The sequence below is a fragment of the Dermochelys coriacea genome, chromosome 2, assembly GCF_009764565.3.
Source record: "Dermochelys coriacea isolate rDerCor1 chromosome 2, rDerCor1.pri.v4, whole genome shotgun sequence".
In the NCBI taxonomy this organism is placed as follows: domain Eukaryota; kingdom Metazoa; phylum Chordata; order Testudines; family Dermochelyidae; genus Dermochelys; species Dermochelys coriacea.
The window spans coordinates 77,390,639-77,512,534 of record NC_050069.1 but is presented as its reverse complement, the minus strand read 5'-3'; the positions used below and the strand labels follow the sequence as shown (position 1 = coordinate 77,512,534).

The 121,896-nt window shown below is 40.8% G+C and overlaps 1 protein-coding gene and 1 long non-coding RNA gene across 2 annotated transcripts; both read right to left on the bottom strand.

The window, feature by feature from the left end:
- Positions 1 to 1,189: 1,189 nt before the first annotated feature.
- Positions 1,190 to 78,173, bottom strand: KLHL14 (kelch like family member 14). Its single transcript, XM_038391179.2, has 9 exons — positions 77,876 to 78,173; positions 76,001 to 76,972; positions 60,573 to 60,694; positions 23,862 to 23,951; positions 19,619 to 19,697; positions 12,295 to 12,485; positions 12,027 to 12,185; positions 4,876 to 5,033; positions 1,190 to 3,092 (listed from the first exon to the last, which is right to left on the bottom strand). The coding sequence occupies exons 2-9, from the start codon at positions 76,927 to 76,929 to the stop codon at positions 2,952 to 2,954; spliced, it is 1,869 nt and encodes a 622-aa protein (XP_038247107.1). The 5' UTR covers positions 76,930 to 76,972; positions 77,876 to 78,173; the 3' UTR covers positions 1,190 to 2,951.
- A 5,562-nt stretch (positions 78,174 to 83,735) lies between these two features.
- Positions 83,736 to 90,339, bottom strand: LOC119851745. Its single transcript, XR_005291379.1, has 2 exons — positions 89,819 to 90,339; positions 83,736 to 85,704 (listed from the first exon to the last, which is right to left on the bottom strand). It is a non-coding gene; the product is annotated as an uncharacterized LOC119851745 (long non-coding RNA).
- Between the last annotated feature and the right edge of the window lie 31,557 nt (positions 90,340 to 121,896).

Below are 121,896 nucleotides of genomic sequence, written 5' to 3'. Positions count from 1 at the left end.
CCCGGCAATTGGCATCATGGTCCTGGTGGACTTCGTTGCCCTGAGGAGTGATGCCCATGCTCCAGCGACCGGTGCCAGGATTCCAGGTACTGGTGGCATGCTACGGATCTGCATCAACCATAAGGCAAGCGATGCCACATTTTAGGGCACCAGTGCTGAGAGTCCAGCGACCATTGCTAGGAACTCCGGTCCATATGGGCAGGTTGGAAGTGCCTTCCGGGGGATCCCTGCTTCAGTGTCGACCGCCACGGTGCTAGGGAGAAATGCTGCACATATGGAGACCGTTGCACAGACCCCAGTGCCAGCTTCACTCTAGATCAGGGGTTCCCAAACTTGGTGCGCAGCTTGTTCACGGTAAGCCCCTGGCAGGCCACGAGACACTTTGTTAACCTGACCGTCCGCAGGTAGGGCCGCTCACAACTCCCAGTGACCGCGATTCGCCGTTCCCAGCCAATGGGAGCTGCGGAAAATGGTGGCCCGGCCTGTGCCGCTTCCATTGGCCGGGAACGGCAAATCGCAGACACTGGGAACTGCGAACGCCCGTACTGGAGGATGGTCAGGTAAACAAAGCGTCTCCTGGCCTGCCAGGGGCTTACTCTGAACAAGCTGCGAACCAAGTTTGGGAACCCCTGCTCTAGAGACAACTAAGTCTTGACGGGGCATAGGTGGCACCAGCAAAGACATGATGTCTTTTGCAGCCTGGAAGGATTCCGGCATGGATGGAACCTCCAGGTGCCGGGAACCTCTGCCACTACCTGGGATGGCTGGTGGGTCCCTAGGAGGGCTGGGTTGCCTAGCCAGCAATGTAGGTGCCTGGCTGGGCTCCAGAGACATGCTGTCCCTTACGGGCCTATGATTTTCTTCAGACTTTTCCTTTTCAGTATGGGATGTCGGGGAACGCCCTGTCCAGGTGTGCTTCCTTTGCATTTTAATAGGTACTGGGGATTGGGACCGGCACTGGGACACTGGTGCCGGTGGCACATTTCGCACTGATGACTGTTTGCTCGGAGCGGAGTCTGATCTCAGCGGCTTGGAGTTTGGCGCAAGGGACGACTCCATGAGGAGCGCTCTCAGTCTTATATCCTGCTCCTTTTTAGTTCTTCGCTTGACACTCTCGCAAATGTGACACTTATCGCTAATATGGGTTTCCCCCAGACATTTCAAGCAGCTTTGATGACAGTTGCTGATTGGCATAGGGTTTTTGCAGCGATCACAAGGCTTTAAGCCCAGGGACTGAGGCATGCCCCATCCCTGAGCTAAGTCCCTTAGGGGACTATCTAACTTAACTACAGTACTATTAAGAGAACAAAATAACTACTTATCTAAGAACTATTTACACACTAAACAATAGGAAGAACACTGGGTAAGAGTGCTTGCCGAAGAAAGGAGATGTTCCAGCACCCTCACTGGCGGTAAGAAGGAACTGAGAGGGCCGGTGGTGTCCCTTATACGGTGTATATACATGCCACTCTAGAGGGTGCCAGAGCTGGTCCCCAACAGATACCACTGAGGGAAAAACTTCTGGCACTGATGCATGTGGTGAGCACACACACCATGAGCAAGCACTCGAAGAAGAAGTATTTTATATGCATTGTATATAGGTCAAAATCCTTATGCAAGCCAAGAGGAATTGGAGAACCAGGCATAGTATTTGTAAGTCAATTACTGCTGCAAAAGGAAGACATAAGCATAAAAACACATAGGGCCTGATTTGCCACTGCCTTGCACCCTATGTAATCAAGTACCACTGTGTAAAGTGGGTGTAACATGTGACTGTTCTGATCTGGTAGCATTTTGCACTCACTTTACCAGATGTAAACAACTAAACAAGGTATAAGGCAGTGAAAAATCCAGCCCTGTATTTTTCTGGATCAACAGGGAAAACCCTTCAAATTATGAAATCTGAAGGTAAATCAGAGACGAGGATTTTAGCCAGTTACCAGAGTCCCTGCAATTCTATGCATACTAATTTAAAAATCCAAAGAGGTACCATTATGCTTACATTCAGTGTTCTTGTCTTTGAAAGCAAATAGGAAGTGTGTTTACTTCTAATGTTAGTGAAAATGAAGAAGAATTCTTGTTTGTTTACTGTATTAATGGACTGTGTTGTCTTTTAACTGCTTTGAGAAAAACTTACTTTGTAAACCCAGAATTTGAGGTTTAGGCCAAGATTTCAGTCACACTAGCTATAAAAACATTCATTCCATTGGTTTTAGTGGAGTGCCTATGCATTTATACCAGTGTAACTAAGAGCAGAATTTGTTCCTAATCCTTAAAACCACTATTGCAAGAAGTGTTCTGTAAAGCATCACTTTCATTGTAGTCTGCTCTTCACTACACTTACATAATGGGGACTTTGAAGGCAGAGTGTATGAGAAGCCAAGTTGTGCAAAAATGGAATGACATTTCTTTACCTTTTATGATCTTTTGATGCTGTGTTGCTTGCAGAGCATATGAAGTAGCTGTAGGTTAGGATTACAGAGGAGGAGACAGTTCTGCAATGCAGAGTGAGCTTTTCGGTAGCTGAGTTTTGAAGCATTCATGAACACAACATCCTCATGACTTCACATAGATCACATGCAGGTAGAATACAATGCCCAAAACTGATCTTGTCTTTTCAGGCTGTATTTGGACATTTAGCCTTCATTTTTAAAAGTTAAAATCCATGTGAAGAATATTTCTGTAGCGGGGAAAAAAGTTAAAATCAGTCTGAAATGGCAGTCTGTCAGCATGTAATGTTCGGTGTGTTCTAGCTACTTGCTTCACAAGACACCGGCATCTATCTGAGATGAGACTTTTTGTTCCGAGTTTGCTTTTAAAGCATAAATCTGAAATAAGGGGTCAATTACGGTAGTTTTGTTTTGCCAGGAATTCTGATCTATTAAAATATTTACGTCACCCGTCATTACTTTCCAGAATGTAATATTGTTCATTTCAGTGCTTCTGGAACATTATTTGTTGTACGGTACACAGGCTGGCAGTATGACAGTTGAACATGCAGGACCTGCAAGTGGCTCAGCTACATCTCCTTCTAGTTCTGTCCAGGTTCCTTTCTCAGGACTGTAGCAAATAGTAGAAGATTTGTAGGCTCCCTAGAATAGAACAAAATCTTACTGGAACATTGTGAGAGTAAAAGTCAAATGGCAAATTTGATGTAAAGATAAAAGGCCAAGATTTTCAAAAGTAACGAGTGATTTTTGGATGCCAAACTTGAGACACATTAAAGAGGTTCAATTGTCATAAAGTGCTGAACACTCACCCTCTCAAAATCAAGTTCCTCTAAAGTATCAGAGGGGTAGCCATGTTAGTCCTCAAAAACAACTCCTCGTTGTTCCCCTAAAAGTGTCTTTGGTGAGTTATACAAGTATTGAGGGACACAAAACCACTACTCAATTTTTCCAAACTACACCCTTCTTTTGTACCACTGCACCTTGTACAAATTAAAATAATTTATTCTAAAATATCTTATGTTAAAATGAAATTGAAATAATGAAAAAATGCTAAAAGTTCCCTACAAGTGACTAATGCTCAGATTAAAAAAACCCTGAAGCTGTCTTAAACCCATCCATGTCCTCTTCCCCAACTTCATTAGTGCATATACTCATGTAGATCATGCAAATAACATTACCAAAGCTTTGCTTCATTTTTTCTAAAGTCAGCTATAGAGGGGCTGATCTTCCTCTTACCTGGCAGTAAATCAGAGGTCAACAGAGCTACAGTGCTGTACAGCTAGTGTAAGTTTGAGGAGAACCAGGCTCAATGTGTTTGTAAAAATATTTCAGTCCAAGTCAATGGGACTATTCATGTAAGTAAGGGAAGCAAGATCTCAAACATACATTAAAATTATGCTTGTTTAATAAAGTCAAAATGTACATGTAGGGCTACATTTTCAAAACAATTGCATGTATTGTAACCTATAAAAATGTACATGGGTGCCAAAAGGCAATTGTGCAGGCAGATACACACTTGCAAATAGGCACTTTACACAGAATGTTCAATCAATAACACTTAATTTTATGTAGTACTTTATGGTACTGTACCACTGACATCAATCCTGATTTCAAAACACTGTATGACATCAATTAAACCACACAACAACAGAATAAAACAGGTAGGTAAATACTAATAGTCCCCTTTGGGGAACTTAGAATGTGAAGTGACTTGCGCCAGGCCATGCAGGGAGCCAGCGGAAGAGCTGGGATTATAACCCCAGACCTTTTGAAACCCGACTGTGTGCTAAATCCTTTAGACTACAATATTTCACAGCACCTGTTTTGCATGCCCAATCCCCAGGGGTCAGTGAAACTTCTTGTTTTAAATGTATGTGTGTATTTTATGGATGTAACTTAAGCAACTGCGTTTGCAGGCTAAGGCCCAGAGTTTTAAAGCTATTTAAGCATTGCTGCTCTCAGCGTTGCAACGCCTAATTGATTTAAGAGCGTAAGTCCCATTTTCAAAAGTGAGTTATGCACTTAGTCATTTAAATCCCACTATTAGTTAATGTCCTAATTGCCTAAATCACTTCTGTAAATGAGACGTAGGCTCCTAAGTCAGTTTGGCAGTGCAACGCTAAGTGGAGCAACACCTATACAGCTTTAAAAATCTGAGACTCAGCCCTTAATCTATATTTTCATAATAAAATAAAATTGGAAATGAAATAAGATTATTTCCATCAGAAAAATCAATAAGTAATGCCAGCTTTACTAACCAAGCTGTAAATCAGCCTTAAGAACATTTTCAATGCATCCAAGATTTTGACAGCCCTTGATTTATATTTTCAGCATTTTTTAGAAGGAAAAAAAGAATAGGCACAACTTTTTTCAGACAGTAACTAAAAATTGCCTGAGGAGCCATTTTCATAAAACAGGTACACACCATACTCCAGCTGTAGCCTCCGACAAGGTAAATACTGTCATCAAGAACTGCGCATCCAGGGCCACTGCGACCTTCCAAAATAGGAGTCTGAAGAATATTCCACTGGTCACCTTTTGGATCATAGCATTCCACAAGCATGACATCAAGATGGGAGAAACCTGAATAAAATATTTAGAAAATAACTTAAAGCAGGCATCTTTAAGTTTCTAGATCCTTTTTAAAAGGCACATTTATTTATAAAGAACAACTGCAGCCACCTCTAATAGGTATCTGTTGAATGGTAATAGTAATAGGAATTTTCTAAAAAATATGAAAGTCAGGAGATACATGCCTGAGGTGCAAAGTCTGGATCTGAAATTCTGCGGTGAATTTGTATGCAGTGTTTTGGTTTGGGCCCATACCTATTTTTAAAAAGTGTGAAAATGCACAGGTTTCAGAGTAGCAGCCATGTTAGTTTGTATTTGCAAAAAAGCAAAGGAGTACTTGTGGCACCTTAGAGATTAACAAATTTATTTGAGCATAAGCTTTCCTGAGCTACAGCTCACTTCATCGGATGCATTCGGTGGAAAGTACAGCCTGTATTTTCCACCGAAAGCATCCGATGAAGTGAACTTTAGCTCACGAAAGCTTATGCTCAAACAAATTTGTTAGTCTCTAAGGTGCCACAAGTACTCATTTTCTTTTTTTTTTGAAAATACACAGTAACAGTTCCAATACCAACCTTAACTCCCCAACCACTATCCTGCATTTAATTTCCACAATCACCTACTATCCAGGAATAAAGATACCGTACTGGCCTATGAGCTGCAAAACTATCCGCTCCCCATCACAGAGATCTCCCACAGGCCAGCGACCACATTGTCTTACATTACCCTCCACAAATAGGCAACACACAACAACTATAGATGGAACCCAATTTTACACTATTAACCTTACTTATAAAAAGAAAAGGAGTACTTGTGGCACCTTAGAGACTAACAAATTTATTAGAGCATAAGCTTTCGTGAGCTACAGAGCTGTAGCTCACGAAAGCTTATGCTCTAATAAATTTGTTAGTCTCTAAGGTGCCACAAGTACTCCTTTTCTTTTTGCGAATACAGACTAACACGGCTGCTACTCTGAAACCTTACTTATATAGTTCAGAAGCCCCATACCACCAAAACCAGAGGTCAGCTTTTTCCACATCCACCCTGATCATATGATGAAAGACTCCCAAATAGCCTACCCTTACAATAAAGGCCTAAAATATACCTATACTTGATACAGGCCAGCAGGATACCTGCAGATGCTATCATAATGCAACAATCTAAGTTATTCAGGGAAAACTGGCATTTATTCCATATGGCCACTAGTGAGGGTCTTCCACCTATAACTGGAGGAGAAGTGAGGGTAAAGGGACAGAAAGATAAAGCTAGTGATGGAAAATGTTCTGAGTATTTTGAGACTTTCCAATGATTAGGTTTTTGAAAAACTAAAATTTCTTAATTTTCAATTGTTTGTTTTTAAACCTTAACTTAGAATTTCCTGACTTCAGATGTTTGGAGTTTTTGCTTTTTAAAAATATTTTATTTACAACAACTTTGTTTTAAATTAATAAATATTTAGATAGAACCGTAGCACTTTCTCAATGAATCTTTTTAATGAGGAAATTTCTCTATTATTAAAAAAAATAAAAATAAAAATTTTCTATTTCTTCCTAACACTAGTAAGTTTAGAAAAAGTCATTTCAGAAAAGAATGATGAAAAATCTTACCCAATATACAGATATGTAAGCAAACTCCTCTAATGTTTATTTCTTTAACTATTTCAATTTATACTAACTCTTTAAAAAGCACCTAACCCAAGGACTCCTGGGCCTCTGTCATGAATTAAAAATACAACTGCATAACAAACATAACCAAACCAGAGGCTTCTCTTCATCCCAAACTAGAAAATAACTAAGAAATGATGAAAGCAGACCCCAACTTAAGAAATGATGAAAGCAGACCCCAAGCAATATTCCTCACCAACCAATTATCCTACCCCAGAAGTGGGGGCAATGTTCCCTGAAGATCAACAGATCCAAGCTATTCTGGACAAACACAGGATGGGGAATAAGTTTTAAAGTTTAGATTTCCTCAAGTAGAATGTCTTGCTAGTAGCTACGATTTTATACAGATGGGGTTCCAGTTTGAGCACCAATGCTGACTTCTTCTGCAGCAATAATGCATGGTGAGAAGCTATCCCTAAAGTAGACAGGTTCCAAGCCATTTAGGATTCTATCATTCATAATCAACATCTCAAACCTCACCCAGAAACTGCAGATAGGCAATGCAGAAGCACTGGTGTCATATGCTTCCAGAATGATTTTCTGCTTAATAAGCAGGCTGCCATATTCTGAATAAGCTTCAGTTTCCTGCTGATTTAAGGTGTAGCCTCATTAGTGCATTGTAGCAGTCATGAAGGGACAAAGACATGGATTATGGTGACACAGACCACATCCACAAAAAGAATGGTCACCCTCTCCTGACTGAGATGGAAAAAAAGCCTTCCTGGTCACTGCTGCTATAAAATCATTAAACAGCAGCTGGGATGCAACGACGTCCCCAGATTGTGAAAAGGTGGGAACAAGTCTTCCAAGCAAGAGGTAGATGTAACGCGCGCTCTCTCTCTCTCTCTCGTTCCTTCCTACAACCAAACCAGTATCACCTCATTATTATCGGCATTGATCTCAGCCAGCTAGACCTCATCCATGCCCCAATCTCACCCAGACATTGAGTAAAGCATGCAATAGCACTGGCTGGATCAGACAAGATAGCGAAGGAGAGATGGGTATCATCAACAAAATGAACATACTGCAGCCCATGCCTCCTCACTAACCCTCCTACTGGCCCCATGTACACAAGAATGGAAACAGGGAGGGAGACAAGATGGAGCCCTGTGGAACACCACATATGAGCTCCCTTAAAGTTGATGAGTAATTGCTTGAAGTCACCATCAGGGAATGCTCAGCAAGGAAAGAATGAAGAAGCCACATAAGAGAAGCCTTATGATACCACTCTTGTCAAGAGAAGAACAGCTACCAATGCCACCACCACTGTTGTAATTGTGCCAATTGCAGGTCTGTATCCAGATTGTCAAGGAGATCTGAGGCATCTAGGTTCTCTGAGATTGATTCTCTACTGCTTTGTACCTTGTGGAATCATTTACAATTGTACAAAGTAGATGCAAAGATATTGTAAAACTCCATCAAATTGGAATGGTAGCACAAAGATACAAGCAGAATGGGAGAATTAAGATCTGTATGTGGAAGCCTACAGACAATATATATGTAAACAAAGAATTAGGTACTCACAAAAGGCAAAACTAGATCTGTGCTCCAGCTTTCATTAGGGAACAATGCATCACACAATTCGGAGAACTTCACGTTAAGCTATTTTGAGTTATGAGTGGACAAAAGAAGTTAGAATAATTTTTTTAAAGTGTAAATCCACTCTTTTTTGATAACAGCTTGTTAGATTGGCAACAATAACTTCTCTTCTTTCAGAGATCAAGTCTGAATTTTTTAGAAGGGGTCAAAATGTGGTTTAGAATTGGCACCATCTTACAGTCTAGATTGTGGAGTCTATTATGATTCTATAATTCTCATAATGCCCCTCTGAGGTAAATTGTATTACTGTCGCTTTACAGATAGGTAAATTGAGGCCCATAGACATTAAATGATTTGCCAAGTTCACACAGGTATTGAGTTGATCAGCTAGAAATAGAAAACAGGAGTCCATGCTCCCAATACATGCTCTATCCTTTAGACAACATTTCCTCTTATCAAATACCTTAAATCTCAAGAGAGCCCAAACAATTTTGTTCTTAGGAACATTGCAATAAAATTACAGCAATATGATTTGTTTTATATTTCTATCTTCTTTCTCATCAAAGGGAACAGAAAACAGAAAAGAGAAGGAGAATTTAAGACTTTCTGTGAAAGGGCATTTGGTGATATGGGTAGCCCATAACAATGATGCTTGCAAAATTATTAGTTTATGTCAGGAATGAACAGGGGTGATGAAATGATTTTGTATCACAGCAGAATTTTCAAGGGACCATAATGAGGCCAACCCAGTGTGCGCAGAATCTGTCAAAGATCCTCACCCCTAAAAATTGTAGTATATCCACAATTAGTTATGATGAGATAAAGACCCTAACACTAGTAGAGATCCAGCTTCATAAAAGAGTGCTTTACTATCCCAAGTCAATGCAGTACTTGTTGAAGAATCCACACTACAATCCACTCTCCCATTCCTTCACTTACAGTTCTTCTTTGAGCTCCTCATCACAGGGCAAATAAGAAGAAATGTTTTCCAAAGAATTCTTTCTCAAAACAACAGCCTGCATTTTGGGAGCAAAGATGGCAAATATCCCACAACAGAGAGCAACTCAGCCATGGCTGAAATATGGTACAGCAAAAATATGATACAGCAGAAAATACAATTCTTTAACACGTTCCATTTCATTTGTCCGATGAAATTGGGAGATGCCACCAGGGAGATCAGAACTGTGGTCACAACTTCCTGAGTAAAGAGACCTTACTAAAGTGTGTATTACAGTTCCATTTAATTTTAATCAGCACATGTTCAAATATACTTTAATCAACATTTTGCTACTCTATGGAACATATGAGTCAAGGAAAACAAAGCACTTTGTTTAAAAACCTCCACATTGAGTAGGCTCGATCTTAAGGCCAAATTCTCAGCTGGTATATATCTGTGCTAGTCTAATGGAGTGATACCCTTCTATTTATTAAACTGAGGATCTGATCCTCTATAAAACATTAAGAGTCCAACGCAGAAGCACTTCTGGGAGCAATATGAAAAATATGGAAATGCACTCTCTTTAGTTAAATGTACATAGTGTTGCAGCAAATAAGTTGCAGTAAACAAGTCCCTTTACTTATTGCTTTCCTCTGTTGCAGGGAAGGACAAAATAGAGCCTAGAAGAAGAAATGAAGTGGGGAACATTTCCAGTTTTTACATACCTCTTAATTTTGTTATTCCAATAGAAAAAAGAATGATGGAGCTCTGTGGGAATAAGACTAAGATGACATTTAAACTACTACAGATGTGCAGCTTCAGCGCTTGTGTAGACATGACAGCGACAGCACGGGTGCTCCCATCACTGTAGTTAATCCACCTCCCTGAGAGGCAGTAGCTAGATTGACAGAAGACTTCTTCCATCAACCTAGCGCTGTCTACACCAGGGGTTAGATTGGCTTAACTACGTCTCTCAGGGGTGTGGATTTTCAACATCCCTGAGCAACGTAGCTGGGTCAACCTCACTTTTTAGTGTAGAACTGTTTCAAAGACCAACATTTCAAAGAACTCAAAGACTAATATTTTCAAACTTGGCACCTTAAAGTGGCCTTTTCAGGCGTGCAGTATACAGATAGCTTCTACTCCTTCTTTCTTTTGGCCTGTCCCATCTTGGAATGCTCCTGTAGGCTGCACAGAACTGGCTAAACCAGTTCTGCACTTGGCATAGAGGCACTATCTGCCACAATGCTATTTACTGAGGGGACTTTATGCTTCCCTATGTCCCTATATGTACCAGCTAAGGTGCTTCAGCCAACTATGAATACAGGGGAAAATTTTCCAAAGTGCATGAGGCTATGTTTACGAACAAAGATATGATTGTATCATAGGTAGTCATACCCTTGTTGACATTAATCTAGCTAGTACAGGTAACAATAACAGTGTAGATGGAGTGGCATGGGCCTTAGCACAGGCTAGCAACCAGAGTATGTACCCAAGCTCCCTACAGGGATTGTACTCTTGTTGCTAGCCCATGCCGAAGCTTGCGTCATCATAACACGGTTGTCCATAACAGGGTCATAGCAGTACAGCCAGGGGACATATTCTCAATCATGAACTCCCCTTACAAAGGAAATATACCTTCATTAATGAAATGTAAACGAAGATATCGCCTTGCAACAGCAATTTGCCTGTGAAATTTTGTATGTCTACACTGTTATGTTACATTTACACTACAACCTAGTGGTGCAATTCCCCTGCTCGTATACACATGCTAAAACCGGTGGGTATGTAGTTGGCATGACTCAGCTATGCTTCTGCAGCCTGTGCTATTGTGGCTATATAGCTATTTTATACTCACACTATTTCAATGACAGATAACTTGAATATGTGTAAACAAGCAGGGGAATCCTATCCCTTGCTCATAGTGTACACATAGCCCTATTTTTCCCATATTAGCTTGATTAAAGCTACGCATGCTACAATCATACCTTCACTTGTAATGCAGACATACCCCAAGTGTCTGATTGGGACTTAGGCTCCTAAGTCATTTAGGCACTTTTGAAAATTTTACCCATAGTCATTTTCACTGCTTCTCCTGCATTGTCAGTTAGTTTCCCCTTTTGTCTGTGTGGCTCTTTCATGCTGCAACAGGGGAGACAAAACAAACAAATTTATTATAAAATGACAGACATTGTCAGGGAGACACAGGGGCAGGAGAGGTGCATGAAACTTCTTTAAACTCATTTTTTAAATTGTTTAGATTAGACAGCATCCTTTTAACATTATTGGGAGTGGCATGTATGTATTGAAAAAAGAACACTGGATGCCTATACACTAGTCATTAAAGAAAAGCTTTTAAAACATGAAAACAAGAGACCTTTAAATAGAATTAATAAAGAATTAAAATTCACAGGCTACATTTAATATTAAAAACGGATTTTAAGTCTCTAGTCCTAATATTTAATGGATGGTTTTTCATTAAACCAGGGGTTTGTTTCTCTGTGCAGCTCTGAATAAAACTCTTACTTCACATCTTAGAAAATGATTAGGAACATATTGCTGTTACATTTGGGTCAAAGAATAGTCTGTTTCACTGAATTCATGGTAATGACAAATTGTCCATGCTTTTGAGTAATGGAAGGTCCTGGTTTTTTTATTATCCAAAGCGTTCATTACTCATATATTTAATGTACTGTTATAATTTTGAAATAATTTGCATAAGATGTTTTTAAAACTGCTGGCTCAAGCATCCCGTTAAATTGTGTTTCAGGGTTTTTAAACTTAGTTTAACAATGACTAGCTAACAGAAATACCCTCTGTCCAGAGACAGGACATTGAAATGTTGTTTTGCTATAAAAAGGTGACCTTTCAAATGGTTTCCTCCAATCGCATACAGTCGATCATTCATTACAGCCAAAGTGTGGATAGCTCGCTTGGTGTTCATGTCTTGTTTTCGGGCCCAGACGTCCATTACAGGGTCATAGCAGTACAGCCAGGGGACATATTCTCCATTATGAACACCCCCTACAAAGGAAACATACCTTCATTAATTAAATGTAAATAAAGATGTTGCCTTGCAACAGGAATTTGCCTGTGAAGTTTTGTATGTAGCGGTAATTGGAAAAAGACTTGCCTGAAATATATATCTTGCCATTGTGCACTGCTCCTGCATGCGCTGCTAAAGGTTGTGGTAAAGAAGATACATAACGCCATTCATTTGTCTCTAAATTATAGCATTCCACGCTGGACAAGTAGCCAGTTTCATTTCTTCCACCAATCACATACAAGTTCTTTTCAAGCCGACATGCATAGAAACTGGCTCTCCTAGAGTAAATAAATAAATAAATAAATAAAAATAATAAACCAATTAGTTACTAAGACAATTCTTTCGTTCTACTCCTTGAACTAAATTAGCTGCTACTTCAAGTTCTACTGCAAAAAGGAGTGTCTGTAGGTTTCAAACGTTTAGGGCCGTTTAAAGATTGGATCTGGTTTGCTATGAAATATGTGCTCTGCATCAAATTAATACTTTGTTTTTCGTGTCAAAACAATTAACACACATACATTTGGCGAGGAATACCTTTTTCTCCAAAGCTGTTTGTTGCTTTTAACACCACGGAAGGATAAAAAGGTGCTTATTAATGTTTGGGGCATTTGGTTCTTTGTAAGGATATAACAACTTAGTAAGACAAAGTGAAAAATGAGGTAGATAATGTAACAATAATAAATTATCTTGACATTCACTTTCTTTATGGTCCTTCAAGGGTCATTGTTCCCAATTTACTAAGAGAACCACATCATCAAAATTTTTCTTCAATTATCATTTTTTTCTTCTTTCTGCAGTACTGCAAATAGAACTACTTTCCTTAAGCTAGGCACGGTATTACATTTCTGCCCTTTAACTCACAAAGGTCCAACTAACTAACTCTGAACAAAGTTTTAGCTATCTGTGTGGTTTCACATACAACTCAGGTACACAGGAAGCTAATTATTGTTTCTGGTCAGGGCTGTGTGCTGACAGAACTTCTCCTACAGTTTGCTTTCCTGGGTCCTTCGAAATTAATGTTAAGTGTTTACCACAGGAATAAAAATAGAGTATTGGGGGTGTTTTGAGACTTTCCTAGTTTGGGCCAATCCTTACTTATGGAAGACTCCCCTGATGTTAATGGGAGATTTCCCAGAGTAAGAATGGCACCATCAGGCCCTTTAGTTGTAAAAAGCATCAGTATGAGGAAGAAAACAGCAGTGTTGAATAGCTGTACATTAGGACTAGCACATAGTTTAGACTGACAAGACTTAGGGGCCCAATCCTCCAATCCTTATTTTTGCAACATTCCCAAGGGAATGCCCCAGACTGACACTGGCGTTTTAGACACTACAAGTACTACAGTTCTAATTACTCAGTATAATTGACATACTATATCCAATTCATAACTTGCGAGTGTAGCACCTATAGAAAGCAACTGGACAAGTTTTTCAAATTTGCGTAGCTAATATAAGACACCTAAATTGATATCTAAGCAACCAAGTTTGAAAAGGGGAGCCTTTGTCTATTACGCAGCCAGTCTTCTGAATCACAAAATAAAGTTCCCTAAGGCATCACACAGATTGTCAAGTTTTACTTAGGCCTCGATCCTGCAAGTCTTTGCAAGGAGCAAAGCAGTGAGCACAAGATGAGCTGAGGCTATGTGGGGGTGGTAGTAAGGCTAAACAGTAGGCATAATACTCCATACTGAACTGAAATGTCAAATCATGTGTGTTGCCACTCCCTTGCAGAGTCGGTCAAGGGAGTAGAATGACCAAGTCTGATGCAGTCTAGCTGCTTCCAACCATGACCTTATACTTACTATGAGGCAGGAGAGATTTGGTGCCCAGGAAGCAGTGCTCTTGCTTATGAGGAATTGGGTTATTCTAAACTTTCTGTGCTGCCTTTTATTTTTATCTTGTGGGTAAATGGGCAACCTCAAACATACATACAGGATCGAACCCTTACGTGCAAGACCTAAATACTACAGGAATGGCAATGCTATCAGAGGGAACAAGGCTCACAGCTAATACCAAAAGAGAACATGGCAGAAGATGGCTGAGGAATAGCTCTGGACGTAGCTCCTGGCCTCAGCAAGAGCTGTTAAAATAAATTATGACCATTTCATCCATCAGTCAGTGGTTAGCTAGAAGTTGCTGCCATGTATTCTCTGCATTATCAGGTAGCACATCACACACATTTTGTACCCTATCAATTTATTCTCAGAGAGGTTAACTAAACATTTATAAACTTGACTCTTCCGTCTTTTCTTAGTACTGGCTATTTACAGGACATTTTAATAAAATCTACATCCCCTATTATTTTCCTACATAGCTACATTCAGCTAAGACACTTTTTTGTGAGTATGGTTGGACTGTATGGTGGGGGGGTGGGTTATTGAGGGTTTGTTGCCAGTTTTGGAGTTTATGGAAATGTATTATGCCATGTTGCCTTTTGATATATATTTAATATTTTGTTAATAATCACAGCCATTTTAGTATGTGGCAACTTATAAATTATATGTTTTTGTTGCCAAAAATATTTTACATCCTCCTTCTATATGATAGCTTTGGAGGCCTGCACAATATTTACTAGATGTAGGAGGCATGTGATTGTCCAATAAAATGTAAAATATATTTTAATGAACAACTTTCTTTGTGCAAAAGTGCGTATTTGAATTAGTTATTTACATAGTGTCAGCAATATACAAGGTGCTTAGCCATTACAATTTGACATCAATAATATAAACATCTACATAATTGGCAGTCTCTTTAACTTTTGTTCAGTCTCAATATACAGCACTAGTTACAAGTGGCAGATCTTACTATTTTAACAAAAAATAGATAAATCTTAATATTGTCCTGTATGTGTACTCCTAGTTTCATCCACAGAGTGTCACTGTTAGGAGCAAAAATGAAAACGCATGCTTCAGTCTTCTGATTAAATGTGTGTGTGTGTATATATATATATATATATATATATATATATATACACATATGCAGAAACTCCAACAGCAAGGATTTCAAGTTTCCCTTATCTTTTTTCTTCATGAAATACTTTATAAGAGCATTGTGTAAAAGCAGTGCATAGTTAAAAGTCTTTTAATTGCTGTAAAATGTGCTCCAGACTACAATATAGTATGAAAAGTCTCAGCCTTAGGAATTTCCCCCCAGCAAAACTGGGAAGAGACTGTCCACTCTAGTAAGAAAAATTATACTGGACTGTTTTTGTGGATCAGGGTATTGGTCCTGCATTTTGCCTCCAGCAGTAGCCAATACTTGAAGCTTCAATAGACAGTGAAAAAGATCCCATAATGAACTTAACTACATTTTACAATGCTGTACATGGGAAAGGAGGACAAAATTCCTTCCTGATCCTCACAGGCAATGAATTTATGCCCTGAAACATTAAATTTGATAACCAATCTTAGGTTGAATAGCTACTAATGTTATTAGTGGTCATAAGAAAGTCTGGATCTTTTAAAAGAATACTATCAGATTATTTTTGGAGGAAAAGTTTTTTTTCTTACATTTAGTTTACTTACTAATAAATCCAAAAATTAAAATTAGTTTTAAATTACTTTATTTGTCTCCAAAATATTGTTTACTTTCTCATTTCACTTGGCTCTGGACAGTAAAACAAGGCTGGCAGTTTCCAGACAGCTTCACTTTCTGTTTCTCAAGCACTGGTACAATGCTGTATTTTTTAGGTTACAAACAATGCAGAGGAAACTTTAAATAAAAACTTTTAACTGAAAAGAATACCAAATTCCAAATATCATGGAAATGTTTTGAATGATACTAAGTTTTGTAACCTGTAATTCTGGACTGAAACTACCCGATGGTTTCTCTTCAGATCTAGAAACATCATTTGAGTCTGACATTTAGCAGCAGTGAATTCCATAGGTTGGGCAATATGATGCTATAATGATATTTCCTTTTAATGGACTTATTAGTTTAAATGCAATGCTCTTCAAAAAATATCCCATTGTGCTTGGATCAGAATATTGGTCCATCTACCGTTACTGGATGGAGTAAGAAGGCAGGACTGATCAATTTTTACTTAATGTAATATCTAACAAGTTATTTAATATTCTAATAAAGTGTTATACACCAGTAAATATTAAGTATTAACTCAAGCAAACAGCACAAAATAATTGGCTTTAAAGAAAAAGCAAAACATGCTGCTGTGGCACTGAGTCCATAACGGGAATTAAATGTTTGAATATTTTTTTATAACTCAAAAATAAAATCAGTCTAATATGGATTTCAGCATCTGAGATAAAAGTTCATCCGTCACAGATTTTACACAGATTTTTAATTTAAGAATTTACTGTATGTGCACAAGACCCACATTTACCTGACAGGCATTTTAAAGGAACCATTATAGTTAATCTGGTTGATTAGTCTCAGACTAAAATCCCTTCATAGGTCTTGACTTTATGGACCATAATGAGTAAAAAGGATCCACTAAACAGACTGTATTGTCAATGGTGCCTGCATTGTGCCAACGGACATAGGGCTTAATCCTGCACTCCTTATTTGGGAAAAAAAGCTTATTGACTTTGAAGAAGAGCACTGTGTAAGCTCAAAAGCTCTCTCACCAGCAGAAGTTGGTCCAATAAAAAGTATTACCTCACCCACCTAGTCTGTCTGTTGATTTTACCAGGCATTTTGCATGAGTAAGGAATGGAGCTGGGATTGCTTTGCAGTTCTGTAATTAGATATACTGTCTCCTAAAAACTGTCATGTTACACCTTGATGCAAAATGCTGTAACACCTCTGAGGAAGTCATTACAGGCTAGGAAGTAACATTAGACATTTTAAGAAATTCCTAATAAAATTTTTCAGCAAATTCCCCATCCTTAGATGCTCTATCCAGAGATAACTAACCACTGCCTGAATTATGTATTCTGAGTGGAAGGGGTGAAGGTTAATTGTCTCACTCTAAAGCCCCCCAGCAAAAGGGACTATTATGATTAGAACATTACAACAACATTTTGTAATATTTTAAGTTACTAACCATTTTGAACAGTGATTTATCACCAGACAGAGTAATGGGGAAATGCTGAGCAGTCACAAGTCTTCAGAGGATTTCTAGTTCTTGGTAGAAACCCACCAGAAACTAAAGCTGACTTTCACCAGGGGCTTTGATCCAATGCCCATTGAAGCAAATGGCAGTTTTCCAAATGACTTCCATGGATGCTGTATCAGGCCCTAAAAGCATCTATAGTATGTTAGGTTTCAGAGTAGCAGCCGTGTTAGTCTGTATGCGCAAAAAGAATAGGAGTACTTGTGGCACCTTAGAGACTAACAAATTTATTTGAGCATAAGCTTTCGTGAGCTACAGCCCACTTCGTCAGATGCATAGAATGGAACATATAGTAAGAACAAATATATACATACACAGAACATGAAAAGGTGGAATATATATAAGATCTAGTGAGGATTTAGATCAGACTTACTTCAAATTCCCTAAGAATAGTAGCCAATTTCTAAGTTCACTGACTGATCTACATACACCCAAGCACTTCTTATATGGCTATTATGGCGTTAGCCCCAGTGTATGAGGTGTTTCTGTCAAAAAAAGTATCCTTGCTGATCCCCTAAAGTGTTTATAGACCCCATCACATAATTGTTAGTTTGTTTGTATCAAATCTCATACAATTTCCAGAAACCAAACCCTTATTAAAGTAGAGTTAAAGTTGAAAATATAGTATGTGTAAAAATAGCTTAAGAGGAAAGCCCTTAATAGAACATGGCTGTTCTAATAATCTTAAAGGCAGAAAAAAGAATCCCAGATATTTGTAAGCATGGCAATGCAGTGTTAAGGTACTCCAGAAAAGTCCAGATTTTGTCCTTACATCCTGACAAACTACAGTGTATTTGGCTATGACAAGTATGGTACCCACGAGTGGGGTGAAATTTTTTGACCAAAACTTTTTCGTCAGAAAATGCAGATTCAGGTTGATTTCACTTGATTGTTTTGATTGAAAAAAAACAAACAAAATTTCAAAAAATACTGAAATGTTTCATTTCAACCTTTTCAAAACAAAATTTTTTGGTTTTTCAATTAGAGATGACTTTTCATTTTGAAATTTCCTTTTATTTTATTTTTTAAAAAATTAAAAACATACAAATTGCTGGACATGAGTGCAAAATGTTTTGTTTGATCTGAAATGATTCTGACCACCTGAATTTTCATTTTGCTGAAAAGTTTTAAAAGAATTTTATTTCAGGTGGACCCAAAAAAACGACATTAAAAACAGTTTTTATTTGAATTGCCAGCAACCAAACAATCCATCATTCACACAGCTCTAAGTGTCACTATTAGCAAATTGGTTAGAAGCCCTTACAGCTGGAACTCTCTTAAAACCTGTATTGTTTGACATTTCACCTGTGGCCAGCTTAATGTCCATAGTGATGGTATACACTGCCTAGCAGAGTTTAAGGTGTCCATAGAGGCAGGGAGCCTGACTGTAGCAGATAGTTAAGAGTAAACAGAGGTGTAACATTTCCAGCACCTGGAATTAGGGAATTCTCTTAGGAAGGTGGGATGGTAGCTGGTCAGGTCTTTGTACAAACTGTAAGAGGAGAGATTTTGGTGAACTGGAGGATACTCTTTTGAATTTTTTAAATAAAACGTAAGTATAAATTTAGATTTCCTGGCTTTCAGATATTTATTTTCAAACCTACAACATTCCACTGAGGTTTTTCCCCCTAAGGATAGGATGCAGGGGTATGGTGCAGAGGTAGGTTTAAGAAACCTTTACATTCCTCTGATCCTGGTGCTGTTCTGGTGCCAGGCCACTCTCCAGTACAAAAGAAGAGTAGCACAAATGCTGCTATAATTTGTGCAGTCTGCCAGCAACTCCTGCTGGCAGAACAATATCACAGAGTGGAGCTCCTCTGGCCAGCTAAGTCCAGTTTAGAATATCTTTGCACTGCTGCAGTGACAAAAAAATATATCCTCACAGAGGAGGATTGGGGTCTCAATGTTTCTGTTGTCTATAACTGACACTACTGTAACTGTCCTGTGCCTACTGCACACTCTCTGTGACGTTCGGCTCATGCAACATGCCTCGGAGGTGACAACCAAACATTAAGAAAATGAAAAAGACAAACTCTGCAGCACATTTTGGAAACTTCAGAAAAGGACGCAATCCTGCAGTCCTTACTTAGGCAACTCTCCCCCATGAAGTTAATGGGAATTTTGCAGGAGTTAGCACTACAGGATTTGGCCCCTCGATTTTTGAATTTGGAATGCTTCAAAAAAAAAATTGGAAGCATAAAGAGAAACAACAGTACACTGAGATTTTGTCTTCAACATCTTTACTAATTCTACAGCATTCCCTTTTTCCAGAACTAAGCCAATCCTCAGCTCCTCTTAGGACAACAAAAGAAATAGTGAAAAATGTGTAGCAGGTTTTTACCTCTCTTGCATGGGTGGAAGTTGTATCCAGCTGTTAAACCTGGGATCGTATCGGCTGACAAAGTTTGTACTGTGTTTCCCTGTAAAGATAGATTATTTTGACACTCAACTGTTTATTTCATGTACTCAACATTACCATTTACTATAGCAAATATATTTCACATGTTGGCAATTTTTATAAAGAGTCCCCTTTTTATAACAATGTATGAACTCAGCATATGTTGTTATTCAATAAATGGGGCACTACAGTATTTGAATTAGCAAATATCAATGGTATAAATAAAAACATAAAGAAGATTATTTCTTTCTGTCATAAGAACTTGGAAATTTGTATTTAAAAACAGAAGTCCTGGTATTTTCAAATCCACCATGAATAAATTTCTCATGACACACCAGAAAATTATTGCTCAAGATGGGGCTTCTTCATGGCATTTTTATGACTAGAGTACTTTGTGGCAGTTTGAAAAATCACAGGAATAACATGTCCTCCCCACTTCATTTTTATTTGGAGCAGGGTGAGAAAGATTGTTTAAATAACCAGGAGCTACACAGACCATTAACACATGTTGTGCGACTGCTTCACTATTTTATTTTTATTCTACTATTCACCTTCGGTGTAAGTTAGCAGGAGTTATACGTGTGCACTGGGGGGAGAATATACTCTTAGAGTCTTATTCCAAGTGTGTTAGCTAAAATGGGAAACATGAGCAACATAAGATAGTTAACTAGCTTATTCCTGCTGTCAAACCCCAGAACCGTATGCATGCCTTCATGATATTAAGACTGCACCTTATTTTACATACAGATTGACATCAAAGCAAGAAGACTGAAGCAAAAGAGTGTATTGCAATTTCTGTGTAACACCTGAGACTTCAGCACATGAGGGTCTCTGAAAAAGAAACCTTTGTTTATGTATGTGTGACTAAAAAATTGAATTAGAGGCTCCAAAAGACAGCAGGATAACCCAACCGTATACGTCACAGTTAAATAAATGATCAGAGCGTATTCTGCAAGGTGAATATTTGACATTGTCAGAGCATCTAAAGGATTGGTCCCCCTTGCCTCTTGTTTTGTACATAAACCTCAGGATGCATTTGTAAACATCAAACTCATAGATAAGAACAATGATCCAGCCACAGTTTTTATCTGTAATTTAAGAACGCGTTCTACAAGGATTTAGAGAAAGGAACATGTTGTCTTCTACTTCTGGAGTAAATTTATCCTCTGTACTCTGTGTGAGCCTGTTGCTTGCAGAATGGGATGTGGTAAGTGACTGCTGAAAAGTGCAATATTTTCTGCCAGATACAGCATATCCCTAAATAAGGATTGAGGCCCCATTTTGCTGGGTACTACACAAATATATCTGAAAAGAAGGAGTGAGATGCTGCCCTGTTGAAGGCAATGGGAGTTCGGACATTGACTTCAGTGAGGCCAGGATTTCACCCATGGTTCCTGCCTCAAAGAGATTACAATCTGTAAAAACAATGAAGAGATGAAGATTGGGGGCAACAGATACAACATATAAGAAAAGCAATTGGGTTGGTAGAAGGCAGGCACACGTCATGTTAATTCCAGGTCTTTTTAAAAATCTGTTTATATATATTTATATTATAAAAAATAGATTTACAGAACAGTTCATGGGCAAGTATTGAATACAAGCTTGAATTCTGGGATGGTTCTAATGCTGCTATTGATACTACACACCAAAGATCTCACAGTTTATTGTGCCCTCAGAACTCCTTGGCGGTATAACAGCTTTTTAACTGTTGTTATTCTACATGCCTCTGATTTTGTGGTCCTACACTTCATAACACATTATGCATTGGTGCTAGCAAAGGAGTTTCCAAACTGCCCAGCACAACAGGCTTTAATGTGGATCCTCCAATTTATTCTTGGAATTCAGTTTGAAAGAAAATTGCATGCACCAGTTTGCTTGCACATCAGCCTGGAAGTGCACGTTAGAAAGTACTTCTCACTATGTAGAAACTTTGAATGTCATTTAAAAATAAAGGGGCTGCTGTTCCTGTCCAGTGAAGTGAGCACGGGGGGGTCAGATTAGGCAAATCTGTGCAAGGTGAATGGGAGCTGTAACTTGTTCCCTCTCCCCCATATCCTGCAAGAAAACCTTCTGCCTCAATTCTGCAGAGTCAGGGCTCTGCGAGGCAGTGCTAGGAGCGTTGCCAGGGAGTAGCTGCATTCTGCAATGTAGTCCCTTACAGATCCCACAGATATCCAGTGCTGCTCTTGGCAGCATTCACCCCCACAGAGTCCCTTTCGTGGCTGGTACTGCATAGCCATGAAAGGAGGCAGCAAACGACACAATGGCTCTCAGGCTGCCAGGGTGGATAAAGAGTCCAAAATATGTCCTGGAGGGTCCAGATGCTCTCTCTAGAGGTTCTAAGTTGTATGCCTCCTTACCCCTAGTTTCTCCTATCCCAATGAGAACCTCCATCCAATGAACATAGAAGCAGCAATAAAGGCCCAATTTTGATTCACATCAACGAAGAAACGAACAATGAATTATTATTTATACTACACACCATTTACACTGCTCTGACAGGTCAGTTACATTCACACCCATTTTAGCCCCCACCCCCCTTTAAACTGCCAGAGTTGTATAAAAGGGCCTTAATGTAAATGATATTGGGCCTAGTGTGTGTTGTGATGACATGCTTAATTTAGTCTAAATAGAGTATAGAAGAAGTCCAGGAATAAGTGGACAATGAATAGTGGATGATATTCATGTCCAATTTTTTGTAATGTATCAGATCCATCTTTATTGTGGTATATGTGTACAATGATCATCAATATCAGTAGTGCTCCTGTCCCAGATCCATTCTGTTCACACATTGTGTTTATCTGGTATTTACAGAGTTTGAAAAACTTGATCCTGTGAGCCAATTTCTTACATGGAAGTTGTTTTACCCCTAGCGGGAGTATCTTCAGCTCACAGAATGAACTTCAGACTCTAATAGTTGATTTAGATGCCTTTGCACTTAAGATATTAAGAAGGATGGACTGGTGTACCGTCTGGTCAGAAAAGCTGGGTTCAATTCCTGCCACTGCCACAGACTTCCTGTAGGACCTTGCTCAAAGCACTTAATCCCAGTTTCCCCATCTGTAAAATGTGAATACTTATACTTCTTTCTCAAACTTTTAGTCTGTCTTGACTACTTAACTGTAAAAACTTTGGTGTTGGGTCTGTTTCTTACTATGTGTATGTACACCGCCTATCACAATGGAGCACCAAACAACAGCTGGGGAGCCTGGGAACTACCCAATACTAATAATAATCATAATGAAACAACATGTACAAGCTGCTGCTTAGAATACAGGAGATTCAACAACAGAGATGAAGGGCTTTTCTCTCAAGACATTTAGTGATGTTTTTAACTGCGCCAGAAATATGCTTATAGAGTGGACTGGATTGTTTGTCTCAGATTTTAGGAAGTGAACAGATGTAACAATTTTCTAATTTGGTTTAGTGCAGATGCTGAAATGGGGCATTCACAATAAAATATATGCAGTATATGTAATTTCAGCTGGATTTTCTGGTATTTTAAAGTAAAAATGTGTACCTGCAAGCTGTTTTATGGTTTCTCAGTCATAATTATCTCTGTTACACAGACTGCTACAACTACAACTCATTCTTCATGTGCAAGCTTTCTAACAATGTCTTGACAATTTTGTGAATTTTGCAAAGCACAGTGTTCTCCTTTTGCTTTGCTCAGAAGCCTGTTAAATTGTTTAATTTCTCTTTGCAGTAAATTTATGAAGTAATCAAATCAAAAGAAGGTAGCAGCAGATAATCTATATGGAAAGCTCTTGTATGAGACTAGAAAAAGGACCAGTTTAAGAGTCTTGAGACTCTAGATAATTAACACATTAACAACTTTAGCTGCAAGTGTCTGGTTAGACATTGGAAAGAGAGCATTCATTTACTGCAACAGCATTACTGTATTATGACTGGAAGGAAACTGGAAACGAGGGTTAAAATTTTTAACAGCTGCTGCCTGGTGCCTTTACTTGAAAGAGTCTGTTCTGATGCCTGTGGCATTTCCCAAGGGATGGGACCTGAGGAATGGTGGAGAAACTAAAGCTCCAGATATTTATTATGTCACTGCTGGGACATAAGTGATCTTAACCAGTTCAATAACTCGATCAGAATCATTCACTGCCTACTGCATCACTTGATGTGATAGATTAGAATCTGTGCATGCGCTCTTTTAATGTTATGTACATACCATTCGGGTTCCACTGGTCTTCTCCTCCCAAAACAAACAAGAAGTTTTCTACTTCCACAACACAGTGATGGGCACTATTATATGGCATAACTGCAAATAAAACAAAGTATTCTTTATCAATCTCTATCTTAGCACTCTGGTTATTTAAAAATATATACTTTAGCAAAGGTACAAAACATGACTCTACAAAATCTGGAACTGGATATGTAGGTAGTGCATAGCTCTAAATATGTATGTGCAGTGAATTAGCAGCAGCCAAAATCAAATCGATTAGCAATAATTTCACATAAGCGTATCCTGCAAATTACTGAAGAATAACCATGTTACATGAATTATGGTTACTAAGACCACCCACACCTGTCTGATTGACATCTATGGGCAGTCTAAAAATAAGAGACACACGAAAATGGATAAAGATGTCTGATATTTCTCCGAAAATAAGACAGAAAATGCTAGGACACATTAAAAAAGCCTCATCCCAGCTTTGTTCTGTTAGCAATGCTCAGCAAGAGTCAGTGTGTTCAGTAGCTTTCTATTACACAGCAATGAACATGCTGCATTTCCATACAGTTTTAAGTTTTTAAATTAAGGTCCTGCTGATTTAATGCTTTCTCCAAATGTATATGCTTAATTTCCTGTACAATGTCATTAGCAGCACAACCACACATTTTCTATTCATCTAATCAGGAAGCCCTTCATTAACAAAGATCAAAACTGTGGTATTAGGTTTGCAATATCCTTTTTTTAGAAGCGTTTCTAGGATTGGCTAAAACCATCACATTGGCTAAAACCATCAGACTCTATTTTTCTTTTCCTTTACATTTTCCACAGCAAAAGCTAAGGTACAAAAACAGACTGCTTATATACCATAATATGTACTGATCTGTGCTATACAGCACTATAGTAATATCATAAGGTAAATGTAAACTAACATGGTATTAGTTATCATACCACATGCAGTAGTTTTGGCCCAGTGACACCAGTAGGAAAAATGATGTCCTTGTTCAGCTCATCATATGGGCACCTTAAATCTAGGTGAGGACAAATGGGGAGGTGATGTGCATGTACAGGCAGGGAACTTATTGCTTGACACGGATCAACAGAGCACTTAGGAAACCACTGCAGTGGGAAATCAATATGACTCAGGGCCAGCTCTTACTTTGTGGTCTTTTGCCAATGCAAAAAAAAAAAAAAAAGCAGCCTATCTCACACTTGGATTATTTTGGGTGATATATCTCTCATTTCATTTGTTTTATTATCTTTTATTTTTCTCAGAATGCAGTTGTGCAGTATAGCATATGCAAATAATAATAATAAGAAATATGCATAGTTTTGTTATTTAGGACACATTTTCTTAAAGATCAAGTGGGCTCATTTAAGCTTCTTACTGAAGTTTTTGCAAGGCAATGATGAATAAGCAAGGTGCATTTTTAGTTTTTAGTAAAGGTCAAATATTATTTTCATAGTCTGTGCTCTTACAAGCCATATAAGTGAAGCAATTCTTAAATTACGCAGCCTAGTTTAGTGGAAATGCATTAATGAAGGTTATTTGCTACTGGTAAATTTTATACAACCATGAAGTAACTGGGACTAGACACTCTATAGGGCTTTTTACTATATACAGGTTGCTAGCATGCTGAACAAATTTAAACACCAGAGGTTTTGATATCTTATTAGTCAATGCACAGTGTTTCTCCCAAATGCAAAATATTTTTCCCATTCTTTAAATCTCAGTCACTTTCCCCATTTTGTAAACCTTATCTTATAAACTGGACCTTAGCCATTTTTAATGTAGCTTGGGTTGCAAGATGAGATGGTATTCCATAGGACAATAGTGTTTCTTTCTCTACGTGCCAATAGGGACTCTCCAGCCCCAGCAATCAGAGCCACCAACTAATACTACACGGCTACTCTGTTATTTTGTAAAATTAGGATCAAGCCAATGACTTGTACCCATATCCAAGCTCTCTTTTGTTCTCCTTTAGTCAATTCCTGAAAGATCTTGCATTTACCAAAAAACAAAATGCACACGATACATCACACACAAATATTTGTTCCCCATTGTGTTTGCATTACTTTGTTTACTCCCTCACGTTGGTACAGAGAGGGTCAATAGAGGAAGAAATTATATTTTAAGTTTTTCAGCCACTGCCATACACATAAATGATCATGTATCCAAGAGTCGCATGCTTATGAAGACAACTAAACCTTGAAAACTAAGGGCTTAATCCTGCTCCCACTGAACTAAATGCCAAAATTCTCTCTGACCTAATTGGTGCACGACTGGACTTTAATGGCCCAAACCTTTACTTGTTGCTCAGGTAGAATGCCTAATAAAGTTAATGGGAAGTATACCTAAGTAAGGGTTGCAGAATTGGGCCTTAAGAGAAGAGGTGACTATGACATGAGTCTACACTAGCTTTGCTTAGTTTCCTGTAACATTATAGGCAACATTTTGTGCTCAGCGCTATATGAATCTCCACTTTGATATTGTGCTCTGCAAGCTCTGAAGGAGGCAGAATATCAGTTAGTATCTGAGAGGACCTTCTTGCCCTGAAATTGCAATATCCCCAAAGCTACATTTTTAACACCTAAGCATTTTCAGTGTCCTTCATAATTCTGAATGAGTTATGAATGAAAATTATGAGAATGCACAGATTTTATAGCTCTAAAAATGCCCTTTAAAAGAGAAAAAACCCTCTAGTTCTAAAATGTAACTTTTTAAAAACAGGTGTCTTGGTTTTGCACATAGCCTAACTTTTCATACTGTATAATCAAAACGTATGGGTGGGACAAACCAAAAAATAAATTCAGGCTCCAATAGCATTGGTGGAATCTATTGATGTCATTCACGTTACAAGGGTGTAACTGGGGCAGAATTTGGCCCACCACATGGTCTGGCCGTACAGACCAACACTCTCATTAATTTTCTATCTGTCCCTTTGCCTGCTGATTTATTTTAACAACATGAATCTCAGACTCTCATTTTTAGATTTCAACTCAGGTGAACACCTGCCTGCCCCATGAAAAAGGTATTTGAAGAGAAGTTTGTATGCCATGCTCAAACACAGCCCAGTGTGAGTTTTTAGCGTGTCAGTCAGTGAGTTAGAGGGAAAGGGTAAAGAGAAGCTAATCAGGATGAAATGAGATTAAAGGCTGTCTAATTTTACAGCAACTGTGATCCATCAGCCACTGTGAAAGTGACAGTGGAAATGAATGATGGAGACAGACAGGTGGGGCTGTACATTTCACTGATTTATCCTCAAATGCACTGGGCCTTATTTTATTGAGTGAACATGACCGCATTTATCATGACTGTCATCTAAACCCACTTCCCTCCATTTAAAAAGGTCACTTTACTAGGAAGGAGTAGGATAGAGGCACTTTCAAAACAGATTTAAAATCTAATAACACATGTTTATAAAGCCCTGTGCAAGAATTTTCAACTTTATTAAATGAACTAGTAGAGTTAAAAGAAAGGGGAAAAGACCACTAAGTAAAAAAAGAAGAAGGGCCCTGGTTATTTGAGGAATACCAAGGTGATAAATGCCTTAGAAATACCCTATACAGACAGACAGATACAGATTAGATAAAATAAGCAGACATCACCTCTTCCAATCCTCCCTCTCTTCAAAGCTCTTGGACCCTAAGATCTATCAACTCAGGCTCCATTGGACCAAAAGTGGAACCCAGGAGGCTCAGCTGGCCTGAAGGGTGAATGGCAACTTCTCAGGTAGTTAAAAGTTGACCCAAACTTTCTAGAGCTTTTTAGGTCAAAACCAATACCTTGAATTATAACAGAAAATGACCCGGAAATCAGTGGAGATACTTGCGGAATGAGCTGCCTGTGAAACACCCACTAAACAAATGATCTGCTGCATTCTGCTTGAGCTGATGCTCCAGGATGCTCTTCCTCTATACTCCCATGTAGAAGACATTCCAGGAATATACACATGTAGTAATGTGTCCCCTGCAGAACTCATTAGAGAAGGCCATATTTGAGATGACAAAAGGCATAGATAACTGTAGTGACGCCTACATCCAAAAACAAAGGCTACAACCTTATAGCCAAGGACTAATAGAAAAAAAAGCACTTCTTGGCCAATACTGCTACATGTCTATCCAGAAGCAGTGGGGATCCTATTGCACACCCAGTCTCCGAACCTGTGTCACAGCGGGCATACTCCCCTGGTACACAGCAGGCCAGGCTTTGCACTGCTCCCACAATTCAGTTTTGTCAGATTAAGTCTCAGCCAACTCTCTCTGTCATCCTAGGAAGAATCTCTGATGGGCCCCAGAAACTCCTCAGCCATACAAAAACTCCTCTTGCTCCTCCCACTCCAGATTCCCCTGGCTGGCGTGTCCTCATTTCAGCACCAACCAATGAGCATGTGGAACGAACAGGTGTGGCACGCCCCACGTCATGGGGGACTACAATGGGGATCTTTCTTCCTTCTTCCACCAAAGAAGGAGAGCTGTGACAGAGACGCACATGCACATGCCTCCCTCGCTTTTACCCCTCCTCAGCTACCAAGAGCTCAGACAACACAGCCTGAATCTGAGCAATCTTATCTACCAAAAATCATCTCAAAAACTATACCCGACTCTGGTCTTTGATATAAACAAATTAGATAAGTAGATCTTTCACTGCCTAGAATAGTTTATCTGACTGGGATTTTGCAGGGTCTGTGTGGGAGGTAAAGAAACCTTTCTTCACCTACAGCCCAGCCACAGCATAGCATTTCAAAACTCTATATGCCCCAGTCATGCTTGTCATCTGTTGTAGGTTCTCAGTATACCATCATGACCTGTGAAGATGAAGTAGGGCAAGAGAGTGTTTTAATGGTCACTAAGTCAATGAGAGAGGACAAAAGGAGAGGATAATGCCTTTTCGGGATGTCAATATTGTGGTCTCTGGGCTGGATAATTTTCATTTCCTGAGTAACCTGAATCCAGATAGTTCCATCAGCCTTGGAGAAGCAGACCAATAAAGTAGGTCCTTTAGTCCAACAGGTCAGGTACCTGCAAACTCAAAAACGCAGGGGGCTGTGGTTATCTCATCACAAAGATATAATATTCATCCCCCTGACCTACAAACCTACCCCCAAAACAAGATCCAGAGTTCAGCTGGTTGAATTATTTGTTGCGAATAAATGTCCAGATATGGTTAACCTTTTCTTGTGTTCACAAATCATTTATATAAAGATGGTTTTTACTAATGTATTTGCTATTTGTTTTTATTCAACAAAGAGTTTATACAAATAAATGCCAACCTAGGAGTTTTTGGTGAACTGTTCACTTTGAAGGTTAACTATTTATTATTTGTGGTGCATGACTGATCATGTAAAGCACCTGGTGTGAAATTCTAGCCCCAATGAAGTCTGAAGTCAATGAGAATTTTACCATTGACTTCAATGGAGCAAGGATTTCACCCACTTGTATTTTCTGATCATCAGAAGATGAATGAAACTTCAACCAGGAGAATAATGAATGGCAAACAGTGAATAACAAAGACCTTTGTTCTCATGTAGGTGTGGTTGAACTGATCAGCTATTTCAAATTTGAGCAAATATTTGTGAACTCTGTTTTTCCAGTATTAGAGCAGCTCCAATATAGAGTGTGGATGAGCTGAGCCAGAAACCACTTAGGACAGTCCAATACTAATTGCACCGGGTCCTAAATTGATCAAGACAAGTCCTATTCCCATAGATGTTGAAGTCATCTACTACGGTAAGTCTCAGAGACTCTAGCAACACAGCAGAGACTAACTCTATCAGCTCAGCTAATGACTCAGCAGTGTCTCTGCTACTTGGTGGCCTCTACATTATCACCAGCTCTGTCTTACCTCTATTATAACACTCACACACAAGATGGACACACGCTATTAAATCTACATTGGGGTAGAGGTCTTCATTCAATTGAGGTTGGAAGTAACCAACATAACTTCACCTCTCAACACGTCCCCTCAATTCAATCTAAACAGAGTATCAAGTAGGAGGCATCTGGGCAAATAAAAGTCATAGGAGTCACCCAATGCATATTATATTATATAATAATATATGATATATTATGTTTTCTATTTGGTAACATACTCTATTTTAATGAAAATATAAACAATAGTCAGCATTTAAAAGTAAGTTACTAACAGTTAATTATTTTGTTTCTCTTTTTGGAATAATACTAGCAAGATTTGTCCAGCATGGTTTTCAGTTTAAAAAAATCTCCACTGATTAAATTTTTCAAGAGTGAATGCCTAAAATAAACACCTAAATCCAATTTAAGCACCTAAACAGATGATTTGATTTTCAAAGTTATCAAGCACCTATAGCTCTCACTGAAATCAAGTACTTTAAAGTGCTTTGAATGTGAGCTCTTCAGGGCAGAGACCTGTCTTTTTACCTGGGTGAAATTTACCCCTGTGCAGAAAGCGTTAGTGGAAACTTAAGTGGTGATAAGCCTTGTGCTGGCTGTTTTGCCCATATATTTGTAAAGGTCCTAGCATACTTTTTGGCCCAACATAAATAACAAAATTAAGTTATCCACCTGGACTTACATCTGCAGTGCCCAGATATAGCAGGAGGATGCTGAGTTTACATTCTCGTACTTACTGGCTCCTGTGCATCTACATGCTGACATTATTGTAGTCATATACTGCTCGGAAAACACCCGTGGACTTCTCTTTGCACTTCTTAAAAAGATTTTGTTCAGTGCAGCCAAACTGCCACTACATTTTCTGAGATGCGAAGGTACAGAAATGTGCCAATCTTATTGTTATGAAGTACAGTAGTGAGATTTAATGTACATTATTATGGAAATGTTAATAGTGACTCTTTTGGGACCCAGGAATAGTTTCTCTTGTGTTGTTTTTCTCTACTTACACATGCCACCTGCCATCACTGCCAAAAACTCTTTACTGAGTCCACACCATCTAGAGGCCGACAGTTTATCAGGCAATAACATTTTGTTCACAAAAGTGAACTATGCAATATTACATCAGTGATGTTTTGTCCCCAACAGCATGTACTGTATACACACTCAGGCCTGGATTTATGATCTCTAAATTAGAGCCCAACATATATTACTAGGGATGACATCTCGTCACAACTAATAGTCTTATGATGAAACACTCATGCGCGACATTTTGCACAATAAAATCTCATCATGGAAGAAATGATGAATGGTCCCTGACAAGATGAAGCCACAGCAAAACCACCAAAGCTCCAGAAAGAAATACTGTGCCATCCCATGAGAGGCGGCTGGATCCTCCAAGATAGCTGTTTGAGAACAAACGTTCTCTCTTCTAGTGGCACTGAATCAAAAGCAGACCCCCACACCCATGACAAGCAATTAATGCCCAATTGCTTGCTCTCAGTAGATCTCTTTTCTGTGTCTGTTCTTGGCTCCATCTCTGCCTAAGAATAAGATTCACTGACTTCAAAGGTCACCATACTGTTCCCTGAAGCACACCTTTCCGACCCAAACCAACCACAAACTCTACCTTGTGGCTTCCCAGCAATCTCAGATCCCTATCAGATTCTATCTCAGCCTCAGTGATTAAAAGTTTCCACAAAAGGCTAAACTAAAGTTTTCTTTCATTGAGTCCCCGTTTCTCGCAAGGCTTGGTCTGATTAACTCTCAATCCTGTAGCTTCAAACCCTGGTCACTACTTACCTCCTGGCTCCTAGTAACAAGTTTTCTCCAGAGGAACCCAATGCTGCTATTTCTCCCATCAGCACTGAAATCTTTCTAGAAGAGGCCAAAAATGGGACTTTTGCATTAAGCAGGATCTTCATGGGGATGGCAGGCGCCAGAACTCCATCACATAGTGAAAGCATATTTTGAGAGCGGTCCTTATAAAGATATATTACAGTATTCTTCAGTTATGTTCCAAAATACAACTTTTATAATTGTGTTGCTATGACGTTTTGGACTATTATCGCTGAATACTGTAGTATTTTTAATAAAAGGAATCTTCCAGCATGGCTCTACTCCACCAGCAGCAGAAACACAGCAGAGGGGAGAGGAAGAAACCCAGTGATGGCTTACTTTCTCCCCCAGTAAAGGTACACCATGGAAAGAAGCCTGATGCAATTTCTGAGTGTCCAAAACTCCCAGTGTGATCAAGAACACTGAGTGGGCCCATGAACGTGCATTTTCTGGCACAGTTACACTGATGTGCCTATATTGCCTAAATATTGTTTGAGTTGCTGAGGGTCCCTGACAGTGGAAAGTCCATCAAGGCAAATTTCAGTGGCACAAGATAGCAACAAGTTTCTCTTGAGGGCAACCCAAATGCAGTCAACACAGGCCCCAAAGGGAGTGGTGCTGGCTGAGAAGATGCTGTGGCCAGGACTTCCAGGTGATTCACTGATCTATCACATCCCTACTGCAGCCTTTACAGGTGGGGCTCCTACAGATACCATGGCATGTAACAGGATGGTCTGCCCCGTTAAAGACCACAGGCCTGGGGACAGCCAGCCCTATTCATTAATCTGGCACATCTGAGGAGAGGACAGATGTTCCCTATAAAAAGCCAGGCTATCAGTAAGGAAGGGGGCCAGGAGCAGTAGGGGCAGTAAGTTGCCTGGGAGAGGCTGGGAGGGGAGACATAGATTCATAGATATCAAAGTCAGAAGGGACCATTATGATAATCTAGTCTGACCTCCTGCACAATGCAGGCCACAGAAGTTCACCCACCCACTTCTGCAATAAACCTCTCACCTATGTCTGAGCTATTGAAGTCCTCAAATCATGGTTTAAAGACTTCAAGGAGCAGAGAATCCTCCAGCAAGTGACCCCTGCCCCATGCTACAGAGGAAGGCGAAAAACTTCCAGGGCCTCTTCCAATCTGTCCTGGAGGAAAATTCCTTCCCGACTCCAAATATGGCGATCAGCTGAACCCTGAACATATGGGCAAGATTCACCAGCCAGATACCCAGGAAAGAATTCTCTGTAGTAACTCAGATCCCACCCCATCTAACATCCCATCACAGGCCATTGGGCCTATTTACCATAAATATTTAAAGATCAAGGCAGTGGGAACCTGAGGGGAAAAAGTGCCTTCAAGAGCCTTGGGAGGTGATGGCCGGTTAGAATAGCCAAGAAGAATCCTGCAGTAGTCCCTGAAGCAGGAGGGACTGACAAAGGCAAAGGGGAAAATCTCCTTGGAGCTGTAGCACTGGGTGAGCTAAGGAACTAATTTTATGTTTTCCCTATGTTTGGAAAATAAAACTGTGCCTGGAAAGAGACTCTGGATGTGGCAGTGGGTCTGTAGACAAGGCACAACACAGCACCTTACACAGAGCTTGAAACTTCCTCTCCTGGAATTCCTTAGAGGAGTGGTAGCACTGCAAATAACAGCTACCAGGGCTTGTGTACATGGCATCTCTCTGAGCCAGGCTGAGTGAATCTGGCCCAACAGTTTGTTCCCACACAAAATGGACAATAAAAGCGAATTTTGAAAATGTGCTAGCTACAGTGCAAACTCTTATGGAATTCAATGTTCAGAGTGAGACTTTAGGGCAGGTCTACACTAAAAATGCTGCATGGCACAGCTGCACTGATACAACCGTGCTGCTATAGCGCTTAGGGATATGGGGGGAGGGATAACTCAGTGGTTTGAGCATTCGCCTGCTAAACCCAGGGTTGTGAGTTCAATCCTTGAGGGGGCCATTTAGGGATCTGGGGCAAAAATTGGCGATTGGCCCTGCTTTGAGCAGGGAGTTGGACTAGATGACCTCCTGAGGTCCCTTCCAATCCTGAGATTCTATGATTAAGTGAAGATGCTCCTATGCTGATGAGAGAGAGCTCTCTCATTGAGATGTAGTTAATTCATCTCTGCAAGAGAAGGTCGGGAGTCGCTCTCTTGTGAACATAGCACTACCTACGAGGTGGGTTACGGTTGGTACAACTACATCACTCAGGGGTGTGGATTTTTTACACCCCTGATCGATGCAATTATACCGACATAGTGTAGACCTGGCCTTACTCACACATAAGCTAGGGAATGCAAAATTAAGTTTCCCAAAAGGAAACTCCAGACGGAGGAAGTGGGACAGGTGGCAGTTCTCTTAGTATCCATTCTAGAAATGGGCTCACTGGGCAGGGAAATGGACTATCCCATAGGCACTTCCTCAGTCTTTGGGGAGAGAAATGTGACATGTTCAGCACAATAGATGACTTACGCAAAACCTGCCTGAATTACTTACTGAGTGGATCTACACAAGGGGTAATTTGAGGACATTTGTTTGAACAAAAACCACAAATCTGTTTTGACAATGTTTGCATCCCCTTTTACTTGCTTTCTATGAATAATGGTATGAGAAAGTGTCACAAACACTGAGGCAAATATGTATTCACATGAGCATTCATGCCAGAAGTTTAGCACTACCATCTTGAAAACTCTTTGTGGGTTTGGGACTCATCCAGTCAGGAAACAAACAATGCCATGTTTCTTAAGTGAGCAATCACACAGCATAAGTATCAAACTAGATAGTTATTACTTGAAGAAAGAGTGGCAGCAAACAGTTTCTCAGCAATACACAGGCTGACATAGTCTATATAAAATCATTCATGAATAATTTCAAATAATGAACACATTCATAAACATAAATGTCTGTTCATAGATAACTCACAAGCAGAATAAAGAGCTAAATTTATGGAAATCAATGTCCATGGTGGTTCACGCAACTGTTGAGGATGCGCAGTATCTCCCCCAAATTAGTAAATTACAGTTATCTGTTACATTTAAGCACAAACTGGTAACTTCAACAGCTAGTACTTTAACACATGTAACTGTTTTCTCCCCAAATTGTCTTATTGAACATTTCTTCTTGAAAATCACAATTATGCCCAAAATGAAGTTTATAATGTTATTGGTTTGATTTATCAAAGTGTACAAAAAGTTACTTACCAAAATTTAAAGCAGTTATATTTTATGCTTATTTACTGTAACTGAAAAACTACTCAACAAATTTCGTCCCACAAAATGAAAAACAACTTTGTCCTCTGAGACAGTTATGGGTATAGTTGTGTGAACTCTTTCAAAGAAATTCAACATATGCAAAATATGCACACTTTCACAATTCATTGTGAATTCAAGTTCAAAACTGAGTCCTGTTTTAGCAAACTGTTGATACCAAAGCATACCTACATCTGAGCAAATCTGTTTTCATTATAGCAACATGCAACACTGAAATGATTTGACATGTTTTCAAAGTCAATTAACATTTTTGAGAAATTTAATGAAAACTTCAAATTTCAGGGCATGTAAAGTGAATAAAACAAATCTGGAAAATTTCACAAAAAAGGCCACAAATTTATGCAGCCCATACTGTCAGTGACTGAAAGTACGAGTTGAGAGTGGAAGTGTATTTACAACCTTAACTGCAGTGCTCATTACAATGCATTTATACATAACAACAGAATGAGTTTTACTAATAACGGAATTAATTTAATAAGTCTTTAATTTTGATAGATAACTAGTGATCTCCATATCTATGTTTGTGGTCACATACTGCATTTATTTTGGCGTTTCTTGATCATCCACATAAATGCTGTAGGAACTCCAAAGTCTGTCAAGTTAATTGCAATAGTTGCAGTAGACTGTTGTCGCATTCCTTTCTTACCAGTCTTCATAAATTGCAGTTCCACACTTAGCCACTAGATGGTGCACATTGTTCTCAGCTCCCTCCCACCCCCCTCTCAGAAAATCATTTAAATTATACTTAAGCTTTTCCTTTTGCAGCCAACCAAAAACAAAGAGGTGAAATGCAACATAAAAAAGACATAGCCAGTTTCTTCCCAAGCAGTTCACTTCTGTTTGTTCCTCATGTTCAGTTTGAAAGGAGAGAAATCAAACGTAGTGCACAAAAAACAAAAGCACTAGGCACAAATCCTGAGAGGTGCAAAGCCAAAGCCCCTATAATTTCCTTTGAGAAACTGCCCACTGACTGCAGCGGGAGTTGCAAGTGCTCAGCAATGCTCAGGATTTGGCACAGTATCAGTTATACCTGCTTTGTCTTATCCGGTCTCAGTTCCCCAAACTCAAACTGCACAAGAATCAGTCAGTGATTCCTCTGGCAGTCCACACACATCTACTTTTCTACTCCACACTTCAGTCCCAGTGAAATATATCAGGCACAGTTCCCTTCCTCACCAATTCATGGCAAAATATATAATAATGTTATAATAATGTTAAGGAACCTGGATAAAAACCAATGTGCCTGTCTTTGTCAAGGAGAGTAGTTCGTCATTATGGGAATCAGGATGGGTAGGGAGATCTGAGGGAACCATGAAACAGAAACTTCCAGAAAAAATCATTCTAAAATACCCATTTCTTTTCAAAGGAAATACTGTTCTTTACTCAGCGCTACTGTTCTTTACTCAGTGAACCTGCTGGATGGAATAAGGTCAGACATATTACAGCTGTCTTCTTCCTCTTTTCCTGAAGAAAGCCATCATGGCTAAGGCAATAGAGTCTTGGATGCATGCCCAGGCTTTCAGAAGTATACAAGGGATTTACTACTGCTGACTTCTCCATTCTGAAACCTCTTCCCTTTTCCCACCACTTCAGGCCCAGGGTAACAGCCGGAGGAAGGATGCAATTTTAGCCCACTTGGAGCAGGAGATTTTGGAGCTGGAAAGGTGACTGGCATCTTGCCCTGGGGATCCATTCCTCTGCAGAGTGTCAGGAGAAGCGGAACATGCTCTGGGCTCTCTATCACCATTAGGCCCAGGGAACCTTCGTTCGATCCCACATCCAGCTACTTTGGGAGATGGATTGCGGTCCCTCATTCTTCGAACCCAGAGAAAAATAGGAGTGCCAAACATGTATTACCTGTCTCCTTGTGGAGGACAGCACTCCTCTCATAGATCTGGTGGAGCTGCAGGGAAGGGACAGGGCCTGGATCCGACTGACAATGATTCCTGTGGGGTCCTGTGGGATGAACTCACTACAGTCAGCGAGGGTGACCAGGAAAGGGTAGAGCAACCCCTCACTCTGGCTGAGTTCTTGGAAGCCCTCTGTCTGATGCCCACCAACAAATCTCATGGCATCAAAGGGCTGATCATAGAGTTCGACTGTGCATTGTCCTTAGCCCAGACCGTGCCACTGTGGGCCGAGTCCAGGGGGACCAGGGTTCTTCCCCTGTCACTCAGGTTGGCAATGCTTGCACTGCTGCCTAAAAACAGGGAACTCTGTGACCTAAAGAATTGGTGCCCCATTTTGCCCTTGGACAACAAAGTCATAGCAAAAGCTATCTCACTGCAGCCTGTGCTGGTGGACATGATCCATCCCGACCAGACCACACCATCCAGGGCCGGACCACCTTCGATAACCTCTATCTGGTCCATCTAGCATTTAGGGAGGGTCTGTCATTCAGCCTCCTGTCCCTGCAGCAGGAGAATGTGTTTGACAGGATGGATTACAGGTATTTCATGGGCACCCTGTGGGCTTTTGGCTTCAGGGTTTCTCCAGGTGCTGCACACCTCTATGGAGTGCTCAAGCTCAACTGGGTCTTGACCAAACCTGTCACTTTCAGTCAAGGGGTTCGTCAAGACTGCCCATTGTCTGGACAGCCCTATATCATCACTATCGAGCCCTTCCTTTGTCTCCTCCACAAGAGGAGGGTTGATGCTTCAGGAACCGGACTTGTGGATGGTCCTGTTGGTGTACACTGATGACATGTTCCTTGTGGCCCAGGACCTGAGAGACCTGGTGCAGGTGGAGGCTTGCCAAGCCCTCTATTTGATGGCCTCCTCCACTGTGGTCAACTGGGTCAAGAGCTTTCACCTGATGTGAGGTCAGTTGGCAAGCAGGCTCCCTTCCACCTGCTTTATCTGGGCATGTACCTTTCTGCCATTGATCTCTCCCTGCTGGAGAATTACATCAATCTAGAGGCCAGGGTGTCTAACTGGTTGCGGAAGTGGATGGGGCTGCTCCGGTACTTTCCCTTTCGGAGAGGGCACTGGTGTCAACCAGCTGGTCCTGTCCATGCTCTGGCACTATTCAACACCCTGAGCCCGTCCCGGGGACCCTGGACAGCCTCCAGAAGATCCTGGAATTTTTCTGGCCAGGATTGCACTTGGTCTCTGAGGTTGTCCTGAACCATCCCCGAGGGAGGCGAGACAATGACTGGTCCATGCCTTCCACCTTCTGCTCTGCAGAGACTCTTTTACAGTGCAGATAATCTGGCATGTAGCATGCTAGCACATGCCTTCCTCCACTGCCTACAATACAATCAGCAGCTCTTTTATCTTCACCCAAGAGGTCTTCCCCAAACCCCTCTGAGCTGCTGTTCTTTTATCAGGACCTCTTCAGCACCTGGAAGGTAGTTTCAGTGACCAGGTCCGTAGCAGCCGTTGACTACATGAACCTCCTTGCAGAACCCCCTACATGTGAAGGTGGTGGTGTCCCCCTTATTGCTCCGGAGGTTGATCCTGGCTGGTATTACCAGACTCAGAGATCTCCTGGGCTATGATCAGAGATACTGGGCGGATGCCACAGTGCTCTGCCCTGTTGTGTGCTCTAGGAGATGAGGGCAGCCTTGCCTCCCGCTTCTCCCCAGCTGCTCCTAACATGCCAGTTGAGCTGGCTGCACAATATCCAGCTGATCTGCCTCCAAACCAGGCCCAGAGAACATCTGTACATGATCGTGGTTCATACCATCCATTTCCTTGCCTTTGTGTCCCACCCTGACACTAAGTGGCAGAACCTGTTGCCACCCCAGGAAGGCGAGTAACCCTGATGGGCCACCCTGTATTCCACTCTGGCTCCACAGCCCACCAGGAATATTAGCTGGCCACTCCTCCCTGGAGCCATGAGCATGGGAATATATCTGGTGTGGCTCACAAACTCCCCTTACACCTGTTCCTTTTGCAGTGAGAAGGAGAAGCTGCCTTATATCTATGTAGAGTGCGTCACATTGTAACCCCTCTTCCAGATCCTCCAAAACCTCTTACTGAGGTTCTGGCTGCACTTCTTCCTACACCTCCTCATTTATGTACACCCCATCTGTGGCCCCACAAAGCCTCAGGTCCTCCTTGTCAGCCTCTTCCTGGTGCTGGCCAAGATGGCCATCCATCATTCCAGGAGGAGGAAGCTGGATCGGGGGGGGTGCTCTACAACTGTGGGTTTATTTCCGTTCCCTTGTTCAGTCATGTTTCCAGGCAAAGTTCTTTTGTGCAGTACCCACTGACTGCCTAAACACCTTTGAGGAGCATGCGTGCTGTCGGGGTTTCTCTGCTCAGTGTGCCCTTCTGGTTCCCTGATTTTTTTTTTACCTTTGACCTCACTCCTGCTCCTTTTTTTCATTTGTTTGCCCCAGAAATCAATTGTAGCCTGGGCTTAGTGATTCTTCCCCCTTAATTGAGGGTGCAGGCTCGTAGTTACCGGTGGGCCTAGACCCATCTGCTCTAGTGCTACAAATATATAGAAAGATATAGATAGATAGATATATAGATAGAAAGTATATATAGAAAGATATATATAGATATATAAAACAATTTTGCACCCTCACCTAAAACATGGTCTCACCCAGCCTCCCTATTACACACATATCTTACCTGAGGCCCACATCCACTAGTCCAGATTGCTCTCTCTGCAGACACTGGGGGATTCTCTTCCTCTCTCAATTGGCCAAGGCAGGGAAGGAGAGAGCAGCAGCAAGGGATCTTTTCCTCTGGTCCCCTTTTTGAGAGCAGGGCTGCTTCCTTTCCTCTTGGCTGGTAGTGGGGAGAAAGCACTGTCCTCCTACCTTTTCTGTCTCACGAAGAGGTAGATTTAGAGGTTCTGCAGGTGCCAGAAAGGGAGCACTCAGCGCAGATACAGCCTGGGCCTTTCTCTCTCTCTGCCTGAGACCAAGGCTTCCCCCTGCCAACCGGTATCATGCTGGGTGGCAAAGGGGAACAACATAGGGTGGGAATTTCAGGTGCGCCCTGCTGCTGCTGTGTGGAAACACCAGGAACAGTTTTAAACAGCTGCTCAAGCAGCTCAGGCAGCCAGCTCCTGGCTTTGTTTCCACCTATCCTCCCTGAGCAGCATCCCTGTCCATGAGACAGAGATGGATGCTCCACTTATGCTGATGCCTAATGTGGTGTGCAAAGGAGGAGTAAGGAGTGGACTAAGCACGCACACAACTCCTCTCCCAGCACAGGGTCTCCTGCCACCCTGGTTCCACAGCCTGTCAGAAATGGCCCTACCCCTTGTATGTACACATGCACACACTAGTATCTGTGTTCGCAAAAAGAAAAGGAGTACTTGTGGCACCTTAGAGACTAACAAATTTATTAGAGCATAAGCTTTCGTGAGCTACAGCTCACTTCATCGGATGCATTCGATGAAGTGAGCTGTAGCTCACGAAAGCTTATGCTCTAATAAATTTGTTAGTCTCTAAGGTGCCACAAGTACTCCTTTTCTTTTTGCGAATACAGACTAACACGGCTGCTACTCTGAAACCTAGTATCTGTGTTGTAGTCCTAGCACAGCTACAGCAACACTGTCAGACATTCCAGTGAAATACTGCACCACCATCATCAGCTGTGTCAGGGAGGACCAAACCATAATAATGGAGTCTGATCTAGGAATGAACAAAATAGGATTGGCTAATAACAAACACTCCCAAACCGCCTGTATTTGAAAACTTAATGTAAGCTTCCTTGTTACTGAGTTTGAATTGTAGTTAGAAAAGAATGAAAAAAGGGCAGAAAGGGAAAGAGAAAAAAATCTAGTGAAAAGAGGGTAAAAAATGGAATAGAGAAAATCATGGAGAATGTGATAAAAGCTGCACAGAGGTAGAGAAAATTATTTTCTTTATTATGTATAAAGCACAGACAATTTTCTCAGTGCCTTACAAAACACAAAATACAAACTGTCCCTCCCTGAAGAACTTACAGTCTTGCAAATGAAAAAAATAAACACAGTACACAGATATCTAATCCAGGGTACTTGGTCAGCACAGATTTATTCTAACACATAGCACAGCTCTGCATACTGCTAGAAGAAAAATATTAAAAAAAAATAAATTGCCCTTAAAAACAATTTAAGTTTAAATTACAGGTAAATAAAATCTCAAAATTCAAACAAATTCTGCAAATGCCAAAAATGCAGTAACCTGAGATATTTGCAAAGTCAAACCACAAGGTTAGATCACTCCTCATACGACTGTTCTTTGCATGTGCAACACAGATACACTGAGTATTTTGCATTTGCTGTGCATAGCCTAACAACTGCAGTCTGTTCTGTTCTTTCTAGGAGAGAAATGCTTCATTAAAAGAACAAACTCCTTGTAGCTACACCCTTAGATACCTGGTCTGGACAGGTAGCTGCACAATATGAGAGACCTGGAGTCAATTTCAAATAATATCTCTTCTGTGCTTCTGATTTAATACGTTTCCTGACATTTAGAAGTAGTTTTTAGTGTTAAAACATTCCCCACAATTGCTAGAATATGTAACTGATCACAAAAATCTGTTTAGAACAATTGTTGAGGTCAGTATCACTTCCACGTTTCAAAAACATATTCATTCACATCATATATGTACGCTGAAAATAGATATAATTTTCATAAATATGTATACTAACCATTTGTAAGCAGTTTTCATCTCCTAAATTAAGGGCCTAATAATTCACTCAGTGCACTACTGCCAACCTCAAGCGTTCAGACCCCAAAAGATCATCTGATTTGCTTAAAAAAAATAGATTAAAAAAAAAAGTAGCCTGATGTTCTTGTATTAGCCTTCGGGTGTACACGTGGATGACAATTTCAACAAGCTTTTCTCTCAAGGAGGGCTAGAAACTTATTTTTTACAAATGAAAGTAATTACTTGAGCGCAGGAGTGGGAGGAGCTTTTAGTAAAACGTCAAATGGTGTGTGAGGTGAGATAAAATCACAACAGCAATCAAAATCAGGGACTAACTAAGGGCTAAATTGTGAGTTTACTCCCAGACCCATGGCAAGGGGAAGCTTGTAGCTAAGTTGCCCCAGGACTTGGAGCAGACCGGGGATGGAACTATGACTCAGAGGCACAATTCCCTCCCTGGCTTCCCCTTTCCTCCAGAGGAAAAGCAATCTGCTGCTGGTCTACCACAGTAACTGATTACTCCTTCTGCTGCACTGGCTCAGCTGTGATGGCCAGCATGTTGGAAGGGTAGAGTTGAGGCCATTCTCTGCCCCTATATGCCCATTTTCCACTGAAGAGGCTGCTCTCCCCATGACAGTGTCATGTGATGCCAGCTAGTGAGGCACAATCTTACTCTAATTAAATCTCTCACACAATCCTGGGGTGTTATTCTCATAAGAGTAAATCTCATTAATGCCAATGGGAGTTACCTGTATAGTAAGTTAAATTGCAGTAGAGCCCAGAGGCACCCCATAAGGAGCAGGGCCCTATGCAGCTGGGCAGTGAGGGATAGTTCTGTACCAAAATGCTTACAAAGTAAAAACAAAGGGAGAGTACCACTCGGAACTGTGTCCCTTTCACTTGCATAAACACACTCTCATTCTCTCTTTCCAAGGCCAGAGAAAGGGAGTTAGTAAGGGAGTTTTCCCTACAACAGAAGGACTAAGGTCAAGTCTCACTGAAAATAACAAAGAAATGATATTGGGCAGAAATAGTCAAAACAAACCAATCTGATGAAAGTTAGAACAAAGTCACAAGGCATGAGCATGTTTTCAATACTGGACATTTCCTTTGTCATTTTCAAGTGAGACAATGAAGTCAGATTCTCTCTCTTTATGCTGGCTAGCAGGGAAAGCACGCCTCTCCCATGCCTTCCGGTGCTGGCTTGTGTGTGTGTGAGTGAGAGAGAAACAAGGCAGGTGAAGTAATATATTTTATTGAACCTACTTCTGTTGGTGAGAGAGACAAGCTTTCATGCTTACCGAGGTTTCAGAGTAGCAGCCGTGTTAGTCTGTATTCGCAAAAAGAAAAGGAGTACTTGTGGCACCTTAGAGACTAACAAATTTATTAGAGCATAAGCTTTCGTGAGCTACAGCTCAATTCATCGGATGCATTTGGTGGAAAAAACAGAGGAGATGTGTGTGTGTATATAAATCTCTCCTCTGTTTTTTCCACCAAATGCATCCGATGAAGTGAGCTGTAGCTCACGAAAGCTTATGCTCTAATAAATTTGTTAGTCTCTAAGGTGCCACAAGTACTCCTTTTCTTTATGCTTACCGAGGGCTCTTGAGAGATAGACAGAGACAGGGAGCTTCCATGTAGATAAAGGGGAAGTAATTTAGAAAGGCACTTTCTGAGAGAGAATGCAGGGCTGCATACAATCTAACTTAATATGCTATCACCGGACTTACTTCAATGCACTAACTTCAGCCTATCAAACTGAACTTCCTTCTCATCGCTAATGGCTACTTCATAACAGGGAGATGGTACATTTAGAGGGAGGTTTGAAAAAGTTTTCTGGAAGTAAATTAGTATCTGCTATCTTTGATTATTAACTCAGTAGGAGTCCCTGGTGCAGTGAGAAAAGGAGTACTTGTGGCACCTTAGAGACTAACAAATTTATTAGAGCATAAGCTTTCGTGAGCTACAGCTCACTTCATCGGATGCATTTGGTGGAAAAAGCAGAGGAGAGATTTATATATACACACACACACACACACACACACACACACACACAGAACATGAAACAATGGGTTTATCATACACACTGTAAGGAGAGTGATCACTTAAGATAAGCCATCACCAGCAGCAGGGGGGGGCGGGGGGGGGGGGAGAAAGGAGGAAAACCTTTCATGGTGACAAGCAAGGTAGGCTAATTCCAGCAGTTAACAAGAATATCAGAGGAACAGTGGGGGCGGGGGGGGGGGGGAGAAATACCATGGGGAAATAGTTTTACTTTGTGTAATGACTCATCCATTCCCAGTCTCTATTCAAGCCTAAGTTAATTGTATCCAGTTTGCAAATTAATTCCAATTCAGCAGTCTCTCGTTGGAGTCTGTTTCTGAAGCTTTTTTGTTGAAGTATAGCCACTCTTAGGTCTGTGATCGAGTGACCAGAGAGATTGAAGTGTTCTCCAACTGGTTTTTGAATGTTATAATTCTTGACGTCTGATTTGTGTCCATTCATTCTTTTACGTAGAGACTGTCCAGTTTGGCCAATGTACATGGCAGAGGGGCATTGCTGGCACATGATGGCATATATCACATTGGTAGATGCGCAGGTGAACGAGCCTCTGATAGTGTGGCTGATGTGATTAGGCCCTATGATGGTATCCCCTGAATAGATATGTGGACAGAGTTGGCAACGGGCTTTGTTGCAAGGATAGGTTCCTAGGTTAGTGGTTCTGTTGTGTGGTGTGTGGTTGCTGGTGAGTATTTGCTTGGGGGGCTGTCTGTAAGCAAGGACTGGTCTGTCTCCCAAGATCTGTGAGAGTGATGGGTCGTCCTTCAGGATAGGTTGTAGATCCTTGATGATGCGTTGGAGAGGTTTTAGTTGGGGGCTGAAGGTGATGGCTAGTGGCGTTCTGTTGTTTTCTTTGTTGGGCCTGTCCTGTAGTAGGTGACTTCTGGGTACTCTTCTGGCTCTGTCAATCTGTTTCTTCACTTCAGCAGGTGGGTATTGTAGTTGTAGGAATACATGATAGAGATCTTGTAGGTGTTTGTCTCTGTCTGAGGGGTTGGAGCAAATGCGGTTATATCGTAGCGCTTGGCTGTAGACAATGGATCGAGTGGTATGATCTGGATGAAAGCTAGAGGCATGTAGGTAGGAATAGCGGTCAGTAGGTTTCCGATAGTGGAGTCTAATACCCGAAATGAACTGCGAAGAAGCTGAAGAGACTTCTTTGTTACAAAATTTGGTTCATCTGTACTACACAAAAACAGTCCCAAGACTTCCAGAAGATTGATATGAATGTCCATGGTATATGGAGAGGCAGGCAAAGTGCTGGATCATCAGCTTCAGGACTTCAAGAATGCCACTAATGTAAAGTAGTGTTGAATAGGAACCATTCAGGTTTCTAATAGACTGAAGTTGCCCTTTGCAGATTGATTTCAATGCAGTGACACCAGGGGTAACTGTGTCTCATTAAACTGAATATAGTTCCATTAACCCTTTCAGTCATGGGCGGCGGGTGAAGCTTCCCCTGAGGGAAGCTAGCTCCCTGTCCCGCCTCCTCCACCCTTTGTCCCGCCCAGACTCCACCCTTGCCCTGCCTCCGCTCGGCTCCCGTCACACTCAGCAACCCCCTGCTGCCAAGTCCCTCCTCATCGCCCCCACCCATGGCAAGACTCCCCTGCCTCATCCCTCCTCAGGTCCCTGCGCCACGAGACGCCCCTTCCTGCCATTTTCTGCGTCCCTCCTCACTCCCCCGACAGATATGCCCCCCGCCGCAAGACCCCCTTGCCTGCCGCTGGCTCACTGGGTCCCTCTTCACTCCCCCACCGGCTTTGAGACCCCCACCCACCTCCTCACCCCCCTGCCCTCCTGCTGCTCACCTCCTCACCCAGGCATTTGCCCACGGCTTGCCTCCTCACTCTCTGCCAGACCTCCCCTGCCTCCAGCAAGACCCCCACCAGCCTACCACTTGCCTCCTTTCCCCCTGACCCACCCACCACTCCCCTCCTCACCCCCACGCCTGCCAGTTGCTCGGCTTCTCACTCCCATGCCTGTCCGCTGCTCACCTCCTCACCCCCCGCCCGACCTCCCTTGCCTGCAGTGAGACTCCTGCCAGCCGCCACTCACCTCCTCACCCCCCTGCCCACCCACCACTCACCTCCTCACCCCCGCGCCTGCCTGCCGCTTGCCTTCTCACTCCCACACCTGCCCGCTGCTCACCTCCTCATCCCTCCACCCGCAGCAAGACCCACGCTGCTTGCCTCTTCACCCCCCCACCGCTTGCTGCTGGCTCGCCATGTCACTCCTCCGTCCCCTGCCCCCACAGGGAAGTGGAGAGAGGAGGGACACTGCGAGCGGCTGGAACCTCTGGAGAGAAGGAGAGGAGGAAGACTTACTAAGCAGGCAGCAGCAGCAGGTGGTGGGGATCTTGGGGAAAGGGCGGAACTGGGAGGGGAAGAAGCGGGGCCACCACAGCCCAGGTGTCCGGTTGCGAGTCAGTGGCAGCTTAGCCTTCCCTGGTCTATTATACCCGCCGCCCATCCTTTCAGTGCTTATCAGTAAATGAAGTCTATTTTCAGCACATCAGCCTTTCCAACTAATGAAAAATACAGCCTTTCTGGGTTTAAACTATGTACTCGCAAACAGTAACTGTCTTTTATTACAATGGCTCTGATCAAGACCGGGACTCAGCTATGCTAGGTGCTGTACAAACACATAGAAAGAGACAGTCCCGGTTCCAAAGGCTTTTCAAAACAACTTCCAAAACTGTTAGTCAAAGTGGCTCTTTCCAGGCCTCCAGCTATTTATCCCTGGTGAAACTCCCATGAATCATCATAAATCACTGCTAAGTTGCATAGGGTCAAACGCTTTCCCTCTCTTACCCACTAAGGGCTTTGTTTTACTCTGACTGAAGTAACTGAGAGTCTTGCTCTAGTGCAGTATTCGTTCACTAATATTTTCTACCGTGACACTCATATTCTGGATCAGCATTTCCTGCCTACTCAGAATTAATTCTAGTTGTTGCCTTTCAAAGAAAGGGGTAACTTTCACTTCTTTCAGTTTTTCATATCTCCCTTAGACATTCAAAAACCAGACACAAGTTTATTATAACTGAAATGTGTCATGTCCAAAGAGCCCTGTGTAATTCTGAGTCATATTTATACCTTTACTGTGTTGGTGTGGTATTACAGCTTTGCTTACACAATACAGGTACTTTGGCCTTAATCAGAAAGATCATGTTCTCCCTGCCATCAGATCCACAGGAACTGGAATCAGAGCCACTGATGGCATAGAGTGTCTATAGGGACAGCTCCAGCATCCCACTGATCCATAGGAACTGCACTTCACAACTCCTATGTAATGATTGGGGAACGCTGCAATGATCCTCCCCCTTCCATGCTATCCAGTCTTTTATATGGCTAAAACATTCTATATATGACAAAGGGTGACTGATGACTTTGCATGACAAACACAAGCAAATACCTTCAGTGCTATATGATTAAGTGACCAACCCTTAGGGAAAATTTCTATAGAAATTACTAGAAGACGAGGATTTTTCTAGAGAAAATTGTTTTCTATTAAATTCTATAGGATGATTAAAAATCTATGGAAAGATTAGCATTATCTAATCAATTCTGTAGTTTTTTTAAAGAACTATTCAAAGTTCTATAGAACATTATTGATTTTATGCCTATGTAATTCTGCAGGACTTTTCCATATGATATTATAGATTATCACTGTGTTTCCTATATTAAAAATCTCAAGTGAGAGCTCTTAAACAGCTGCAACCATTTCAAGCAGGCTGTATTATAGGAAGAAAGCCTACCATAGTGGTCCTTTTTCTGTGAGCGAAGGCCTGGCTGTTGAAATGAAGCAGCTGGGGTGAAGCCAAACAATTCCCCCAGACAAGGGGACATTAAGGAAGGGCTTTATTGCCATTACAAATCTTTGAGTTAAGAAAAATCTAATTTCAGAACATTTAAATGTTCATTCTTGGGAGTTCTGTGGCTTGGCTAAAAACATTCTGTGAACAGAGGGGAGAATGATTGCTGCTGCTTCTATTACGGTGGTTTTCAACTAGAGGTTTTCAATCTGGGGATAAGCAGAGATCTTCCAGGGGGAACATCAACTCATCTAGATATTTCCCTAGTTTTACAAGACATAAAAAGTACTAGTGAAATCGGTACAAACAAAAATTTCATACAGACAATAAGTTGTTTATACTGCTCTATATACTATACACTGAAATGTTAGTACAATATTTATATTCCAATTGATTTATAATTATATGGTAAAAATGAGTAAGTAAGCCATTTTTCAGTAATAGTGTGCTGTGACATTTTTGATTTTTATGTTTGATTTTGTAAGCAAGTAGTTTTTAAGTGAGGTGAAACTGGGGGTATGCAAGACAAATCAGACTTCAGAAAGGGGTATAGTAGTCTGGAAAGGCTGAGAGCCACTGTTCTATCTGTTCTCAATTGATGAAATTCCCCCCCGCAAAACGCCCACAAAACACTAAAGGCTTAAGTGCTACATAGGGCCTTGTATGGGCTTTTTGCAAAGGGGTGTAGTTCTCTGCTTAGGCAAAAATTGATGGGTGCCAGTAACAGCACTATTTATTCCAACAACTATAATTCTACTGAATAAAATGAAGTTTAAATGAGCTTGTGCATACATTGGGGTAATATAGCTGGGAGACAGTGCTGTAGTATTGGCTACCATGTTGTTGGTTTTTAAAAAACAATTTCAGTCATCTGGGGGTAATGCAGATAAACTCTGTCCTATCTAAATGCACAATGGCATACAAACAATTATAGACCACTATTTAGCGAAGTACTTAAGCTAAGTTTAAATAGCCATAGACTGTGGCACAACTGGGGCCATCATGCACAAACATTTTTCTGCTTTTGGTTATATATGGTTTTATGTTTTAGTAATAACGATTTCCTTTCAATTTTACCTCAACCATAGGACAAGCTCATGAGTCAAATTCTGCCATCAGTTACATGCACACAATGCCATTGACTTCAGTGAGGCTGCATGGGTATGACTGAGGACAGAAAATGGTTCCATGGCCTTTGGATATTTTTTCCAATAGTCCGTAGCTATTCAACCAGAAAGCCAATCTTTTTGGATCTGGCAAAGGTCTGAAGTCATGTAAAATGCCTTTCATGTTATTTCAATGGGAAATGAAAAGCACATTTTAAATAATATCATCTGAATATATTTTAACAAACTATTCCTGGACATGATCCTCTGAACCTGCTGATCCAGAAACAGTGCTCTTCCAACATCCTCCTTTCTTGCTTGACCCAAATCAGGGCATTTGCAATTCTTCCAGTTTACTTTTTTGAAGAAAAACCATTTGAACATTCAAAATAAAGGTTTAGGTGTAGGTGAGAAGCCATTGGAAGCTTCAGCCACCTCAATATTTTCACTTAAAATATTCACTTTTTTACCTTACAATACTATAAATGTGATTTGCTTAATAGTGCTTAACCCTTACCCATCTCACGTTTACTTTTTTAATGAAAGCCAAAGTATGTGAATTAAATACTTTATTTGTTATAAAAAGGGAAATTTTAGAACACTGCATTCATAGATAAATGGCTACTGAAAGCTGAAGCCACACAGAAAGTCATTAGTAGTTTATGGCTATTTGGTGGGCTAAGTGAAACATGTTGGTATTCTCAGGCTAATTCCTAGTGGTCAAGAGTTCACATAACCCTCTCAGCTCCTCTGCCCCCTCCCCACAAATACCACAATTATCCTTAATTGGCATTCTTGTTGACAGACTCAGACAAACCCCAAGGACTGATGGCCTAGCCGGGGTAATCAATTTTTTTTTCAAGGTCCAAATTTCTTGGTCAAGGTCCAGACTCCAAAGAAACATTTTTCACACCACAATAACAATAATGATAAGAATATGTAAATAAAAAGATTTTGTAGTTCATTCAAAAGCATCTGGCAGTCCGGATTTGTCCCATGGTCTGCCTATTCACTCCCCATGCCTAACCCAAAGGCTGCTGAAGTCAATGAAAAGACTCCCAAATGACTTCAGTGGACACTTTGGCCAGCACAGCATGTATGACTTGGGAGGAACTGGAATAAACTATACTGGCAAAAGCACAGCTTTGCCCATATAAGTTGCATCCACATTGGGGGGCTTTACATTGACAAAGCGCTTCTATTGTAGACCTGGGCCTATTCACAAAGAAGGTGAGTCGCATTACAGGGACAGTGTAGGAAGCTTGCACTACAACCACCTTTGCTATTTCTGTTCTGTGAATGAAATGAGGACTTCAGTCTCCTATGCAGTCAGGCTGGCACATTTCCAAAGCAATGGGAAAAAAAGAAAAAAAGAAAAAAGACTGTGATTAGGCCAACAGCTGGACCTTTTCTAGTGGTCTGGCTGGTTTTAAACAACTAAAGTCATGGGACTTCCATTATTTCCCAAGGGAAACGATTCTACAATCTAATAGAGCTCAGTATCAGAGTGATTTTCCTGATATTCAGATGTAATTCATATGCATGAATTATGAGCTCCTGTCAACATCACATCCATTGTGGCATTCTTAGGGCCTGGCTTGTTTAAAATTATATGTTTCAGTTATGCAGGGTTTCTGTGCACTAGGGCAAAATGCCTTTTTAAGGTTAATATATTATAATTCAGTTCATTAACACTTTTTTCCTCAGGGAGAGTGGACACCTCTCAGTTACACACCCCACAGGTGCACAATCCCAAATGGGAGTGGAGTCAGAAAAAGAATGATGAGTACACAAAAATAAAGCTGCCCTGAGAAAAACATGTTAACTAATTTATGCAGATATTTACGCTGGTATTCATATAAAAAAGTAATAATTGATATAACATTTATGCTTATGACATCATTCTTCTTATAGAAATAAACCCTCACACATGTATTTTTAAGGCTTTTGTTTTCAGTTTTTACTGATTTTTTACAAAAAAATGCTGGGGTTTATTATGCATTTTATACTGATTTTCACCTGAATTTTGGACCACTCAAATACATGAAAATACTGATTATGTTAAGAAAATCCAATATATTAATAGACAGATGGGTTTATGTTAATAAATTAATCTAAGTGCAAATGTGAGGCTGTCTGTTTAAGTAAGACAATGTAGTTGAATACACACACACGCCAATGCATGTACATAATGTTAATGTACAGTTCATGAAATAAACCACAGCATTAAATTGCTTTTACTTTCCCTTATTTGTGGCTTTTTTTCTGTCCTCTGGTCTCTCAATATTTATTTACCCAGAAAACTGTGAAATTAATTTCTGGCACTGATTTTCACCTGTTTTTTTAATGTTTGTAATAAACACCAATATGTTCCCTGAAAATTTTAAAACAAAATGATAATCAAAAATAGGGCCTTTTATATTTGATAACATTTCAGACCTGACCTAAATAGAAATCAACAAAATAAAAATATGAATCTTAATAAAAAGGATCCTGAACAAGAAAAAGAAGAGAGCTACATTCCACATATGATAACCCAGCAGAGTCAAACAAGGAACAGGACCAACGAAGAAGACAACAATGGCTGGGAATTTAATATTTTCACCTTTCACCATTAATGCTACCTGTGAAACTAAAAAAGCTAAGACAAGTTATCAAAATCCACTTTGCAAATGTTGTGTATTAAAATGACAGTTTCCCACCCTTCAAAAGGAAGCTGTCTTTTGTTTTCTGAAAAAAATGTTGAAAAAAGTCTGAATAGTGTTTCACTGGCTTGAAAAAATGGAATTATTTTGGTGAGAGTTTCTTGTGATGAGAATATTTTTGCTCAGCTATAGGAACTTCACCATCCTGTCTGTAACCCATTTGTACAAAATCAAAAATATCACAATAGATACAGAAACAAAAGGAATACTTTTTGAAGCAAACAACTAGAAACACACTAGAGTTCATTTTCATCTCAATACATGCCTCACTCCCATTAATGCTATGTGAATTCCAGTGCAACTAGATAAGAATAAACACATTAATTTTACCTGAAGTCATGCAAGAAACCAAAAACCATGTTTGCAGTGAGGATACTATTCATTCAATACAACACAATTTTGCAAGAAGGCTGTTCCAGATAGCTGGAACTGCAGAGAAGATTCTCCCACAAACAGCATCCAGACTGTTAAAGAGAACCCAGTGCTAGATGAGTAAATGGAGTTGGAAGCATATCAGGTCTGTGAGGCTGGAGATAGTCCAAGAAGGATTTTACAACAAGGGTCTTGATTTACTTCCAGGCAGATAGCAGTACCTCCAGGAGTCAGCAGCTTTAAATTTTGAACAAGGCTCCATAGAAGCCTGCCAACAGAGCCTACCATAGAAACATGCTAAATAAGCATACCTCCTGATTTTCTAAGACCCATCTACCTACCAGCTGGATCTCCTCGCTTTCTGGGCTGCGCCAATCATCTCTGAGTTCCTCCTCTCTACCAATTAAGGAAAGATTGCAAGCAGATTGTGTCCTTAGCTTTGCTCCAGATTGACTTTCCACCACTCAGGGCTTGACAATTCATGGCTGAGCGTAGGTAGTGCATCTGACCCAAGGATAGTCATTTTGAATTATATCTTGAAATGATGAGATGGCAAGGGAATTTCTGTGTATGGAGGTGGTTCACACTTCTTTGTACATCTGAGAAGGAAAGCAGCAGCATTCCATACATGCTGGAGTTTGGAGGGCTAGGAGTTCAGAAGGCCATAGAGAAGGGGGATATAGTAATCAAGAGGAGATGAAACCATGGATAGAGATGGAGTTGCGGCAATGGTATATATAGGCAATGTTGTAGAGGTGGTGACAGCAAGATACGATGACACATGGAATACGGGAAGAGATGGAAAGTCCAGAGTCAAGGACAGTGCCAAGATTATGAATAGGGGAGACAAACAGAAGGTCTGAGTCAAGAAGATAAACAGAAGGAACTGAGTTATTGGAGGATGCTTTGCTTGCCTAAGAGAAGCATTTTTGTCTTTGAGGCTTTTAGCTGACAGAAGATGAAATGAAGCCACAAGGTTACTTGGTCAAGCCAGGCACTATCTGTTCAAGATAAGAACAGTTGAATACCATCAGTGTAAAAGCAGTAGCTAAGAATAGTATAATCGAAAAGACAAATACCTAGGCTCAAGGGAGAGTGCTGACATTTCTCGGAAATTATTTCAAATGGTACTGCAGGAGAGAAAAATATTTAATATACAAATAGAGCATGAATTTTGACAACTTGCTGTATTTTCACTCACTCATTCTCAGAGCTCCATATTGTTCTTAGATATGCAGGCATGCATCATTAATGGGAGTTGCATGGTTGAATTCCTATGCATCATGCTCAGAATGAGAGTTCTGTGGCTAACCTATCACACACAAAAATTACTCCTTACTGTCTTCATGCTTCTCACAGCTATATTGTCACTAAACCTCTCACCTGTTGGAAATTTGCTTGGTCACATCAAATAAGACTCCCAAGTTCAGACTCCCTTCATATGAGCTTTTCTAAGTATTTGTGTCTCTTCTTTCATGTTTGTGCTCTGCTGTTTTGAACCTTTTAAAAATGAGCTAAATATATGGATGGAACAAACAGAAGGAATTTATACTAAAACAGTGGCATTTAATGTAATTATTGCATTTATTTATTGAGGAGAGACAGCGTGTGTGTGTTTTGGGGGGGATGGTCACTACGTCTATAGATCTCCAAAACATTTATTAAAACCATCGAGCAGGGAGTGTCAAGGCTTCTGCCTTCGTAATGTGCCAATGCTTGCTCAAGCTTTTCAATGCAGTGCTGCAACCAACCTCGACACAGCACTGAAGCAGAAGCCCTGGTGTCTGAGACTACGGAATGAATGGAGTAAGGTATTTGAAATTTATCAGGGCTGCCAAGAATTGCTCAGCAAGCTAAATTTTTGATGTACACATGTGTATGATTTATGCATGTAAATGATAAATACAAACTTGAGGACATGTCAAGAGGTTTAGTTCATCCCTGCTCCCCACCACCTTTTATTGTTTTTTTCAATTATAAATCAAGTGTGTGGGGGGGAGCCTCTGGCAGAAAGAAGTCCTCAAAACTGCTCTAACCTTATTTTTTAAAAAGCAAAACCTCTATAGTGGATGAACTCCTTTATTTACGGGGGGGAGGGGAGGGGTTAAAGGCACAAATGGCATTTCGACAATTAAAAATGTCTCCCAAGAATCTTAAATGGAGAGACAAGTGCCACAACTGATGTTATAAAAGTGATCAACATGGGCAAGAAAAAACAAAAGAGGAGTTTTCAGGAATGCATAAGAAAAGGTGGCCAAATGTTTACAAATATGTCAAGGGCCAAGAAACTCTTTTAGTGACCCCTCAAATAGAAGGCTTACCCTGGGAATCAACACTTCAAATCCATTCCAAAAGAGTAGAAGGTTGGAGAATCCCATGCTTAGTGAGTCCAAGAAGGAAAAAAAACTGTCATGAGTGGGAAAAGTTGGTGCAACAAAATATCTGTGAGCTGCCATGGAACATAGAAGGGAAGGGAAAGCAGCACTGTCCAATGGACATGGCATAGGTTGGGGAGTGAGGCGACCTGGGTTCTCTAATGCTGACTTTTGCTGTGTGAACTTGGGCAAGTCATTTAACTGCCCTTTGCCTCAGTTTCCCTCTTTGAAAAATAGAGAAATAATAATGCTTGTGCAGCTTTAAAAAGTGCTTTTAGAACTACTGACATGGACTAAAAGTGACTTTATAATTGCAAAGTACTATTATTTAACATCCAAGGAGGTTTATAGTAAAGGAGACATATTTAAATTATATTCTGAATGAGCCAGAGTGGCAGATGCAAAAAGGGGCTGGACTGTGGAGGCAAATGGCCAAGGAGAGCCTGCTAGATCAAAATATGGTAAAAACACATACTATATTACTTGAAGCATAGGTTACCTCACTGATGACATAACCTGGAGTGGAACTGAAAACAGCAGAGTGGAACTGATCTGGTGAAAGATGGAGAAGAAAGGCTACTTTTATATGAGTACACAGAATGAACTAAGCGATTAGTTGTATATCATTATCAGTGAGTCATAGACACAGAGGAGAACAAATATACAATACCCTCTACAATAACCATCATTGGCTGTTGGAATAAGGAAGAATGGGTTCAGTCAGGACAGAGCAGGATATTCAAAAGTCCCCAGTCCATCACTTCTCTGTGTATAATGGTCCAAACGTTGCAACCCTAAACAAGTAAGTCTATCAAATGGTAGGGCAGAAAACAGAAGGGTAATTAAAATAAGGATGAGGTAATAAGAAAGAAAGGACTGGTCCTTTTGCAAAAGAGAGAGAAATAAAACTCTCCAATCCAATGTCTTTCTGAATGCTTCACTGTCACCCTTTCTTACATTCACCTACGTTACTACTCTTTGGTTGGACAAAGGATGTTCATTATTAAATTGTTTTAAAACCCAAACTGATACACTTATTGAGCGCAAATGTTTTATTGCCCACAGATGTATTTGCCACTACTTTCAGTGCTTATCAAATCCCCTTTGTGGTTTTAACCGTATGATTGTTCCTATGAAAGTTCCAGTTAGCATGTTATTGAAGAAAGAAGTACTGATGTGAAAGAAAGCCCTGCTGCAGTTTAATACCGAATGGAATATGCCCTCTAAGCTTTCAGAAACATTTCCTAATATTGTATCCATTCATGTTTTAAAGAAGAAAATCCTGCATTGAAAGGGAGGATTCACTGTATATCCAGAAATCTGTAAGATACCATCTTCTCATCACTTTTCATCATGCAGATGAATATATTGCTATTCAAGAAATAACAAAAATAAAAATAAAACAATGACTGCATCATTTTTTAATCTCTTATAGTCTATGTTCAGGTAGCAAGAAATTTAATTCCAGTTGGACTAGAGTCTTCTGATCTTTTTTTTCTTTCATCTAAGATTTTTTTTAAATGCTAAGAGGTATTACAATAGAAAAGCAAGTATTTTTGCCCTGGTTTACACCCATCATCCTTACCATTACAACAAGACAAAAGCATTAAAGAAAAATTAATCATGTCAAAAGATTTTAGCAAAAACAAGTGAGACCATGCATAAAGCATCGCTTTGTCTAGTGTGAAGTCACGCTCTGATTAAAAACATATAATGAAAGTGAAAGTAATACATCATTGCCTTAGCAGTAGGGTTTTTTGGAAGTACTACGCAAGTCTGAACACAAAAAAAATCTTTATGGGTTCTGGCTTTTGAAACTTAAAATTAAACTGTAATAATTGTAACAAATGAAACATTGGGTATTTTTAAAAATTCAATCAATCTTAAATGTTACAGTTACAAAGAAAAAGTAAGGTGCTAGGCTTAAACAAGGGGATTCCTGGCAGGTTTTATGGTTGATAATTAAAATATAAGCAGCAGCAGCAGCAGCAGGCATGGGGATGTGATACTGAAAGAATCATCTTCAGTGCCCACCAGGTAGTTTACTCAGTTTAAAGGAGTAATGAGAGGGTATTAAGTGATGAAGCACCAGCAGCAGGGCAATGCTTCTGCTGCTAATTGGGGCCACCGAACACCTGTCAGTTCAAGATTAACTAGTGCTACTGGTAACAGTAGTAGCCTATTGCTGCTATAAGACACAGATAACACCCAATTACTTTAAAGCGTGTGTGTGTGCATGTGCGCACACGTGAGAGAATCTGGGTGACTCAGCAAAGAATAGTTTACTGTATTAAATGTGTTCACTACACATTATCGTGTAGCTTGTAAAATCTTTTACTGTGCTTGGACACGAATGTGCAATAACAAATATTTCAAGATATATAGCATTGTGCATCTATTTATCTCAAATTAGAATTGAGCCCATTGAAGGTAAAATTAGATGCCAATATATTATTTTAAAACGCCACACTTCCCTCTCTCTCCTTTGTTCCTAGCCTAAGAAACAGCCTCTCTGAGAGGAGTACTAGCAGGGAAAGGAGGAAAATACACAATTATACTGGACTGTAAAAAATCTAATGAGCCCATGAATCATAACATTCTTGCTTATAAAGGATGACATTAAAATGGGAAATGGGTGCATGTCTCCCCTCCTTTTCTGGTCCTACGAAAAAAGTAAGTTATTTTCCTGATACCTTCAGAATTACTCCCATTAGTCCTGATGCATTAATTGCTTTGCGAAGCCAGGAACAGAGAAGAGGGCAGAATCCTTGCCAACAGATCTAGTCATCTAGCGTGAACAAAGCAAACTTTTTATTTTGCAAAGCTCTCATGCTCAACACCTGTGGTACTCAACCTGCAACTCTTTTCATATCCCTGAGTATCATGGGTTTTGTGCATCTGTGGTTTCCAATGGGTGATATTCTTGCTCTACTTGTATCTCACATAAGGCATCTCGTGGAGCACTGAGCAAATGGACTGGTGCAAAAGCTACTCAGTTTCTGAGGGGTGAGGGTAACCACCTCTCTCTAACAGGTTAACAGGCCCAGTTCAAGAATATCTGCAGCTTCTTCCTGAGTCATTTGATATAGTCTCCCAGTTGCAGGATTTCATTTGCTATCTTCTCTTCCCACCCTCACCTGCCCCAGGTAGGAATGAAGGGAGAGGAGGGGAGAATAAGTAATATGGACAAACCAGGGTCCAGATTCTGTGCATATTTATAGCAGTGTAAATCCAAAGTGACTCTACAGAAGTCAGTGGCATTTCTTAAGATTTACACTGGTGTAAATGAGCATGGAATTTGGCCTCTGGTGAGTGGATGAGGGATGTTAGGAAAATCGCTGATGGAGGTTTTCTGTTAAGGAAGAACATCCATTGTATCTCAGCCATTGTTGAGATAAAGAGGTAGAAATCCTGAATCTCCATGGGGCTTATCACAGCACTCTGTCAGCATGATGCAGCTCATACTCCACCCTATGGTTCACTGCAGAATGAGCAGTACATTTTTCACTTCAATTGATGGTGTCTTGACTTGGGGGTGCCCTGTGGCTCTGGGATGGGCAGCATTGTCTGAACTGGTCCTGCTGGTAAGACAGAAACAGAAGAGGACCCTCTCCTCCCTCCCTAGCAGTCAGGAATTGGGGTAAAAATAGGAAAACTATTCTTTTTTTCTAGACACTATGCACTAGGACGGGGTGGGAGAGAGAGCCAGAGAAATATTCCATTTTTAAGAACCCAGATTATGGGTTACGAATAAAAGAGATATTACAACAGAAAATAAAGATGGCACAGTGTATTGGAACTGCACTGCAATATTTGGCTCATGCTACTTCTGCAACAAATATAGGTTGGCACTGTATTGTGATAACTAAACACCACTACACATGCTGATGCAACACCATGACTGCAATGCAATGACAGGGTGTTGTGCTGTGATTACTTTCTGATTCTCTCCAAATCCATTCACTTACGATATTCCTCTCCTCCTCTTCAAGTTTATGTACCACTGTTCTGTAGTGTTAGTTTATGTTTTAATGGAGAGATCTGGAAAAAAATTCTACTCGCATTTCCTTGTTTCCCTTGGTTCCTGTGTTGCTTTGTGGTGAACTAGGTAATGGTGGTGGTGGTGGGTTATAGAATTTTAAACAGCTTAATGGCTATTTCAACCTTTCAAAAGGGTTTTAAATTGTTACCTTTCATTAATAGGGGGTATCTGTAATATGTTCTAAGAAGATGTCCCTGTTGCATTTGAACGTTTCCACTGTGCAAATATTGATTTTTGTGTGTGTTCCCAATATGACAGAAGGTATGTCTTCACAGCACAGTTAGTTTGAGTTATAACTTGAGTGTTACCCCTAATTGGACACCTGTCCACATACACAAATCTCTATCTCAAGTTAAGTAGTGCTTTAAAGCTCAAGGTAGATCAGTTGCTGGGGGATGTGGGGGAGGGGGGGCTGATGCTTGAGCTAGCAATGCAGTGGGGATGCAACAGCTGAGTTACAACTCATCAGTAGTAATCCAATCACTCTGCTAATCTGATCACTCTGTGTTGCTAATCAAATCACTCTGTGTAAATCCAGTTTTGTTTTACAGTCTGGTTGCTCTCACCAAACTAGATTTCAAAAAGTACTAGCCTAGCATGCACTAGGGAACTTTGAATTCACACCAGCAGGGTCTACACAGACCAGTTATTGTGGATCACGTGAGTGCACACTGCTACTCCATGTAGACAAGCCCTCAGATAACTGCTTGCTAGAGGGCAATGGAAAGAATATGCTTTATTTTGGTAAACTGCACAAAAATACTCTTAAAAACTTCTTGAAGTTCAGAATGATTATTTTTAAAAAAATAGATACTAGTCCAAATTCATCCATGGAGTAACTCAAATTCAGTCATTTCAATTACATTGTGTGTGAACTGGGGCCAATTAATTTAGAATCTGAACAATGTTCTTTACCGGAACATACATATAATGTTAGTATGGTTCAATTTTCCCCCTAAACTAATGGATAGTATCCATTTAAATAATCAGCTGTCAAATTTCATTCCTATAAAAAGAAAAGGAGTATTTGTGGCACCTTAGAGACTAACAAATTTATTTGAGCATAAGCTTTCGTGAGCTACAGCTCACTTCATTGGATGCATTCAGTCCATCCGATGAAGTGAGCTGTCGCTCACGAAAGCTTATGCTCAAATAAATGTGTTAGTCTCTAAGGTGCCACAAGTACTCCTTTTCTTTTTGTGGATACAGACTAACACGGCTGCTACTCTGATTCCTATCAAAGTATATTTGCAAGTATATTCAGGATACTGACCAGGTCCTAGCAATGAATATACAATGAAATAATATCAGCCATTCAGTTGAAGGCCAAGAACTTGAGTCAGGAATCTCCTACTCTACAGAGAACTCTAGTTCACTTGTGTCTCACTGTGAGGTATTGTATTTTACAAAACAACATCAGAAAAATAGATTATTTCTGTCTTACAAACACATTGTTTGTACTGACTATTATTATACTACAGATTTTTCTTAAAAGTAACCTGTCATGATAAAAGGCAGTATCATCATAGTTTTGATGGTTGAAATGTCATTACTGACATGTCTACCAGAACGGAGTGATAAATGTAGACTTTTCTAGACTATAGATCATATCTTCTCTTTAATATTGCTTTTCTTACACAACATCATCTACTACTAATTCAGAGTATTGGTACCTAGGGAGTCTTCTTGTTGTAGTTCGTAGATTATGCCAGTTTAGTTTCAGTGTGTAAACCATCTTGAAGAAGCATTATTTCAAGCACTGCATCTCATCTATCTTTACTTTTGCTTTGTCTTATGAACAAAATACTATTTTGGCTTCATCCTATTAAAAGATTTTGTAGAAAAGTACAGAATTTTGTAAAAGATGTTTCACTGTGAAAACTGGATATCAATTAGGAAATCCACGTTTTACTAGCTGTCCAGTTTAAGAAGTATGGCTTTGATTTATGTTCATTTATTATTTTATCTATACTGCCTTGGTTAAAATTTAGTTTTATTGACCGCTGTAGCCAGTCTAACCACAAGGGGGCTAATATACACACAGCCTGCTGCATTCAAGAAACTGATTTGATTCCATGACCAAGTTAGTTTGGGAATTGTAACCAATATAACAATACATTCCAAATTTCAATGCTCAAGGCAAAACACTTGTGGGGTGAAAAATTCTGTACATAAAACCTCTAAGCACTATTTACTGTAGCTGATACATACCGCTAATACGCTGTAAGCAATGGATGTAGAGGACAATGGGGGAAACTACCTTTAATGACTATGGACAAGACATAAATTCTGAAGAGGGAAACAAAATTGCAAAACACAAAAGAAAATGTGTTCTAAAAGGCCAGAGATCTGAATCTGAGAAATTGCCTCCAACTTCACATTATTTTTTAAAAATACGAGCTTCTATGTGTCGCGGTATGAAAGCTTTGCAAGTTTACTTTAAAAACTTACTGGAATGATTTTAAGCCAGTTTTAATTTAGGCCTATTCCATTACAAAATTAGCATCTTCTGCAATCTCAATTTATTGCTCCATTGTGAAACCTCTTGTGATACATAAACAAATCTCTGAAGGGAAACAAATCAATAAAATGTCTTATTTAATTAACCATGGTTTTAGATTCATCATGACAACTCTACAAAAAATAAACCACTTACTTGTCAGTATCTTCCATGTCTTCTTTTCATCATCATAATACTGAACCAAATTGCTGGGTAGCCGGTCAGGTCCGGGAGGCAATCCTCCGACCAATAACAGCATTTTCTTATTGGAGCGAATTCTTCACCCAAAACAAGAGAAAAGATGAATAACTACATTATTGTAAAGTATTTTTAGTGGCAACAAAATCACAGCCATCAAAAGAATGTTCACTGCTTGCAGTTTTCTATTTCATTTTTTGCATTTCTTTCCCCAATCATGTCTCAACAATTTTTTGAACCAAGCAGAAAAATGATCAGAAAAGCTGCATATCCCTCTACTCATGGAATAAGCAGCTTCCTTTATGCAATTTGTTAGAGGTTCATTCTAGAACGACCTTTTTCTTATATTATCCCTTTAAATCATCACTCTTTACAGCTGAATACACATGAAATGCTCTGGAGTTGTACTAAGGTTAAGCATTAAAGTTGCATGTCAAAAATCGTATTAGTCAAAATCATTATTATAAGCCATTCTACACTCAAAGAACCTTGAAAAAATTAAGGTTATGCAGAGAGTTTGTGAGCCAACTCTTTAATCACACACTCAACTTCCAGTACTACAGTTTAGGACAATTAGTAGCACCAGGCAAATGGTTATGGGTTAAACGCTAACTTACAAGTACTTTTTTGTTTGTTTAATTTAGCCCAGACTCCTGCTTTCCCATTCCCTCCCCTCCATCCCCCCATTTTCTTTGCTCTCCCCCTGTGCACCACTGGCTATAGCAACACCAATTGGTAAAAATGAGACGGTGATGTTGTTGTGAGCCTCCCCAGAGTGGAGCCCTGCCAATGCTTGCTACTGATCCAGCGGCATGAATCTGCTCGACTGTGCAAAGTCACTCTAATTCCCGCTCTCTGTTTTTCTACCTTCTCCCCCAGGGGGCAACCACTGAAAGGAGTGACTACCCACCCATCAAGAACTGGCAATTCGCTGCTATTAACCATGACCGTGATTCCCAATCTGCTTGGCAGTTCTTAAGAATAGGACTGCAATGTCTCATATGCAGTAAAAGCGGTTATATGCACCCTGGTCTCCACCACTAAACCTGATGAACGTACATTTCTTTGCAATGTTAATGGATTTAGCACAATTGTATGTGAAGAGGGGAAGGAAGTCCTAGACCCCCAGATGAGTCCTGATGCTTTAATAGAAATTCAAGTATATATTTAGTGACTATCAGTCACCCTAAGCCTGAAAATGATAAATAAAGAACCCTGATATAACAATTCATTCTATATATGATGGTGATATAGTATTTTAAAACACATCCATACTATTTATTGTCCATAAGGGACAGCATGTTTGCCATAATACACCCTTGCTATACACCACTGCTTTGTTGAGCAGAATAGTGTTATTGGCACTAATTTAGATATTTTTAATGAACATTCCTTGCAAGAAAAGCCAGAGAACTCCATTAATCAAGCTCCATTATCACTAAATTTTGTACTCACAACAATAGGGTGAACTCTCTGCATAGAAACCCCATTATCAGTAATACACTCCAGTAGAGGGAGCCTTATCACTGATGTCCATTGACTATTTTTTTAAAATACAGTTTACATTATTATTTGGCAAGACTGTGATTGTCTGAGAGACTAATTTACATTTATGTTCATACTGCATCCCATTTAAAAATTGTGCACAATAAACTCTAGCAAGTTTTGATTTTCTTTCAATATTTGTTGCCTTTAGATATGTGCTATCCCACCTGATCTTAATCAGAGAGAGAATGTACAATGGGAGATTCCATCTACTTTAAGCTTACAAATCAAACCTTTCGGATGGTACTGTGATATGTTGCTACACAGAGTACAATTATAGTTCTAGATATTTGGGAAATACGACAACATCAGAAAGACAGATGGGGATACTATAACAGATAAATTAATTTCAGAATAAATAAAGCTAAGGCTTTTGTAAGTTGCCAAATTGACAGCACAGGAAATGGAAACCCTCATTTTATGTACAGAATTTATACAGCATGGACCATGACAGAGCAAGATTCTCCACTGTCTTACCAATGTGCTTGAACCCTGATTTGGAGGAAGTCATTCCGTCTTCCTGACAATTCAGTCTTGGCCTATGCGCCAAAACTTCTATTTATTGTCAAACGATGGTTGTTACCAGTCTGCTAGACTCCATATGTAAGTGAGATCACAAGTTGGCTCACAGTCATTGCCAGAATGGACCAGATTCAAACTATGACTTAGCTGTCAAAGCTTCCATATGCATTACCAATTCCCTGAGATGTTCAGTTCTTCCAAATAAAGACGTTTAATGAAAGTATGGTAGACAGAAAATATGCAACATAAGAGAATGCTAAACTCTTTTTTTTTGTGACTGCACATGGAACTAGTGGCACAGAAAACTGGAGACATAAGTTAGTTATGCATGATCATCTCTAATGATAGAGAATAAATTGTTTATTACATCCCTCTTGTGTTATATGTTATAGTTATATCACAATCAATTCTACTTGATTGATCTACTTACAATGCTCTTGTAAGATCTAGTTGATAAAGGAACATATTTCAGTTTTCAGCTTTCATCTAATAAACTCCTTTCTCCTCACAGCATGGTGAAAAACCAATGAATAAATAAGGTTTAATGGCTAAGGTGCAAAATGAAATGTCAGACTTAACTTTGAATTTCAAGACTTTGGCACCATGCAATCCACCCTCAATTTTATTTAAACAAAACCCAATTTGTATATTTACAGTATCCTGAAGAGGGAGTGACACATCTATAAAAGAAATGTTTTTGTAAAATGTTTTAGTCAATGAGGTAAATAAGAATAGTTTTATAAAAGTTCGTATGAATTCAGTAGCCAGGATCTTTTTGAGGAAAAGCATCTGGATCTTTCAGATAATTACTATGTTTTTTATCTAAAACATGCACTATTTAATTGATTTATGTTCAGAAATATTCCAATGTATTGGGTAAATACAAGTGTCTATATTTCTTTATAAAGAAAGCTTTATTGGCTTGGTAGACTAGATCCAAAGGTGCTTTTCTGATCTTTGGAGTAAATGCATCTATTCTAGGTTTTGAAATATGTATTTTTATTTACTGGATCATACTTTATCCATGTTTGATATTACATATAGTAATAGTACTACAGCAGAATGTTAACTTATATGCACATATTAAAACATGATATATGTGAAAAATCTCACTGTTCATAGGCAGTAACCTATTTTCAAACATTAATGTAATTAAATAAAAACAGTAAGATAAAAGCAGAGTCTAAAGCTCATGTGATTGCTAGCAGAACCCTAAGAGAGATATTTTCTCTATTACATTGCTATTGATTTGTTATTTTGATAATATGCAATTATCATCTGAAACATTTCAGATTGCAACTGAAACTTTCTTTTTATATTCTATATTTCATAGTATTGTATGTCACATGACATACTAATAGGATGTGGTTCACATTCACACTAATATGGCTATTTATATTCACTGATACTTAGTTAATACTAGAAGATCCCAACTTGGGGTGGTTGAAAAGTTGTTGACCGTAGCAAGCATGCTTATGTAGTATTAAAAGTTGATATATGCTACTCTAAGTAACTTTTCCTGTAAATGTTTTTTTGATACACAGGCACCACAGGATCTATTCTACCCGATGCAGACACATACTCCTGTTAATTATTATTATTATTATTATTATTATTATTTTCACAGAGATATCTGCTTCTATATGAAAAACTCAAAACACTTAATAAACCTTAATTAAGACTCAGAGAACCCCAAGCCATGTGGAATTTATTTTACCTATTTCAGGATGTGTAAAATCTAGCAAAAATATTTTAAGGCCAAAATTTTAAAACTTGGATGTCTCAAGTTAGACACAAAAATCTGTATCTTTAAACACCTGTATGAGTGGACTGATTTTCAAAGATGCTGAATTCCCGTAACTCCTACTGATGTCAAAGGAAGCTGTAAGTGCTCAGCATCTCTGAAAACCTGGCCACTGATTTAGTAGTCTAAGCTAACTTTACGTTCACAGGTTGAAAATTTTAGCCGAAAGGCATGCCTACACAGCATTCTTCTTTTGGCGGCATGTTCAGTAGCCACCCTAGCACAGGTATAACTGCAGTGGAGCCGGTGACACACGGCTTAGGCGAGTACAATGAAGACACGCCTGATGGGTGTGGATATGCACATGAGTACATACCCTGCATGGCTCAACTAAGCCATACCTTCCCATCTACACTGTAATTTTTAGCACTGTAGTGTCCTGCTGCCTCCTTGCTGCTAGAACCTTTCCCCTCAGCAGGAACAGACTTCACCAGTAGGGAAAGACTGAGGCAGGAGGAAGGCAGGGAAAAAGGCCCAGGCAGCTCTCTGCTACTGAGCCTTTCCTTGATGCAGGTAAAGACTCTGGCAGCAGTGAAAAGCTTTGGCAGGGGGGGTTTCCCCAGTGCCTCCTTCCTGCCAGACCGTTTCCTTGCTGCAGTGAAAGATTTTGCCAGCAGGAACCTACTGAAGCCTTTCCCTGCTGCCTGAGTATTTCACTGACACGTGTAGCTATCCACTGCATTGTGGACGCTTCTTGCTTTTCAAAACAGCATGAGGTTTCACATATCCTACATGCTGCCCTGCCAGTGGTGTGTAAAATAGATATAGTCTAAGTGACTTGCTCATGGTTATGCAGTGGTAGAGAAAGGTAGAGAACTCAGAAGTCCTGACATCAAGTGCCCATCCAAAGCAATTATGCAATCCTGCCATCCACATGTAAAAGTAAAACAATACCAAGGAAAATATCTTCCTTGCTGATTTAATTTTTTCTGATTAACCACCCCCTGCTGGGCATTCCTCATCTTTGTAGCTACTGATAGCAGTTCAGAATTCTCTCTGTTGGGGAAGGAAGGAAAACCCCACCTATTCCAGGTCTGAAAGATTCCAAACTGAATATGAAAACTTCATATTAATTAATGTTTAAAAATACATTGGAATAAAATCCAGAAATATCAATCTTAACTCTTTACACATATTGTATATGCTATTAAAAGTAATGAAGAAAAATGCAGTTTAGGGGGATCCAGATTGGTGGTTATGTTAATCAAAGAACAGAAATTAGTAGCTAAAAAATGTGTTCAGTAAGCCACGATCACCTTTATGCACATGTTTAAATCCCATTGAAGTCAATTATGTACTTTTCTGAATGGGGCCTATATAGGCCAACCTAGCACTGTTCAAAATAATAAGTAGTAAGAGTCCTAAGAAAATGATACTGGCAGAATGAGCTGAGTTAGTTACCAGTATAAACAAAGAATTATTTTAAGGCTCAGATTTGACCTAAAAGTTAAAAATACAGCCTCATTCAGCCCTGGTGTTATTAGTTCCTTAGTTTAAATGAAGTCACACTAGTGTTTAGGTTGGCCCACAGTGTCCATGACAGTTCTTGGAAAACTTTTTTCCAAAAAGATGCATCTGAATGGAACAGTGTCCAGTTCATAGTGCCTAACAACAATCCAAACAGAGAATCAGATTGCTGCACTGCAAATTTCTTCTGCTGTTGTGGCCATCCTCTTGGATGAGGGTATTGGTCTTGCAGAATTTGCTATAAATCCCTAAAGAACCACCTTGCCAAGTTCTATACAACCTCTTTTAATGCAAGATGTGAGCCATCTGAAGATTGTTTACTTTGATGCTTTTTGTCTTCTGCAGTTTAGATGGAAAGACAAAATAAGTTCAGAGGCTTTATCAATCTCTTTTTTACTCTTTATGGGCATTTTGAGAGCTCTTTTCACAGCACATTTACACCGTTTACACCATTACAGCTTTCCTTTTTCATGCTCTGGTTTAGGACTGAAATTTGGGAAGACAGTCTCTTGTGGCTGGTGAATTGACATTGGACATAAGTGGCGGGGATGTTTTAAGAACTACCTTAATGCTGTGGGAATGCAATATAAGGTCTTCTAAGGCTAACGTACCCAGTGCTGACCCTCTCATTTCACAGGTAACCATGACTAGAAACATTCATTTAACAGACAGAAGATACCAGGATACAGAGGTTCAAATATGGGCTTACTGACGGTTTGGAACACCAAATTTAAGTTTTGGTTTGGACACAATTTTTTTGATAAAAAGAAAAGGAGTACTTGTGGCACCTTAGAGACTAACAAATTTATTAGAGCATAAGCTTTCGATGCATCCGATGAAGTGAGCTGTAGCTCACGAAAGCTTATGCTCTAATAAATTTGTTAGTCTCTAAGGTGCAACAAGTACTCCTTTTCTTTTTGCGAATACAGACTAACACGGCTGCTACTCTGAAACCAATTTTTTTGATAGGCTTTATTAGATTCAGACACTAACTGGAGATGTATACGTATCTGGGATCTTTTATCTGACCCTAACATATCTGAGAGACAAGGTGTGCGAGGTAATATCTTTTATTGGACCAACTTCTGTTGGTAAGATAGACAAGCTTTGGAGCTACACAGAGCTCTTCTTCAACGGGCAGAGCAAGGGTCTAAACTTTTAGATTACTCAAAGTGTACCCTAAGGGCATGCCCTTCTGTAGGAAGTCTGGGATGTGGGGAATATTTTTTTCTTAGGGTCACAGTTCTTGTCTCAATATCAATATATGAATTTTAGTCAAATCCTGGAGTGTGCTCTATAGGTTCCCAAAACAACAATATCCTAGAAATGATTTGGTTAGAACAACTTTTTTTTCCAACATATTCCTTTCCTTAGGAGGAGGCATCTATGAGAAACTGAATGGTGGTCCCACTGATGTCATCACTGAGTCTGAGAAACAGAGTCTTCTCATTCAGTTTGATGCCATGAAGATGGTAGATATACTTTCTGATTTTATTCTCTGTATAGGCCTGATTAGCAGAGTACCCAGAGACAATGTACCATATATATTGTAGTAGAATTAATAGCTACATCTGTCTAAGCCTGCATTTGATGACTCCAGAAAATAACTTTTTTCCCCATTCATTTCCTTGGGAGAGGAAGGGTTGATTGGGGATTGACCTGCAGACTATTTGAGGGGTTGGGGATCTGGGACAGGAAATGGTGTATGACGTTGGGTAGAGGTTGGGGGAAGTTAAGAATAACAAGCTGGGGGAGTGAACTGTGTGGGGACTGATGTCTGTTTATGATCCTCTTGATCTCTTGAAATGTTTTAATTTTTGTCCAGCACACAGAGCACTGGATAAGTACTTCATAAATAAATAAGAGATAAGATACTCATTCCTAGAAAAAAAAATCTTTGTCTTGTGATTGACCTTGGAAGCAGAAGTCTAATGTGAGGTTGACTGTATCAATAAGAAATATAATTGAAGATTTCATGATTAAAGCACTGTTGATGAGGTTGCCTGCTAACCAGTATGCTTTTTTAAAATGTTTGTTTCCTTTTATGTACATTTCCTATATGATTGTCAATATGGAATTTCCATCCACTCTATTGAGAGTGATGATTCCTGAGGTGACCTGGAGTTCTGAGTACCTTTCAGACTTTTACTAATGCAATCACTGCTTGGTTTCATGTTGTTACTAACTTGTGATGGTTTCTGAGTTGATTCTGAAAAGTTAAGATAGCAGGCTTCTCTGTTCTTAGTTCCAGGACATTCAGATTGAATATCTTCTCATTTGGCGGTTAGATCCCCTGTGTTGTTATATGAACTAAGTATGGGCTACGATCCTTGAAGGTTGGCCTCCATTATTACTGTTTGTCTCGGAGGAACATCCAATAATGACCTTTTCATCATTGTCTCCTTGCATTACTAGCTTATTATTCATGTTGACTAGAGATTGGTACCAGCTCTTCATAAAGAATCTTTGTAGTTATCGCATATGGAATCTTGCCAAGGTTGTTATATCAGTACCTGAAACCACTGTTCCTTGTAGCTTGAGACAGGCACTAATATATGCTTTCTTTCCCCGTGTTCCACTGTGAATAGCCAGCCAAACTTAACTTCTTGAACCTTTCCTCTGTCAAAGGCATCTCTCATCTTGTATCAATGACTGTGTTGAAACCAGCTTCTTTTTGTGGAAATTTATTATGAATCCATGTTTCTGTATTTCTGTCGCTGCAGAGTTAGTCGCTTCCTATACTTGCTCCTATATTCCTATGATTATATCCACACTAGAAAGTCATCCAAGCATAGGTATCTGTAAATTCACTGAGACCTGAGCTTTGCAACTGTGTCTACTAACAACCCAATGAACCCCTGAGGCACTCAATCTGATCTCAGTGGAAGGAACTTATACTCACAGTGTTTAGCTTGGTAAGTGAATAACAGAAATCTTCCGTGCCAGTCTTATTGGCATGTAGACCTTTAAAAGATCTATGAATGTTATTAAGTTTCCTGATGATAGGGGCCTTTGCTCGATTACAATGTTGGAAGTATGTGTCAGGGTTCCCACAGCTGAACCCAGACCCAGCTCATTGCCTTCAGACACATCCTTAAACCCTGCAGCAAGGGAGGGTCCTTGGCTGCTTAACAGTGTTCCATGGCTGCAGCTATTTTTCTGGTTCTGTTCCCTACTCTCAGCTCCTTCCCTGCTCCTGCCTCTTGCTCTGTTGTTCCTAGATCCACCCCTGGTTTTCTCCCCCTGGCTCAGAGGTCCAGATTTCTGCTCCTGCCCCCTACTCCAGCTAATAATCTGGTTCTGATGCTTGACTACTGATTCCTAGCTCTTGACAATGGTTCACTACCTGGACTTGGTATCTTGGCTTCTGATTTGGGCTCTTGCCACTAGACTTGGTCACCTCTGCTCCCCTAGGCCAGTCTCCTGCCCTGACCATTAAGTAAGACTGACTACAGCCTGATTCGTAACAGTATGTGGCTGTAGGGGTACTCTACCTCAATTTATTCTTTCTTGCTATCTATGGTTCCTTTTCATAGGAAGCTGGGCTTAGGAAATGAAAATTGCTGCTGTTATTTGAGTAGAAGTGATCTTGGCTTGATTTGTCTCCTCCATTGTCTCTGATCCTAAACTTGTTTCTCTTGTATCCTGAGCTCTTTCTAAAATTTCTCCCTGAGTTCCACAGGAGCTTTAAAAGAACTGTCTGTTCCTTTAAGGTTAGTTATCTTCTTTTCCTCTCAGGTTTCTGAAGGAAAGACATTTTTATTTATTTATATTTTTTGTCTGCTGCATCAGATTCTACTTTTCCCAGCTTCTCCCTGAACAGTCTGCTTCTTTCAAACTTGGCAGGTGATAATATTTCTTCAAAGTTGGCTGTCTGCCTTCCAAGGACACAGCAAGAGATATCTACTAGCAACAATACTGGGTGCCATGGTCCTTAAGGGAAGTTTCAGGAGCCAGTGATTATCTCAGCTATGAAAAATGATGCCAAGAAGTATTTTGGATGATAGATTTTAACTTCCTGTCCTTTGAAACTTGTATATATTTTATTTTGTTACAGGAGCTGGATGGGCAAAGCCAGTGGTGGATATAAGAAGGAGCTGGATGGGCAAAGCCAGTGGTGAGTACAGCTAGATGGGAAATGGCTTACCAATCAGATTTCAAGATTGTTCCCACCCTGAATATGGACAAAAAGTCAAACTCAAAATTTTTTAGTGAACCATAAATAATAATACAAAAAATAAATAAAAAAATAAAAAATAAAAAAATCGGTTCAGGTCAATTGAAACATTTCATTTTGATCTTTTTGAAATCTTTGTTTAGAGAATATCAAAACATTTTGTTTTGATAAATTTTGATTTTAAGTGAAGTTGCCTTAAGTGGAGTGGATTTATGAGTGAAGAAATTAATTGAAACTAACCCACTCCTGCAAAAAGTTTTGTTTTCAACAAATTAGCATTTTCCAGAGAAAAAACATTTTGCTGAAAAATTCCCAACCAGCTCTACAGTGGACTCCAGCCCAAAATTTCTCCTAAGGGGCCCCACTAACTTCCCATATGTTTCTTCTTTTGGGAAGATATCTTGCTGTGCAAGACCTTTGTCAGGGATGAAGCTGCATTCACTTTTTGGGATAGACAGGGACTTCAGTGCATTTTCTAAGACTTACCTGAACTATCAAATAGTGATCTTATTTTTACTGGGATTTTCCCTCAGTATGTGTTTAACAGAACTCAGATCTCTTTCTTGGGGAAAAAAACATTATATGTTGATTTTATTTTCTCTCTTCAGCTTTTCCTCGCAAATATCCAGGTTGGTTATCACTCTTGAATATGGAGTTGAATGATTCTACTGAGGCAGACCTTTCATTTACAATAGCCAGTAATTACAGATTCAGAATTTCAGAGTTCTCCTTCCTCCTTTGAGGAACTTCTCTGTCTTCAAGATCCATGTGCAGAAGGAAACACGTGCATGAGGCTATCCTCCTTCAGCCACCCTTACCTCTACCCTCCATGGGATCAGATGCATGTTGGGGAAAGCACAGCAGAAGAATGGATTTGGGGGGAGGATCCCACTCAGAACACCAGTACAGCTGGGAGACATGCATATCCTCCTCCCTCTGGCTCCATAGTACTAATATGTAAAAGATCATACAGCCTGCCTCTGCTTGTTCCATAAAACCCCCTCACTGATGGGGCGCCTCCTTTAAGTGAATTTCTGAGGCAACTGCAGTTACAGCACTGTTCTGAAGGAGTGGGCCACTGTGGGGAGAAGGTCTCATTGAATGGCTCAGGTGGATCTCCTAGGAATCCCCAAAGTTTGTGAGCGGGCTTGTAGCCCATAGAGCACTCACCGCCGTGGTGTCTCCTGCTGGTTGACCAGGAATTAACTCAATTCCAGTACTCAGAGCACCTCCTTCTGGCCAGTGTCTCTCCTGCCTCAGGCCCTGTGTCCATCCCAGACTCGAGTGCCCCTTTCCTTGGGGTGCTGCCTACACCAATACCCCCATACTCTGGGTCTTCCCTCCCAGAGGAACTCCAAACTCCTATATCCACCTTGCCTCAGTGGCTTCTGCCAGTCATCATCTAGCCCACTTCCTCTGAGACAGACTGAAGTCTGTAATGGCCACTCATCACCAGCAAGGGGGTTGGACTTGCTGCCCTTCTTGGCCCAGCTGTCTCCCTGCAGCCCCAGTATCTCCTTTGGCCTTCAGCAAGACCTCAGCCTGGGGACTCACCAGGCCAGAGCTCCGCCTGCCCTTCCCCTGCTCTGCTCTGCTCCAGGTACCCTGTGCTCTCAGGCAGCTAGGTACTACCCACTCCAAGGCTGGAGTGAGACTGACCCAGCTCCTCCCTAGGAGCCCTTCTTATACTGGCCCAGCCGGGCCCTGACTGGCTGCCTCAAGCCTTGGCTGCCGGTGGGTGCAGAGCACCCACTATTTTTTCCCCTTAAGTACCTGCCTGAACCAGGGCCTATATAGGAGCAAAGAAGTCAGAGAAGTGACCAGCGCAAAATCAGTAAAAGGGATATCAGAATAAAATTAAGCATGTGCTTAAGTGCTCTGCTGAATCACAGTCTGATTATTCAGCACCTTGCAGGATCAAGCCTCTAGCATACCACAGTGTTTAATGGGAATATTACTCTTCAACTTTCTTTAAAATTACAGTTTAGTTGTAGTCTGAAAGGCAACTTTGGAAAAAAGTCATTATGGGAGGTTCCATCTTTATTGTCTCTGTGGCTTCCAGAAAGAATCTGCTTAGTTCACAGGTGGAAATCTGTTTTCTTTTACTAAATGAGACTCCTGAAAATCCAACATGAAAGTCAAACAGGACTCTTTCTAATTCATGCATCTGCAACAATACAGATTTTGCATTTGAAACTCAGTAAATAATTCTGTTCCTTCTGCATGAGCTAGAATAAAACCCAGTTCCCTTTCCCAAAAAGAGTGAAAACTTATTTTAGGCAGTAAAGTAAATCGATATGACTCAGAATACCTTCAAGGGACAGCTCTATTAAGTAAGATGGTACAATTTTTATGTAGTTACTTTTGAAAGCAAAACAACCATATGTTAAGCTTTCTGATATTTACTCTTTCTACTTGGTGAGAATTTAAGAAATGTGACTAGGTCAAATCCCAAAGTAGTTGTGTGCTATAATTTTCAAGTAGTACATTAGAGACAAAAGGTGTTGTTTTAAGTAAGGAAGAAAGTTATCAGGTGAATGTTTAGTGTGTGTGGGATCTTCCCGATTTCTTCTATGCTTACCAAGCAGATGTCTATGTCACTGTGCTGTTTACTTCTCAGTAATTAAAAACTTTAGTGTACATAGGGAGTAACTTATCTCTTAAAGACCCATGAATCGTTTTTGAATAATCTTTTATCATTTTTTTTGAGGTTCTAATCTATTAAGATTATTATTGCTCCCAGGAAACCATAGTGAACTTTAACAATCCTACAAATATTTTATTCATCCATTTATTTTACTGTTCAGTAATTTTTAGATATTATTTTTCAAATTCATAATTCCAGAAAATGTTGCCATATCTTTTTTCTTAAAAATAACATGTTTACTGAATGTTAAGCCTATCAGATATCATAGTTTTAGCAAAACTATATATAGCAGGCAGCAAAAGCTTATCTGGATAGGTGTATAAGTTTGTCCTTGTTTATTTCGTTCATTTCACTAGGTAAAATAGTACTTCTTATTCAATAGACCAGTGCTTTGTATGTATTCTGAGTCATATTTAGTCAGTAAAGTAAGTAGATAAGTTTTCACTCTTGTCAGAACTTCAGTCAGTATAGCTAAGAGAGAGGGATCTGGATTTTTAAAGGCATGTGTGAATCAGTACAATCTGATGGAACAATGAGGTGACCTTAAGATCATCAAGACACAACAATGGATCTTGACTGTGCATTATCAATTCTGTACTCCGCAATCCAGTCCCAAATATGAAAATACACAAAATGCATTCTGTATACTAGTTTGTTTTGGTACTTTAATATTTTAACATTTCATGAAAGATTGTATGTATGTTTGTAAAATTAGATTTAAAATGTTTTAGACATACCACTTGTGATTCTCAAAACTAAAACGGAAGCTAGTTACAATACTGTTTCTAAACATATGTTAAAGTTGAGAATGTGACTTTGTGTTATTCACCTTTTAAAGTTAATAAAAGGATGTCTGGAATATTATCAACAATACCCAGACCTATTCCAAATAAAAAAAAAATGATTTTCATAGTCTCTCTTAGCCAATTAAACAACTGCCATTTAGGAGCCAATTTAAGTCTGCTAAGTACAATCCTTTATGTACTTTCCTGCTTAAAGTAAAAGACCGCTTCCAGCAGCAGGAATATCTGATTCTTACAGCATCCATGACACTTGTAAGCAGTCAGTGGTCAGAATACCACTACATATCCTTCAAATGATATGGACCAGTGAAGCTGGAAGGTATCTTCACTGAACCAAACAGCCTGGTATCTCAGCAATCCACAAGGACATGAGCCCCAGCATGCCCCAGGGTGGTGTGCGGAATCTAGACTGAAACAGGTAGTGGATTTTGCATTTTGAAAGTCAACTGTTCTGAGCGTTGAAATCTAAGGATATTTACCAGAAATACTTTTTGCTGCAAATGTTTGTATTCTTTTTTTATTCCAGTATCTAGCAATAGGAATCATTTAGATACTTTGGTGATGGGTGCAAAAAAACCCTAAAACAGACAAACAGAGATAATAAAAGAAGGCACTTATAGTATTTCTAAAGCTAAACCATTTAGGTACATACTAAAATTAGATTTTCAAAAAATAGTCTGCATTAATAGTAAAATATCATGTCATTTAAAATCTTAATATTATACCACTCTATCCTATGAATACCAGGTATTAATAATAGCCCACTTAATATTCATAATAGTTAAAATGCAGAGCAAAATCTTCTAAACATGCTTTGATTTTTTGTAATACTGTGTCACCATATTTGCTTTATATCATTCCATTTTTTGAACAAAATGAAGTATACACCTATTGTAAGAGAAGAAAAATTAAATCCCTCAAATATCCTTTTAATTTAGTTTCCATTTACTAACTACTCATTAAACTATATGGAATGCTTTCACCTACTGACACTAACCTCACATTGTCAGTCTTTTACATCACGATTAATTACCTCATTAGCACGACAATAGCTAAGATGTCATAGATATAAACATTATGAAGTCACAAGTTTTGATGCATAATATGGAATTTATCTGAACATCAATAATATCAGAACAAGTATGACAGCAATTCTTCTTACAAAAATCAATTAATGGGATTTAAATATATGTATTATAGTTTAAAATGTATTGTATTGAAGATGCATCCCCTTCTTTAAAGAGATAGAATTGGAGGGAAATGGCCTATAATAATTACAAGAAGTTCTCAAGTCATGAATCAAATGCATGGTCAAATCTAACGTTTGCACTTTAAGGCTATGGATTAGGCATGATATTTTATGGAGTTGTGGAGATTACCACAATAGAAAGATGGGAAGCTGACAAGATACTAACTCCTAATGCAAACAGCCCAAGGAACTCGTGATAGGATTTAAAACTGATGCTAGTAAACCATGGCTGTTTGCCCATAGAGTCTTCTTCCCACATTATATTTTAAGAGGCAGCTACTAAATCATAATCCTGTTTGCAATACACACCTCTAAAAATAGTTTTGTAAATACCAAACTATAGGGTGTTGTAGTGTCTGGAAAACAGCATACTTTGCTGTATTTCCAACCACCCAGCACAGACAGTGGTATGCAGTGGGAAATTACCCCTCCCTCTCTTTACCCTAGTCAGTTTCCCGTCAGACGTGTCCTAGCTTCATAAATGAATGGAGAGATTTTAAAAGACAGAAGCATTTTGCTCTCAGATATTAGACAGATCAGCATCAACTTTGGCATCAGCAACTTCTCTGATCACTGAGAAAAGGGGAGGGAACAAAACAAAGTTTGTTTGGCAGGGCTGGGGGAAAAGGGTAGCACCGCAATCGTTCATTTCCATCTTTGTCTGGTTTGTACTAAACAAGATGACACGGAAGAGATGCGATACTTCATTAATCAAAAGTCCTTTTCCGGAGTCGAAGGTAGGTTAAAATATTACAAAGAGGTACAGCTAGCTAGGGCTATAGCAAAACCTTCTAGAAACGTTAGCTGCACAGCACAATCACTCCATATCAAACTGACCGCACAGATCATAACTAATGGGTCAACAACACTACCCACGTTTTTGTTCCTTTAGGGTGTAACACGCTTGGCATTTCTGTAATGCGATTGTAGGTTTTACATCCGATACCTGTGGCTGTGTCTGCCCCCGCCCCCAGCTCAGTGTGTGGATGTGCAGGAGGGGGCTCCCTCCTCCCCGCTGCATGCCCCTCACCCCACCTCTCTTCCTTTGTTGGATCTTTTCAGGTCGAACTCAACTTTTACCCCTCCAGGCATTTACTGAAAACCACTAAGTTTGTGGCTGAATCACCCCCTCCCACCTGCCAGCCACTGTCCTCCATTCAGCTCCCCCTTACCTGCTGGCCAGGCTCTGCCTGCAGTGCTGCCTGAAGGGCATCAGGTGGTAGTTCATGGCGTCCAGCAGCAGCTTCTGGCAGACGGGATCGGTGCGCATGAAATCCACGGACTGGACCCGCTCCACCAGCTCCGGGGCCGGAATGAGGGCGAAGCGGAGGCGCTTCATGAGGTCCGGGGCGTATTGCATGCGGGTCTCCCGGTCGTGCTCCAGCCAGAGCACGGACATTTGGAAGAGCGCCAGCTCCGATTCCACAGGAGGAGGCAGCGAGTCGAGCAGGGCGCGCATCTCCTCGAAGTTGAGCAGCAGCACGTCCTCCACCAGGTACTTGTTGGCCAGCTTCTTGGTCTCCTCCAGGCCGTGCAGGGCGGCGATCTTGCACACCTGCTTGTAGTTCTGCACCGAGATCTGGTCGTTGAGGAACTGCACGCACAGCTTGGTGACCTGCGGGATGTGCAGGATCTTGCTGACCGACAGCACCTCCTCCACCGTGTCCAGGGACAGGGTCACGTTGGCCGTGTACAGGTACTCCAGCACCAGGCGCAGCCCGATGGACGAGCAGCCTTGCAACACCAGGTTGTTGATGGCTCTGGGACTGGCCAGCAGCTTGTCCTCGGGCGAGGAAGAAGGGGTGCCCGGCTCCTCCTGCTGCTGCTCCTTGGGGGGTGCCCCCAGGCCCAGCCCGTCCTGAGCGCCCGGCCCCAGCGCCAGGGATTGAGGGTGGCCGCCACCGCCGCTGCTGGAGAAGAGGGATCGGAAGTACTGGGAGCAGGAGGCCAGCACGGCCTTGTGGCAGTGGAACTGCTGGCCCTGGGCCGTCAGGGTCACGTCGCAGAAGAGCTGCTTCCTCCACAGCAGGTTGAGGCCATGCAGCAGGTTGTCGCTGTGGCTGGGGTCGAAGGTGGAGGTCCTGTCCCCGGATCTGGACATGGCGAGCAGCCTCAACGCACCTGCCTTTACACCCTCCTCCAAGCTGGGCAAAGGAGGCAGGGGAAGGGAAGGGGACAACAAAAAACACAGAGCTTTACAGCAGGCCTGGAACCCTCATCATTGCTAGATGTGCATGCTTGCAACGCAAGAGCCTCTCCACTCAGCCGCCCCCTCCCCAGAGCCACGGCCCTAAAGCCATGCACAGCTGCAGCAAGCTGGCGCCGGGTGCATCTGGGGGCTGGAGCCTGCACAAGCTGCTGGGGCCGGTGCCTAGCGCGGGGGCTTTGTCCTCCATGCACAGGGCTTGTGTAACGAGGGAGCAGAGGGAATCAGAGGGGCAGGGAGGCGCGCGGCTTGGGGACCCCCCCTCCTCCAAGTTTGCAAATCGTGCTCGTTTCCAGGGGAGGAGCGAGGAGCTGGGGCCTGTTTTCAAATGTGAAAACTCTGCGATGCCCCGAGACACTAGCCACGGGCTGGCTGAGAAAAACAAAAAAACAAAACAAAACAAACCCTCCCCCCGCGTCAGCCCAGCGCGGCAATACAGCCTCGGCGGCCCCCGCGGGTCCCCCGCCCAGCCTGTTGCTCTCCCTCCCTCCCTCCCTCCCGCTGCTCGCGGCTCTATAGCGCCGGGCTCCGCTTCGCCCCGCGGCAGCCCGCGCGCGCGCCTCTCTGTGGCCCGGGGGCCGGCGCTGCCCCGCGCTCCCCTCGCGCGGCTTGGCGCGAGTTGGCAGCCGGGCGCTGGGCAGGCGGCGGATTGGCGGGGGCGGGAGCCTGGGCTTGTCCTGCCCTCCGGTGTCTTCGCCTCTGGGCGGGAGGCGCCGCCGCTTTTTAACTCCGCGAAGTTCAAGTTGGGGGAGGGGGGGAGCCCCCCGGCGGGGGGGGGGAGGGGGAGCCGCTGGCATCTGCCCCGCCACTCCCGGAGACACCCCGCTGCGCCGGGAGGCACCTTCGCGGGCTGGAGAGACGGGGACCGGGGCTGGCCACATGCCGCCTCCGAGAGAGCCGAGCCCGCCACCGCTCTTCCCGCTCCTCGGCGGGACCCTCCCGGGCCCGGCTCCTTCCATTGCTGCGCGGCCGCTCGCTCGGAAAGCGGCTTTCCTTATATTTTCCCTAGTTCCTTGGCGGGAGGGGGGGGCGGGGGGTAGAGGTCGCCCGAGCCACTTTCCCTGCCCCGCTCCGGCTGAACCTCCCCCCCCCCCCTTTGCCTTTCCGGCAGGGGTTTAAGAAATCTCCACGAGCCTCTCCCTTTAAGTGGACCCGGTCAATTCTCCCCCGCCCGCCCCCCAACCACACACACTCCTCCTCCTCCTCTTCCCTCCCCTTCTTTCTTCCTCGTTTGCCCATTTCTTGCAATGGGAGTTTATCCTCCAAAGGCGTTCGTTACACAACTCCCCCCCCTCCCCCTCCAGCACACACACACACAAATACACCCCGCTCCTCCCCACCAACAAACAAACCAGAAGACACAAGAAAATACACACAGACGGCTAGACACAAGGCCAGAAACTTACCTGCTCCACCACCAGCGGCCAAAGTAAAGGTTCACTTAAGCTTCCCCCCCCCCCCCAAAAAAAATCAATTGTCCTTCCTTTTTAAAGGTTGGATCGCTCCTTCCAAAAAAAAAAAAAAAAAAACCAACCTTCTGGTTCCCAACTCGGAACAGTCACTCTTTACAATTTATTTTGTCGTACATCATTTGATCACCGTGAATTAGCAACAGCAAGAAAATGTAGGAGAGGGAGAAGGAGAGAGAGAGAGAGAGAAAGAGAGAGCGCAGAGCTTTCTGCAAGAGAAGAAGAAGAAAAAATGTACGTGTGACAAATTATGCTACCAAGAAACAACACATCATTATCCTTGGGCCTGGGGCTCAGTGAGTCGTAACGAGAGTAATAGGAAATCCACGGTTGGGGAGAGAAACGGTCGTGCATGGCCAGTGGAGAGAGACCATACAGGGGGATGGATGCTGGAGAGACTCGCAAAATTATGGCTCAAGGCTATTGTAAAAATTGTCGAGCGTAAATGACTGCGATTTCAAACATCTTTGGAAGAAAGAAGGGGAAAAAGCTAGCCCCCCCCCTCCGCCTCTCTGCCTCCCTCCCTCTCTCTCTATAAAGAACCGTCAAGTTTTAGTGCGCATTGCTAATTAGTCAATTTCTCTCTGCCTTCACAGGCTGGCGACTTTGCTGCTGAGCTGAAACTGCTAATTTCTGTGACCAGCTTTTTTCTTAGCTGTGATCTGGATGAATGAGTAGCTGTCTCACAGAGATGACAAAAATAAACTCTAATCCCCCCCCAAAATTTCCACTACATCTTTCTCATGCATAGATTTATGATCTTCAAGCGCCCTGTGCAATATGCAAACTTTTGTGTGTGTGTGTCTGTGTATATACCGTTGTATTCAGGTTGCACTATATTTGTATTCTGCCTTCCCCCTGGATGGGAAGGAAATAACGTCTGATCTTAATACACAATATACTCACTTTCTCTCTCCCCCAACGTTGCATTTATGTTATTGGTTTGACAGGTTACATCCTCCGTCCTTGCATGTGTGATGGGGCTGGGGTTGAGGTAGACAGGAGATGAGGAAAGTGAGGCTAGTAAATGGTATTAGTGGTAAATCGTTCCCTTTACATTTGTTCCCCTGCACTATTCAAGATTTATGATCTTGTTTGAAGGTATATTTTCTCTATCATTTTGTGTGGTTAGACAACCGTCTCTGAACTTCACTGTCAGCTCTTCAACAGATAAGGGTTCAGAAGTCACATTTTTTTATTGGAAGATTAGCATATTGTCAGATTTGTCTTTCGGTTTGGAGACTTTGCAATGCAGAAAGCTGAATCAAATGGCAGGAAAGCAGCTGCTATTTCACAAACATAACCTTTCAACTTTCTGCCAGATCTGATGCCTTAGGAACGTGCACAGCTCATGTTTTTTTGACTCCTTTCTAGAATTAACAATCGGAGGGAATTCTCCTTTAGGCATTTTTGCTTACACCAAGGGGCATTTTGGCGGAGGACCTGTTCTTCACACTTTATCTCATGATATACTGCACCCGCACAGTTATAGCTCTGTCCTTCTGTTGTCAAGTCTCCAATTTGGGGGGGGGGGGGAGAGGGGGCACAGGAAATTATGTCCTTGAATGAAATGTACATGAAAGGAGACTGAAGAGAACTTTTAGAAAGTTTTAGGTGGTGTGACATCCATAAGCACCACTCTTTCCAGCTAATAACAGGACTCTTATCATTAAAAGAAATGCTAGGGGTGTTTCCTTGAAAGGCAGCCCTTATTGTCTTTCTCCTTAACTTGCAAAAAGATACCAATCTGGAAGTCAGATTGCGCACGATTTCGAAAGTCTCATCTTGAAATGCTGGAACTGAAAGAAGCCAGACTATAACTTCCAGGACAGTTCTCTTTAATTTGCTGTTTTGGTGACCCAAAAGAAAAATAGACTGTGCCATATCTTTTCAGTTTTTTCTTATCAAAAAGCTCCCTCCTTTTAGAGCGAGGATCTCCTTCCTCCTCCGTACAGTGCTGCCTTCCCTTATTCACATTAATGTAAGAGAGTTACAGTAGAAATAAATAATGAAATAGTTAGCATTATAGAAAATGGTATGTGGGTTCACATTATTTTATGCTTCCTCTAACACCATTTTCTTTGTGTCCTTCCTTTAGTGTCTTTTCCTTACACAGTGTCCCAGATTCGGGCTCTTAACACCCTTGAAAAGAAGTATGATTCTTAAGACTCCTCCACTTCAATAGCAGCTACAGTTATCAAGGATGTGAAGTGTCACTAAATTGTGGTAGATGGGAAGAGCAATTTATATCATCTTTGTGCTGTTAAACTTTACTGTATTACTGCTGTAATGGCTGTAAATAATCCCAGTAGGGTTTTGTATAGTTCTTCATTAAATGATGCGTCACATACTCTTACACGTCATACGTTGCAAAAAGATGTCTGAAGGTTTTGACTGATCCAGCCAACATCTTTCAGATTTCTATCACTAACACATTGAAATGCTTTGCTCAGTGGAAAACGCCATGGTTTGTTGTTTTGTTTTTCACTTTGCTACCCAAACCAATGTCAAAATGAAGCTTAATCTTATTTCCATAAATGAGCTTTGGCCACTTATACATTATAAATGTGTACCCTTCTCTCATGCTGTCTGAAGTGGTTCACAAACTGTGTGGATATTCTGTAATTAGATTTCACCAACCCAGTAAAAAATGTGAACTCGTAAACCACTATAACAGTATGGAGTCACAGATAGACTGGAATGCCCAAGGGGACTATCTTGCTACCCAGGCAAGGTGGACTATGTGACAGATGGTCCCTTTACACCAAAAGTTACAACAATATTCATGTTAATTCCAGTCCCAAAGGACCGGTCACTTACCTGAGGCCATTTGTGCTCAGATTTCAAACCAAAGAAAATGCCTGTAGCCAGCCCTGTAATAAAACTAACTAAAGATTGGTTAAGTAGGAAAAAGAAATTAGAGGTTTTTTGCAAGGTTAAAACAGGAAACATACATACAAATGAGTTGCATCAGATTTAAAAAGGTAATACAAGCAGCTCTGTATATCCTTTAGGATATATGGCATGGGGATCTCTTGCTTATGGGGAATCTTTGCCCCAGTTTTCTCCTTGTCAAGGATTTTTATTCCCTTCACCTCAGAATCCAAACTGATGGGATGAATTCATGTGCAGGCTTCCCCTTCCTAGAGAGTGTGAGTTAACAGTTAGCAGTTAACAAGGTCTGTCTTTTGATGCTGTACAATACCTTATTTGCCTTCAGTGGACCATCTTGTATGCAGGACAAGCACTTTCCCTGAATTAATGCTTCTTTTCCTGTTTGGTGAGTTACACAATTAAAGGTTTACAATGCAAACATGCAATATAACTTTATACCATGTGATGCAGCTATTGTAAGTAGGATTAATACATGAAGCATCCTACTAGCAGTCCATAAAATCTAAACGTTGAACATATTCCTATAACACAAATATCTATTTTTAACTATACTAGCCCACAGAAAAGCCAGACTGGTTTCCAGCTATGCATTTGTCAGTGTTCAGTGAAGCCAGGGGCCTTGGCATGAACTGGCACCTGGTCTGCCAGGATCATACCTTCAGCAATCAAAGTCTTTGCAAGAGACAAAACTGAGTTAAACCAAATTGGGTAAAATTTTCAAAAGTCCAGGTGGATTTAGGTTCCTAAATGGTGTAGGTGTTTTTAAAGTTTTACCCCTCATGTCTATGAAATATAAAAGTTATTGTTTGTCTCTTTGGGCAAGACTGCCTCCTCCCATGGAAAATCCTGCAGAAGGTGGCAGAGGGAGGAAACTGATTCTTGTGGGGTTTCTCCTAAACTTTGAACAAGCTAAACTGCCGACGTGTTCCAAAAAGGGGGAGTTCTCCTTACCCACTGGAATGAGCAGGGGAGTGGCCATCCAGAACTTACAGATCTCCTGAGAACATCACAGATTTCAGAGAATTTACTGAAATGAAGAATTTACATGTTCATCTACATGCAGGCTCTGAGCTTCCACACGAGCTCTTGAGCCCTCTTGCCAACAACTGGGGAGTGCCACGATGCTGCATGGGAGTTGCACAGAATGGAGGGCTCTGCCTCAGGCTGTTATTTTTCAGCAGATTTGCTGCTGACTGCTGAAGGGAGGTTAATACATGTTGTCCACCAATCTCTGTTCCTCCATTTCACCTCATTCCTCACACGTGGGTTCCTGAACCCATGGAGGATTCTCTGACAGTCTTGTGAAAGGGAAGATCGTGCTGCAGAGGCAGCTGAACCCTGCATCACCACCACCAGTTTCTACCAACTGTATGAGAAGAAGGAGATCTTCATGAGCATTAACATGACAAAATAGGGCCCTGTCTTTAAACTCCCAATTAACAATAAACTCAATAACTGACCAGGGTAAATATTTTCAATACAAATTCATTTAAGGAGTTTGGTTTTTAAAATTCCCTGTAACATGTATGTGTGTAAACCGAATCATACCTCTATGAGTTTGTGCTCAGTTTAAAATTTTTACATATTTTGTTGCTGTAGTAGACTCATGCCCTGATTGACACCATCATACAGGTCAGAAATCAGTAGGGCTCTTTGCACAGGATTTTAATAAAGAACAAAGGCGAGTATCAATCTGAAACACCTGTCTGTGGGTTGTAAAAGCTGGTGGTGGTAACCGAATTTTAGCTTACTTCATTGTTCTATGTACAGAACTTGCCTTTGTGCAATTGATCCAGGCTGCTGAGCACTATCAGCAACTTGCATCTCTGGCACTATTGCTTTGAAAATGGCAGGACAGACACGACTAGTTGGTAGCGCTCAGAAGTATCAACCCCATGTAGATGTGATCTCATTATAGGAAACTAAAATTCGCTTCCTCCAATCTTAAATAAACAGACCTTTCAATTATCAGGACAGGGATAGAGTAGTCATATTGTATGTTTGGACAGCGCCTAGCACAACAACATGGAAGATGCATTCTTGGTAATATTACCACATATTTTAGATAACTTTATATAATACACCACTTTGTGCATTTTTACACGAGAGTTAAATTGTGATTGTGAAAATATATCTGGTATGACACTCCTCACCTGCCTACGTGTAGAGACATTTTTATAGGTCTATACACAGGCAAACCTTATTAATCCACTTTCAAATAACGGCACCTAAAAAATGTATGGAAGGAAGAAGTGTTGTTCAGTGGTTAGAGCAGGGAACTGGCAGTTCAGATATCTGGATTCTATTCTTGACACGGACTCATTGACTGACCAAAGGTGAATCATTTAGCAGCTCTGTGCTCAGTTTACTCATGTTTAAAAGGGATAATAATACTCTACAGCATTTTACAGGGGTATTATAAGGCTTAGTTAATTAATGTTTGTCAAGTGCTTTGAGATCCTTCAGGAAAAGGTGCTGAACATTATAAATACATATTTAAGTAGCAAAGTATTGTTTCTATAACTGAATATATACAGAGCAAAAATATATTGATAACATATTACAAAGAATCATGATATCATCAAGTACTCAGTCTTGTATTTCTGTGTCTCCAGAGCTCGAATTGAAGTCTAGGGGAGCTGTGGGTGCACCAGAAGGACTAGTTCTGAACTTAAAAGCAGTGAATTGCACAAAAGTCAACCACAGATTTCCCTCCCACTAGCCTTTAGAGCAAGTCAGACAAAAATTAGTCACTCATGTGAGATTACACTGATCTGCAATCAAGATGGAGCAAATAAAGTGTTTTAAGTGAATAAAGCTTTTAGAAAACCAATAGGTTTTGAAAAACAATTTATTGCATCTAAAAGTTGTCATAGTTTTAGGGGCAGAATTCAGAACTGTTAAAGGAATCAGCTAAGCTTGGGGAAATTACAGTCAAAAGGCAAGGTAGGTTAAGCAAGTCCTTTTGTACAGAGCCATGCTATAACTAAAACCCTCTAACCATTGCTCCTTTACATGTTGTGTACCAGATGACTGGGAGCTCATACGCTCAAGTACATAATATAAGTTTTAGTGATTGCGTCTGCAATTTCAGGGAAACATGACTGTGCTTAAGTCTCTATTCTGAAAAACATTTAAGTACATGCCTCACTTTAAGCACATTCTTAAGTGCTTTCCTGAATAAGGCTACTTTCCTGAACTGGAACCTGTATGTACATATACCCAGGACTGATTAAAACTTGCACTGGGCTCATTATAAAACTGGGGAAGGGATTCTTTAGTGGTATGTGGCAGACAGTCTCTTAAGAAGTTGTCCAAAGCCTTATACTCTATCCATAATTTCTCATATAATTACATGGTCAGTATACTAATCTGACTAAACTGACCTTTCTACAGGGCAGTGTTTAAATACCACAACCTCATTCCACTGGCAGAGGGAGGAGCTCTGTTGACTGAGATTATATATCATTACTTTCCCAGCAGTCTTGAAGCTCTGTTAGGCTAGGTCTTTACTGCCAAAGCTCGTTGAGGTCAACACTATAACCTCACCTGGGAGTTCTCCTTGACTAGCTATAGTGAGGTAAAAACTACCTGGACCTTGTCTCCACTAGGATTTTACAGTGAGATTGGTAACTCGAGTTAGCTATTTCACTTCAAAAATGCACCTTTTTGTCAATGAAGACAGTCTTAGTCAGTGGCGCACTGAATGAGGTGAGAACATGAGTGGGAGGAGGAAAATAAGTCACTTGTTTGTTAAGGTTTTTGTGCCACTCAGAAATGTGGGGGATTAACAAGGAAATTAGCTTTTTTGGTCCTGGTGGAGCATTCCACTTTAGGTAGAATGTTCTGTCTTAAAAAAAAATTAGATAGAGAAACAAAATTGCGGGGGGGATCGGATGGTTTATGTGATTGATGGTGGATACAGAGCCTTTCAAGCTAGGTGGCTGGTTCAAATCTGGCCCAAGTCAGTAGAGACTAAAAGCAATTACAGCCTGATAGCTGACAGGGGCCTATGTGAGATGAATTGGTTGTCTAAGTCCAGTTTCTAGTTCACGTAACAGAGAAAACTATCACATTTGGCATTAATTGACATCCCGCTGGAATATAAATAGAGAGCCCAAGGTCTGATTTGGCATGGGGATTCTACTACTCTCTCATCTTTAGAAGGTGTCCTGTCAGATCTTTCCAATGGTTCCTCACAGGATTCAGTGGAGAGTGGAGAGCTCTGCTTGTGTTATACCACTGGATACACTTTAGTCTTCAGCATTGCCAGCAATCTGGCATCATTCATAAGCAGTGAATTCAACTAAAAATGAGAACAAAAGCAAACAAAAATGTAATATTTTAGCATGTAAATTCTAAAAAAGCATAGATGTATAATAAAATGATACATGCTGTCAGGGCTCTTGCTAATAGTATCAGAGTGTCATCTCATTTTTGATTTGGCTGCCAGAACCACTCAGGTGCACTTAGTGCAGATATTCTGACCCACACCACCTATGAGACAATATTCTTGATCCACAAGATCTTCCCTGATGGCATGTGTTTAGTTACCTATAACAATAAGTAAAACTTCCAAATGCCTTAGGGTTGAGAACTGACGCTGGACAAAATGAATTGACTTGTAACTTCAGCCACATATGGCTAACAGAGACAACAGCTAATTTCACTGATGGTGTCCAGGTTACAACCCTATTGACTTACATGGAGTTGTGCCCACTCCCAGCAGCTATGAATCTAGCCAATCATATTTTACTGACAGTATAATGGAGAGATAAGAAGAATGAAGAACAGCCCTTTGCTAGGGAATTTCATTTTCTAAATTAGACATATTTTAGTTATAGGAGCCTGTAAAAGTGCTTAAATGATAAAACGTAAGGCTTTCTGACCTCCTTTATCTTAAGAACAGCTACAAGGATTTACAATGAATATGATTAAAAGCAAATGTATATATTGCAGCTGGTTTCAGAATTTGGTTTCAGACCTGAATGGATTTTAACTGCTGAGTGACAAACCCTTGAAAATGAAATTAATAATGGAAATGCTGGCATGTTTTTAACTTAAGAGGTGCTGCTATAACACGTAGGGCTCTATACTGCCCGAAGTCTACTCGCAGATCTCCTAGTGACAGTTATAGACTAAAGATATAGCAGGGACCCAAGTTGGAAGTTACAGTTCAACATATCATAAGATTTCATGCAGTAGCTCCATGGACTAAAATGAATTTACCACATGGAATCTCACAACATATTGTGCGGTAACTCAGAAAATAACTTGGATCACCACTGCACATATATACATACACACACACACACATATATATGCATTAACAGCATTTATAGACCCTGATCTATTAAGTCATTTTCCTACAATATCTTCAGACCTTTGGTATGAAGCAGAAAAAAAAACATTAAAGCTATGGTTTGCCAGACAATTACTTTGTCAAATCTCAAGAAATTGCATAATAAATTGTATACATGCATCAAACATGAATAGCAGAGGGGTATAACAAGCTGTGTATTTCCAGTTCACTTGTTCTTTCATCTAAACAGTAGCTTTTGTTTTGAAGAGCAAACCCATATTCTTTTCACAGCCATGCATAAAATGTGCATATACATTTATCTATTAAACTAAGTAGAAATAATTGAAACACTTAATATGCACAGTAATAAGGAAACGCACGAACAACTTCATTATTAATGTCTATTGATTATTTATGTTTTCAAATAGGCAAATGTAGCTACTAATATTTTATCATGTTAGTCTATATGTTCATTTTGGCTTTACCTGTTTATTGGCAAATTTACTAAAAACATTATGGGGTGTTTTTATTGCTGTACACTCATTTGCTATGTGCATAGCCGAGGTCAGTTTAAGAACTGACTAGTGTTTACTCAATTTGATTACTATGTAGCACTGCTGAGACTATTCCCCCTTTGGAAAATTAACTGTACAAGGAAGCCCAGTAAGTCTTTACTTAGAAATTCCAAACTTTAGATTGATTTCAGCAGTGGGTCTGTATTGATCTAAAAAGCTTTGCGTTCCTAACTAAAAACTAATCTTTATTTCACCCTTTAGTGACTGCAGCCATAAATATGTTCACTCGTACTGGAGTTTAGTGGATTAATGGTTATTGGAGATTGTGGCTTCAAACTGAGGTTGGTAAACCTTAACCTTTGGAGGACAACATGAAGGCATTTACCCCATGTCATCTATAATAGCTAGGTCCATTTTTGACAGTTACCCGAGTGTTAAAGAGGAGACCAAGCAGGAGATAGGAAATAGAGTGCCAGCAGCTCACTTTAGCTATTAATCACTTATTAGACTGACTACTGTATCTGACTCTTACTGATGCAAAGGCATTGAAATGAATCAGTTTGTTTCTTTCATGATAACTGGTAGGAATTTTAAATTTTTTTGAGCACAGTATCTTGTAGCCAAATTAGTTAGGTCTTAAAATTAAGACAATTAATGTATCTTTTTTCCCCTCATATTTTCATACGAATTGTGAGAGATGCTTTATGTGAATTAATGCAGCTTCTCTCAATGTGCCTAATAGACAATTTTTGAAGGCAGCTTGCAGGGAGCTTTACATTATAGTCAACTACAATAAGTTATCACGGAAAACAGAATTATATCAATTGTTACAAAAATATTAATTGCATTAAAGCTTTAAAGTAAGGTTTATTCCTCAACATCATTTTCAGAAATGGATGTCAATGAGAATACGTTTAAGCTATGAAGGATCTGGTCCTGAAAACCCTCATTCAAACAGCTTATTCTTACTCAAGAAAGTAATTCAATTGAAATCATGTGAGCAGCAATTATTCCTATGAGTAAGGTTTGCTAGATCAGGACCTAAGTTTTCATTAAATGGAATAGTGATAACTGAAAACGTAAAATGTTTGTTCACAACCAAGAAAGAGAAGGTTTCAGTAGAATATGGAATACACAATATGGTAGATATCCATAACAAAGGTAATGGGCACAATTCAATATTCCTTGTTAAAAAAAATTTATTGACTTCAATGGGAGATTTTCTTGTGAAAGTAGTACTGAACTTGGGCCAAATTCAGTGCAGTGATTTAATTTTAATTTAAGTTGTGTGATTTTACAACTCTTACTCCTGCAAGTATTCCCATTTGACTTCAATGGGACTACCTATGCGAGAAAAAGTTTGCAAGACCGGATCCTTAGTTTGGATACGAGTCTTAGACCAGGTCTACCAGGGTAAATCAATCTAAATTATCCTACTTCAGCTACATGAATAATGTACCTGAAGTCAATGTAGCTAGATCCACTTCTCACGGTGTCTACCTTACTCTTCTCAGGGATGTAGAGAACAGAAATTGATGGGAGAATGCTCTCCCATCGATTTAGCACGTCTTCACCAGACTCGCTAAATCGATGCCACTGCATTGATTGCAGCAGCGCCGATTTAGCTCCGTAATGAAGACGTGCCCCTAGTTTAATGTCATTCTTCTTGTCTTTGTCAGTTCTTTTATTTTTGTAAATCATATTCCTGGGAAGGGAGATTGCTTTTGTAATACTGAAGAATTGCAGTTATTGGCTACTGTTGCAAACAATTCTAGTCAATACAAGTCCCCCAGGACATTTCCCCAATATCAAGGTAATCAGGGCCGGTGGGATATGACCTGGGAACAATTCCTACAACAGATTTCTAAACTTAGACCAAAAATCACAATGCCAGAAGACATGGTGATGGCTTATTGTGCCTTGACATTCTCTCCAAATATCTTCTTGTAATTTTGCATTTGTTTGGTTTATTGAACTATGTGAAGTGGTTCAAACAAACAAAGATAAAGGAATTATAGGAATACGGAATATCTGGTAGGGGCATGTAGACTACCCTTATTCAGCAATTTAATTCATCTTGTGTTTATCCTCATAATGTTATTCCCCCCTCCCTTATTTCCTTGTTTAAAATTGCTGAATAAGTCACCAAGAAAGAGTAATAAAACAGATACATGTTGTCACAGGTGTGACCAGAATTCAACTGTATACTGTCCTCAGTGGGGGGATTTGTGGAGGCTCACACAAGCCCCCTGTTAACAGAGCCAACTGTAGGGCTCTGTAAAGGATAGTCTCAGTTTTAATAATAAAGGAAGCCTCTAGCTCTTTCCTTTGCAAAGTTAGCCTTTAAGATGCAAACCAATTGCAGAGAGTGGAAGGAATATGCTGCTGCACTCCACTTCTACAGCAAGAGGCTGTGGACACTAAATCGCTCTCACACACATATTTTAGGTATGAGCCAGCTAAGTTTCTGGGCTATCCTAAAAATCAGCTCACTAATCTTTACTTAAAGCCTTATGCCCGGTGCATAATGGTGCAATAATCAGAACAGACAGAAATTGGTTACACTTGGGAGGGAGACAGCAAAAAACTGTTTTATAACTCACCTGTCCCAGTGTGGGACTCACCCCTGCAGCACGTCCTGCTGATCTCTCAGGGAATTAGCTCTTCCAGCCTCCAGAACACCCTCCGCAGGCTGGTATCCTGTTTGCCGCTGGCCCCCCAGGTCCCTCCCAGACCCCGGTGCCTCTTTTACCCAGGGTGTGCCCCCTGGCACTACCCCCCAGTCTCTGGGTCTCCCCTGCCCAGGAACCCCCACCCAACCTCATTATATGGCTACTACCCAGTCACCATCTAGCCGTTCAATGGGGCAGACTGCAGTATATAAGCCAATCATCACAGGCAAGGGGGGTTTGGACCTGTTGCCTCTGCCTACCTGTGGGCTGGCCCCTGCAACCTCAGGACCTATCTTAGGCCATCTGCCAGGCCTGCAGCCTGGGGCTTTTCCAGTCTGGAGCCTCCCAGCTCCTCTGGCCTTCCCCAGCCCTGCTTCACCTTTGGTATACTCCCCAGCAGCAGGCCCTTCTCCCTCTAAAGGGGTGGGGAGAGGGAAAGAGAGACCAACCTCTTTAGCTTCTGGCCCACTGCCCTCTTATAAGGGCCAGCTGGGCCTTAATTAAGCTGGCCACAGCTGTGGTCAGCTACTCACTCCCCTTTTTTCCAGCCATAGCCCTCTCCAGGGCTGCTTTAACCCTTTTAGGGCCAGAGAGAGATGACCACCCTGCTACATCACCCCAAAGTTCTGAGGCCAACCCTAGTTCTTAAAATGTTCAGCCCCCCTCTGAATGCATGTTATTGATGCAACTGTGCAAGCTGCTCGACGGGAACTCTCTTCTTGCCTCTCCTGCTACTACCTCCAGGTATGCATGGCAGGGAGACACCTCATAGGCTATGTCTGCACTTGTGGTGTGTAGCATACATACACTGCACGTTGCCCTAGCATGGGTACAAACAGCACTGCAGCTGGTGAGGCACTGCTTAGGTGAGTGGAGTAAAGACACTCTGGAATCTTAATAGTCCTCTCAAGTCTTCCCCAAATCCCTCCACTCCAGCAGTATACAAGGAGCAGCTGGGGAAGAAATGGGGCCAAGTTGTTGCTGCAGTCATTGGGAATCCTGTAGCCATAGTAGCTCATCTGTACTTCCACCAGAATTTGTTTGTTCAGCCCCAGTCTGCAGAAAGAAAAGCCTGTCCCCCATGTGCCACTCAGAAGAGATCCCTAGCATGATCCTGAGGATACCCAGGCCCCACTTTTGACATCAGTTGGAGAGAGCTTCAGCACTCAAGTGAAAACTGCCAAACTCATGAATCCAAGGTGACCTGTTCTCACTCTCCACCTGACCATCACACAGCCAGAGTCTTCAGGATGACTAGCCTGCCACTACTGCTTATTGCAAAAGTCACAAGACACTTGCATGCCAATGCTCCTGTAGCTTTGAAGAACAGCTGCCTGGAAGGGAAGTCAGTTTCTAGACTCATACATTTTAAGGCCAGAAGGGACCATCGTGATCAGCTAGTCTAACCTCTGCATATTGCAGGCCACAGAATCTCACCCCTCACTCCTGTAATAGACTGACTGACTTTGAGCTGAATTACTGAAGTCCTCAAATCATGATTTAAAGCCTTCAAGTTACAAAGAATCCACCATTTACACTAGTTTAAACCTGCAAGTGACCCATGCCCCATGCTGCAGAGGAAGGAAAAAAATCCCCAGGGTCTTCGCCAGTCTGATCTGAGGGGAATCCTTCCCAACCCCAAATGTGGCAATCAGTTAGACCCTGAATATGTGGACAAGACCCATCAGCCAGACACCTGGGAGCCCCAATGAGTTACTGGGGAAGAGGAAGCACAATGGATCAGAGAGGTGGATCACAGGTGGGTTGGGGGAAGAGTGTGAAATTGATGGGTTTTGGGGGGGAAAAAGTATGGAATAGATACATTTTTGTAGTGTGGAGAAAAAGGAGGAGAGAATTTTGTCCAGGTAACATCATGTGTACCTCTGAGTGAGGCAGAAAATTTTTGTGGGAGCCTCTTGTTAAAAGTGTGGCAGCACATCACTCATTATATTGTAGCCAAGATCTAAGTGCTGTTACATTGAGTAATAATGCCACCTCCTTTGAGAATGCAACACAGCTTAGAGTATTATAGGCAAAATACAAAGAAATTAAAAATGACCAAATTATTTTACATGGGCTTGATGTGCATTGAGCAGCAACAAAATTGATTTGATCAACAGAAATAGCTGCTTCTAAGCTAATATGATTTATTGAGTTAAAATCCTCTTTTTCACATTGCTTAAATATGGATCTACATGATGACAAATCCAAATGTGCCATTTAAGTTTATCATGTAAATAATAATGAGTTTTCAAAATTAGAATGCAGATCAAAATAGGTCTTTAAATTGCAATGGTCTCTTGGGTCAAAAATGCACTTATTGAATAGTTCACAAATATGAACTGTTTAAATTGTGAGCTCCTATTTATTAAGGCCCATGTGAGTAACTTACACATTTGAGTAGTACTTTTGAACTCAGTGGGACTACTAAGATGTGTAAAGTTACTTACAGGCATAAATGCTTGCAGTGCTTAGATTGTTAGCGTCTCAGTCTAGGGACTATTTTGTCTTGTACAGTACCAAGTACTTTATCAGCATTTAGATTATACTAGTTATTATCAGGAAAATAATATTTCTACCAAAACCACATGCTGTGTGATATTTTTTATTTTGTTTTGTAATGCAGTATTCTACTGCAAAAAATGTAAGCAAAGTGATTAGGGACCAATTTTTTGGTGTGGGCTGGTGAGTACACCTTTAAAAATTATGGGCCCTCTTCCCTGGACCTGCATTTGCACCCCTAAATCAGCAAATAACAACTTGCCAGTTTGTATGGACAAAATTTGCATGCAGAAATGTGGGATTCTGTGGGAGTACTGGTTGCCCCTGGGTTTGACATTTTGGCCTTTAATGTTAAACAGCAAAGTTATTCTTCTAATTGTTCAGCAGAAGGGAAATGTTTTCCTCTTTGACACAATTATCACAAACAAAAGGACTGAACCTGCAGTGATTCCATGGGTATAACTCAACCCTGTACAGAGGGCCAACACAAAATCTCTGTACATTTAAGTCCCACTTAACCTCTCAAAAAAGCCAAAATAGCCCTATATGAGGGCTTAAGTGGGGTTTAAATGGCCCATAGGCCTTGTAGTGGCCCTCTGTAACAAGACAAGGTGTAAAAATAATCAAAGTCCAACTGTTTGAAGGACAAAAGAAATAATCAAGGGCAGATTAGGCAAAATCAGCATTTTTTCCCACTCTGCACCCATCTCATTCTGTATAGACAGAATCCATTTCTTCCTACTTCCTTTGAGTTAATTGTAACTTGCATTGAGTAGTATCATGGAGAGAGGCATAAAAAGCAGCAACAGTAATAGTGCTCAAGGGGAATTAGCAGCTCTACTGCAGAACAGAAATCTCTGAGTAAATGTCCTAGCAATAACTGAGCCAGTTTGATACCAGTCAAAGTCCACACACAAAATACCCCTCTTATAGTACTGTCAAGAATTTGAGTCTGGTAAGCCTCAGGGCACAATGGGAGCTCATTTATAGTGTTCAGCATTTAGCTGATTTTTTTGTTTATTTAGTTTTTTTATAGTTATTTTTTGTTTTGGCAGATAAATACTCATGGCCAAATAGTGGTTTTGCAGCATTGGCACCTGTAGGGGGCAATGTAGAATCCCCCACCTACACCCCGGGGGAGCACCAGCAGGTATTATGCTTCAAAGAGAAGAGTGGGCATCATGTCTTTCAGATGAGGATCTAAAACTGTAGTAAGAACATCTTTCAGTTATTTTCTTAAACTTTATTCAAGAGTTCTTGTTCCTGATGGCTAAAGTAGTGCTTGTAAAATGCACTGCAACATCATCAGTCATTTCACGCTGTACCCTATATTTTTTCTCCTCTAGGCAAACGAAAGTGATGCTATCATAATCAGATATAAGAGTAGCAGCCGTGTTAGTCTGTATTTGCAAAAAGAAAAGGAGTACTTGTGGCACCTTAGAGACTAACAAATTTATTAGAGCATAAGCTTTCGTGAGCTAAAGCTCACTTCATCGGATGCATTGGTGGAATGCATCCGATGAAGTGAGCTGTAGCTCACGAAAGCTTATGCTCTAATAAATTTGTTAGTCTCTAAGGTGCCACAAGTACTCCTTTTCTTTTATCATAATTAGGACAACATCATGGCAATTATCTCAGTGACAGCACCTGTGATTGAGGTTTTTATTTCTCACAAGACACATTTATATAAAGATGGCTCTGAACCAAAACCCTAGATCCAAACAGCTCACAGTTATAGGGAAAATCAGATCTGAGTATGAATGTTGTGGCTGGCCCCTAGCACAATAATAGGCTGACAGTAAATACTGGATCCAAATGCTGGAGAAATTAAAATCCAGAACCAAATTTTATAGCTCAAGGTCTGAATTAATTTGGTCAGACTGGCTGTGTTCAGGGTACCCCACCTTTGCAATGCAGTGGAGATACTAGCTGGCTCCTTGGAAAGGCTGTACTCTGTCCTCTTGAGCACAGTGAAGATACTGGCAGGTTTTGTAGACCCATTGGAGAGTCTGTGCCCATTTGTCTGTTTTCTTTCCCACATGTAAGGAGGTGAAGATTTTCTGCTGATCCCTACAGGTCTCCCCTGTGAGAATAAAGACATCCAAGCCGGTCCCTGCAAGACAATGTAGACATCCCACAGTGAAGATGGGTTTACCCAAAGAAAGGGAGGCCCAGGAATCAGTACTGAACATACATGCTGGAAAAGGTAGGGAGAAAAAAACCCCAAGATCTGTCACAAATGTTAATTAAATCCATGACTGAATCAAAATATACTCTGATTTACCATTAATATTTTTTCAAACAAACTCAAATTTTTGCTCACTAGTTGTTTTTTTCCCAAATGTTTATGGAAAATAAACAGACTTTCTTTAAGAGTCCACTGAGCAGGTATCAGATATGGAGCGCTCCCTTCCCCCCATCACCCTTCTGCATCATAGCAAAGACTTAATGATTTACACTGGTTGAAAAGTCATTCAAGCAATTCCACCTGGTCAGTAGAACAGGGTACTTCCTATATGAGCTGGTGCAAGAGACATATTGCAGCTAAAACTCTCAGGATGTGTTAGGAGCTACACAGGAATGACCAAGGTGACTGCAGACTCTCAGTGCAATGACCTGCATGTTTTGTGCATTTTTTGTGAGTGTCTGGAAAATTATATAGAATCAAATTAAGGTAGCATGCAAAATGAACATGCAACACATCAGCACAGTCTCCATCCTTAATGGCATATGCTACATAGCTCTCCACTATCAGATGAAAGAAACTCAGGAGGCAGAGATCAAAGGGTTCGCTTTCAAGTGATCTTGTCATGCAGCTTCTTAAATGATAATGTAAAGGTTTTAAAAAAAAACATTTAGCATAATTTCTACTAAGTGTCACAGCCTAGTGAACCATTAAAAGTGAACTAGTTCATTGAACCGAACTGAAGTGAACAGATGGAATTCCACCCTCAGTATGCTTGAGAGACTCCATGAACAATACAAAGTCTCCTTTTAAATCTCCTCCTCTGAGCTTGTTACCAGTGCAAATATGTGGTGGGCTCTGCAGTCACAAAGGCTGTGGCTCCCTCCTCTAGGAAGCCATGCTATACTGTATGATTTTTTAAAAATGTACCTTAATTTAGTTTTGCTTTTTCTCTTTGTTTCTCACATAATGTGATGGTTGGAAAAGAGGGTGGACACCCTGATTTCAGCTTGCCAGAGCTTTTTGGCTTACCATCAATCCCATTTTCACCAGATTTCACTTAAAAACAAAACAAAGCATTTTCCTTGGGAACAGATATTTATGCCCCTGCAGTTCTGAAATTCTGTAGGGGTATGTGGCTTAGGCACTGTTGCTGTGGTTGCACTTATGCTCTCTTCTTTACATTCTCTTTCCTGCTACCCTGCATAATAGACAAATCATGCTGCACAGGTATGCGTGACCTTGCTCTCTCCCCAGTCCCCCTTTTAAAGAGCTGTTTACAGGTTAATCTTCATGGAAATTTGGATCTTTAATGCAGGGCTGAAATTTCCACAGAGTTCGTGATTTTGTGAACAGAGTGTGAGCCATCTCCTCAGGCCAGTTTACAGTAAAGGCCAGTAGGGTGCCTCTAAGCTTCAGCAGGCCATGTAAATCAGTTATGCAGCAGTCCTAAGGATAATCAGCCTGGTGTGGAGGAGAGAATCTTTACCCACCCTGTAGCTGGGAGGTACAGATTTGCACAGGGGACAGAGAAATCATGCAATACGCTCCTGTTCCCCCAGAAGCAGCCCTCTCCCCATAATCCAGCCTGGACCGCAGGGGTTACTCCAGGACTGGGGCTGCAGTTACAGCTGCACAGGTGACTCACAGGGGAAAGACACAGCATCCTTTCCCCCTCAGACAACATGTACCTTTACCGGATTGCTGTGGCTGCTGAGGGAGTGGGGGGTTGTCTTCTCCCATTTACACTCTTCAGGGTCAGAGGTGGATTTTCAGCTTGATGAGCTCTATGCCTCCCCTGAGGTCATCTTACGGGGCTTGACTGCCATATGTAAAGTGGCCAGGCTAGCTGGAGTCATGGATTCTGCCCTGAGGAGAGACTGGGTGGCTGATACATGGCCACATGAGAAGAAGATTACTCCTCCTCAGGATATGTGCTGCCTTCCAGAGCCTAGACTAGCTGAAAAGGTTCTTGGGCCTCCTTGCTGAGGGCAGTAGTAGACCTAATTTTGGCCCAGATTCATTTTCACAGCACACAGTTAGAAGAATAACAGCTTTGCACCCATCTCCTCAGAATCATATACTCTAGCTAATGATGCTCCTGAGGATCGATAGGTTAGCCGTCTGAGTCTTTTCTCACCTTCACCAGGTTTATACTGGTGTAACTCAGTTGACTTCAGTGTTACTCCCAATTCACACCAGTGCAAGTGACATCAGAATCCGGCCCTGAGTATTTTGAATCTATTCCTTTGCATTAATGCAGTGTGCAGTGCCTGGGCTATCCAAGTGGTAATCCAGACAAGGTCTTTAAAATATTACTTACCCATTAGAGATCTCTTCCAAAGTCCATTAAATTGTGAAAATGTAAACTAACCTTCTTCGGTGTCCATCTCGACGCCATTTCAGCATTTCAGGCATGTGTTCTTTAGTTACAGAGTCTGCTATATTTACAAAGATCACGCTAGCCATTTTCATCAGCTTGGTGGCATTCTGAAAGTGCATGGCAAGAATCAACATTTATAAACTGGTAACTGTAGTTGTAAAGAAAGGTTTTTAATTAAAATGGATAATTTCTAGTCTTCTGTTATGTTGTCTGCGAGCCACTAGTACAGGAATTTTACATAAATGGTAGCGGTAGGCTCAAACTGGAATTTGGTACAAACTCCCCGTGGGGCAGTTTGAATCTGAAATATGCAACTCAGGCCTATTTCTATAATGGGCTGAACTGGATCCCCAAATTTAAACACCTCTGAACTTGGGGAAGTTTGGGCCAAGCTTCATTGCTCAAAATTAAATTCTGCCACAAGCTGCCCCAGGATAGTGCTCAGAGAGGCAGGGTTGTGGGTAGGTAAGGAGGGATGGGGAACCTCTTTCTCCTACACAAACAGCAAGACAGAAGCTTTCTCATATAGTTCAGGGCATTAGCAGAGACTGCCAGCAAGACAACACATTCCTAAGGGGGCATGAGCTGCTGGTTAGTCAGGCGTGCTTAGCCCTTCCCCCGTTTGGCGAGAGCATGTGCTGCAGTCAACAGCAAGCTCTAACCAGGGGCACACTGCTTCTCAAAAAAGCAGCAAAATATTCTCCTCAGCACATTCTTCTTGCCCACCATAAGATGTCTTGCCTTCACTGACAGAAGTCTAATCCTTTGCAAAGGATTCATTTGGCAGTAATTTGGTCTCTTTCCTTTCACTGACCAGGTTAGGATTTAGCCCTACGGTTCTTCTGGCTGTCAAACCAGTAGTAAAGCAGAATGGAAATTGGGCTCCCAAGTGTCTTTCTGGTATCACAAACTGTGTCATTTTGGAGAAAGATGCCTTGCACAGTCAGCCCAGAAATGACACTTGCAATTAAAAGTCTGAATAGTTTATATTCTGCAAGACATGTTTCTCACGTAGGGGAATTCCAGATTGCTACAATGAACAGAAATGGCCATAGTCTACCACTGAGTCTCACATACTCTTATCAAGCCCTTTCTAAACATTCTAAATACTTCCTCTACTCATGTGAAAGAACAATGGTTCAAGGATTGGTCCCTTCATTTGTAGACACAGACAGGAAAGAGTGTTCTCTGATTCATTATCATCTTCCTTTCTTTTTTTTCCTTTCACCATTTACATTGGATGCGTATACTTCAGGAACTTGGCTTCAGTCTTGATTGAAATATTTAATGAATATTATTCATTGTTGATATTTTCATGATGTTGTTTTCATTCATTTTAAATCTGCCAAACCTTCCCATTTTTCAAGGATGCCTGGCCTTTCAAATAAGGGAAGCCTTCCGATACCTTTATTACATCTTTTTGGGACCTCATTGGCTTATTGCTGTTATCATTTTGACTTTGATTAAAACAAAATGAACAACAATGTCAGGCTCTCCATTTCTTAACTACCTCATACTTTATCATTATTGTCCACAAACAGTTGATACCAATCAACTTTCTTCAACTCATTCCACTGGCAATATTGATGTGCGTCTAGAACCATTCACAAATATTCCCAGAAGTGTTTCCAATCTGGGGATATTATGATAACTTAGCCCTAAGGGCTTATTAGCTTCCTTGTTATTCATTTCACCTAGTTTCATTTCCTTGGACTAAGTCCAGAATAGCCCCTGGTCTTGTTGATTACTCCTCAAACTGAAGAAGCAGTTCTATACACCACACTTAGAAACATGCATCCATCCTTAATGACTTCACTACTGCTATACCCTTCAGTGTCAGGCTAATTGAAATTCCACTATAGTCACTGCCTCTGTCTGTTTACAGCTTACTCCTTACCTATATAAGCATTTCCCGATCAACTATTTTGTTTTAACCATATCATGGGTCAGCTCAGTTTCTTTGTGATTGTTTTATACCATGTAAAAATGTCCTTATTCATGCTCTGTCTCTCTCAGATTTTTGGTAAGTTAAATGAAAAAAATAGCATTATGAGGCTCACATTATCTGATGTTTTCCCCCCCAGTTAGGATTAGAGTTAGTGCTCATTTTAGGCCACTTGCCAAGTATACAATGAATGGTTACTCAAGTCTAAAAGAAAATGGAGAAAAAAAATTAGGTGGGCAAAGAGAGGGAAGCTGTTCCAAATATAAAAGTCACATGAGGTCTCTTTTCTACACAGTTTTCTTAGAAAATTAGGTGGGAAGATTAAAGTTGCAACTTGGGTTGCTTTAAATCACACAACTTGCACTTACTGAGGAAGACACCAGGGGTCTTACTGACTCTGGGAGCATTACAGGGTCATATTTTCACACAGCGTAACTGATCTTGAACAATGTCTCCAATTTATTAGGCACAAACAGGCTTTAAGAAGCCAGTGTGTCATTTTTAACCTAAGCAGTTTTTCTTTAAACAAAACTTTGAGTTAGATTCTCCTCCTTGTATTGTAACTCTGGGTATGGTTGGAGTTTTTTTTCACATTCATTTAAAAAAAATTCCTGTCAAGATTTTAGTGTTCGAGAGCATCAACTCTCAGCATTTTCCATACCAGGACCCAACTGGGACTTGCCTCTTCTTTAGCAATTTGGGAAAGACCAAATGGTCACAAGCTTCTGACACCTGTTCTTGTGTGCCAGTTGAGAATCCCTTCTTCAGAGCAAGGGTTGAGAATATTTGGCCTTTATCTGAAGATCCAAAACATATCTTTGCCCCTTGTCTTAAAATGTGCATCAGCAGCTGCAGCTATGGTGATTACATCTTTCAGGGAGCCAGAAGTTACAGAATTAAAAGTATCCACACAAGTGGTTTGTGGCAGTTTAACCACCCGTTTCCCACTGGAAAAATCCAAAAGGTTCTTGTGAATCACACATTAGGAAGAGTACAGCACTCTGTACAAGCAATTGCAAAAGCATCAGTCACCATAGTATCCAGGGTAGATTTTCAAAGCAGCCTAAAAGATTTAGACACATATGGAATTTCAACTAAGGTGTTTAAACTAAATAGTGAGTAACAAGTGCAAATTCCAAACTCATACACAGAGAGGCAACTCTCAGAGACAGTTTAACCCACGTATTGGAGGGCAAACATGGGCCCTTAATTGCAGTTAATAAATTAATTAGCACTGCACTCCTTGTCTGGGTTCAAAGTACTATTCACTAATGTCTGATGCACATTGAGTGCTTGTATTATTGGGCGATGAGTGGTAGGAATGTTACAGTGTGTTGATGCTCTGAATTCTGTGACTACTGGATCCCAGAGATTTAGTCTCTACACCTAGTGCTGATGCTATTTTGCACTCTTGAGAGATTTCAGAGGGAGCTGTGTCTATGGATAAGAGGGTAGAACTGGGCATATAAGATGTACGCCTCCCATACTCATTTCGAAACCCGTCCAATCACAGTCCTTGATATCCCCTGAACTCAGACTGCTTCGACAGGTGGGCCTGGGAAGCACACACACACAGGTAGCTTGCAGATCGGGCCTTTTATCCTTAGTGTTAATTTTTGGATTTAAAATATATAAATCCTATGTTCAAGGCCTTGTAAAAACATTACCATGCATTGTGGTAGTGAAAAGAAATGACCTTTGATATAGCCAAGGTAACAGGCAGATTTGCCATGATAACAACCAATAAAAATGTTGATACAAGAAGAACTTGCTTAGTCTTCCAAATGGAGTAGCCTCCTGATTCTGAGATGCTGAACACCTATCTTCCATTCACTTAACTGGAAATGAGGATGCCCAGTTACTTACAAGATTGGACTCTTATAGCTGGTGAAATGTTTCTTTTGTTTCAGAATTTTTCCTAGTACTCCATGGAATAAAATGTACCCAGCAAATATTTCCAGTAAACAGCTAATGCCACTGTATTTTCTTAATGCCTCAGCATCACTTGAAGTTATTTGTGAAAGAATTACGACACCCATTCATTTCCATATGTTTTCCAGTAAAATGTAATTTTATACGTAACCTTGCATTTTAGGCATCACCTGTTCTGCATTGCATGTCTAGTGTTTATTTCAGTGTCTGTCAGAGACGCAGGGTTAAAACTATTGGAGGTCCAGATGACATCTGGCTTCTCAGCTACTCCAGAATATTGGCTGCAGTGTTTATCAGTGCATTATTCATCAAAACTGATGATGCAAAGTACAACATGCTGTCTGCAGTTCAGGGTATGAGTGGAAAGAAGTTGGCAGAAATGCCTAGTGTTCTGTGAGCAGCATGTAATCAATAGTCTGGGTGCTTGTTCACTTTATGTTGATGACTATTCCCTCTGGTACATCTTTGTATGTTTTTGGGTTCACTGTACTACCAGCTGTGTGATTTTTTGCTCTCTCTTCTTGCCACCAGCCATGATAGATAGAGCAGAAGGGAGGCAACCTTTTGTAAGGGGGGGTGTTATAGCAAATGAACTAGTGGCACAGAATGTGGCAATGAGAATGGAGGAAAAATATTTAGTCAAGAATTTCTAAGAGTACTTGATATTTAAAATAAAAATCAAAGAAAGAAAATAAATGTAATGTTGGCTAAAATATTGTCTTTCAGCTAAATACTGCTCTGAGATTAACATAAATCCAGCATGACTCCACAGACTTCAGTAAAGTTACTCCCAATGTATACCAGTGTAATAGATCAGAATTTGAACTTTTATACTTTTATAGTTAAATTTTAACTGAAATACCAGAACTTGCAAAACATGTCAGATTGTCAGCTGGGGTAAAATGGCATGCTTCTATTAAAGTCAATGAAGCCATGCTGATATACACCAGCTGATGATCTGGCCCATTATCTCCCACCCTACACACACACACACACACACACACACACAATGAGGCGTTGCTTACTTTTTTCACCCTTAAATCTGATGTGAATTTGATGCTTATGAAACTGAAGAATTATGCTAGCCAGGACTTACTAGCAACACATATTCCAAACAATGACTTTGTACTAGCTTTTTTTTGACAGTGTACCTCTGTTGATTCACAGACTCCTGTTATTCCAATTCTATACAAATATGGACAAACAGCAGACAAATATGGGTCCAAAAGAACCTTTTGTTTGTGACTAAACCAGAGCATCGCCCTCCAAAATCCTTAATTTGAAACATGGAGCCAAATATTCTATACAAGGAAGAAGCAAAGAGACAAATCTTATCTTCTCGTTCAATTGCTCTTCTCAAAGAAGGGGCATGGCTGCTGATTCTTTACAAGTGGGTCAGGTCCCCACTGCGGGTGCATAGAGGCACTAGGTGGATCTCGGTGAGCTGTGGAGGTCAGGACCCCAGTCCATCTATTCTCTAACAGTCTTCCAAAAATACTGATGATTAAACCGCCTGAAAACATGGAACATTATCAGAACAGTTTATGAGTGGTGAGTTAACCCTCGATTGTCATTCAGCTGGGTTAATATATTTCTGATACTTAGACATAGCCCTTGGACAACTGGATTCTGTGACTTAACAAACAAACAAACATTGATATTGATGCCAGTCTCCTATTCTATCAGAACCAGGAAGTTTGTGTGAGTAAATATGCTTATTCTCAGACAAGAGAAAATGACTAAGTCAACATTTTTTTCTCCCTCTACTGGGGCATGTGCTCTGCTTCTTTATCACTGGGAAGAGATCTGCTGTAGGAAAAATAAAGAGGGTCGAAAGAAAGGAGTAAGAGATTTTGAAGTAAAAAAACCTATAACAATACAGTCAGTGTGAGCTACAGCAGTATCATAGATAGAGAGGACACATTTGCCAAAATCCACATCAGTGGACATCTGGAGATCAAGCTTCTACTACTTCATAAAGTGAGTTAGACTGAGTAGCCAACTTACATATCTCTGCTGCCAAAGCGTGTACTTTTTCTGACAGCAGAATCACAGCTGATTTAGAGAACTGCTCTCCTCACTTCAGTCAAAGCAGTCCTTTGCTTTGTATACTTCATTGATATAGTTACATATGCAGGTCAAGGTGATTACCGTATAGGCTTGCTGACCCCACCTGCACTAGTTCACAAGGAGAGCTTTACATTTTCAAACCTGTTCCATTCTTTGCAAGTATATATTGATTGCCCTGCCTTAAGTCTTTGGTGTGATCATTTTTTTTTCCCTTCTGGTGCTTGGGCTTTGGGCAATATTTTGGGATCTGTGAAAAACTGAATTCTTGGTCATGAATTCTTTCAATGTTGTCACTTCATCCTCGAGAAATACACAATACTGGAGCTTTATTGACTAAACTCTCAGCTTCAAAGCCTTGAGCTGATGCAATAACCACTAGGAAGATACCTTACAGGTCAAGAAATACACAGATATAGACCTGAAGGCCTGTAGTAACAGACTGATGACCTGGATTGGGCACCTGAAGATTTTTCACTTGCTGCAGTTTCTCCAGTGCTTTGAGGAAACAAGATACATGGGTTGGGTGGGTAAGAAACCTTCTTATCCAACTCTGAGAACAGAGTACTGAGATTAGGGTGGAGATTTGTACTTTTGAAGGTTCTGTACAATAGGCAAATGGACAGGGTGCTTTTCTGAGGAGTAATGAAAGTTGTTGAATAAGAGGGAAGAAAAAAAGGCACTGTCACCTCCCTTCCTAACATGGAAATCCAGGACACTTTACAGTAAATGACAAAGTGGGAAAAACAGTGTTTATCCTTCCCTGACCCTCCTGCTGTTCTCTCCTAGTCTCAGCCTCTCTCCATCTAATCTAGTTTTTACCATAGCACCATAGCATCATCCTCAGACACATCTAATCAATTCACCCACAATCTCCTTCACAGTCTGACTCAATTTCCCCCTGTACTTGATCCAGCGCAACCCATCCTCACCTCCTGGCTTGGAATCTCCCCAGGCCCTCTCAGTTTCCTTTACCAACAACCCCCACTTGCTAAGAAACACATCCTCATCTCAGACCTACGTTTCAGGTGGAGAATCCCTCCTCCTCCCAAACTTCCTCACAGCTCACAATCACTCTCATCTCTGAACCTTCTCTCAGCTAACACTTATCCACACACAAGCTCTCCAAGCTAAAAAGCCTAAGTGAAAACTGAGCAAGGATTTGGCCGTTAGGATATATCCAGTATATACCCAGTACATAACAACAGTATATCCTGTGTGGAATGCCCATAAAAACAACATACACCACAATGATTTCATATAAACATATTAGTATTGATGTGCCTTACTATCAATACTAACATGAGTATTTTGGACAGTAAAACAGAATCATTCTCAGTGTCACAAACCCTTAAAGAATATTAAATAGTGTAATATGTGGATATAATTCCACATCAGAACCAAGATTTTCATAAGTTAGTTGTGATTCTGAGTGCCTCAGTTATTGAAAGTGCTGAGCATTCACCCTCTGAAAATCAGGCCCCTTTAAGGTGTCTCAAGATAGGCATAAAAAATATGAGGTACCCAAAATTACTAGTTACTTTTGAAAATCTTGGCCTAGGATTTTGAGGAGAAATTACTTAATTTCCACACTTGTGTCTGATGTTTCCAGAACCCCTCAATATGATTAGAGAGCCTCGTTTAGAAGACTGGGTACCTAAAAGGTTGTTACAAGGAGGAGAAAGAAAATTTTTTCTTCTTAACCACTGAGGATAGGACAAGAAGCAATGGGCTTAAATTGCAGCAAGGGAAGTTTAGGTTGTACATCAGGAAAAACTTCCTAACTGTTAGGATTGATAAGCACTGGAATAAATTGCCTAGAGAGGTTGTGGAATCTTCATCATTGGAGATTTTTAAGGGCAGGTTAGATAAACACCTGTCAGGAATGGTCTAGATAATACTTAGTCCTGCCATGAGTGCAGAGGACTGGACTAGATGACCTCTCAAGGTCCCTTCCAGTCCTATGATTCTATGATTAATACTGCGACATAGCTAAAGCACCAATATCAATCTGCAAAAATGATACTTTTGAAAGGCTGGTATTTTGCTGTCATAGCCATGAAATGTGTCAGTTTTAAAGCTGGAAGAAAACTGAGCTTTTGACATTTTTAACCAATAAAACTGGATTACACAATTAAAAAAAACAGTCGTACACTGATTGGTTAAATCATTTTAATGTCAAAATCCCACCAGGTGACAAAGACCTGAAATCCAATTTTAAGATATTATGGGTTTGTTTGTTTTTCTATAACAACATCGCTAAAATTAGGTGTTTATACAAATATATGCAAAAATAAAAAGATATAACCAAATCTATATTTTGATTTACCAGGTATAAATACCAGGGCATGGTGGACTGGATAATCAGGGAATTGGTAAGGGAATACAGGGCCTCTTATTTGCAGGGTCAAACACAAATTCCCCTAGGGACAAATAGCTGTTATGGATGTAATGTCTAACATATGTGGACAAGCAAGCAGTTAGAATATTTAAAGTGCATGCACAGGTATTTTCAGGGGTATGTACTAGTGTGCATAGTTTCATGTATACACAAGCTGGGGCCAGAGACCCAGCTAAAACTTTAGCCCTAAATATTGATTATTTTCATGGATGTTAAATCATTATTAAAGCAGGCTAGAAACAGGTTTGTATTCTATTGACTGCTAGCACTGCCAGTGTCACAAATTATATAATTTTCTAACACTATAAATGTTTCCAGCACTAGGTTCAGCAAAGCCAAATGGAATTGGCAACTTTTAAAAAAATTCATTTCACTTTTTAATCCTGGTGACAAGTTCTTGCACTGTATTTTTTTGCTCCTGGGTTCACTAATATGGCTACAATTTTCTTTTAGCCCAGAGACATAGGCAGCTCAAAGGAGGAAAGGTAAAAGAAAGTGTGGCATTGTACAGGTTATTCAAACATACACAGGGTTGAATTCCACCCTTTCAAACTGATTCAGTCCAGTGAGCTGGATCCCTTTTAATGTTTCACTAATGTGATGATGACCTAAATTACAGTATAAATGTTTTCAAAAATATTTTTGAGTCCTCTGTATAAAAGTATAGGAAACTTTAAATACTCTTTTTAAATTTCAGCCTGCCCCAGAAGCCTACACTCCCAAGCCTCTCTTTGGCTATTATGAAACAAAAGGGGTTTGGATAGCAGATATTTACTAGGCTTGGGGTATTGGATAAGATGCTCAGCATTTCCTCTCCTAAACTTCTATGTGGTGTAGCAGTGTGTTGTTGCACAGCTACAGTGCTCTATAACAGAAATAGATGCATTTTTGTGGCGGATGAGGTGATTCTGATGTACAGATTGTAAAGTACCGTAGGGTCCTTTGAGATGAAAGGTACAAGATTTTTTTTTAAAAAAAAGCATAGTAGTGGCGTTGTTCTCTCCCCTTTACTTTTGTTGAGTAAATGATGGAAAGTTTGGCCACTATTGTAAAGATGGGGACTCTTCCAGTGTCATACATTGCATTGTGGTAATTTAATTGTCCTTGGTTTCTTGAGCACAGACAGCCCAAGTGTAAGCAAGAAGCTGACCATAGTAGCCATTCCATTACTGTCCGTCACCCCATCTGAGCTCTGCAGATGCTAAACAATTCCTCCCTGCACCAGGTCGAATGAGCAATACTAACTATATGTAATTCCAACTGTTTACTCTTGAGCAATCCAAGTCCACTTAATGCTGCAGAAGAGCACGGGCAGAGACGCTCTGAGACCTTTGCTCAATTTAGTCTTATGAAATATCACTGTACTGAGGCTAAGAAACCTGAGGAATGGTATCATTGTTATTTCAGTACAAACCCCTATGGAATTCTAAAGAATTCTAAGAAAGATAAGTTACAGTCAGGGTGTATCCTGCAGCATTCAAGACTGAGCTTTAGGATTTCTGGGATTGTATGGCAGATTCTGAACAGATTCTCTTTAGCAAATGCTGGCCCTCAAAATGTGATTTCATCAGGATAAGTGTATGTAATTCACAGAGACTGACTGTTATTCGTATACTCAACCTATAAGAACACTGAACCTCTTAAGGCCAGCCTTGAAGTAAGACACAGCAACTAAACAACATGACTGCAATTTTTTCCTCTTCATTTGACCCTTACTTTTGTTGTTATGGGAATTAACGGCAGCTCTGATTAGCATTTCCTGTTTTTATGTAGGCTCTTACAGATAGAATCATAGAAAAAGAAAAATGTAATTAAAGAATGAATTGTGCAGTGGGAGACATATAAGCAAATTACTTGTAAAAGAGACTTTCCTCATGGATGAGGACAGAGGTGAGAGATGGTACTCCAGAGTGCACATTATTGTTCTTTATGTGTTGCAGTGGGAATAGAATTTACAAAAGCAGTAGAAAGGGCAGAAACAGTGAAACCCAAAGCAACGTTAGTGTTTGCAGCTGAGCCCTGGCACCCAAGAGACTGGAATCTGGGTTATAGCTTTGTCTCACCTTACAACCTGATGAAACACAAAAGGTCCTGCCTGCAGGGAAAATGAGAAGAACAATCAGTGACCATCAAGCAAGAAGGGAGACGAGTTTAAATACCCTCAGGCTCCAGGAAGTGGGGACTGCTGTTTTACTCAGTACCAAGGGCATCTGAAAACTAAAGCAAAGCCCTAAAATAGGAAATGTATATATAGAAGAGAACATCCTGCCCCCCCGCTCGCACACCAATACATATGCACTATGCACCTGTAAACTAACCAATAAGGAAGAAAATTGTCAGCTGTCACTTTTTAGGTTGTCAGGAGTCAATGGCGGGTGCCTAATAAAACATCAGTTTCTATTTTTGCCCTTGAGATTCATGTAATATTGTGAACCACTAGCTGGTTGGGTTTGTTGAATATTTTTGATATTGACATTGACATCACATAATGTAGTGATCTAATTTCCTGAGTATAAAATAGTTTGTTTCGGAAAGCAAGCCTAGTAGATCGAGCATTCAAAGTCTGGAGCTGAAATTTGTGGCTAGCCCCAGGTTTCCACTGTGGCAGCAGTCCAATTCACTTTGACCAGACTACTGCTCCTTTTGATCACCTCTATTGTCTTTGTAACACTGTTCACAGCAGGAGTTAGTGCAATCTACTCAGACTAGGCTAACGGAGATGGATTCCCCAAAGAATGATGAAGGTGTATAGCAGAAAGCAAAATGATGCTGTTGATATCACATCTGTGCTCATCTCTTGTTCTTTTTCCTTTTAGGGTTTGTCTACACTTTGAGCTGGGGGCGTGAGCGCCAGTTCGAGGTGTCACTCTCATGCTAGTCCTTATAATTTTTAAAACCAAAATATTTGGAGGGTTTTTGAGTTGAAACGATTTTTTGTTTTGAAATCTGAGAAAAAGTTGACAAAAGAAAGGTGTTTTTTTTAAAAAAGGTCAAAATTGAAATGAAACGATCAAAACAAAACATTTTGATTTATTGAAATGGACTTATTTTTCAGATTTTTAATTCATGAAAATTTTTTGAAATTGACTTTTTAATCTCAATTTTGGATGGGAACATGTTTCAATATCTCAAAAGTTTTCACAGGATGGGAAAACCATTTCCCGCTCAGCTCTATTGTGTGCTATAACTGTATTATAAATTCATTGCTTGAAGTTTGGACCTTAAATATATGAATAATGTTAACCTGACTTCCATTGCCTGTGTCTGATTTAGCTCCATGCACTGTGATTGTGTCTTGCTTTGTGTCTGCACATCAACATGCCCACTATTCATACTCAGTAAATAATAGAGAAGAAGAAGGAGATAGAGCAGTAATTCTATTTCGTGTGGTGAGGTGTATTAAGTATTTTCCTCTGATGTCAGTGAGACCTCCCATCCTGCCAAAATCTTCCTATGGTTACTAGGAGCTCTTGCAGTCACACAGATAGTGTTAAGAATTTGAGTGAGTGACAAAACTGTGACTCTTGATGCAACTTCCACTGATGATTTCTGGAAAACTTTCACAAGAAAATGATAAAAGACAAAAACACCCTCTCACCTGTCGTTGAACACTTTTCACAAAGTGATCACTCTATATGTGACTCGTCCGTCCTCATCCTCAAAGGAAACACTCTGGCCAGGTCTACACCACAGACCTATATCAGTATTACTATGTCACTCAGGGGTGTGAAAAATCAACACCCATGAGCAACATAGGTATACTGACCTAACCCTCCATGTAACCAGCGCTACGTCAGTGGAAGAGCTTCTCCCGTTGATATAGATACCACCTCTAGAGAAGGTGTATTAACTATGCTGGTGGGAGAAGCTCCTCCATTGGGATAGTAGTGTCTTCACTAAAATGCTACAGTGTTTCCCAGAGAGAATGTTTCCCAGACTTTAAAAAGAGCTCTGTGTAAGCTCAAAAGTTTGTCTCTCTCACCAAGAGAAGTTGGTCCAATAAAAGATATTACCTCACCCACTTTGTCTCTCTCAAATATCCTGGGACCGATAGGGCTAGAACAACACATGTACAAAGTACCTAACAAATGTACTTAAGAAGGAAAAATGAAATGCACGACTACAAAATGGGGACTAACTAGCTAGGAAGTAGTATTGCAGAAAAAGTTCTGGGGTTATAATGAATCACAAATTGAATAACAGTCAGCAAGGTGATTCAGCTGAAAAAAGGCTAATATAATTCTGGGTTGTATTAATCAGAGTGTCATATGTAACGAGGTAATTGTCCCACTCTACTTGGCATTGGTGAGACCTCAGTAAGAATACTGTGTCCAGTTTTGGGAACCACACCTGAAGAAAGATGTGAACAAATTGGAGAGTGTCCAGAGGAGAAAAACAAAAATGATAAAAGGTTTAGAAAACCTGACATATGAGGAAAGATTAAAAAAAACCCTGGAAATGTTTAGTCTTGAGAAAAGAAGACTGAGGGGAGGCCTGAAAACAGGGTTCTCAAATACGTTAAGTGCTGTTAAAAAGAGAATGGTGGACAAATAACTGTATATTTAAGCAGCACTAAAGAAGTGTCTTTGATCCCTCTATGCATTAGGTTGTATCTCTCTTTCTCTTACAAAATCCTGTTTTCAAAGATTAAGAGCTTACACATAAATGTCTCCAGACATTTAAAAAAAGAAAAGAAAAAGGAACTCATTATAATAAACTGGGACAATGGATTTCCTCACTTTGGCCTTGAACGTCTCCTGGAGATCTAGACACAGACCACACTATTGCCAAAGCAAAGGAGCGGTGTTCTGCTTCTTCATCGCCATTCCTCCTTGCATCACTCCACCCAGACCCATAGGGACACTCCACCTTATTTTTTCTGTATGGAAGAGGCTTGATGAAGGTCTGACCGAGGGGCTGGGTGGAACAGGAGAGTTGCCGCTCTCTACTGCACTAACCTTTGGCTACACTCAGATTTCCAGGTGGAAATATTGGACAGAAGTCATACAGCTACAAGCTATTTTATCTCCCCCTGTGTCCTCTCTGTGTCTTCTATGGAGCAAATGCAGAGAGACCCAGAAAATTGTAGTGTAGCTCCTTCAGAGGCTGACCTGATGGAGAGAAGGGCTGTAAATGAGGGCAAAATCTGGCTCCATAACTTTAATTACCATAATTTAAAGCAGATTAGATTCAACATAAATTTAAAGCAAACATAGAAGCTAAAACAATACAATATAATCTGTGATTCACAGCTGCTGTTGCTGGTAACTCCTTCCGTGTGATTACTGTAAAATGACATTCAGTCCAGGGACATTTTCAACAAATTACAGGATGCTATGAAACCAAATTAATGCCAAAGGTGTGTCTGTGCTCCAGGCCATACTACTACTAAGGCTGAACTTCTGCTTAGAAAAGTGTAAAAACTATAAGCTACAGAACAAGTAGGTAATGCACGTAAGTCCTGAGCAAGGCAAGTTCACTCGTGGGCTCTGTAGTGCTGTTTACAGGTTGTGAAAGAGCATGAAGAGTTCCAGGTTTGGTATCACTCATTCCCCAGCATGACATACATAAAGCATGTAAGACCTCACTATGACATCTTCTAGGAAGAGGTGTAAATGAGGCTTGCAAAGAAGTCAAGGGTTGGAAAATGTGAGATGGAGAACTCCCTGACTGCAGAGCTAAGTTCCACTCACAAATAAATCAAGACAGCCAGTCTTTAGAGACTGAAAGGCTAGTACAGAGGCTATGAAAGAAAATAAAAACCTTTCAGCCCAGATTCAAATTCAGACCAAGATTGGGGCAGGACAGTAACTAAACGTTGCTACTGCTTGTGGAGCACATATAACATGAACTGGTGGTACAGATCCAGTAGATGAATGTCCAGAATGCAATAAAATTACCAAGCTGTTGGAACATCTCCTCTGTGAGACTAGGAGGATGGTCATGGGACCTAACCTGTTCTCACTCTTTCCAGATCTGGGGTCTGAGACACTTGCAAGGCAATGTGGAGAAGCTTGCATTGCCATTGCTCATGCTGTACTGCACAGCACATTTCACCAGCATGACATTCACCAAAAATAAAAAGTCAGCTAATCCTACGGCCTGGAAGAACTGGCTGCAAGTTGTGTTTTATCTTGTGTCCTTTGCAATAGCCTGTAGATGCTTAACAAACTAAACTAAAAGTGCTATCAAACCTGTATCACTTTCCTCTGACTTTAAACAGCAGAACATATTCAGCTTCAAATGGAAGCTGTGTTTTCAGCCCTGGTATATTGCACCTGCCATTTTCGGTAAAGCCCCCAGACCATTGCAGCCACAAAATAGTGTCTTCGTGACACTGCAAGAAAGGCCCTCTGTTGAAATTAAGTGGTTGGCTGAATTGGCTGCTGATATGCAGATAACTGTAAAAACATGTCCCAACCTTTCAGGTAGCTACCCTTGGTAAGGTCACACAGGGCAGCAGAAGCTCACTCTTGTTTCAGCCCTATTACTAACAATATACCTTGTTTTAAAGATGGGTTCAAAGCTACTGTCTCATAAACATGACATAAGTCATTGAGCAAGTCTGTTTCCACTGGGGTCCCACAGGGTTTGGTTCTTGTTCATTTGATAGTTTTATCCATGACTTGGAAGGAAACATAAAATCATACTGATAAAGTTTGCAGATGACACAAAAACTGGGGGAGTGGCAAATAATGAAGAGGACGGTCACTGATTCAGAGCAATTTGGATCAGTTGGTAAAGTGGGTACAAATAAATAATATGTGTATTATTATGTAATGTAAATGAATGCATCTAGGAACAAAGAACGTAGGCTGTACTTACAGGATTCTGAAAAAGATTTGAGGTCATGGTGGATAATCAGTTGAACAAGAGCTTCCAGTGGCCAAAAGAACTAATGCATCCTGGGATGCATAAACAGGAGGATCTCATATAGGAGTAGAGAAGTTATTTTACCTCTGTATTGGGCACTGGTGTGACTGCTGCTGGAATGCTGTGTCCAGTTCTGGCACCCACAATCAAGAAGGATGTTGATAAACTGGAGAGGTTTCAGGGAAGAGAGACAAGAATGATTAAAGGGATTGGAAAACGGGCCTTACAGTGATAGACTCAAAGAGCTCAATCTATTTAGCTCAGCAAAGAGAAGGTTAAGGGGTGACTTGACTCCAGCCTCATAAGTATCTCCATGGGCACAAATATTTAATAATGGGCTCTTCAGTCTAGCAGAGAAAGGTATGACATGATCCAGTGGCTAGAAGTTGAAGCTAGACAAATTCAGACTGGAAATAAGGTCTAAATTTTTAATGGTGAGAGTAATTAAACACTGGGACAATTTACCCAAAGGTCATAGTGGATCCTTCATCACTGACAATCTTTAAATCAAGTCTGGACATTTTTTTAACAGATCTGCTCTAGGAATTATTTTGGGCAATTTCTATGGCCTGTTATAAAGGAAGTCAGACTACATGATCATAATGATCCCTTCTGGCTTTAGAATCTATGAATCTGTAATACATTTGGTATTAGAAATTTGGCTTGGCATTCACTGGGAGATAGTAACAAATGGGATATGATAGGCTGGTGTAAGACATTGGTCATCAATTCACATGGTTTTGTCCGTAAGCATTAGAGAACTTTTTATTAATAGCGACAGTTAAATATAGAGCAGGAGGAGGGATAGCTCAGTGGTTTGAGCATTGGCTTGCTAAACCCAGGGTTGTGAGTTCAATCCTTGAGGGGGCCATTTAGGGATTTGGGGCAAAAATTGGGGATTGGTCCTGCTTTGAGCAGGGGGTTGGACTAGATGATCTCCTGAGGTCCCTTCCAACCCTGATATTCTATGATTCTATAAAAGACATACTGAAATAGTCATAACTACCTTAAGTGAATGTGTATTAGTACATAACATTGTCATAGGGAATTATATACAAACCAGGGGTTTGTAACTAAACCTTTGTGGAATTGCAAGATGAAATTGTGAAACTGATATCAAAATGAAATGACTCCACTGAGTTTAACATGAATGTTTGAATTACACATAGAACAAGAATCTTACATTGTTCACCTCACAAGTGTGAATGTACAATTTTCCTGCTGTCTTTTCCCACCCTTTTTGTTTTTTTCAGCTATTCTGTGATTAACACTGTCTTGGTTAGATTTCAGTATTTTCCCTGGGTTAGCAGGATGTGATCTAGGTGCTGCTGCAGTATGAATCTTTTAAAAGCAGCCTAAGAAATATTTAAGACCCTAGTCTAAGAGGAACAGCTCTCCCAGCCATAATTTTTGGTGCTGGTTGCAGCAGGGAGCGTATGCTGTGAGGAAAGTATTATTTTTCTAAATGGAAGGTGTCAGACGGTCACGCAATGTGACTGCATGTTCGAGATCACTGCCTCCCATCTGCAATTTGTGACGTGTGAAAGATTCTGCCCAAATGTGCTCACCAACTGGAAACTCTCAGCACTTTTTTTTTTCTTATCAGGAGAGACCAAGATAACCAATGGTTTACAGACCAGGGATCCTATCAAATGAATATCATTCTAGGATAAAATCTGCTTTAAATACAACGACTAAACTCCAGCAAAGTTAACTAGTACATACAAGTTCATTCATCTGATTAAAAATCCCTACTAGTAAAAAGAATATACATTGCATTTTTAAAAAAGAGCTCACACCTTTTAGAGGCTTCATATAAAGGCTTCATATAAAATGTGACAGTCTTTTCCAGTACTAATTAATGCCATCCATTTAGAACATCCACTAGACTTATGACGGGCATTAATGTACTGGGGATAATTTTTCCCGGTCCAGCTTTCCTGTGGATCACATGAGCTGCTTGCTTTTTCTGTCTCTTTATCAGTTAAATGTATCCTGAAGTGGTTGGGTTGGAGGCAAAGTAAGGATTATTTGCCTCTAGAACAGCCTCTGCAGAGTCTCCAGCAGTGGAAGTATTCTGAGTAGTGGATCATTTGTTTGAACCAGGTGTGAAAAAGTTCCTCCTCTATCTTGGTGGGTCTTGCACTTATTGGTGGATTTGCTTGCCTTGGAGCTTCACGGCAGCCCTCAGTTTGGCTGTTTTCGTGAACCCACAGTCCAGGTCAGCTCCTCCTGTGTCTGACCAGGAGTTGGGAGGTTTGGGGGGAACCTGGGCCCGCCCTCTACTCCGGGTTCCAGCCCAGGGCCCTGTGGAATGCAGCTGTCTAGAGTGCCTCCTGGAACAGCTGTGCGACACCTACAGCTCCCTGGGCTATTTCCCCATGGCCTCCTCCCAACACCTTCTTTATCCTCACCATAGGACCTTCCTCCTGGTGTCTGATAATGCTTGTACTCCTCAGTCCTCCAACAGTCCGCATTCTCACTCTCAGCTCCTCGTGCCTCTTGCTCCCAGCTCCTCACACATGCACCACAAACTGAAGTGAACTCCTTTTTAAACCCAGGTGCCCTGATTAGCCTGCCTTAATTGATTCTAGCAGCTTCTTGATTTGCTGCAGGTGTTCTAATCAGCCTGTCTGTCTTAATTGTTTCCAGAAAGTTCCTGATTGTTCTGGAACCGTCCCTGTTACCTTACCCAGGGAAAAGGGACCAACTTAACCTGGGGCTAATATATCTGCCTTCTATCACTCTCCTGTAGCCATCTGGCCCGACCCTGTCACACAGGATGACTCTACTCAGAGACAAAGTTGGGTTTCTCTTACTTGGAAGGACTGCCACATTGCTTTGGTGATAATATAGCTCATCTGGCTCTGTGCTATCTGCCTCCCTATTAGCAAAGCAACCTCTGGAGGGGCCACATACAACCCCTTCTCTGTTTGAGTTTCAGCCAGGGGAGGACATGGAGTTTCTAGGGAAATGCCAGGTACAACCAATGAGTTGGAATGGTTGGTGAAGACCAGTGGGTAATATGTTGCATTGGGTCTACTCTTGGAGAGTTGATGATGCCTCTCTTTGAGAGCGCAAGGTGTCAGCTTCCTTCAAAGATACACTTCTTAGGTCTCTTCAAAGAAGTCATTGCTCAAAGCATCTAGTTTAGCCAATTACTAACATCCCATTTGAAATGGGACAAAAATGTGGTCGAGAAAATTGGGTTAAGACAACTTCACCAACATCCAATGTCCGTAGAATTTATTGGCAGGCAGTTTAGTTTCAAGGCTGGATATGGTACTGAATCAGTTCTGGTTTTGTTGGTCAATAGATATAATATTTATCTACCACAATGGTGTTTTGAAGCTTACTTATTGTTGGTTAATCATTGAGATCTTCAAACAGGAGGTACTGTATAAGAGCAGAGGTCTACTAATAGTGTAAATAAATAATATTTCCTTGCCTGCCTTTAGAGGCACCCTTCAGCATTTCATAGCCAGATTTGATTAGTACCAGTGGAAAGTTCCTCTCTAATGAGTCACTGTGTTGTTGGTCAATAAGCTCATGGCATTTAATATCATCTTCTAGTACAGTCAAGAAATACAACAGCAGAAGTGTTGGCCAATCCAAAATAAGGACAGATTTATCCATGAATCTGTATGCAAGCACTTATACTGTGTTTATTCTATGAGTCAGCCAGCAGGTGTACTTCTTTCAAAAACTATTGACAGGGAATTCAGTGCTGGTGAACAGTGTTTGAGTGACAACATTCTATCTAGAGAAGAGTTAGAGCAAAAGCAGCAACTATCTAATCTTCCCCATATGGCCCTTTTGATGTGTCTTATCTGGAGGAGAAAGTGTATTTCCCCCTCCATAACCATTTACTGCTTGGTCTCTCCGCTAGGAAAAATATCAGTTAATGCTTAGTTTTGTGCTGTGGATATCCTATGAACAGAAACGGATGAAGACTACTAACCCATTTTACCTAGGTCAGTCATATGCTGTTGTATAGTATCTCACAGTGAACTTGAAGTGAATCATGCTATCTAAAGCTTGTGAAACCTGTAAGCTTCGTATTATAGGATGCTTGTGGGAAGAATTGGAGCCTCATAGTCTTCCAGTGCTCATTTGCCTCCCAGCAACTAGTCTACAGCCAGCCTGACCTGCAGTCACTGCTGATCTTCAGTCCATGAGCACCAGAGCACTATATGGGCTGTAATTAGCAGAGGCTGCAATAACACAGCTGCACGCTCTCCTAGAGGATGCCTCGGTCTATCATTTTCAGCAATGCATTTAGCAATCAACAGCCTACCCAAAGCCTTCCATCCATCATTTCGCAGTACTTTCTTCCCATGGGAAGTGATGACATCTTCTTCCTGGCAAAGAACTCCACACCATGTTTGTCACTGCTTTCCCTGTCACCATCTTACCTCTTCTCTCACATCAGCCCATAACAGCCTGCTAGCAGAGAAAGCTTTAGGAGCAGCCCTATATCTCAAGAGAGCAGGGTGGACATGGTGAGTCAAGAGGCCTAGTCGAACACAGGAGCAAGTCAGTGCTGGGCAAGCTCCCGTAGATGGCCTCTGGATGACACAATTAAGTTAACAATTGAGAAAGATGATTTTGGCAGCAGAGTTTGAATTGATTTGAGGTTGTAGCACTCAAGTCCTGAGAAGAAGTGATAAGGATGTTTAGTTTTTATTTCATGGCTAAAAACTGTCATTGCATTTGGATAAGGTCCTAGAAGTTAGCCTTAAGGCTACCACTATTTTTTTATTGCTGTATGAAGAAAATTAATGCAGAAGGACAAGAGCCTCAATTTTTTTCTAGTTGAAGGCCTCTTTCGGAATTTGTCAGTTTCCTAAGGTTTTACTGTTATCATATCACACTTTTAACCTTTTCTGTATCTTCTTCTGTAAGCTTCTAAGGCATAATTCTTCACTGCCTTGCATTTGATTTGATAGCTATTTATACCCTCTTTGCATAGGTATAAATAATTACATAAGATGCAAGGCAGGCAATAGAGAACATTTTCTAAATTATTCCTTCTATTTACTATCTAAATGCCGGTGCATTATGTTGGGATCCTTCCCTCCTACCCTCCTCCCACACCCCACTTGGGCTACCTTGTGAGTTATCTCCCTATTTTTATAATCAATTAATATAGAATACATGTTTTTTAAATGATAGTGACTTTATTTCCTTTGCAAGCAAGCTGTGATTGAAAGCGGGAGGGTGGGTGGCTTACAGGGAATTAGAGTCAACCAAGGGGGCGGGTTTTCATCAAGAAGAAACAAACAGAAGTGTCACACAGTACCCTGGCCAGTCATGAAACTGGTTTTCAAAGCTTCTCTGATGTGCACCGCTTCCTGCTGTGCCCTCCTAACTGCCCTGGTGTCTGGCTGAACGTATTCAGCTGCCAGGTGATTTGCATCAACCTCCCACCCCGCCATAAAAGTCTCCCCTTTACTCTCATAGAGATTGTGGAGCACACAACAAGCAGCAATAACAATGGGAATATTGGTTTTGCTGAGGTCTGAGTGAGTCAGTAAACTGTGCCAGCGACCCTTTAAACGTCAAAATGCACCCTCTACTACCATTCTGCACTTGCTCAGCCTATAGTTGAACAGCTCCTGACTGCTGTCCAGGGCACCTGTGTACGGCTTCATGAGCCATGGCATTAAGGGTAGGCTGGGTCCCCAAGGATAACTATAGGCATTTCAACATCCCCAACAGTTATTTTCTGTCTGGGAAGTAAATTCCTTCCTGCAGCCGTTTAAACAGACCAGAGCTCCTGAAGACGCGAGCGGTCATGAAACTTTCCCAGCCATCCCATGTTGATGTTGGTGAAACGTCCCTTGTGATCCACCAGTGCTTGCAGCACCATTGAAAAGTACCCCTTGAGGTTTATGTACTGGCTGCCCTGGTGGTCAGGTCCCAAGATAGGGATATGCGTTCCGTCTATAGCCCCACCACAGTTAGGGAATCCCATTGCAGCAAAGCCATCTAGTATGACCTGCACATTTCCCAGAGTCACTACCTTTGATAGCAGTAGCTCAATGATTGCATTGGCTACTTGCATCACAGCAGCCCCCACAGTAGATTTGCCCATTCCAAATTGATTACCGACTGACCGGTAGCTGTCTGGCGTTGCACGCTTCCATAGGGCTATTGCCACTCACTTGTGAACTGTTAGGGCTGCTCTCATCTTGGTATTCTTGCGCTTCAGGGCAGGGGAAAGCAAGTCACAAAGTTCCATGAAAGTGCCCTCATTATTGCGAAAGTTTCAGAGCCACTGGGAATCATCCCAGACTTGCAACACTATGCGGTCCCACCACTCTGTGCTTGTTTCCTGGGCCCAGAATCGGCGTTCCATGGCATGAGCCTGCCCCATTTACACCATGATCTCTAAATTGCCGGGGAACGCGGTTTTAGAGAAAAGTGCGTTCATGTCCTCATCACCACGCTGCCGTTGCCTCCTTGCCTGGTTTTTCAGGTTCTGGTTCTGCATGCACTGCACGATAATGCGCAAGGTATTTACAATGGTCATAACTGCTGCGGTGAGCTGAACAGGCTCAATGCTTGCTGTGCTATGGCGTCTAGTCCTTCTTGGGCAATCCAGGGAAAAGGGGGTGAAATGATTGTTTGCCATTGCTCTGGCAGAGGGACGGGCGACTGACGACATGGGTTACAGGGTTGGCTTACAGGGAATTAAAATCAACAAAGGGGGTGGCTTTGTGAGAAACTGAATGGCCCCCTCAAGGATAGACCTCAAAACCTCAAGGACAGAACTCAAAATTGGGTTTAGCAAGCCGTTGATTTCACAGAGGGAGGGAGGAGAAAATGAATACAAAACAAATCTGGTCTATTTCTTGTTTTGATCCACTTCATCTATCTTTATACATCTTGTTGGCAGCAGACTGTGCAGTATGACCGCTAGCCATCGTCATCTCCTGGATGCTTGGCAGAAGACGGTGCACTATGACTGCTGGCCATCATCTTCTGCTGGCTGCAGATTAAAAGACAGTGCACTGCCAGTAGGACTGAATCACCGTGAGATGAAACTTAAAAGGGAAATGACCTGGCTGAGTCACTCCCATGTTTGCCCAGGCACCCCGACCTCATCGAGGTCGGTTAAAAGAGCACCCTGTACTACTTCGAAGACGGCTACCAGTCATACTGCACTGTCTGCTGCCAAAAGGCAATAAACTGCTGCTGTGTAGCAATGCAGTACTGTGTCCGCCAGCACCCAGGAGACATACAGTGACAGTTAGCCGAGCGGGCTCCATGCTTGCCATGGTATGGCGTCTGCACGGGTAACTCAAGAAAAAAGGCGCGAAATGATTGTCTGCCATTGCTTTCATGGAGGGAGGAACGGAAGGGGGTTCTGACGATATGTACCCAGAACCACCCGCGACAATGTTTTAGCCCCCTCAGGCACTGGGATTTCTACCCAGAATTCAAATGGGCGGTGGAGACTGTGGGAACTGTGGGATAGCTACCCACAGTGCAATGTTCCGGAAGTCAATAATTGCCTCCTTACTGTGGACACACCCCGCTGACTACATGCACTTAGAGCATTTGTGTGGGGACACACACAATCGACTGTATAAAAACGCTTTCTACAAAACCGACTTCTATAAATTTGACCTAATTTCATAGTGTAGACAATCCCTAGTAGAAATGGGCCGATTCCTGCACAGTGAATGCTGTGATTGGGCCCTCAACATGACTGACCTCGATGAGAACTGAAGATGCTGCACACTCTGCAGAAGGTGCTCGGCAGCTTGTGGAAGCAGGCCCAGTAACAACATTCACATAGCACTCATCTCCTGAGGATCTCAAAGCACTTAAAATTATGTAAAATCTCATGCTATCAAATATTAGTTTCCTTTATTGTTATCCCAATCTTACAGGTAGATAAAGTGATGCACAGATAAACTGATGCACACTAGTGCCAAATTTTAAAAAACAGACACTAATTTTGAGTTCCTAAATTGACATTTAGAGCATGAATTTCAGAGATGCTAAGCACCTGCAGCTCCAGTTATCCTTAGCTGCAGTTGTGAGTGTTTAACACCTCTGAAAAATGAAGCCACTTTTGAAAGTTTAACTGCATGTGATTTATTCAAGATCACTCAGTGGCATGCCCTGCTTCTCCATTGCCTTAATAGGCAGCAGGTTTAAAACAAAGAAAATGAAGTATATTTTCACAAAATGCACAGTCAACCTGTGGAACTCTGCCAGAGGATTTTGTGAAGGCCAAGACTATAATGGGATTCAAAAAAGAACTAGATAAATTCCTGGAGGATAGGTCCATCAATGCTATTAACCACAATAGGCAGGGATAGTGTCCCTAACCTTTTTTTGCCAGAAGCTGGGAATGGGGGACAGGGGATGGATCATTTGATGATTACCTATTCTGTTCATTCTCTCTGGGGCACCTGGCATTGGCCACTGTTGGCAGACAGGATACTAGGCTAGATGGACCCTTTGTCTGACTCAGTATGGCCACTTTTATGTTCATATGCTTTGCACCTTGTGTTGTCACTTACACCTGTTGCACAAAATGGTAGAAGGGGAGTGTAGGAGGACTACCACTCTGATTTGGTATATCATTAAGCTATAAAGCAGTGGAGTGTATGGCCCAGTGAGTCAATAGCACAACTGGGAACAGAACCCAGGATTCTTAACTGCTTAAAACCAAGGATGAATTTGGTCAATCTGTCCCCAATAAAACGGGTTCATTTTTCTTCCTGGTACTGAAAACAGTGAATTTTGCAGTTTTTATCCAGAGTTTTACAATTTACATCTCAATACCAGGTCTCAATACCATGGTAAAAGCAAATTTGACATTCTTTTCAGAATTGAAAGTTTAACCAGTCCTATTAATAAGCCCATTATTTCCATTTCCTTAAGCAGGCTATCGTGAATCTTACTCTGCCTGGGAACTGGATAAGAACAGCCAGCTAATGTACTAAAGGTCAGAATTTCAAAACTGCTGCTACAAATGCATTACAGCCAACTATTAATAATTCTCTCTTTTTTAAGGGGTCTGGTCATGTCTAAGGGAATGCCAGGTACATTTTTCTTAATGTATGAGCACAAGTTACACATAACAGCCTAACAACACAATACTGCCTCTTTAATGCTAATCTATTCCTTGCAATCTACTAGATACATGTAGAATCATTGGTGTGTATCAAGAGAGCAAAATCAGATTCTGAAAATATCTGAAAGGATGCACTAGAGTGTACATAATAATGTATTTTAATCTGCCAGGCCTTAAAATTAATCATGAATTCCCACTGAGATTTTAATAATTTTGAAATGATGTTCTTTTTTTTCCCATACAGTGATATTCTTGGACAGAGTTCTTGAAATGCTGTCTGTGAACAGGTGGGGGTGGGGAAATGGGGACATTTCTGAATTACCAGGTTAGATAAGATACGCATAGGACAGTGACTATTTAATTAGCAATTTTATTTATTTTCTTCAATCTAAAGAACAATCAGTAAGATATCTCAGAGACAAACTTTATCACATCATAAAGTTGGCATGTAGCTTGATGTATCGGGGCATATACTTAAAGGAACTATTCTCACCTGGCGGATACCTGGACTAGATGACCTGACAATTCCTGTAAAAGCTTGCAAACCCCCAAATTTGAGTGATGATGATAATCGTAGTTCCAAATTTTGGGCAAGTACTGTCATTGGTAGTAGCATGGACAAGA

Bases quoted from the DNA above. Each gene is read 5' to 3' on its own strand.
- KLHL14 (XM_038391179.2), bottom strand. From the start codon at position 76,929: ATGTCCAGATCCGGGGACAGGACCTCCACCTTCGACCCCAGCCACAGC. The intron at 12,486-19,618 runs GTAAAAACCTGC...TATTTACTCTAG, and splicing joins CTTCCACCCATGCAAGAGAG to GAGAGCCAGTTTCTATGCAT. The intron at 3,093-4,875 runs GTGTGTACCTGT...GTTCTATTCTAG, and splicing joins GAGGCTACAGCTGGAGTATG to GGAGCCTACAAATCTTCTAC.